The sequence below is a fragment of the Equus caballus genome, chromosome 7, assembly GCF_041296265.1.
Source record: "Equus caballus isolate H_3958 breed thoroughbred chromosome 7, TB-T2T, whole genome shotgun sequence".
Classification (NCBI taxonomy): Eukaryota; Metazoa; Chordata; class Mammalia; order Perissodactyla; family Equidae; genus Equus; species Equus caballus.
In genome coordinates, this window is record NC_091690.1 from 100,459,258 (window position 1) to 100,602,833 (window position 143,576).

The window sequence follows — 143,576 nt, forward strand, 5'->3', positions numbered from 1 at the left end:
TGGACAGTTCCACAGTCAGCATCCAGATTCCACATGCAAGGTAACCCCAAAGTGTTTTGCTTAATGAGATTGTTTCCTCGGAGGATAACAGCTCCCTTAATTCTGAAACTTTGAGGATTTTTTATATGTAAGTATAGAAATGGTAAGAGAGCTGAACAAAAAGACTAATATTTTTGTGTTAAAATATCTGTACATATTTGGTATTTTAAGTATAATGTTAAGAGAATTTGGTTGAGTTGAGTTGACAGGTCAGTTTTGCAATTCTGTTTTAAAATGCAATGAGTGGTTGATGTATATGTGTAATATTTAAATTGAACTTTGATTAAACTTACACCCAAGCTTGAAGAGGGCTTGAGAATCACCATACTTATGAGTTTAATTTATTGGATTTGAGAGAGTTACTAGGTTCGCAGGAAGGTTTTGTTTGTCAGATCAGATAAGTAGGGTATTGAAATTAAAGCCCAATATGTAAAATGTAAAATTTAAATGTAAAAATGCACTTCAAAATCGAGTTTTCAAATAGCATCAAACATTAATCAAATCTTGCTAGTTTTGTAAATAAAATAGTAAAAGTTGTAAACAGGACTCAGAAGCTCATGAAAGAACTAAGGCATTAATTTTGTAACTTTAACAAATCAAATAAAAATTTTTAAAAACAAAATTAAACTTTGGGGAAATAGTTTTGCACCAGAGTGCCCTGGAGGATATAAAACAATAATACACTCACATTTCAGTGCGGACGGACGTATTGCTGCATCACCACGAGCACTGTTAGCCTTTCTCTCCTAATGTCTCTTGTCTCTTCATCTCCTTGGCTAGTTCCTGCCAGCGTTTCTAGCCCCTTACGCAGCAGTGGCAGCATGAGACACCCTGGCTGCTTCCATTTTGAAGGAGAATTGCTTTGATTCTTCTTCATCACGGATATTATTGGCTTTTGCATTTAATTTTTAAAAACTTTTTTTTTAAGTTTCATTGATAATTTTTTCTTTTTTTTGCAGGGAAAGATTCACTGGGAGCTAACATCTGTTGCCAATCTTCCCCCCTTTTTTTTCCTCCCCAAATCCCAGTACGTAGTCGTATATTCTAGTTTAGGTCCTTCTAGTTCTATGTGAGCCACCACCACAGCATGGCTACCAAGAGGTGGGTGGTGTGGTTCCACGACCAGAACTGAACCCAGGCCTTAGACATGGCGAGCACCGAACTTGACCACTAGGCCAGCAGGGCTGGCTCTTAAAAACTTTTTATGATGGAAATTTCCAACATGCACAAAGCCCAAGGGAAAGTACGCTGAACCACATGCTCAACACACAGCCTCAACAGCTTCCTAACATTTCTCCACTCTTGTATTATCTCCTGACTCTACTCCATTCTTTCTTCTTCCTACCCTCCAGTTTTTGGCTTGGGGTGGTGACAATGAGGCACACTGGACTATTTTCTTAACTGAAGTACAATCAATGAAATGTATAGATTTAAGTGTACAATTTCATGACTTGTGATAAATGCATACACCAAGCAATCAACACCCCAATCAAGAGATGGAACACTTCCATCACCCTAGACAATTCCCTGTGCCCTCTTTCTGTCAATCCCACTCTCTACCGGCAACCAGTGCTCTGATTTCTATCACCACAGAGTTATTTTGCCTTTTCTTTTTTGTGTGTAAGGAAGATTGGTCCTGAGCTGACATCTGCTGCCAATCTTCCTCTTTTTTTTCCTCTCCAAAGTCCCAGCACATAGTTGTATATCCTAGTTACCAAGTCATTCTAGCTCTTCCATGTGGGATGTGGCCACAGCATGGCTTGATGACTGGTGCCTAGGTCTGTGAATAGGATCTGAACCAGCAAACACTGGGCTGCTGAAGTGGAATGCACGAACTTAACCACTCCGCCACAGAGTGGGCCCCTATTTTGCCTTTCTTGAACTTCATGTAAAAGGAATCATATGCTATGTTCTCTTTTGTGTCTGGCTTCTCTCATTCAAACTGTTTTTGAGATTCATCCATGTTGTTGCATCAATAAGTCACTCATTCTTCCTTGAGGTTGAACAGTATTCTGTTGTATGAATAAGACTGCATTTATTTATTATTCATTCTCCTGCCAATGGACATTTAAATTGTTTCCTATTTTTAGTTACTGTGAATATAGATGACATAAACATTCTTATGCAATTCTTACTGTGGATGTACATTTTCATTTCTTTTAAATAGATACTAAGGATTGGATAGGTGTGTATTTATAAGGAACTGCCAAAAAGTTTTCTGGAATTACTTTACTGTTTTACACTCTCATCAGGAATATATGAGAATTCCAGGTATTCCACATTTTCACCAATATTTGATGGCGTCAGTCTTTTTCATTGTAGCCACTAGAGCAAATGTGAAATGGTATCTCACTGTTGTTTTAATTTGCAAGTGTAAGTGTGTGTGTGTGTGTATGTGTGAAGAAATTCTTCCTATAAAAATTGTAAGGGTTTGATCAAGGAAAATGACATATTTTTGGTTAAGGAGCTTATATTTATTAAGATAATTTTTTCCTGTCAAGAAGGAAACCATTAATAGTTTCTACAAATTATATCTTTCATTCCCAGAATAAAGCTTATGTTACCACAGTGGACAATTCTTTTAATATGTGTTATTTTATTCTAACGGATACAATTTGACATACAGTGTTTGCATCTTTTCCCACATAAAATTAGCGTGAATCATTTGGTGGTGAGGGGAACAGGGTAAAGGTGGTGCTATGTCCTTGTCAGGTTTAGGATCAAAAACAAATTCAAGGGGCTGGCCTGGTGGTGCAGCGGTTAAGTGTGCATGTTCCACTTTGGCAGCCTGGGGTTCGCCGGTTCGGATCCCGGGTGCGGACACGGCACCACTTGGAAAGCCATGCTGTGGTAGGCGTCCCACATATAAAGTGGAGGAAGGTGGGCATGGATGTTAGCTCAGGGCTAACCTTCCTCAAAAAAAAAAAAAAACAAATTCAATTTGAACCAGCCCCGATGGCCTAGTGGTTAAAGTTCAGTGTGTTCTGCTTCAGTGGCCTGGGTTTGCTTCCCTATCGTGGAACCACACCACCTGCCTGTCAGTAGCCATGCTGTGGCAGCAGCTCACACAGAAGGACTAGAACAACTTACAACTAGGATATGCAGCCACGCACTGGGGCTTTGAGCAGGAAAAAGAAAAAGGGCGGGGAAGATTGGCATCAGATGTTAGCTCAGGGCAAATCTTTCCCTGCAAAAAACAACCAAATTCAATTCATATAATAACCTCAGTTAACAGATCATTCCCCCACCCCGATATTTTGGAAGAATTTTTATAATAAAGGATTCTTTTCAGTGCAGTGGAGAGAGCATTTACTGAGTTGGGAGAAAAATAGAACTGCTCCAAATATCAGGCAGCACTCACCAGCCCTAGGACCTGGTGGGTTACTCCATCTGTCTGAGCTCCAGCAGCTCCCACAGCACAGAGTAAATGGACAGACAGATGATGGAGGCCTGGCCTAGTGAATCCCAACAGCAAGACTTGGTGATTTGAGATAAAATTTTCCTTGAAACATGACAAGCAACCATGGGTATCCATTAAGCACAATGCCTCCTAGCACATCGAATCTTTAGACATTCATCTTTGCACACGGTATTAATGCTCCCGCAATTAGGTGTCTTAAAACAACAGATTTACTCTCTTACAGTTCTGGAGGCCAGAAATCTGAAGTAAAGGGGTGGATAGGACTGGGTCCTTCTTGGGGGCTCAGAGGGAGAGTCTGCCCATCCAGATCTCTCCTAGCTTCTGGCAGCTCCAGCAGTCCTTGCCATGCCTTGGCTTGTGATCACTCCAGCCTCTGCCTCCGTCCCCACAGGGCCTTCTCTCCTAGGCCTCTTCTCTTCTTCTTGTAAGGACACCAGTCATTCTGGATTAAGGACCCACACTACTTCAGTATAACCTCATCTTAACTAATTACATCTGCAATGACCCTATTCCCAAATAAAGTCATATTCTGAGATTCTGGGAGGGACATAATTTTGGGGGAGACTACCTACATTCGCTCATCCATGGAAACTCAATTTCAGGCTATAAAACATTCGCCTCATTTATCGCATGCTCTTTGCAGACAGGATGTATTCAGAAGATCTGGACTCCAGTCACTGTTCTGCACTGAGCTGGCCAACCCTGGGAAATCTACTTCCCTTGTCTGGGCATCGTCTGAAAAACGAAGTCGGGACAGGCGGCCTCTAAGGTCTGTTTCAATGTAGCTATTCACAAGGTTTTGGGACCCAGGGAAGCCCCCTTCATGCAGGGAAATGTGGGAATGAACCATCAGGAAACAATGTCCAAGCCTAGGGAGAGGGTGTAAGCCAACACAAATAAGAGGTCACTGTTGGGGGCCCTGTAAACCTTGGTGGGGGCAGGTCATTACAATCCTATTCCAAGCAGTCCAGGCTGCAGCTACCCAGAGATGATCCCTAAAGGGGTCTCTTGCTAATTATCACCACTCAGAGACTCTGGCCTGTGGGGCTGTTTTCCTCTGTGGCCTTTACAGGATATTCACGCTATTCTTCTGAGCCAGTTTCTCACTAAACAGTAGAGTTATTACCACATAAAGTAAAGACCTGAGTACACGTTTTGGAAAATGTCCATTGATATCCCCTAGCAGGAACCAAGAGAACAGATTCCATTCACTGAAAGTTGGCAGGCTTTGTGCCACGGACCCTACGTGGCTTCTTCCATTTAACCCTCAAACAACTCTTGGAAGTCAAGAGCTGGTTAATGACTTCCTGCCTCTCAGCTCCAGATTCACCCTTCAGTACCTGCTCCATGGTGACAGCCTGGGCTCCACATCTCTCCTTGGCACTGTGAGCACCGTGTCAGGCTTTGTCACCAGAGGGTGATGGAGACGCACCACAGGGGGAGACACTCCTCCTCTGGGCTCTGCGGGTCCACTCTGCTGCTCCTGCTGCTCCAGGCATCTGCCAGCCAGTGGAGGCATTCCAGTAGGGTTCCACCCCACCCAGGGCCCAGTGACCACCTCACTGCGGCCTCCCCTTCAGGCTCCCTAAGTGCCCTGCACACCGCCTGCGCACCAAGGCTTATCTGCACCCTGGACGACGGTTTCCGGGGCCCTCCCAAAGTCAACACCACAGCCCCAGGCCACGTGCCACCCAGTCAGAAAGCACACTCCCAGCACCCAGCCCCTTGGCCCAGCCACCCGGCTCACCTGCTCAGGGTTGCTCACCAGCTGGGGTCAAAGGACCCTCCCAGCGGTACAGCCACGCCTTCTCCAGCTTGGGGAGGCCCCACCCCAGCTGTCTCCCCTGGGCACTTTCCTTCGGCCTGGGGTACCCTGCAGGGCTCTCCTCACGTCTTTGTAGTGAATAGCTGACCTACCACGGTTTAATATTTCTTTAGATTAAATCACCCTGTTCAAACCATGGCATGGTTTCTGTCTCCTGACTCGCCCAGACTGGTCCCAGCAAGCACCATTAGTATTTCTTTTCTGGAGATGAGGGAATGAGACTTAGAGAGGCTGAATGGTTTATCAGGATTACATGGGGAGTGTGGTAGAGCTGGACACAAAGCCAGACCATCAGCTCTAAAGCTGGTTTCACCACTCTGCCGCGCTAACCAGGAGTCAGAGGAAAGACAAGGGAAGAGGCCAAATACGAGAGTGATAGGCTCGCCTCCTCCTCCTCATGTGTATGTGTCCTGGGTGTTTCAGATTAAAACAAGGGCCAAAAATGCAGAAACGAGGCCAGTTCCTAGAGGGAGATTTTCAACAGTCAAGAATGTCAATAGTCATCTCAAGCTAATTGCCAAAATAAACACGCAGGAAAAGAAAAAGGAAAAAAATCTACTTAAAAATCATTTACATGCTTCACATATGGTCGATACTCTGCTCCAAATACATTTATTTTTGAGGCTATTTGATTTTTGCCAATTTCCTAAGCTTTGTCTTATCTGCTAAAACGCCTCATTCTGCTAAACAAAGAGCTGAAATCCCAGTTTGGGGTCTCGCCTGTATTTGTATTTGGCTTAAAGCAGCCGGATCTCTGGATGATGTATGTCCATCAGCTCTCAGGGACTCCGGTCCCCACTGGGGCTGTGCTCAGAGGCCACACGTAACAGCTTCCATATTCCTGGAAACAAGGCCCCGGGCCCTCTCAGTTTATCCCTCGGGGAACATGGCAATGAGAGTCCTAATTAGCCCCAAATAACAAACCCCAATATTAACGATCTTCCTTGAGGGCTGTTCTGGCATTCCAGATTCGGTAGGAAAAAGAAGTCCAAGTGCCAGGATGAGCTATTTCCTGCTGACTCGATGTGGTGGCCTCTGGACGGGAGTCAGAACACCTGGAGTTGAGCCCTGGCCTCACACTGCTTTGTGTGGCCCTTGTCTCTGCAAACAAGAGGACTGGATTCCAGTCTCCCTCTAGTTCTATAGTCTGTTGACTCTCAGAATCCTTTCCATCTGTTTAGTCACAACAGGTTACATCATGGCATCTCCTCTCCCAAGCACTCAGTGAGCCAGGCAAACTCCTCAAGACCCCAAATGCATTCTCTCTCTGGATTCTCACGACACCTAGGAGGTGAGCACTGTTGTTGCCCACATCATCCAGCTTCTGAGAGATCAGAGCATGGTGGTCCACAGCCGCGAGTCCTCTCCCCGCTCCGACTCTTCCCCCAACCTGACGAAGATGCACCAGGTGGGGTCCAGCAGAAGAAACGGAGACGGATCCATCACTGATTTTTTTCAAACAGTCAGGGTCAGCCTCCCTCCACTGACTGATGGAGGAGAAGGCAGGGGGTGGTGAGAGCCCACGGGGAGGGGAGAAGACAGCAAGTAGCAAAGCCAGCACGGCACACAGTCTTGTGTGAGCCTCACGGCAACCCTGTGAGGGGAGCTTGTTGTTCCCATTGTACAGATGAAGAAGAGGTTCAGAGAGATCAAATCACCTGTCCACGCTTATCAGCACTGGCCAGCAACAAAGCCGCGATCGGAACACGTCTTGTTTGCCTCCTCCTATCACACTGCACTCGGACAATTGTTTCTGAACATCCAGACACATATTTATCAAGGCCAGGGCTGTGTTGACTGACAATGAAATAACAGGTCAATTCAGTGGGAAGGAAGAAAAAGTATTTCTTTAGAAAGTCAGTCTTCTCTTGACACTGTCTGAGCTGAGGTCTTGGGGTCTGAGGCCCAGCCCTGTCCTGAAGGAGCTCCTCTGGACAAGTCCGCCCATGAGAGGCATCCAGGGCAGGGAACTGACCGCAGTGGGGACTGGCCTGTAGTCTGGCGCGAGGAGGCTTTAGAATGGACACGTGGGAGGAGTTATACGAATATGGCCTGAGCAGGGACAAGGCCTGCACAAACCAAGCCATCTTCAAAACAGAAAGAACTGGATTTTTTTCTACTTCTCTTTTGACCCCACATTTGAAGAGCATATGTTGAAGAAGAACCACACTCCAGGTCTTCCTGGCAGATGAGAATAATCGACTCTAAGTACAAAGAGACATGTCCCCAGACTCTCCTGGGATGTAGCTGTGCCCACCGTCAGGGCTGTGCTGGTGACCCGGCTCCCTGGAAGACAGACTAACAAAAGCCAATTTCCACTGTGTAAGCACTCCCAATTCAAACTACTAATGTGTTCACAACCGGCTCATAAAATCCCTGGACATTTAACAACCAGCTCTTGCAAGCCAGTGGGACCAGCTCTACACCACTGAGCAGCCAGCGCCCAGGGGGCAGCCTTATGAGAGAGCAGGGGACATTTTGGACAATGGCCAGGGCCTCCTTCCCCACCACGGCTCCAGCCACTCCAAGATATCCTGTCCTTTTACTTCTTGCAGTTCCTTCGGCCTGGAGAGTTCATCCCGTCTTCCTCCTTCTGAGAGACTGCTCTACATCCTTCAAGACCAGGCTGAGAAATGCTCTGACCATTAAACCTTCCCTGGCCTCTTCAGGTCAGACGCACTCTTGATCTTCCGCCCAAGCCTGCATTTCTGTTGAAGTTTCTGCTTCTCCTCCTGGACTGTGAGGCCTGTGGACAGAGGGCTGGGCTCCTTTCACCTCTGAATGAGGGGCAGACAGAGGGGCTCACGACACATGCTGCTGATGGAAAGAGTTAAACACTCGGATTCCAAGGCAGGCTGTGAACGACGCCCCTCCTTAAGCTGGTCTGAGCCTCCATGTCTCCAGGGGACCCACAGGAGCAGTGCTAACCCGGGTGGCTGGGCGGCCGCTAGCCCGCATGTCCTTTCTCCAGCTGTGGGCAGGGACTGACCAGTGCAGGAGACAGAGCTCCTTCTGGCCGATCTCAGCTCTGAAGGGATGTTCCGGGAAGAGCCCGACCACCACCGTTGGCCTTAAACTTGCTAGCGATCAGACAGAGGGGGGAGGCTGGATTTTAAGACCAGACCCTGATCCTTCTCTCAAGCTCCCCAAACTGAGAGCCTTCCACAGGGACGTGCCCCAGGATGTCGCCCAGGACCCGCCACGAGAACGCGGGCATCAGAGGGAAGGGCTAGATCTTCCAACTGGCGACTCCCCCGGGCCAGAGGGCAGCGCAGGGAAGGACCGGGGCGAGGCGAGAGGATGAGCGCCGCTGAGAGCGCAGGGACGCGCCCCGGGCCCGGGCAGGAGAGGCAGACACCGAACGACGCCCCAACGACGCCCTGACAGCGGACAGCCGGCGTCGAGGCGCGCAGACGGCGGCCAGGGCTGCGGCGGTCACCGGTCACCGGCTGAGGGAAGCACGGCCCGCATCACTGTCCGCAGCGGCGGCGCCGCCCGGCCTCGTGACCAGCACAGGGCTGGCTCACCGGCAGGTCGTGCACGGTGGACCGGACGAGGAGATTTTTCGCAAAAACGAGTTATCGCTGACTGGACACGGCGGTGAAAATGCGGCCTGCGGGCAGAGCCGCCTGGGTCAGCGCGGCGCAGTGGGGCCAGCCCACGGCCGCCACCCGCCCCGCGTCGCCGCTGTCCAACGCCCCACGCCGGCCTGACGCGTCCCCTCCAGGCCCGCACGAGCCTCCGCCCGCCCCGCGTCACCGCCGTCCAACGCCCCACGCCGGCCGCCGCCTAACCCCCAGCTGCCCCAGCCGCCAGCGTGCCGTCCGCGAGCGCCGGCACAGGGAGGTAGGAAAGCGGCCCGCGTGCCCGGGCTGGGAAGTGGCAGGTGCGGGGAACACACCGAGTGTCACTGTCCACACAGCCTGTGGTCCAAAAAGGACCAGTGTGGGGGCCGGCCGTGGCCGAGCGGTTAAAGCTCCACACGCTCCGCTTCGGCAGCCCGGGTTCGCGGTTCTGATCCGGCCGCACCTACTGCGCTCACCAGCCACGCTGTGGCAGAGTCCCTCCTATGAAATCGAGGAAGACGAGCACGGATGTTAGCTCAGCGGCAATCTTCCTCACATAAAAAAAGAGGACAAGTGTGGAGGCAAGTAGGCAACGTGCAGCTAGCTCTCGGGGGTGTGGCGCAGGCGGGCACGGGCGTCAACTGTGAGCGTCTCGCGGTAGCAGCACGCGGAGATGCCCGTTCCAGGAGGGGGCCCACCGCGTGGCTTGCAGCGCTCGCTCAAGTTTGGATGTTAGCTCAGCGGCAATCTTCCTCACATAAAAAAAGATGACAAGTGTGGAGGCAAGTAGACAACGTGCAGCTAGGTCTCGGGGGTGTGGCGCAGGCGGGCACGGGCGTCAACTGTGAGCGTCTCGCGGTAGCAGCACGCGGAGATGCCCGTCCCAGGAGGGGGCCCACCGCGTGGCTTGCAGCGCTCGCTCAAGTTCCTCTCAGAACCGCAGGTTTCTAAGCTCTGCTGCTCTCCCGTCAGGAGGCGGGGTGCCGCCCAGGCCCGCCCTGAGCCCCCCGGGCCTCGGGACCCCTCCCGCCGCGTCCTGCAGGTGGAGACGCCACCCCGGCCTCAGCTGGAGGGGAGGCCGGGGGAGCGGGCGACGGGCTCAAACAGGCCGCTGCGGGAAGGCCTCCCAGGACCCCCGGCGTCTGAGGGCGGGTCCCAGCAGCCCGTCTCTGAGGCGACCGCCATGGGGAAGGGACCTCGTGTCCCCCGCGCGCCGGCCTTCGGACTCGGGCGGGTCAGACGGGGCGACGGAGACTCCCGGGCGGCGGCAGGCCCTGCGGCTGGACGGCACGAGCCGAGCCGCTCGTGGGGTGGGAGAGTGTCACAGCTCCGGGCCGCGCAGCTGCCCCCGGGCCGGGGCGTCCCCGCCTGAAAATGGCAGCCGCCTGTCCCCACATGGCCGCGTCCGCAGTCCCCCTCGAGCACGCCGTTGCCCCTCGGTGAATTCATAGGCCTCTCAGCGGGACGGCAGACGCTGGCCCGTGCAGCCCTCTCCACTCCGCCGAGAGCTCCACGAGCCGACCGGACCCCGCCGCTCCTCCCGCTGTCTGTCAGGGCTGGTAGGCGACGCCCCCACCGAGTGACAAGACCACGGACACGGGTCGCCGTATTTTTAGACCTCAGAAAAACCGGGACAGCAGACATGGGACAGCCTCCCCGGCCTCCTGCCTTTGCATGGTGAGGGCCCGGAGACATCTTAGAGAGATGGCGGCTGTCCGCTGAGACAGGGGACGGTCCTGTCCACGGGGCGCGTCCGCAGGAGTCCCCCCAGTCGCCGTCACTAGAGGCCGGCAGCTTCCTCCTCAGCCGCTCCCTCTGACGTAGGCCTCCTTGGGAAAGCAGGATGCTGCTTTTAAAAAGTGCTCATTGACCTTGAACTTTTAAATGTGTTTCTCAATTTTCCCCTTTTATCACTGTCCGGCTAACATTATGCTATGTCATTTCTTAAGTTCCGGTATTTAACATAAAATATTGAATGAAAACATATTTTACAAACAGGCTCTGCAACTGGATATGGGGGGAGGGAACACGCGGTCACGTCTGTCCTCGCTCTGGGAACCTGACAAACGTGCCCAGTATCCGAACAAGCGAGACGGCGGACGCGTTCTCTTGGCATTCCTGCTCTGGCCCACGGGCCGACGTGCCCTCCACGGGGGACAAGGACAGAAGTCGGGGTCAGGGACGCTCAGCTCTGCCACACATGAGCTGTGTGACCCTTCTGAGAGCCCCAGTTTCTTCATCTGTGAGATGGGACGTTCCAGGAAGAGAATGCCTGTAACTGGCCCTGGTCTGTACACAGATGGTGCCATCGCCACCGCGTGATCTCTATTGGGAAAGCCCTCGGTGCGTGTGCACATCACTAGTGCAGGCTCACAAGGGTCATCTGCACTCTGTTCCTCATCCGTCTCATCTCTCTTCCCAGAGTCTTCCCCCTCTTTCCACTCGCTCCTTCCTCTCTCTCCTGGAGTCCACTGCCTCCTCGTGGCCCTCAGAATCCCTTCTCACCCAGCATCACCATCGGCAATGTTCCTGGGACGCTGTGAATGGGGAAAGCAATGTGTTTCAACCAACCCACCATCCACAGCAATCTCAGCTGCATCCTCCAGACCATCCTCCAGTCCTCCCGCTCCATAAAAATACCTGTCATTCCTCAAGCTCACGTTTGCTCATGGGTTCTGCCTTAGCTGCTTGCATCTGAGGTCTCTGTGCAAGGCTTCTGCACACCGCTGGTCTCAGTCTGTGCAGAAAGGTGCTGACTGTCCAGACTTGGTCCTCAGGAGTCTGCCCTCATCCCCTCGCCAGCCTGGTCCTCAGGAGTCTGCCCTCATCCCCTCGCCAGCCTGGTCCTCAGGAGTCTGCCCTCATCCCCTCGCCAGCCTGGTCCTCAGGAGTCAGCCTCACCCCCTCACTAGCCTGAGGCCCAGCCTCCATCAGGAAGACTCGACTGTGTACCGCTGTCTGCCGGCTGGGCTGGTGGGTTTCCAGCCGTCTGAGAGACCACCCTTCCTATGCTGTCTGGCTCGCTCTTTCCTTCTCAAGGCCAGTCTGAGAACTAACAGAATCACAGTTTTGCTTGAAAAACAGAGAAAAGCCCAGACCTGCACTGAAGCAGCTGGTTTCTCTATGCAAGGACTCAGACCAGGTATGGCTGTTGTCATCATGATCATTTCAACATGTTTATTAAGTTCTGCACAGGTTTCAAACACTTGATAGGTAAAAAGGTCACAAGAAGCAAAGACCTGGATGAAAAGGGCCAAGACTTCATATTTTCTTGAGGTTTTGTTTTCCTTACTGTGGATCTTACGCATTTTACCTGTGAAAAATTCTTAGAAGCCACTCTGTCTGCTGCAAGGCTTTGAGGAAAACACCCCCGTCAAGAACCCTCGTTCCACTCACACACCCCTGACTCACCTGTCGGTCCATGATCAGAGGTGCGGGAGGGATGGGGCTCCAGGAGCCACTGTCCCCTCCCTGTGGAACCCAAGAGAGCCAAGCGAGTGGATCCTAGTGGGAGCAAGATGTGGGGAATCCTAGCTGCCAGCGAGGCTGCCTGCTTACAGGGAGTAAATCCTCTCCAAAGTGTGTGCGGGTCGGAAGGTAGAGACCTGCTCTCATGATGTGGGCTGAGTAGGGGCAAGGGCTAGTGTGCAGGTGTGACCATGCCCCACGCTTCCTGTCACCTGGGAAGGCCTCCCCCGCTGCCTGTGAAAAGTCACTGACAGGACAGGCAAACTGAAAACAAGTCTCCTCACAGATGGATTCACCTGGACTAGCGCGTGCAGCTCCTCTGACCACACGCAACACAATGTCCACAGCCCCTAGAGCAGTGCTGCGGAGCCCCGGCCACATTCACAGCCACCCTCTCTAGGCTAGAAGGTCCTTTGCAGTCCCAGGGTCAACCACAAATCTCAGCAGTCACCTCTCAGCAAGTATTTCTGAGGCCTGCCATCAGGTCCTGGCTCCGTAAAGTGAGGTGCACAGCCCAGCAGGGCAGCATCACTGGGAGCTGGTTAGAAGTGCACATCCCAGGCCCACCCCAGGCTCCTCGGGGATGCCCCTGGACAGAGGGTCGAGAAGTCCTGACATGAGAGACACGGGAAGGGTGGCCTGTCCCTCCCTCTAGATGCTCACCTGGCTGGAAGATGATAGGAAACAACAGCAAGAGTCAGGTCTCATCATCAAGCCACTTACTCTCACAGAGCCTCAGCTTCCCCATCTGTGGAGTGGGAGGTGCCTTGCAGGCTGTCCTGGGTGGGACAGCGCTGCCCCCCACGAGGTACTCCTTAACTACTCATGCTCTGAGTACTGCAATCGCCTAGAGGTGAGATGTCACGGATGGCTGGACTGCCTGGGAAAATCCAGCAAGGGGAGGGGGCAGGAGGTGGTCTTCTAAAGACATGGAACCACAAACTGGACCAGGAACTACAGTGAATCGAGATGGAGAAATGCACATTCTGACAATTGCACCTAACATGCCCAGGAGACAGAGAGCTCCAACTGACCAACCTTCACCCTGACGATGTGCTGACGTCAGCACCATGGTCTCAGAAACACACACACAACGCCCCCAGCGCCCTAGAAAAGACAGAACATGCTGTGGCCTGTGGGGAGGCTGGCAAAGGCCCTGCTATGCAAACCTGAAGTCAATTCTGGTTTGGGCATACGGAAGTGGGAGGTGGGCTGGCTTGTCATCTTTCAGAACTGACCTGTGAAGACGACTGCACAGCAGGTGAGTCCCGGGCAGTCATCTTCCCAGATGATGCTTATTAAGTCTTTGCTACATGCTAGATGCTTTTTTTCCCCATTTAATCCTCACTACAACCCTATTAGGTGGGGACTTTTTGGTCCCCATTTCAACGATGAGGAAACAGGGACCTCAGATCTGAACCCAGGTTGGTCTGCTTCCCAAAGCCCTTGACCTTAGCTGCACGCCAGCGGCTGGGGCAGTGTCAGGCTCTCTGGTCTTCCCAGTGCAGCTAAGACAATGTGGCTGCTTTTGTTGGGAAACTGGCTCGCCCACCTCGCCGCTGACGTCTGCCGTGCTGGTCCTGAGCTTCTCCAGAGAAATGCTGTCTTCTGGCAGGAAAAGATAAAAACGGCTGATACAAGTGAGTCACCACTCGCTATAATTAACGGTGATGCAAGAGCCAGATGCAAACTAAGAGGGGCCTCAGGACCTGACTTTTAGGCAGCCCAAACTTTGAGCTGCACTTCAATGCAGAACAGAGTCTCCGTGGCTGAGCTGCCATCTGTTCAAGACACATTTAAATGAAGAAATGAAACCTGGACCCTCCAAGATACAACCTTCAAGATAATGGGGCTGAGAGGGGCGGCAGCAAATTAACCTCCGTATTTACAACTGAAAAGCCATACAGCAGAACCAGAGACAGTGTTTACAGTTTATAGATAATGTAGATCTTTGCTCTCACACAGCTGCCCTGGGCAGCCTGGGCGCTTGTCAGCCAGCCAAGCTGATTTATAGCAATAAGAGTTCTAAGTTCAGTTGTACTGAGCCCTCCTCATCATAGCGTCTACCTGTGAGCTTTTCACAACAGACAAGTTGTCATCAGCATCTCCCTACTCTCTTCCGCTGGCGAGGAGTAAGAGGTGCTGCAATGACAGGCTGGGTAAAACAAACCCTGAGAACTGATTCCTGCCACGCCATCTGTGCGCCCATCCAGCCTTAACACCAGCAGTCACTTCACCATGCCAGTGAAGGCGCCGCCCGGTCCACTTCTGGGACAGTAACCGCCTCTTGAGGTTTGACCGGGAAGCAAACCGGGGTCGGGTCCTGGGCCGGCTTAACTAGTGGTCATGGAGGTCGGTGCCTTCTTACCTGTTAAAAGAGCCTCGACTGTCCTCGAGATCTGAACACAATACAGCTGACGGAATCCTGCCACTGTCCTTTTGAACAGACTTTAATTGAGAGAAGTGAAAACACAGGTTACATTTCAGTGTCACCATCAATATGTCGCAAAATCAACACGAGAACAGTGATGCAACTAACGCTTGTACATTTCCTAACTTCAGTCATCACAGAGCAAATCATTATCAGATATATTATTTACATAATAATTTCAAGCAATAGTAAATAATAACTTCCCTCCCTTAAAAAAAAACAACCCACACCCCAACCGCCTTCCTCAGTGGGCTTCCTCACAGGAGGACCCAACGCTACTTGAGAACAGTCATCAGCGCAGACTCTGGACTAGCCCCTATTTTCTTTCCAAGTCACTTTAATTTTTACAACTTGAAGCCACATAACCGGCATGATCTGCACACTCTAGGACACCCCACATGATGAAGATGAGCTCTACTCCTTTTGTGTGAGGAGATTTGTATGTTTCTGAAGATGCATAAGATTACAACTCCAAAAAGTCAAAAATAAACACAAAAACAACACCTCCGATCTTCAAGCACGGTTTGTAAGATGTGCCACATGTTGACACAGAATTAACTGATCAGTAAGATTCTTTCAGATTTCCCTGCAGAGGTACTGGTTAGTTCTGATTCTTTTTCAGCTGCTGAAATGCAGGAGTTCTGACAGTTGCTGGGAGCACTACATCTTGCCTCCCAGGTTAGCAGCCCGCCTGACCTCCAGAATGTCTACGCGACTCGCCCCAGTGCCTCGTTCTCTAATTTATTTCTAGCTATTGCTGTTAGTAAATGGAAACCATGACAAAGTTTAGATTAGCAGGCACATACACATGCCCTGGCCTATAAATATTCTATGATGAAAAATGGACAGTGACTCCATTCCCAGTGAAAATGTGCACAGGAGAAGGGAGCTATCGACAGCAGCTCTTCTTACAGTGGAAAATCCAGACCAAATGGGGTGGGCTTCTAACCGACCCAGCGGTGTCAACCACTTCTCCAGGGCCCTGAGTCAACTACAAGTCCCCAAAGCAGAGCCCGGAGCTCCTCCAGGCAAACCTGGTCGGTCCAGTGGTTCAGGCATCTTGTCCTGGAAGCTGGATGAAGAAGGTCAACTGCCATGTCCTTCTTGGAGAGGTGAGTGAGGAGGCATTCGAGCCAGAGCTGAGCGCAGCTCCCACATGGTCGGCTGGGACGGAGCTGCCCTGGGCCGCCCTCACAGCGCCAGCTGCAGCTTGCTCATGTTTCTCTGGTGCATGTTGTGGTGACGGACTAATTCATCTGACCGGGCAAACTTTTTCTGACAACTGGGCCACCGACAGCTGAAGGGCTTCTCACCTGTTGACACAATTGCCAGTTAGAAACCCTCACATGGAGAGCCGGGCCAAGTTCAACCATCCAGGCCCGAGTTCAGTCAACACAGGCCCCTCCTCCACGTTCCCTCCTGTTCTCTCCCTGAGCTGAGCAACGGCTCATTTCACAGGCAGCCTGGAAATGGCAGTACCTCTGGGGCCTTAAGGATTGAAATATTGTAAGAATTATAAAATATTATTAAGTCAGATGACTTGGGAGATGGGAGCGGAGGAATGAGTCTAATTAATGAAATATCTGGGCAATTCATATTTAGTTTAGGGGAAGAAAACATCGGCCTCAACCTCTGCTGCTGGACTGTTTTGTGAGCTGTTTGATTTCCCCCTTTGCTGTCTGAGCAGAGAATTGAGCCTAACTGGGCTTCGAGGGCCTCCAGATGCTCATCCTGGATATTGCTGACTGACTGCCATGCAGCAGGAGAGCTGCACTGTGGCTTTAATGTCTGTCTGTATATTCTGGAGAGGTGGGGTATTTTAAATAAATCACAATATCTGAGTGCCTGGTGCTCGCTTCTTTTTCCTTCAGGCGTTAGAGCACAAACCCTATTATACAGAAAATTCTAGTTGAGCATGGTTTTGAGGTTTTTAACGAACTTGCCAAAAGATGGAGGCTTCTCCATCTACGGAGCCCTTAGCGGTTCCTTCCAAGCCTCGTTCTGTACTGGGAAGATAACTGGCATTTATTAAATGCCTATTCTACGCCAAACCTTGTGCTGGACATTCTCTGTGCCCTCACATTATGTGCTCCTTACCACAGCCTTGCGAGGGAAGCTTTGCTATCCCCACTCTACGGGAGAGGCTGGCCACCTGGCGAGCGCAGACGCAGAGGACTCAAGTCCACGTCCGTCTAATTGCAAAGCCCATGTATTTTGCTATATGTGCCCCCACACCGCGCCCCCACTGTAGTCATAACGGGAGCACCCCTGTGCTTTCTCCTAAGTGAAAACGCCACAGGAGCTGATCCCTCTCACACCTGGGGGAGCTGCTCAAGTATCACTTGTCCCACTTTGCCTTCTCAGAGAACTACTTGTCCAAACCAGCACTAAGAAATGTCCTGGGTGGGGGGAGGGGCGGGCACTGTCCCAGGGTCAGAACTGGGGGCCCATCAAATCCAGCATTAAAGGGTCTGCTGGCGACACACATGCAGATGTGCATGGGGTGGGGCCGGGGGCAGGGACAATAACTCTTTCCCCTCAAATTACGGACTCAGGACTAAGGCAAAGAAGCCACAACACCAAGGGCCCCTGAGCAGGCAGAAGGAGACGCCCATCTCATCAGCTCGGGCACAGGTGCCTGGACCCTGACGGTGGGCCGAGGAGGTGGGACCACAGGGGGCTGGCGCCCTCAGGCTTCCCTCTACCCCACTCACTGCTCCTCTCCTTCTAGATCTGCCTCCCGCTCCCCCACCTCTGGCCTTGCTGTCAGAGGTCGTCCTGAGGGACGGATCCTAGCCCTTGCTCCTGTCGGTCTGCACTCTTCTCAGCTCTCAATGGTGCTCAGCTCTGCTGACTTTGGCTCTTCCTGATTCTCCTTCCTCCCTGGGCTGAGAGGTGAACCCCAAACCCCAAAGCCTTCTTTCTCCAACAAAGAAGGCAGAGGGATGTGGAGGGCTGGGGCAGATAGAACTGGGCTTGCTACTTCCTAGCGCTGGGACTTCAGACAAGTCGTTCAGTCACCGTGTGCCTCAGTCTCCTCATTTGTAAAACGGGGGTAAAACAGGCCCCTACTCGCCTGAAGAAGTTGTCGTGAAGATAAACTGAGGAAACCAAGGCACTGTCCCTCCTCCCACACAAGGAGGGGGCTCTTTTCACACAAATCACAGCAGCCTTGTGCAGAAGCAGCAGCCTGGCAGCCCGCGAGCAGACACCTGCTCCCTGCTCTCTGCCAGAACGTCCACACACTGGCCTGAGCCCAGCAGACACAGGGCCCGCTCCTGCCGCCCTCACTTGTAGCAGAGTGAGGAGCCAGGTCTCTGGAAATAGTGTCATGGAACGGGGGCTTTCAGGAGAATAAACACTTGGCTTGCTGGAATTTCTGCTGTTTTTCCATAAGGTTGATTATCAAGTCAAACTGAGTGATAAAAAGGTGATGCAACAAGCAGGGACAGAGGGAGCCGCTCACCGCTCGTCCCCTCTGGACACTCGTGACAGGAGTCTGGCAGGTCTCTCTTCTGCCCTGTACCCACAGCCCTTCCTCAGCATTGTCCTTATTTAAAGACAGTCACACACTCTCTCCCTTCTCGGCCGCCCCTAACCCTGCTAGGGGTTCACCCTGGTCCTCTCCAGTCTCTCTCATCACAAACAACTGCATCCAACAGTAGTTTAAAAAAATAATGAAAAATAAATGTGAAGAAAAGTTACGCACTTGTTTTACCTGTATGAGTCCTGGTGTGGGTCTTCAGGTGGTCAGACCGGGAGAACTTGCGCTGACAAGTTTTACACTGGAATGGTTTCACACCTAAACGGACAGAGAAGGTCTCACCGCGGCCCTAACAGCGTGGGGGTGGCTCGAGGCCCAGAAGGCCTGCCTCCCGGCGGCCACACCTGCAACGCCGGCCTCACTCTCACATCCCGACTCTCCAGGTCAGCACGAACCACCTGAGGCCGCGAGTACCCCCTGAAGACCTGCTGCTGTCTTGGGAACAACTATCCCTGAACCACAACTGTCCAGCTCGCGCGAGGTCTCAGCCATGCCCGAGACACAGCAAAGGCACCTCCTGCTGCAGGCGGCACCTGTGCTCTTTACTGATGCTCAGTGCCCATGAGCAAACTGCGGTGCAGTCTCACTGTCCTGTGGTGTGCAGGAGAAATGTGGGATGTTTCCTTTTCTTTCCTTTTTCTTATTTTTAAGAGAGGGAAAAATCTCCAGAGGTTAGAAGAGAAATTACTGGAAAAACTAAACAAATGGCTGACCCTCTCACATCCACATTCAGCACAAAGCGAATCCCCAGTCCACCGTAACCCAAAGGAATGACCTGTCAGCAGCAAGAAGCAAGCCCACAAACCTGTGTGTCTCCTCTGGTGTCTTTTGAGCTGGTCTGACCGAGAAAACCTCCGCTCACAGTCCTTGAAGTCACACTGGTACGGCTTCTCACCTTGGAGAGACACACCCATGTGAAAGGGACACTGGGAACGGGGTCTTGTTCAAGTCAGCCTGAAGGGGTCCCAGACGCCTGAGGCTCTTTGGCGGAGCCCGTCCAAAGGGTGCTGCCAACGGCAGAGTGAGGTTAAGGCCCTCGTGCACACGCACTCGTGGTCAGTGGGCCCAGAACCGGGCCGAGGTGCAGGAGATGGCCCCTCCCCCATCAGAGGTGGAGGGGAACTCAGGCTCCAAGTCTGACCCAAGGATCACACCAGCTCTGCCCCTCAAAGCCCTGGGCGAGGTGCCATTTCCTTCTCGTGAAACTGGGCCCCTAATCTGACAACCTCAACGGATCTTTGAACAGACTAAACCAGACCATCCAGGTAAAGGGCTCAGCCCAGAAAACACTGGTAGAGAGCATTCAGACAAATAACAACCACAGAGGTCTTAGCTCCCAGACTGAGTCTGAGGCAAAATTCTGAGGGCGATGGGCCTGAGAGCTGGCCCCACGATGTATTTTCACGGCCTGAAGACTTGGCGTTCTCTGCTGCTGACCTCTCGCTCCCGGCCAAACACAGGCAGCTCCGTGGCTGCAAGACTCTCAAGCTAAACCAGGAGTCACAGCATTTAGAAGGTTTTTGGTGTCCCTTATCCAAGAGAAGGCAGCAGGGTGATTACACAACCTCCTGCCAGGGGCAGAAGGGACGAGCCCCACCCCTGTCCTCCTGGAGAAAGTTCAGCCAAACCCTGGGAAGTGAGCCCCAGGCATGCACGAGAGCCAGGGCCTGCCCACCTCCTTAGGAGAATTGTGAGTCACTGTTCTGGGATGGGGAGCGAGCCTCGGCCGGGTCTTTCCCCTGCAGGGCAGTCCCGGCTACTTTCCAGCCTCCCCACCTCCTCCCGTTCCCCAATTGATCGGCATTCCCAAGCACACCATCCCCAAAGTCGGCCTTGCTCTTTGCTGACACTAATCACCCTTCACCCCCGCCCGTCACGTCCACCACCCACCCTCAAAAATGCTGCTTCCTCGGCAATGCCTTCTCGGAAACCTCGCCTTCAGATCAAGGCGTTCCTCCCCTCATTACAGAATCACCACGACACCTAACGCCGCCGGGGGCTGAGTCCAGGTCTGCCTTCTTCCAGGGCTGGAAGTCTGGAGGGCAGGGGCCTTTCCTCGGCTTTATCGTTCTACCTGGCCCAGCGCCTGAGACTTAAACGCCCCCACTCAGTCTCATTTCTCTTCCTCGCCTTTCTGCTTCTGCTCGTCCTTCCTCTACCTGAACTTACCAACCCCTGGATGGTTAGCCCAGGCCCTTCCTCCTCCAAGAAGCCCTCTGGGATGACCCTAGCTCAAGTCAATACCCTCAGCACTCCTCAGCACCCCCAGCCTCCAATTTAGCTCATTAGCACAAACCCTCCAAGTCCCTAGCTCCGAAAGAGACCAAAAACTCCTTGAGAAGGCGGCTTGTGACTCGGGGTGAAATGGCACGAGTTTGAGTCTGTTTCCACCGTATCCTACCCATCAACTGTTTGTGTGTGAGGACTAAGAGAGTCCGGCACATAGAAAGTATTTAATGTGAAAGTACTTAACGCAACAGTCTGTACTACTGGTCTATAAATAAATAAGAAAAAATGGCACGCTTCTGAGAAGGGGCCGCAGGGCTGTTAAATACCAGCCTGCTTCCTCATCTTCTTCAAGGAGCTGCCTAAGGGCCCCAGCAATCTGGGGGTCCTGCCCACGCCCTCCTTCACACACACATTGATCTGTCACTGCTTTCTAACTGCCTCTTTCCCATTAAAAGTTCCTACAACTATATTGCCTTCAATGCATTCCCCTGCATTTTTCCAGGCAGAATTTTACTTTACAATTTTCCTTGTAACCTGAACAGATACTTTTCAAATGATCCATAACATGCCACTGGTCCTCTCACCTTTAGCCTCAAGCAAGTGGTCTACTGAGTGCAAACCCTGGTTTGTGCCAGAATTGTATCCTCTAGGTGCAAGGAATTAGCAAAGCCCAATAGTCTAAAGAGATCTGAATGCAACTTGCTTTCTTCTCCAGCTTCCCAAAAGCAAAGTCAGCAGTAACAGTAAAATAATAATGGTAATCATAATGGCGAAGCTGTCCTTCAGCTGTGGAAAGAAGGCACCAGCTCCCTTCCTTCCTGTAGGAAAGAACGCTTCCCTGCAGGGGAGACCCAACCGCACTCCCCTCCAGTGCTCATGAGGCCCACAGCAAACATCTGGGAGGCGGCAGCTCACGTTCAAGGGGGCCAATAAGCAGACGAGGCTGGCTCTCTCTTTCCCAGAGGCAGGCCCCTTGACTGTGGGAAATCCAGTTTTCTTTGGTACATCTTCAAAAATCATCTTTTTTTAATTAAAATTAAAATTAAACCTACAATCCATCTCCTCATGCCTATCTGCTTAGTTATTACTGACGCAGGCAATTGTTTTCCTTTGGACCATCTCTTCCTATCTCAGATGACCTGCCTCAAGCTCTCAAAATGGTCGGATAACTGAGTTCCCCAGGCTGGCTCCTCCCTCGTCACAGACACTAACAGCATTCTAACAATAACGCTATCATTCACTCAGACTGTCGACAAAGGGTGCTCTTCTAAGTGCTTCATATCGCTAACTCCTTTCCCTCAATTTGATTCTAAAAGCTGATCTAGTCTTAACAGCCATACAAGGCAGGCATTCTCATCTCCATTTGCCACATGAGCGAATGAAGTTCACAGAGAGATAGGTGACTTGCTCAAGGTCTCATCACTTGCAGTGAAGCCAGAATTCAAGCAAGAGTCTTTCATTCTGGGGACTTCGTTCCCACTCTTGCTCTGCTCCTTAACAAAGGAGGGGCAGTCAGGACACAGATGGCCCGAGCTTCTCCCATCGCCGAGGCCAGACCCTCCAAAGCAGAGCTATGTCCCACCCTAGAAGCCACCCGTGTCCCGGGCATGTGAGCTCCGGCAGCGGGAGCTCTGAGCACCCTGTGCAAGGCCACTGGGACTGGCTGGCCGGTACACACACTCACCGGTGTGCTTCCGGCTGTGCATCTGCAGGTGGGACAGCTTAAAATATCTCTTATTGCAGCCGGGGTACGCACACATGAAGGGGCGTTTCTCACTGGTCTCTGACGCTGACCGGACAAGCGTCGGGGCGACTCCAGGCACGCGGCGCACGTCCTGCAAGCAGAGTGGGAGAAACAGAGGCTTCAGCCACACGGGGCTGTCCGAGCTCGCCCTAAGGGAGAGGGTGCTGGGACCCGCCGAGAGAAGGGGCGGAAGCTACGCAGCCTGGACACTCCTCCACCCCACAGGCCCTAGCAGATGCCGTCAAGAGAGGCAGATGGAGACATCCTGCAGCGCAGCCCGACGCCATCCCCACCGATCAACCAGAACCCGTACTTGAAACGAAGTCTGTTTGGGGTCATGACCCCGAGCATTTGGAAAGAAACATTCGTGCCAGAAGAGCCCCTACTCCACCCCCACCCCTCTGCATCTCCACGTGGGGCAGCGAGGCCTGGAGCCGACAGTTCCACCTTCTGCTCTGTTCCCTCCCCATCGGAGACAGGGACATACGACATCAGGCCCAACCTGCAACAGGTAAGGAGTCCTTACAAGAGGGAACTGCGGGCACTGAATGGGCCCCAAACTGACCAGGCCCTCCACGTGTGAGTGTGTGGCAAGGGACAAGGACAGAGGAGCCCCAGCAGGTGGGGGTTCTGTGTGTGAAGGCGGCTGAGGCCCATTGTGTAGCTGGAGGAGCCCTCTCACAGTGATCCCAGGAAACATGTGTGCCTCCCATGCACTTTCCATGCCCCTCACAGGGCCTCCTGTTGATCCCTTCGTCTCGTGAGAATGAGTGTGTGTATGGTCAACCCTCCCTGAAAAGGAGCCAGAGGAGGATGGTGAGGCAAACCTCTTCCCATTCTCAGCATTGGTGGGTGAGCCACAGATGGGAGCACCGGAAGGGCCCAAGGGGCCAAACCCTCCTCAGTCTCTTAGAGATGAGCCGGTCAAGGCCGAAGAGCACGTGCATGTTATGTGTGAGGACTGGAGCCACTTCTGAGCTTAACCCACCCCTGCCTGTGCATTTATCATGCCACCCCCATGCTTGTGGTCTGGTTCCTATTTCACACTGCCTTGCACTGCAAGATCATCTTTTTTGAAGAAAAGGTACTGTACTGACATACAGCTTTGCTGTTGATAGGCCACACTGTCTTAAGGCAAAGGGTGGCATAAATGTAAATGGTGAGCCAGTGGTGTTGGGTCATGAGAAGGTAGTGAAACTACACCTGTGTGGTCTGAAGTCTAATCATAGGCCACGACAGTGAGTCTGACCAGAAGGGCTGGGTTGAAAGAAGGAGTTTTTCCCATCTCCTTTAATTCATCCTAGATGCAGCACATACAGCAATGGGCTATAAAACATCAGTCTGGGTCCTGGTGGAGGATTCTCGTGGAATTTGTTAGAGGAGAGATTGGCTGACTCTTTCTGTCCTTACACTAGATTTCCCTATTTCTGTAACCTCTCCCTTTTTTTCTCTCCATTGGAAGGTTTAGGATGAAGGACACGCTGTTCTATCACCATGACGCCTCTGGAAACATCCCTCAGAACATCTCAGAGCTCCTCGCCCCAGATGTTATGTGGGGACCCAGTGCCCCCAGGACTTATTTCTAGGGTGCTGACGACTCTGGAGAAAGTGCTGTCACTGACGATGCAGCCACCAAGTCACACGCAAAGTCACAAGCAAGAACCCCTGGTAAGTGTGTGGTCTGGCTACCCAGAGAGGCTCCGTGGGGGCCTCCCAGGAGTTTCCTGAATTCTCTGAAACATTCACCTTTTTGCTTGACTTTCTTTACTCTCCTTGGAGACTCACCCTTCCCCAAGCTGATCACATGGCCATTAAACACGGGGTCTGGAGCCGGACAGGACTTGTGTTATAAGTCTCCGCTCCACCTCTTCAAAGCTACGTGACTTTGGATAAGTCACTTGTTTTCTCTGGACTTCAGCTGCCTCATCCATAAAACAGAGATGCTAACAGTACCCACCCTCATAAAGGTGTGCTGAGGATTAAATGAAGAAAAGGAAGTCCATGCACAGACACAGAAGAACCTTAAACGCATGTTACTAAGTGAAAGAAGGCAGTCTGGAAAGGCTACATGCTGTGTGATTCCAACTACATGACATTCCGGACCAGGCACAACTATGGAGACAGGGAGAAGGTGAGTGGTTGCAGGGGTGCAGTGAGCAGGGGTATCTTTAGGTCATGGCTCTCTTCCGTATGATACTGTAATGTAGATACACGTATTACACATTTAACAAAACACACAAATCTGACAACACAAGTGCAGCGTAATGTAACCCACAGACTTGAGTACAACAATGTGTGCGTACCGGCTCCTCATTCATAACAGATGTACCTGCTAATGCAGGCTGCTAAAAGCAGAGGACTCTGTGGGGAGCACGGGGAAGGGGGAGGACATTCGGGCTCTTTACTTTCTGTAAAGCTAAAACTACCCTAAAAATTAAGGCTATTAAAAAAGAGTCCATTTATAAAACTTAGCACAATGCCTGGCATCTAGCAGGTGTCCAGCCACAGGTGGTGCTGCTATTGTTGCTGTTGTTGTTGTTACTATTATTATCAGCAAGACAGAGACTACTTTTGGGCACTTTACAATGCAGACCAAATCTTACAAGTCATGGGTCCAGGTCATTAATTCAGGCCCAATTAGCCCAAACAGAAGAGATGTGCCCCCACCTGGGAGAAGGCTAATTAGGTGGTGAGGGAGGAAAGGGTTCTGCAGGAAGCACCTGGGTCTGAATCCCGGAGGTGGCACGTTCACACTGGCCTGTGGAGATGGGCAGGCTGCCCTACCTGCGCCAGGGGAAGAAAAGGGGTCCCTGCTGCCACAGGAGCCTATAATTAGGAACAGATTTTCCAGGACCAAATGGCCATCAGCAAGGAAGGGAGGGCTGCCGAGAGGGGAAGGAGGCACGTCCTCACCTGAATGCCCCTGAAGACGCCATGGGTGTGTATCCGGTACTGGGCACCACAGAGGATGGGCGTGGTGTGGCTGTCGCTCTCGTACCCTGCGCCATGGCTGCAAACACAAGGAAGAGAACACCGGGCTCACGTCGGTTCACAGGCACCATCTGGAAATGCCCACCTGCGGTGGAAGCAACGTTCCCTAAAAGCCCACAGGACAGGGGGTGGTTTTTGCCTCCCTCCACGGGGCACTGTGGAAGCAGGGCTGTGAAGGGTGGGCTGCTCCATCCTCTGCCACCACCACGCAGCGCCCCGCCACGATCAGATTCTCACAGGCGCACCACACCTTCCGGGTCAATGCCTCTCAGATGAGCCGGGAAAAGTCCCAGTGGCAGGACTTCATCCCCAGCAAGTTGTCTACCATCTAGACGGCAGGCTGACAGCTGCGAATATCTCAGGAATGAGCAGATGCCTCAAATTTCACATTAAGTGCCCTGGATTTTTGTCAGCACCTCATGACTCAGTTCTGATCAGATTGCACCAGGAAAATGATGACACTTACAAGAAGAGATGTCACATCCTCATAAGTGGGGATTACACATCTGTGGCCCCACTCTGCTTAACCTACAGATCAGTTTTCCAGATCAGCTTAATTCCTTGAAGCCAAGCTGTGCCCTAGGTGGACACTAGACCGACCAGTCTCCTAGCAGGTGCTCAGGCTAACCTTGGACTGGGAGAGCTGAGGGATGTGGATGTTGAAGAGAACAAATTGGGGGGAGGGCATGCTCTGCTCTAAAAGTAGTCCCTCCTTCAGTGAGAATGCTGATGTCTGTTCTGTAGTTATTTTACTTCCAAACGAGGCAGAGTGAGGATTCTCGTCCACACTGCAGCACACAGAATCACACCTAGAATCGCCACGGGAGCTTCTATGAAATTCCTCTGTAAAATGGTGCAGCTACTTTGGAAAACGTCTGGCAGTTTCTCAAAAGGTTACACATAAAGTTACCATATGACCCTGAAATTCCACTTCTAGGTATATTCCCAGGAGAGAAGAAAACGTATGTCCACACAAACACGTGTACACATTGCTCATTAGCAGTGTTATTCATAATGGCCAAACGGTGGCATCAACCCAAATGTGCACGAGCTGATGACTGGATAAACAAAACATAGTATATTCATACACTGGAATACTATTTGGTGATAAAAAGGAATGAAGTACTGATACATGACACTGTGGACAAACCTTGAAAACATCACACTGAGTGAAAGCAGCCAGTCACAAAGGACCACCTATTATGTAACTCCATTTATAAGAAATCTGCAGAATAGGCAGATTTATAGAGACAGAAAGTAGACTGCTGGTTGGTTGCCTCGGCTGGGAAGTTGGTGGGAAATGGAGAGTGACAGCCAATAATGTCCTCAGATTGTGGTAATGGTCGTACAACTCTGTGATTGTACTAAAAACCAGTGAACTGTACACCCCTGAGGGGTGAACTGTACAGCATGTGAAATATATAAAGCTGCTTTGAAGAATGACCGCTGGGGAACAGGGCCCAGGCACCAGCACTTCTTAAGGCCTCCACGTACAATTTCCAGGTGCAAGGGCTGAGAACGTCCATCCTCTGCTATTACTCTAGAGATTCCAGGGGCCCTGGTGTGGGAGGCGGGCAGTGTGGCCAATCGGCCCCCTCCTGTGAAGGTGTGGGGAAGCCTGGGCTGGCTCAACTCTCGTTCACCCAGAGCAGAGAATTCCCAGAAGGGCAGAGTGTCTGCCAGGATGACTGAAACATCCACACACCCTGCAGCCACACCAGCTGTGGGGTTTCACGTTTAGTTCTGGCTCCAAGCTTTTTAGAACGAGCTGCCTGTCTCCTTTGCATAGAGCAGTGACAGCAAGTCTGGGGAGATGGGTGGCAGTTCCATCCCCATGACCTACTACAATTTGTCTCTACATTCTTCAGGTGGTTTGTGACATATCTGGGGGAAAATGTTCCAGAGAGCAAAACCAGGGTCAAACATGCAAAAACTGAGAAGAAATGCCAAATTCAGATAGCATCTGCCTTTCTGAACCTTAGAGTGTGTTTGCCAAGAGAAAGAAGCCATGTGTGCCTTCCTCACAATTAAGTCGTGTAGACACTGGGGATGTGAGAGTTGATGACAACGGCGATGTGGGAGCAGGAAGAGGACAGGACAAGAATGCGCTACCAGAACATCTTCCCCCAAGGGCGTGAAGAGATGCTGCCTTTGCTTGGTTTAGCCTTCCACGTGGAGCCAAGATGTGGCTTACATGTTTTCCAGGGCTCAGGGACTCTAGGGACACAATAGAAACCTGAATTATTTTAAAGTTCTGCCATCAAAGGGGAAGAATTTGGACTCTCTTGTCTGGGCAGCTAATTTCTGGATTCTATCTGGGTTCCTGGAGGGTGGGGGGCATGGGAAACACACTTTCCTCAGGCTGCTTGTCCCAGGAAATGAGGAGCTGCACCACTCAGAGGCTATCATGATCCTCCCAGCAGATGCAAGCCAACCAACAAGAGATGCCACCAGCAACAAGCCTGTACCTGCCTAATACGCCACCAGCATCTTCCACCAAGCCTGGGAACAAGGAAAACAGCCGGGCCCTGCACTGGCTCTGTGCTTCCAAAAGACACACACACTCTGGAAACCCTGCAACCCAGCGCTCACCCAGGGTGGTCTGCCTAGAACACCACTCACAACCCACGGGCATATAATATGGTGATGACTCTCTAGATCAGTGAAGGAGAGCAAGTCATGGTCTTGGAACCAGAGATTACCAGAGGCAGACATGTCGCCCACCAAGACCCCACGCACAGTGGCTCCACCTCCTCCCCATCAGTGGGACAGCATGGCTCATGACAAGTTTCCCGGGTAGCCATCCCATCTGGGGAGAGCTTTAACTGCTAGGAAAGGCCATTCTAAACCCAGCGGAAACCGGCCTCCTCATTTTCGTCTTCTGGAGAACACGGAGTGCATATTGCTATTTCACACCATCTCTGTGTATCTCCTCTGCTCTCTGGTACACGGCCTTGAGGACAGAGACTGACTCGCTCCTCTCAGCCTCCTCTAACTTAGTGACTGAATAAGGCTCACAGTCCATCACCTTCCCTGGGATGGAATGAACCTAACCCTCCCCACAGGATAGCCGCTCAGTGTCCCAACAGCTCTCTGGGACGCAGTTCTCTCATCTATTACAGTGTGAGCTGGTGTCTAATTGCTTTCCTCTCCAGAACATCTTTATCCCCTTCATTTTGTTAAGTCCCTCTCAAAGTGTGGGCCCAGGATGGATTCCAGTGCCCCAGAAAAGCATGGCCATAAGGGAGTGTGGAGGGAGGAACATCCGCAAACACTCATCAGGCCACACACAAACACCAGAGAATCAGAAGTAACATAAATGCCTGAGCCTGGAGAGTATATGCCTCACCCAAAGGGAATCCAGATTTTTCAAAGTCAACATGCTAGTCAAACACAATACAGTGCGTCAGGCCCACAGGCTGCCAGGGCTGAATCCCTGGACAGAGGGCTTGGGGCTTCCCCTTCCCTCTGGACAAAGTCCTACTAGTAACATACTGAAGAGCTCATCGCTTCTTAGCACTCAGGCTGCCATGGTCTTCAGCCAGACAGAATCTCCACTCCCACCCCAGCATGAACTGCAGTTAAGGTAGCTATGGCCAATCTCAAGCTTGAAGACACAGTTTTTTAAACTATGGGTCAGGACAATGCATTTATATTTCAAATTCCATCCTATTTCTTTTAGCAAGTCATCCTCAACTCTTGAAATCTTTTTGACTCTTGATTTGGCTTCCAAAACATTTGCTTCCTATTCAATTTCATGTCATCTCTACATTCGAGAAGCACCTTTTCTGTGTTTTCATAAGAGCTGCCATTGTTGGGAACGATTATATTTACAATACATGTAATTGTTCTCTGATATTCAGGAAGTGATGGGATTCTAGAAGGTCTCTCTGGAGCAACCTGGGGGAAGCCGTCACAGAGAATCTAGTCATTTGGGCAGGGTCCAGCCCAATAGGGCACATGTTATCAGCAGGAATTAACCTGAGAGGGAAAGGCCCAGGATGATGGTGGCTACCATTGCGACAACAGCCATGGTTAAGACCTAGCTGCTAGCTTAGACAGTCAAGCGAAGCCAAGCTTCACCCCAAGATAGACCAGCCTTAAACAGTTACAGCAACTGTACTGTGCATGAACCAAAAAGGATGAGATGTCCGGAGCCATAAAGCCTTCCAAGAAGGGCAAGAACTACCAGCATCATGAAGAGATTTCTAGGGCCAAAGATGCACCTTCCACATATAGGAATCACAGAGCCCTGGAGAGTTGTGGGGTAAAAATTCATCGTGGCCCAGAGACGAGGGTGTTATCCTTCATGGAGCTGATACCAGAAAGCAGGTTCTAGAGCAGACTGTGCCTCCCACCAGACCAAGCAATTGAGAAACCCATATCTCCCAGAGGGTAGAAATGCACGCAGTGGCTGCACCCACTTTCCAACCCAGGTAGTGAGAAGGAAAGCGAAGGAACCCTGGCCCTACAGCAGCAAGACATGTGGGCCATGCCTGGGTAAGGCTGGACTTTCTCAGGATGAAAAGTGGTGATTTATAAAATGTTTTCAAGTTTTGTTGCCTCATAAACTTGTCTCTGATAGATAAGATACTGGACTCAGCTGAACTACAGGGAAAAGGGATTTGATGACTCCCTGGCCAAGATAACCAGGGAGGTCACCGTGAGGTGTAAGGAGGGCGGCTATGGTCTTTCAGGTGGGGAGCGGAGCTGGCGGGTCTGGTGCAGGCAGGGGAAGACGTGGCAAAGGAGGCTCACAGCAAGGTGACTGCTGCTCCGTTCCTGCCACCAGAGCACGGCACTGCAAACCTGGCCAGACTGACGGAGACACCAGACAGCTCGGTTCCTGCCACCAGAGCATGGCACTGCAAACCTGGCCAGACTGACGGAGACACAAGACAGCTCCGTTCCTGCCACCAGAGCACGGCACTGCAAACCTGGCCAGACTGACGGAGACACAAGACAGCTCCTTTGGTTTTGTTGTTCAACTAGACACAAAGCATTCCTTTAAGTATTTAGCCCATAATTCCCATAAGGACATCAAAGATAACTATGAAATGTCTTTTCAAAATAAAGATCCACTAATTAGTGACCTTCTACTATGAGACTAGTAATTCTACCTGAGCAAAGAACAGACCTGAGCACCGCCATGTGTATAGTTAACACACCCAGCTTCCTAACGATCTCCATTCTTCCCCACGTGCTCCTGAACATCCAGCTTAACAGCTTCCCGAGAACTCATGCTAATCCCACTGCTCTGTGGCTTCTAGGATCCACTGGTTTTTTCCTAGTTGAAAACTAAGACATTTACCTCAACCAAGACAACAGTCTCAATCTTCTGTCACCTCCCTTATTCTCCACGAATTTCCAGATTATTGGCCAACGGGCAATTATTTTATGTGTTTGCTAAACTGGTCAGAATATGGATTTGGTTCTTTTTTCTTTAAAGCAGAGTCACAAACTCAGATATGACTACAGGGGCCAAGAAAGTGGGGAAAATAAATGAAGGCCCTGCAGAGCAAGATAGCCACCAGGGCCACCCCACCCCCTGCCCAAAGGAGGCAGCCAGGACTCTGCCGTACCAGCCGAGCACTGGCAGTAACAGGAACCCAGTGCTGTCAGATCTTTCCACTCTCCAGAGAAGCTGGAAATCAGCATTTCTATGTGAGATTGCCTGGGTTTTAATTCTGGCAAATAATTGAAATTAATAGAATCACCATCAGGTTGGAAACTTCCATCTTGATTCTGTTGTCTCCACCCACATGGCAACAAAGTAGAGGTGGGGATGTGCCTGAATCTTTGAAAATCGAATATTAGAATCTTCCAGACTCTTCAAAGCTTGCAAGGATGCTATACCTGTACAGCGGGAATGGCCAATGCTGCTAGAGAAAAATCCAGAAGATGTCATCATCCACAGGTGTCAGCTGTTTACCTCCAATTCCACTGGCCCACTTAAAAGTCGGTGTAAGCACTGGAGTTATACTCAGAAAACCATATTTTCTGCCCAGTAAATTCAAGTGTATCTGTTTCCTACAGCTGCGGTAACAAATCACTACAAATTTGATGCTTAAAACAACACGGATTTATTCTCTTACAATTCTGGAGATCAGAAGTCTAAAATCAGCCTCACTGTGCTCAAGCCAAGGTGCTGGCAGGGCTGTTTTCTTCTGGAGGCTGAGGGGGGCCTCTCCCTGCCTTTTTCTGTCCTAGGACTCGTGTGCGTCTCTTGGTCTGTTCTTAACATCACTCCGACTTCGTGCTTCCTTCATCTCATCTTCTATTCTTCTGTGTCAAATCTCCCTCTCCTTCCTCTTATACAAACACTTATTACATTTAGGGCCCACACAGATAATTCAGAATAATCTCCCATCTCAAGATCCTTAACTTGATCACCTCTGCCAACTCCCTTTTCCACATAAGGCGACATTCACAGGTCCTGGGATCAGGACTTGGACAATGCTGGGGTCAGTACTCAGCCCACCAAACCAAGGGAACTGGATATTTGGTTTCTTACAGATAGTTGTGAAAGAGCTAAATTAATCTGGATCCTTATCTCCAGATTAATCTGAAAGACTCGTCAGAAAGAACACGGCTTCCGCGTCTGAGAGCTTGTGCTCCAGGCCTACTTCTGTCATTTCTGTGTTCTGTGGTTGGGTGAGTCATCTAAACCTCTCTGTGACTGAGGTTCATCATCTGTAAGACGAACCCAATCACCTCTTTCACAGATTTGTTTGCAAATCAAAGAGGTAAATTACATGGAGAATACAAGTTAAGCATCACTCTGGCCCTATCCCAACAAACGTTCAGGTCCATGAGTGCAGGCAGCAGATGACCAGCAAGCAGAGAAACTGTCTCCTCTCTGCTTCCCACAAGCCTGGTGGTTGAGAGCTATAAAATTCCTATTTTATATCCTTAGCACAACCTAGGAGACATTAAGCATAGCACCTTAGGCAAATGACTCAACCTCCCTGGACTCAGCATCACATAAAAGAGAAAAGAGCGCCTCCCTCCCCCACCGGACTGTCACAGGATCAGAGGAGACTAAGCAAAGCACAATGCTGGGTACCTATTACTCAACAGCCTTATCCCCATTTTACAGCAAAGGATCCTGAGGTTTAAGGAGAGACGGAGTTATCAGCACAAAGTCAGACAGATGGCAAGTGGCAGGGAGGGGGTTTGAGTCCAGGTCAGCTCCCGTCTTCTTCAAGACCAGGAGATATTCTGGTGGTGGAACCCCATCCTGGGTTCATTCTGTCATCATGACACTTGCATGATCCCCAGCTCTCTTCTCCAGGAGTATGATGGTTGAAGGTTTAAAAAACGTGCTGGGAGCGGGAAGGATGAGAGACTGAGGCAGCGAGGAGGAGCCACTTCAAAATGTTCCCTCTTCAGCAACTGAGCTTCCATGCTGAGGTGCCGCATGTGCTTCAGTATAAAGGAAGCCCAAGGCTGACTGATGGAAGCAGCCTGCTTCTGCGCAAGAGCAGCTGAAACTGAGCAACCTTTTTACAAAAAAGCTATTTCTACCTAACTGGGAAAATAAACCAAGCAGAGCCCACACTGTGTGACTTCATTTCTGGCAGTGGTATAGACTGTACATTTTCCCAAACAGCTTTAAAATGCATAAAAATGTATCCTGAGAAATTTTGCTTTTCCTAGACAGCTTTAAAATACATAAACGCATGTCCTTAGAAAGTTTGCAAAAAGAGAAAAATGTCCCTCATATAACACAAATTATGAACCCTCTTCATGCTAAAAACTTGTACATTGAGGTTTGGCCCAGAAATTAATGTTTGAGTAGCTTCTTGAGAAATGATTAATTTTGATATTCCACAGGCACGAGAAGATTAATAAAAAGGAATCGAGGTTTTACAGATGAGGAAAACCAGAGCCGCCCTGAAATCCCTTATCAACAGAAGAAAAAAAGAGGAAAAAGAAGAACCTTGAAAGAGATTAGCATTTGATATGAATATTCAGAAAGGGGCAACCTTGGCCTGTGAATTCTCTCGGCCACCTCCAGTCCCTGCCCAGGGGCGTCCCCCACCCTCACCTGTCTTCTGATCTCTGCAAAGCTGATGAGATTGAGGGGAAGCACTGGGAAAACATCAACTATCCAGAAAAGGGAATTTACCCATCAGCCACTCTTCTCTCTCCATCCTTGACACTCAGGCTCACATGCGAGAAACTTAAGTGCCTGGTTCATTCTGGTGTTGAAAATACACTTTGCTGCTCACCTCTGTCTAGTGTGCCACTTTTGAGGGCAAAGAGCAAGAAAACCATGTTCAGAAAGTATGCTTCCTTCAAAACACACCACCACCACTCGGTTATTCTAATCAAGCCTCCAGATCTATTGAACTACCTCTTTATAGGAAATACAGGGTATGGGGCCCAAAGCCATAAGATCAGAGGAAGCAATCTGCCAAATTCAGATTGTGAGAAACTGGACCAGCCACCTGACCTGCTCTCTCCAACAAACCAGCAGCTCGAGACCCAGAGAGGGGTGGGGAAGGCAAGGGCACTTACAGGATAAAAGAGACAAGAGGACACCAACAAAATAAAACAAAACCCACAGGACAACAAGCCTCTGCACAAATGCCCACGATGCATGAGGACGAGCGAGAGTCAGACTTGAACTAATCAGTCCTAGAGGATTTAGGACCAAAAGAACCAGGAACTTCTCCTAGGAAGCCCCAGTGGTCACAGCAGAATGCTCAGGTTCAAAGATTTACTGAATGAAAAGCGAATTTCTCTCTAACCAATTTCAAAACTCACTCTCACATCCACTTACAGCATCTGACCTGGGGACATGAATGGATGCTAGATGAGCTTTTTGCACATGTTCAGAGCTGGTGGCAGCCTAGCACAGCCACCTCTAGCTCAGCGTGAACACTGCTCCATTCTTGGCCAGCATGTGTGAGCTAAGGACAATACTCAAAATTCTACATGAACAGTATCAGCAATGCCACCTAGCCATTCTCTTTGCTTTGTGCAATTTCATCTTTTCTAGTAGGAATATAATAGGTCAGTGGATATATTAAAAACCAAAGGATTATTCTGCTCCTGAGAATATAAAGAGAAAGAGTGGACGATGCAATTTCTTTTACTAATCCAGCACAGAAAGCAGAACCTAAAAGTAAAACAACCAAGTTAAATTCGATTGAGTTTTAAAAAAACAGAAGTCACTCCTGTCATCTGACAATTCATAGGTATAAAATTTCCTCAGAAGTAGTCTACGGAAAAGAATCACTTATTTTTTTACATGAAAAATTTACCTTCTTCCTACCTTCAGGTGTTTCATTTCAGTTCAGACCTCAAGAGAAAAATGCATTTTGACTTTTAACAGAAACACAATATATTTTGTGTCACTTTTAACTAAAAATTGCATTATGGTAGGGATCCTAGCTATTGTACTTTCTAATGAACACTTTTCCCACAAGCATCAGAAAGCAGGCTTCCCCCTACTGCAGCCTGCGATCATTTTCATCCAGGTCCGTCCAGCTCCACCTCACATCTGGGGGGAGAGGGCTCACCCTACTGCACGGACTCAGTGTGCTAAACTTTCTGTTGAGCGTCTCTTGCTCTGCCCCTCTAATCCCACCGTTGGGCTCCTGGGGTGAGTGTGTGAGCAACGCCCGGCCAGCCAGACCACTGCATTCTCTACCACGTGACCCCATCCAGGCCCATCCACGCCTTCTCGGGGTCTTTCGCTCAAGAACCAACAGAGAGGGATTCTCCTTGTGGGCTTAGGTGCCAAAAACTGGAGCTATTTTTGCCACAATGGAGAGAGCCTGCCTGAGAAGGCGGCCAGCCCAGGGAGCAGAGACAAGAGACAGGGCAGGAGAGTTCTAATGACACTGAGTTCCTGAATCCAAATACGGAGTTTCAAATGCAACACAACAAGCTGCCAGTTACAACTGGGGTTCTGCCACCTGCTATAGAAAAGGTCCCAATTAATACATAATCTGACAGTTATTTAAAGTTAATTGGGCTTATTTTTCAGCAAATATATCTAAACGAGATACCTGTAAATGAACACTGGTCCATTCAAAGTTCTGCCTTTTGGAAGATGCCCACTTGTTCCAACCATGCTATTATTAATAAAACCTTGTTTGTATTCCTATTTTTAAGTTTCTTTACAGTCACAGCTCATGTGTCTTCACTTCCCATGCAGCCTAGCCGTTGGCCACTCTTTAATAGGGACACAGGCTGAGAGGTTAACAGCCTGCCAGCAACACTTGTATAAATCAGCCCTGATGAACCACCAAGCTTTCCTCACCACCTGAAATGGTACACAACCTCTCCAACTGACCTTTTTCCTTTTATTTCACACTCCGAGCAGAGCTAAGAGATATTTCACATCCAGTTTCCCACAACAGTCTGGGGAGAACATGGTTCAAAAAACCACAGTGTTTACTGGCCCCTACTCCTCAGAAGAACGTTTTTAGGCAGGACTTTCCTTCCTACTTCAACACATACAGACACAGGAATTCACATCTCACAGACCATCTCATCAGATCACAAGAAATATCTGGCTCTCCCCTTACATGAGTCCAGTATTGAGGCGCCAGTTCATCGGAACCCCAATTTCATCTCAACTCATTGGGCTCTATGTGCTCAACGCTTTGGCTCTATGGCCAGAGACTGCTGCTGGCTCCACTCCAAGAATGGGTATCCTAAATCCACGTGTTAGACAAACCCTGCATTTCATACAGGAAAGATAGAACAGGATCTTTTCAGCCTGTATTCCCAAAGGCTCCCACCCAGCTTGCTCACACACCAGTGAATCTGAAAAAGTTTACTCAATTACATGAACAAGTCATTACATAAAATTACAGAAAAAAAAATGTCCTCCCTAAAACCCCAGGATCAAGTACAGAGCTCTTAAGACTAAGATTTCTCCTGCTTCTCCAGTTGAAATGGAGGCTTGAAGGTATGAGGGATGTGTGTGTAATCATCTCTTCCATGGACCCCACCCTCCAAACTGACGTGAGTAACACAACAAAGTAATTCAAGGTGAAGAAATAGAGGAAAACCTTGCCACGCATCCACAGGAATCACACTCACTGTAAAGAGGTTTTGAGGCCAGAGGCATCACTGTTAAAAATCTGGAAAAGGAGGAAATTCTAAATAGGAACATCTGACATAGAACAAAACTTGAAACAGTCTGAGAAATGCCATGTTCTTAAAGAAAGGATTAAAATTTTTTCAAAAGTCAATCTTCCTCCAAATCAATTTTTAAACATGATATAATCCATTCAAACTCCCAATTAACACTTTTAAAAAGTAAACTTGTTATTTTAGAATGTTTTTAGATTTACAGAAAAATTTCCAAGATAATACACAGTTCTCATACACCCCACACCCAGTCTCCCCTATTACTAACACCTCACATTAGTGTCGTGCATTTGTCACAACTAAAGAACCAACATTGACAAAGACTTTCTTTGAAATTAACAAAAGGAATTTAAAGTTCATCTTGAAGAATAAACAAGAGATAACAGGCAGAAATAGTTTGAAAAAGAAGTCCAATGTGAGGGATCTTTCCTTTCAGATATTTAAACAGACTACAAAATTATAGCAAAGAAAACAGTCTGATACTTGGCAGAAAGAGTCAGACTGATCAAAAGAAGAGAATCAAGAGTCTAGAAATGGATCCAAGAAATCTGATAGGATCCAAGGATTGATGAAGGTAGTATCTGAAATTAATGAGGAAAGGGTGGATTATTCAAAATGGTTCGGGAATACTGGCTGGTCATCTAGAAACAAATCAAGGTGGAATCCAACTGCCAAATAAATTCAGGATGAATTAAATGTTTAAATGTAAAAAGCAAATTTAAAAATGTACCAATAAATAAGTAAATTTTTAAAAATGTTGGGATGTGAAAAATCATTTTAGGCATGATACAAAAGCCAAAAACTTTAAACTATAAAACAAAATCTGATCATTTTTACTATAAAAATAAAAATCTCTGAGAGAAAAAAAACCACCAGTAACAGAGCTGAAATACAAACCAGAGAAAATATTTGCAGAGCATTGGACAAGCAAAGGGTTAACACCATTACAAACCAAGCACTCTGTAAATCAGCGCTGCTACTAGACGAACTGCCCCAGCTCCCAGCTAACCAGCCCGCTTGCACAGGGAGCCTCTGCTCTCAAGGACATCGTTCCAACAATTCTTTGTCCTCCCGTCATCAACAGTTTTCCTCTTCTTGATCATTCTCATCAGCAAACAAACACGCAGGTACTTCTATCTAAAAATAAATAAATAAAGGAAAGCAAAGCAATAAAAACACCACCTTCTCACCCTCTATCCCTACTGAACCAGAATCCCGTTTCTTTGCTCTTTCGCAGGAAAGTTCCATGAAGTGCTGTCTTCACACGAGGTCTCCAGGCTCTCTGCTCCCCTGATTCTTAAACGCGGCTCTATGGGACTTTTGCCTTTCCTTCCAATCTTTCCAGAGGCAACTACAGCTAACAGTTCAATAAGTGTTTCCAAAATTTTTTCTCTGCAGATACAAATACACTGGAATATGTTTAAAAAATAGTTATCTCTGGGCGAGGAGATAACAGATGACTTTTTTCCTCCTCTCTAATGTTTTGGTACTGTCTGCATTTTTTTTTAATAATAAGCCTGTGCTACTTTTATAATCAAGGGGGAAAAAAGTTGTTTTCATTTTTTATAAAGTCCCCATCTTAGCCTTAGGAACACTACATCTGTGGCTTTGCTTTTAAAGTGGAGAGTCAGAAATAAAGCTAGAATAAATGAACTTGTTTACTTTTAGTAGGAAAAAAGCCTACTAAAATATGCAGGAGCCCTCATTTCAGAGACACATTTATTAGGATGACCTTTTACTAGTGTAGCTTCAATATCAATGTTTTCCTAGCTAGAGGTTGTGATTTTCTCTTGGGTAGATGACAGGGAGAAAGATAATTGATAAGTAGGGGTCTCAGAAGGGCCCAAGATGGGAGCATAGACATGAGAGGTCCAAAATATTCCCTTAGGTCATGAAAGACATCCTCCACTCCTCTGCTATGCCCTTTCCCCTCAAGATGCAGGCATGCACGTGCACACACCCCTTCATCAACAGACTGGAGCCCCCCGCCCCACTTCACCCCCATGCTCATTTTCAGCTTGGCCCCTTCACCACCATCTTCCCTCCACTATCCTTCCTGCTTGGCTTCTTTCTTCTCCTGATCTAAACAAACCTGTCTTCTCCTCACCTTTGTGCAATGAAGACCATTCCTTGCTTTAAAATAAAATAGTTAGAAACATAGTGTGGAAATGATATGCCTGACATATTTTTTAAGTGAAGATTTTTTAAGATGTTGAGAATATTTTCCAAAAGTCAAGGCTCTCATAAAGGTCAAAACACAGACCTTTGCTACAGCTACAGATATGTATTTGCTGACATAGATCTACGTGGAAACCGATGGTTTGTCATAAGGCAGAAAGTGACACAAATGTGCATGGACACAGAGAAAGGTCTGGAAGTGTGCGCACTGTTCAGGGCTCTGAGGGTGTTAATTTCCTTCCTGACACAGTCATATTTTCTAAGTGCTCCATAATTCATACACATTCCTGACATAATAAAAAAATCACATACATTAACTGAATACGTGCTCAGAGAGAAAGGGTGGGAAATGTGGACGGGTCGGGCAGGAGGGAAGGAGCAGCCCCAACTCATCCACTCTTGGAGGCACAGGCAACACAGCCCAGGAGTCCCATGCTTTGTTGTGCAGCAAGGCCACCAGACCCTCGTGGAGTCGGGTGCAAGACAAAGGGGCTCCCAAGGCATCAAGGTCACCATTTGAAAGGAGAAATTAACAACTTTTTGCAGGGTGTGGAGAAGGAGTCACTCAGGAAAGCTGATGTTCCAGGAGCTGCTTCCCCACCTTTGCTTCAGCATCTCAAGCTCCAGGAGCCACTTACAAGCAAGCTATCTATTTTCAAGAAGTAAATCTCTTGGACAAGGACCTTATGCTCACGAGCTGGAGAGGGAAGGTGCCGGGCTGTGTGTTGGATCTTCCGGCCAGAGAGGACCGCTATCTCTCTTGGCACAGGCTCTCAGGGATGAGACCATGTCTAGTGGGAATTTTCTCCAGATTCGACAGCCTTGGCCCTACCAAAACTCGCAGCTTTGTTTTCACTATACATCACTCATCATGAGTCTTTCGTTTTTCCTTTCAAGCATCCACAGGTCAAACACTGTGTGTTCCCAACAGTCTGTAGACTTCTTGGACCAGCAAAGGGACATTCATTTTGCTGAGCACTCCTTTGCATTTCTATTGTGTTCCATTTCCCACTCCCCTGCCCGAGTCTCCAGAGAATAGCTTCTTCCTTGTTTTAGTAACTTGGACCACAGTCAAGGTTGATGTGTTTCTCCATTTTGCAGGATATTTTCTTCAGAAGAGACAAAACAGAGGCTAACAGAGTCGCCAAGGTTTGTGAGCAGCCTTAGAAAATCAGCAGCCATTAAGAATGCAGAGAAAACGTTTTTAAAGAAATAAAAAACAGACAACGCAAGGCACCGTTAACAGAATTATACATAAAGGTGGACTAATGCTTACAAAGAGTTCTGGCAATCTTTTTTTCCTGTGACCCACTTAAAAAAATCTAATTTCATTTGTGTGTGGGTGAGGAAAAAAGTCAGAGTTAAGAAAGTGGTTCCATAAAGTACCTTCTTTCTGACTTAAATCGAAATAGGATATTCTCCCGTTTGAGGTCATGAAAGTAGTTCTGATCCCAATGGGCACACAGAGATGAGAAAATGAGTGGAGGTGGAAGGAGACAAGAGAAATCAGAGTGCCCCTCCTCCTCATTGTGTCATCTTCTCATCTCATCTGGTCCACGTTCTCCCCAGAACCCCGTCCCCACCCACTGCTGCTCCCTCACGTCCAGTGAGAGATGTTTCGGTGGACCTGCTTAGGACCCAAGGAAACATGCCTATTCTTTTTGTAAAAGAAACACTTTCAAGGAAAGAAGACATGAACAAATATTTAGTGGGGGTTATTCCAAGGTATATGATCTTTTCATAAAAAATTGATAATGCCTCAGTTTTAGGTGTGGCATGGGAACTATATCTTTTTTCCTCCAAAACATGAGTCAAACCTCAGTTTTCCTGTTATAGATCTACTCTGTCGCCATGATTGTTCTTACCACTGATTTCAAATAATGTCAACACACTAGTTGTGGATTAAAGCAAAAGATGGCTATTTCTCTTCATCTTTCTTCATCAAATATCTTTTCTCAAATGTATTGTCCATATTAACAGTGTTTTTATAACATGGCAAAAGAAAGTAAACTCAGTATAATAGAGAATAATGATTATTTTCCCCAGATTATGTCCCCCTGGGGAAAAGGCAAACTTTCTACTGGAATATCAGATCCGACTGAACCCAACTCGAGGCTGTTCACGGCCTTGGAGGAGGATCTAAGGAGTCGCTATTCTTAAGAGCTGAAAGAGAGGCGAACCTTGGGTCATGACACATCAGTGGGCTGTAAAATCAATCTACATATAAACAACCAGCACTTTAAAAATTATGGAATAAAACAGAAAGCATGAACATGCACAGCACGTAGTAAGGGTAAGTACTGTTTGTGAAAATTTGTGGGGTGTGCCTGTGCATGCATGTGTGTATATTGGATCTCAGTGTCAAAGGTATTTCTAATTATGGTCACAGTCTAAAAAGTTTAAGAACCTCTAATCTGGAGCCCAGATCCTGGAGTCAGACAGAAGTGGGTTCCAGCATGGCCCTGCCACTTAATCGCTGTATGAACTTCGTTAGTGGTGTGAGCTCTCTGGCCTCCTCACCTGGACGACAAAGGTGACCACAGTATCCCAGGACTATTGTGAAATCAAGAGGAAGCGTATATAAAGCCCCCAACACAGGGCCCAGTAATGCTAACCTCCACCCTCAGACGAACGTTCAATTCACAAATGGAAGCAGACATTAGCTGACTCACAACGCCTGCCAGAAGAAAAACTCCACAACGTGAGGGGAGATGTCAGCAAGTTACACAAGAGGAAGTTTTTACTCTCCAAAGAGCTGCTCCTCTGTAAGACTACCTGTTGGGGCCATTTGATCCTTTTTATACAGCTCTCTGAATAAAGTATTGAAGAAATACATTTGACTTCAGGAATTCTTTTCCAAAATGAAAGCACCAGACCAGTAAAAACTCTTCTAGTTTTTTTCTTATACAGGATTGAAAAAAACAAATGATTCACACTTTGTGCTTCATCCTTACAATACAGCTTCTGATTCCCCAGCAAGTGACTAATCCCACATGTTTAAAGACCTTAAAAGGTATCAAACTTATCTCAACTATGGAAAGACCCAGATTCAAACATGTGCCAAGACTGCTTATCTATAATTTCTGTAAGTAAGCAAACAAGCCAACGCTGTATTCCAGCATGAAGAAACTGTAAAAGTGAAGCTTGCGGCTTAGTTCACAATCAAGTTCTGTCCATTCTTGGCATTTGGTTTGGGGAGAGCTACTGAATTCTGAGTACAGGAGACAGGAGAGAAGGAGGAGAGACAGAGAGATAGGGTGGGACCCAGAAGCCAAGAAACAGAAGACAAGTGGAGGTGGGCAGAAGACAACACTGAAATGGTCACAGCCCCTTGGATGGAAGAGGGGAGAGAAAAAATTCAAATCAACAGGAGGCCTTTTACTTCCAGGTCTAGAGAGAAGAGGTGGGGATGCGGATACAGTAGCAGAGAAGTTGGGGGGTGGGGGGGAGAGGGGGCTCTGATGGTGACTCTACTGATCACTGAAGGATGATCACCCAGAAGCCAGGACTGACCGACGACAGACAGAGGGTGAGAGAGGGAGGCTGGAGTTTACACCCCGAGTGCAGACTCCGGGCTGGAGGCACAGAAGTTTGGGAATGAAAACAAGTCTGGCCCTGGACTTGGGCTAAGAATTAAGTTCTCCCTGAGAGATTTAAAGGTAAATAGAGAAAAAGCAAGTTAAGTATGTCCAAAATATCTGACTGATCTAAAAGGATTACGTGTAAAACCACAAATCTGCTATGTGAAACATCTACTCCGTGAAACATCTGAGAGGGTTCCTACTGCATCCTTTTCAAAACCGTCTCCCAGGTGTATGCTGACGAGAAACGTCCCCACCTCCTCTCTGCCCACAGGGCATCTGGGACAAATGAGAGGCAAAGAGAAAGGGACTGACTCGCTCCTCCCGCCCCTTCGCCAGCTGCGACCCTGATTACCACTGTCAGTTCTAACTCCCGCACCACCCAGGCGCCCGTCCAAAGGCCTACGTCATTTGCTTTGCCATCATCGCACTGTCCACTCACTTGCTCTGCCCTTCTGTCCATTTCACTGAGCTGGAGCTCCCAGCAGCAACTCTAGAAGAGAAGGAGAGGTGGGGAATGGGGAGTGGAGCATGCATGGCGCTAGCAAGCCCCCTGATCCCAGAATCCAGTGAGAGGCCACTAAGTACACAGAGACATGAAACCAGCTGTCTAGCCAAGAGTGCTGAACTAAGTCCCTGACCCCATGGGGCTAATAGCGGGGGAGGCACCACAGGGAGGCTGGAAAGAGCTTGTGCTTTGGAACCAGATCTAGGCTTGGAATCCCAGCTCCACCACTTAATACGATGTGAACTGGAGAAGTTACTTAACTCTCTGAGGTTGACAGAACAGGGCAACAATACCAGGCCTCATAATGCCTTTAGGAAGATTCGATGAGATGGCCTAGAAGAGCACCTGACACAGCACAGGGACTTTCTGAGTGTCAGATCCTACTGCCCTCCACTCATACTTACTGGAAAACTGAAAGTGAGCTTTTGTTCTGTTGAAAGCAAGTCCCACCTGCTTTCCTTTACTCACTTTCAGGTGCAAGGAGCTGCCCCTGCCTATGCTGCATGCTCCCAACTGTGGCCATCCATCAGGGGCAAAGAAAACCCATGGGGTACCCAGGTGTGAGCACATGCGACTGCACTGTCCAAACCACTACTGTTCATTACGAACTTGGATGCTGGACGTTGTAAACTGAAAGCACTTCTTGATAAGACGGTGTAATGGGTCACGTCTGTGATACCACTAGCAAAACAAGCACTGAGGTGGTTGAATGGACACAACTGTGAAGAGCCCTCCAGCAGTCCTTGTTCCAGACCAAACATCTCGATTTATATTCCTGGAAATTTAACACTGAACACAACCCACCAGCTGGGGAGGGAAGAAAGTGTGTTAATTCTACAGAGAGCCATGCCCAGTCTTCTAAAACTGCACTCTCTTCCTAAGTTACAAGCACCTAGAAAGCAGTTCAGACAGGTGTACATTACTGTTTACGGGCGATGGAATAGAGAAGACCTTACCCCTTCAATGTGGCTCCCAAGTTCATCTGATTCCAGGTCATGCACTCGAGCTGGGAGGTCATTTGGTATAAATTGTCACTGTTAGAAAAACATCCAGAGTTAGAAACACACAACTACAAAAAAATATGCAATTGTTTCTTCAAAGAGCAATGGAGTTTTAACCTCTCCTTACAACAGTGGCCTCCAAGTTTCCAGAATGACGGAACGCCCAGGTCTGAGGTGATTTTCATTTTATCCCACTGATCCCAGCACAGTTACTCACTTCACACACAGCGGGAAGGATTGAGAGGAACTCAGAAGCCTTTAAAAACCCTCAGTGTGGCAAACCCTGCAGTTTCTAAAGGAGAACTAAACCTCTGAGGGGAGAGGCTGAAGGGAGTAGCCTCCGCCAGGCCAGTCACTTGACAGGAAAGTTAAAGGCGTGGAGCTGGAGGTAAAAGACAGCAGGTTAATTATTCCTGAAAAGACCATTAAGTTGTTTTAACCAAAAGCAGAAGTATCACATGGATTATGAGGGCCTGAAAAGTCAGAGTGATGGGGCAATGGAGCCCAATCCTCAAGGCGTGACAAGCAGCAGGAAGAGGACGGGAGACTGAGCAACTGGAGGAATGCTCTCTCCGCAGTCTGTCCTCCTGGCACAAGTCAAACACAATTTTTAAAAAGCCCCAATCTCAGTTCCATAAAGTTCTGTGGGGGAAAATCCTGGCTGGTCACCTCCATTCACACCCCAAAGGAGAAAATACACCACGAGGTACACCAACCACACTGCTCTTCTTGCCCCTTTATTTCTCCCTCATTCCTGGAAAACTAGCACATAATCAATAGCCAGAAGTGTCCTGAATTACCAAGCTCTCCTAGGAATAAATTTATTCCTGAACTGAAAGGATTCATTATGAAATCTGAGACCCAAGAATGGATGGTTTGTCTGGGAACCCTTGGTCTGAACACATCACAGAAGATAACTTGCACTCCACTGTCCTGGCAGGCAGGAGTGGAAGTAAGACGCTTCCGATAGCTGATTCTCGACATCAGATCAAAAACCCTGGACAACCTCTGTCTTGCCACGGCATTCCTTTGGGTTGCTTCATCCGGCAGAGGCAACGCCAAATTTTAATTAAGAGAAGGTATGTCAGGTCAACCAAACTGGGAACTTGTGGCGGGTGAGGAAAACGACAGCAACTTGGAATAAATGAATGCTGGTTCTCTCGGCACACTTGTTAAGTTGTGGCGGAGTCCATCTGCCTCTCGCATCATCACTCTGAAAGTTATGTGGAATTCCTCAGCCGTGGGTGCCTGGGATAAGGGGAAATCAGATTCCAGGAGGGATTTCTACATGTGAAATGTGAAGTGACTTCAAACTCCAAGTATGTGCAGCTTCATTAGTCAGTGTACGTCTGGACCCCATCATTCACCCCGCGTCTGCCTGGCTACAATGCGACTACAATATCCTGCATATCAATGAAAAAAATGATGAGTTTCCCCTGCAGCTTCCCCGCTTGCAGCAGCGGCCGTGCTGGTCTGTGCCACCACGTTTCGCAATTCCACAGATTCCTGCTGTAAGACTGGTGTAATTAATTCCTGAAGGACCCCGATTTTTATTAGAAGTGCCAGCCTGCTGCATTTAGCACAAGAGAGCTTCTTGAACTTTCTTTGGGCTGACAGTTCATTAATAAGCGGCCTCCTCCACAATCTCCACTGGTTTTTGTTCTCTCCTGCCTTTTCATCAAGCAGTCCATTTATTAATCTTGCCATTAATCTCAGCCAATGGGTATTGTATTCCCCAGACAGCTCTGTATTTCTGTCACTAATTTTTAAAAACTTGTTCACCAACTAAGATCACTCAGTCCCAGCTGACAGTTTTCCTCGGCCCCATCGGGATGTGGGATCTTTCTGGAATTATTTCACTCCTGCGTAAGAGTGCACAAACCATGATTTTGAAGAGGGCCGCAGGCTTACACGCACCTCGCTTTACGACACAGGCATTTCTCACAAAGAGCAGCCTGCAGACTCCTAAGGGTCTCCATGAGGAAGCACCCAAAGAGAAGGTATTTCTAAGGGCATTTCTCAGCCCCTAGAAAACGAGCTCTCTCCCACACAGCGTCTGTGTCCTGCTGCTCATCCTCCGAGGGAGGGCTCAGTCAGCACCCCGTACTGTACCGCCCTGCATGGCGGCCACCAGTCAGATGCGCAGTACTGAGCTCAAAGGACGGCTGGTACCACATGTTGGAATAAGATTTTGGCCATATTGCGTTAAATAGCATATTTTAGAAATTAATTTTCACGGTTTCTTTTTTTAATGTGGCTACTAGCGAACTTCAAACCACAGACACAGCATGTGCTGCATGTCCACTGGACAGCACTCTGTGAGCCTCAGACCTGAGCAGATCGGGCCAGTCTCTGCACCTTGGTTCCCTCACCTGCCAGATGGAGCTATCAATCTCAGTCGTCTAGCTTTCCAGGGATGTCAAGCTCCAATATAGGCTCTTTGAGGATCACACGCATCCTGTATTTTAACTTTTTCTAATCGATCAAATTCTGCACAGTACTTTCACACATCCCCACTACTCACACCTGGTGAGGCAGGTGTAATTATGATGCCCACTCATCAGAGAAGACGGGGCTCAGGGGGGTGCCTGGTGCTGGCTTGTCTGATGCCCCCTCCTATCCCACCCCACCCTAAGGGACACCCTGGCTGACTAGGCCTCTGAGCCTTATCCTCTCACTGCCATTATCTAAATGTGACAGTAATAATAATATAATAAGGGACCAGCCCAGTGGTGCAGCAGTTAAGTTTACACCTTCCGTTTCAGTGGCCCAGGGTTTCAGTGGCCCAGGGTTCACCAGTTCTGATCCCGGGTGCAGACCTACACAGTGCCTGTCAAGCCATGCTGTGGCAGGTGTCCCACATATAAAGTAGAGGAAGATGGATACAGATGTTAGTCTTTCTCAGCAAAAACAGGAAGATTGGCAGCAGATGTTAGCTCAGGGCTAACCTTCCTCAAAAAGAAAAAATAATAATAATAATAAATACAATAACAGTACAGACAAGTCTTGGGGTGAAAGAGAACACGCTCAAGGGAGCACTGTGACCTCTCTGTTTTCATAAAGTTACCAGATGTGAGACGCTCAACACACCCTCTTCAGCTGACTAAGAATGGGGTACTAAGACCCCCAAGGAGCCCCACTTCTTGATGTTAGTGTCCTGGTAGCTCAACTTGAGAATCCTCAGAAAGGGAGAGAAGGTGGGATGGGCCACCAGGGAGAAGGACTTTTAGAAAGTCCCCAGGCTCCTAACAGGTTTCCTGAGTCCAGTGATAGGGTCAGAGCACAGTTTTGAACACATCCTGCCTTCTGCTGTCTGGAGCTCCTCGGTGGCTCCGAGAGTCGGCTTGGCTGGCACAACCATTCAACTGGAAGTCAATGACAGCAATGACGATAACTCCTGCTGAGGAGGGGACAAAATGTGAGCATGAGCTAAAAATACTGGGCCCCAGCATGCTCAGGATCTGATCTCTTTGGGCAATCGGTCAACACTCAGCTCTCATCATGAAACCCACGGAAAGAGGCAGCACTGGTCAAAGGATATACGGCCTCTGACAAACAAAGCATGTAGTTATCAAACAAGCGCTGTAGGTGTCGATCACCTCATTCCCAGGGGAGATCAGATAAGCAGGTGGCTTGGCTCAGAGTGACCACAGCCGTCACGTAGGCAGTTCAGCTCCCATCTAACTCTGTCTGCTCGGAAGTGAACTCTGAAATCGCAGGCTGTCAAAATACTTTCCAAAACTCATGGTGTCCTTTATATTTTTCTAAGTAAATCTTTAAAAAAGAAGTCACTTGTTTCCTATGTAAGAAATGTTTGAAGTGGAGGCAAGGGAGAAAGGAAAGAAACTTCTTTAACCGGGATTAATGCAAGTTGGAGTAAAATAAAAGGAAGTCAGTCCTTGCAAAAAGGGGAACTTTAAAGGAAACCAGTAGTAGATCATATAGAGTTTGTTTTGGCCAGGACTGCAGTATTACCGAGTTCCCGACCTCCACACAAAAAGAAAGGAAGAAAAAGCCTCGGCTATTATCTGGACTAGAACTCCTCCACTCTCAAATGCATCTGTAGTTCAAGTACGTTTCATCTTTAAGTCCGTTTACTGTATTCAGCAGAACAAGGTAGAGAAGTTCATGTCACCAGCAGAATGGAACCCTCAAACCTGGTCGAGCCTGGAGTTCCCTCTGCCAGATGGTGCCAGCCGGCAAAGGAGCATCTTGGTGGAAGAAAAGAATTGCCCCACGGGATAAAAAAACAGCCAAACAAGAAAAAGGCGAGACAATGCATCCACGATCAGAACCCAAGCTGCTTCCAGCTTTTGCTGCAGTAGCCCTGCCCACACCGACAGGGAGGCCTCTGTGGGTTTACCTCCACCTGATAACCGAGGCTCCTGCACAGAGGCTGCAGCCAGACTCCACAGCCCTCTTCCTGCCTTCTTCCCTCTGAGGCGCCGAGGAGGCTGCCTGTTGAGAAATCTCTGCCCAGCAGGCCACGGTGAATAATTATTTTACAGTCAATCTCTTGGTATTGTAATTTCTCTCAAGCTCACCAAAGAAAAACCCACTGGGGATTCAACTTCTATTAATAAACACTTGGTCAGCAAAAAGTTGCAGGAATATTTGAAACCAGATTTTCCCCCTTCCCTGGAGACAAGTCCAATTCAGGCCGTTGGCTTTGATAACAGTGCCCACACCCTGGAAACCATTTCAGACTTTTTGTCTTCATGCCTACGACGCGGGAAACAACTACCAGTGTCGTCTTAAGTGACACTCTTATGCAGTGTAAAGTGTACATGGACACACAAGCGAAAAAGGCACTACGAATTATGACTGTATTTCCCCGGGCACAAGCTGTCTCTGGAGAAGTCCAGCTGTAATGTTGGACTGAGGACTTCCCACTGACCCAGATTCCCAGAAGCTCTACGGCTGCTCAGGAGCTTCTCTCACAATCTCCTGTAACAGGCTCCACTGTCAACTTCACCATCTGTGAGTCATCAACACTCAATTTAAAATATCCAAATGACTAATTACTGCTTCCCACAGTGGAGCAGTTCTACCTGCCGAGGGGCAGAAGGAGTTACCCTCATTTAAATCGGTAGCACAGTTGCTCAAGGGGGATCTGCAAACCTAACAAACGAGCGAAAACAAAGAAAAGACTAGAATGCCTAAAAGAACAGCGTGCACGGGAATATTTTCCAAACAGTGCACGGAACTCCTTTTCAAAGTGGGGGCTCCAAGGAGGTCAGCAGCAGAGGAGGCAGAGGGGCCTGTGGAGGGAGGAGAATTCAGGAAAAGAGAGCAGGGGAGGCCCTGCGAGCTTCCCGTTCTGGGGAGAGATCAGGGGAAAACCAAGGTCTCCGAGGGTGCCCTTCGCCACTCCCACCCCCCAAGAGAGCTCGGGGTCCAGCCCTCCCTGGGCCTGGCCTCTGAGCCAGCACAAACCAGCGTGGTTGCAAGCCCCTGGGTCTGGAAGCACAGGGAGGAGGTCTCTGTGCTGGGTTTCCTCGGGGGCCTGGACTGAGCGTCACCCGGCGTGTCCCGCCCAGCAGCTGGAGGGGTCTGAGACAGACACTGCTCTGTGCCTCAGGACCTTGGGAGAGAGCTCCAGGTGGTGCCACAATGTCCACCAGGGAAAATACCACCCCTGTCCACTAAGTGCTCTCTATTGAAAGAGTGGTTAAGCTAACAAACAGCAGGGTTTCTCTCACAGCTGTGAGGAATAAACACCTTCCTCTAGTGAGACCCAGGACAGATGCCACCTTTAGAAAGAAAACACGTGTCCTTAGGGGGAGCAGCGAGCTGGTAGGAGGAGGGCTCAGAGCCGTACCTCCTGGATTTGAGCACCAGCTCCGCCCAGTCCCGAGTCACCCTGGGCTAACTCACCTCCCAGGGCCTTACTTTCCTCCTGTGTGAGATGGAGGTGATAACCTACTGCCTACCCCAAAGAGTCACGGATTAAACAACTTAACACTCTGTAAAGCGCTGAGAACGGTGCCTGGACGCAGTAGGTCTACACAAGCATCTGCTCTTATTCGTCAGCAACAGCGCCAGCCCAGACTGTCTACGGAGAATATTCCAGGCACAGGACGCAGAGTGGCCTGGAATCCCTCAGTGATTCAGAACACAGGCAGGCTTTGACGTCAGAGATTGAGAATCAAACCTTGGTCCTGATTCTCACTCGCTGTGTGACCTTGGACAAGTTACTTTGAGTCTCTAGGCCTATTTCTTCTTCAGGAAAGTGGCGATGGGAGCACCTACTGCACAGAGTAGTCAGAAGGATTAATGAGGGACCTGAGTGGAGCACGCAGCACAGTGCCCAGCAGCACACGGTCAGCATGCAACAAATACCAGTTAGGATGTTACAGGGTCTCATGCTTTTATCCTGCTGTGGTCACTGGGTTCCCTAAGGGCTGACATCAGGTTTCAGAAGCCTTGGTGACAGACAAACCTCTTTCGTACGTGGGGGCAGGGGGAAGGGGGAACCCATCTCCAGTTACTTCCTTAAGCTGCATGGGGGCAGCGTCCATTGGCTACCGCCTGTGTCTGCACACAGGTACATGCACCTCCTCAGCCCTGCCGCCTGCGGGAGAGGGAGGATGGCTGTGCGGCTCTCTCCCAACGAGGAGCGAGTTCTGAGAACTTCCTCAAAGCAAAGTCATGCTGTGCGTGCCTATTTAATGTCGGCCCAGGAATGCCACCTTAATTTCACGCTGGGAAGGGAGGGGCTCTGAGGTCGGAGAGAGAGAGCTTCGGGAGGGAGGGCATCGGGAAAAGCAAAGACGAGGGAGCAGGCTGCCCGGGGGTCAAATGCAACCAGGCACACAGAACGCAAGCCAGCCTTTTCCAGGAGGTCCCAATGTCGGACGGAAAGGGATGGAGCCAGGGACAGTGGAAGCACCACTAAACGTTGAGTCGTTAAGCAATGGAAGTTTAGTCCTATTCCTTATGACTTTTCAAACACTGCATTTACAAAGGCATTTCAACATCCTTTCAAAGCTTTTTAGGAGCAAGGAAGAAAGAACCAACATAACTCCAGGCATGCTGATGCACAGACCCCATAGCAAAACACCCCTCACCTGTCCATTCATGTTACCTCAGGGGAAGAGTCTGACCTGATCTCAGAAAAGCGACTGGAAACGTTGTGAATTCAGGGTGGACAGAGCATCAAAGTCTCAGACAGTACAGACTTAAGAGAGCAAACTCTTCCTATCAGGGTCACAAATTCTTTTTTAGGAGAAGTTGTTGCTTAGGAAATTTTCTGTAACAGGAGAAAATGGTATTTTTATGACATTCACATAAAAACAAGAACCAAAAAAGTTCCAATTACGTACAAAGAAGAAAGGGATAAGGAATTATTTCCCAAAGATGAACCTGACAAAGCTGCTTTACACCACGGCCAATGAGAAGCTGTATCATGAAATGTGAAAAACGTATGTATAAAACGCAATCCAGTTACTTCCCCTGCTTTCACAGCAATCACAAATTCAGCCCTGAGTCAAACCTACCACAGGGACTCCATGAGGTGGTGTCATCACTGTACCCTCCCTGCCCTCACTCCTTTTCCTTCTAGGCTGCTCAGTCCCTCTGATGGGTCCCTTCCTAGTGACCCAAAAGCTGGGTCTACACTTGTGAGAAAGGAAAGTGTGTGTAGCTGCATGTCACCACCCAACCAGACTCCAATGCCTCCTGGGCCCCAACCCCAAGGGGGTATCCCAGCTCATCTAAACAGCACCCACTCCCGGCATCAGGTCCTCCTCGCCCCCTGGGTGAGGCACCAGGAGCCAAGGAAGGAGGAGTGGGCCAAGGTCACCCTATGGGGAACCCTTCCAACTCTGCCCCAGTGACTCCCGGAAGGACAGCAACCCCGCTTTCGCAACGGGCAGGAGCAGCTCCTCCAGGAGGATGGCAATGACAGCTGCCGAAGTTTTTCTGGGGCGAGGCGGGGGTCACGACAGAGAATGGTGCCACTCTACACCCACTCCAGAGACTGACCCACGGAGGGAGGAGCGAAGATGGCGGACTTGGGGCAGAACCTGCAGTGCCAAAGACAGAGCTGGGTTCCAGCTAGGAGGGAGAAGAGAAGGTGCGGAGGGATGACCATTCCAGCTCCGTCTGTGCAACCGCGTGCGTTTCTCTGCCTCTCTTTCTCAGAAAGAAAGAAAGAAGAAAGGAAGGAAGAGAGCGAGAGTGATCTCGAACCCAAGACCCGATTCGATGTATGGGATTTTCCCATCAAAAGGGAAGGTCTCAAAACTCGCGCGCTCGGGTGCGCGACCGTGTCCCTCCACGGAAGGAGAGGCGACCTGGAGACCAGCCCAGCCGCAGGCTCAGCGTCCAGAGCACGCCGGGTGGTGGGACGCGCCCGTGGGCTCGGAAGGAAGAGTCGGTCCCCTCCTCCCGCTGTGGACAGGAGGCCCAGGGCGCCGGCCCCCACCCAGTCTCCGGGGGCAGGCCCTTTTCCTTCCTTCATGACCTCACTACCTCCTTCCGTGACATCAGCCCCGCGTCCCGAGCCGAGGAGGATGGAGGTGAGTCTGGGGGCAGGCGGTATCAAACCCCCGCAGCCCGGGGTCGGTGGGGGGCGATGAGGTCATGCGCGCCCAATCCGGGCGCTGCGCGCCGCCTCCCTCCGCCGCGCGTTACCAGGCAACCCTATCGCGGACGCGGACGCCAGCCAAGTTCACCCGAAGGTGAAGAGTAAATTTGGGGAGAGAAGGCACGAGGCGCAGGAAGAAGCCGGTCTTCCGCCTCCGGGAGCGGGAAGAGGGGCCGGCGCGGGCTGAGCAGTCCCCGCAGGCAGCGCCTCGGCTGCACGGCCCGGTCCGGCCCAGCGGTGGCAGCCGCGGAGCACGACGCCCCCGAGCGCCGCCGCTCCCGGGACTCCGCAGGGCGGGGGCAGGGGTGGGGGCTGTGCGCGCCCTCGAATAATTCAAGTCCCCAAGAAATTCGGCCCCTGTGCCAGTGGCGCGGGGTTTGAGGAGCGAGAAGAGCCGAGTGGGAGTGGACCCCGTGCTTTTCTTGGGTCCCAAGGAAGCTCAAGTCCTCCCAGCAGAGCCCTTAAAAAAATACCTTCCCAAAGCGCCGTTCTTCTTCAGCTCCAAACAGTAATCGCCCTCTTTTATATGCAAAATAAGAACCCCAAGAAATGAACAAACGCCCTTCTTTCAAGTCAGAGCCAGAAGATCTGCTTTAATTTGCTTTAAGTACCGAGTGGGCTAAGGCGTCCTTCGCCTCCAGGACCCTGCGCCCCCCGGTCCGGGCTGCCGGCGCCCGCCACTCGCGCTCCCCCTCCGTGTCCCGGGGACCCATTCACGGTGGTGCCAACTGCCTTCCTACCTGCTGTAGGGCGTCCTCAGCAGCAGGGCCTGGCTGCCTGTGCAGCTGTCGGTGGGGGTGTGGCAGCCGTAGACCGGGGGTGGCACGGAGTACTGCTGCTCGCCTGCAGAGAGCCGGGAACAGTCGAGTGAGCGCCCCCAGGCCTCGGGGGCACCAGGCCGCGGGCAGGGCAGGGAGAGCATGCGGAGCCGGTCTCCGAGGCCAAGCTGGGGGCGATGGGGCCTGGACGCTGGGCGGTGCGGAGAAAGGGCGACCTGATCGGGACACTTTACATTCCTTTAGTCGCCACTGCGTAGTAGTACCCCGAAAAGACGTTCGAAGGTGTGACTGAGTGGAGCTGTCCCAACGCATTTGGGGTGGAGAAACTCAACTTTTTAAGTCGAGTGAGGTAGACCTACTTATTCCTAAAACCTCTTTAGATGTACTCTCCTTTCCCGGATCTGCTATGGGTTTGAAACTCCGGGGAGGGGCAGCATGTAAGGGGGGGTGGACCCCGACCTTCCCGCGCGGGCTTACCCAGAGAGCCCTGCTGGCCCATGGGGTCCTCGTGCTTGAAGGAGTGGTTGGGGAACTGCGCCGCGTGGTGCGAGGGCGCGTGGCCGTAGCTGGGCGTTCCATCGAAGGTGACCGTGCTGTATCCTGCGGGCGCGGTGGAGAGAAGCACAGCGTCAGCGGGGAGACGGGGCCGATGGGTCTGAACCAGAACCGGCGTAGGGGCCCCCGCCCCGCAATGGGACGCCGGCGGAGGGCTGTGCGCCCCGCCAGCCTCCCGGGCTTTGGGCGGGAAGCCAGGCCCCAGCCTCGACGTGTGACCCCGTACGTGGTCCCCGCCCTGCCTTCCACGGTGTGTGCCACTTCTGCACCGAACCTCCAGCAAGTTGGGTACGAAAACCGCTGGGCGGAGAAAGTTGTTCTCCCCCAAAACCAAAACCCGGGGCTCTCGCGCAGCGGCAGCGCCGGCGAGCGAAATGAAGCTGCTCGGCTGACCCCGCGCTGACTCGGAGCCGTAAATCAGCGGCCCGCGCACCCACTTTCATTAATTACTCCGAGCCAGTTAAACGGCAGGGACTTCAAATGGGGAGAGTAATTACCGACTAATCTGCCCGAGGCTGTGCGCCCCGACACCCAGGCCCTCGGAAAGCTGGGGGGAAGGGAGAGAAGGGGCCTCTCCAGTTGGGTCCGCCGGCCTAGACACTGCGCCTCCTTCTCCGCTCTGGACCCACCGTGCACCCAGTGGTCCGAACCACTACTGCGGGGGCCACCTCCCCGTGCCCAGGCCGAGAAGCCAGCTTCTTTCGGTGTGTGCCTGACGCTGCATCTCCCTTTCCCTCCATGGCAGTGCACCGTCCTCTGCCTCAGTTTCCCTGCGAAGAAACCGAGGGCAATACGGTGCGTGTCCTGGTGTCTCCGTTGATGAACAAGTCTCCTAGGATTATTGTTACTAAATTGCTTTAAACATAGACCCTATCAGCTTCTGGAAAACTGCTGCTGCCTGTGGGGAATAAACACCTTCCCGCTAAAATAAGGATCAGTCCTGGGGCCCTGAGACCAAAGGTGGGGTCCCCTCCTACGGGCAGGCTTCGGGTCTCTGGCCTGAGGCCCTGGCCTAATGGGAAATGAGGCTGGCCCAGACGCTCACGTCGGCCCTGCAGAGCCACCGGGTCAGTCCCAGTCCCCCCACCTCCAGCCACTGCGCTGGGTCTCCAAACTCTGCTCAGTTCTGGGGAGCCAGATGCCTCCCACGAATCCCATTCCCATGACAAGGGCTCTGGAGCAGGTGTCCGCGCCGACTTAGGTTGCACAGAGAAAGGAGGCTGTTTCCAACGTCTTGGAAACACACACCCCTAAAACAGAAACAAAATCCGAACTTCTACCGTCCACCCCGGGGGATGTGGTGTCAGAGCGGGAGGGAGCGTCTCTTAATCACTGGGTTTTGTGTAGGGCAGGCCAAGTCTCATGCACCGATTGGCGCCACAGGTTAACTCAAAAAGCCACCGGCTTTTATAATTTACGTAACCCCGGAGGCCTCGTTTCTCGCCTGCTAGGTGGGCAGAGATAACCCACCGGTTAGGTGTCAGACGGGTGAGCTTGCCTGGGCTTCCAGGCGCTTCCTTTTGGGAGCGGAGGTCAGGCCCCGTTTGAGGCTTACCAATCAGCACACAAACGAAATTTGGCTCTCAGTGCCCCATTTTGCAGAGGAAAGACCGAATTCTGAAAGGACATTTTTTAAGTAAAGAAAAGGAGAAAGAGAAGCGACAGAAATCGTCTCCGGACGAACCCTGCTCCATTGCTGGGCCGGCACCGTGCTGTCCTCGGAGGCGGGCTCCGCAGCCGCCGTGCGGCGAGGGCCACGGGGTGCGGGCCGCAGCTCCCGTGCCGGCGAGCCCCCCACGTCCCCTCCCAGACAGGACGCGCAGACCCCGGGGGGCAGGGCCGCCTCCAACCCCTCCCTCAGGTCCTCCCAGGGGCAGCGGCGAAAGCGCCGAGAGAGGGAGGGCTCTTTTAGTTAGAAGCTTATCTGACCGCGGGGCTGATTAGGGCGCTTGGTCGGGGCCTCGCGCTGGTCCGGGCGCAGGGGGTGCAGGGGGCTCGGGGGCGGGGGCGCTGCGGGCGGAAAGGACAGCGCGTTCGAAGGCTCCTGGTCCAGGCCTTAGAGGGACGCGCTCTAGCCGTTCCCACGGTTAGTCCCGGCCGGGAAGGGAGCGCAACCTTGACGCGCGGGGAGGGGAGACTCGCTCTGTGCCCTGCGCCCCGTTCCCGCCGTGGGGGGGTGGGGGGGGGGGAAGCTGGGAAGCATGGGCCTGGGCCGGGGAGCTGAGAGGTGGAGCGGACAGCAGGCCCAGGCGGGAAGGCGAGAAGGCGGGAGAGGCTGAAAATGATGACTTCGCATTGCAGCAGCACACGGGGAATCTGTCCCGCCACGAGATACCCTCTCCCGTGCGACCGGAGGAGGCACCCCGGGCCTTAGGCCGAGCTGGTCCCCCACGTGGCCCTGGGATGGCCTGGCGATGCCGAGGCCTCCTCCTGTGCCAGCGGGGCTGGCGAATCGGGCTGACTGACAAGCGATCTTCTCTTTCCCTCCTTAAATCCCTCGCTTACTCTGGGGTTACTGAAGTTCTCACCCTTCTGCGCTGACAACCCCCCCCCCCAACCCTCACACCTGGACTGCAGAGGGTTCACTGCCCATCTAACCCGGCAGAGGGAATCATCTCAACAGTGGGGCCAAGATCCCTGGAAAAGGAGGTAGAAATAGCTTAGAATGGTCTGAGTTGGAGTTCCAGCTCTGCCACAAACTGAGAGGTCTCTTGCACATCATCTCCTAGAGCCAGGCCTCCTCATCCAAACATAAGGGACTCCTCCAATTCCAGGCTGGGAGCTTCTTGCAAAGGTTGAGGCACATTAATGGTCTTAACCAATGTTCAACCCCCAGCCTGGCACAGAGGAGATGCTCAATAAATCCTTGCTGAATTAATGTTTAGAAGTAAGGTTAGGGCATCAGCTATAACATTTAAAAAATAGGGGGGAAAGGGGGCTGGCCCCGTGGCCGAGTGGTTAAGTTCGCGCGCTGCGCTGCAGGCAGCCCAGTGTTTCGTTGGTTCGAATCCTGGGCGTGGACACGGCACTGCTCATCAGACCACGCTGAGGCAGCATCCCACATGCCACAACTAGAAGAACCCACAACGAAAAATATACAACTATGTACCAGGGAGCTTTGGGGAGAAAAAGGAAATAATAAAATCTTTAAAAAAAAAAAATAGGGGGGAAAGTAAATGAGATAAGATGTCTGGTGGGGGGAGGAGTGGGTACCAGCAATTGTCCTCTCCCGTGGGCGGTGGCATGGCTGCCCTGCCTGCAGACAGGGATCCAGAGTCTGGGCTCCTCTCTGCTTGAGTGTGGCCTCACCCTGCTGATGGCCATTCCCACACTCTGGGGAAGGAGCCGAAGCCCCGGCTTCCCCCAGCCCAGGCCTCCCACAAGGAGGGGGGGAACACAGGAACCCAGGAATCAAGAGAATAAACCCAGAATCTTGAGGCCAGAGCAGCTTCTGACATCCCACTCCAGCTCCCAGCTCCCTCATGGGTCCAAGGTCCAGGTCAGGGGGGCCCATTTATGTCTTCAATGCAGGAGAAAACCTGAGCCCACAGACAGGAACCAGCCTACAGTCTGTGGCCTGAGTCTGGGGCCAGCTCTCCACTAGGCTTTCCCCCGGGGTAGGGAGAGCGGACTCCTTCACCTGCAAGTCCTGGTCCCTGGCTCCCAAGCCCTTTGTCTTTTTGGCAGCCACTCTATCTGCTAGAGAGGAATTCTGATTTTCCCCTTACATGTAGTGCCCACCAGCTAAGAAGCCCATAGTCTTGCCCCCCCCATGCTAGGTTGATGGGGTTCCAGGCACCAGACCAGCCCTGTAAAAGGCTGGACACAGGGGCCCAAAGCAACAGAGCCCAGGTTCCAAAAATCCCAAGGAACGGAGAAGGACAGGAGTAAATGATAATGACCCAGGAGTATTCTGTACCCTGGGGACTTAGATCAAACGCTTCTCAGGCTCCTCCAAACAGCACAGTCCCCAGAAACTCACTCGCCTCACACACCTGCCGCCCAGCCCTGCGTTTCTGGCCCAGTCAAGTTTAGGTGGGCTGCTGCCTTTTGTTTAAACCCCAAAGCCGTGAAAAGTTGGCTTCTGCTTCTGCGGCCTAGAACTTCAGGCCGGACTGACCTCCAGGTTGCCCAGCTCAGCTCTCCTCTCACAGATGGGGAAACTGAGACCTGGAGATTTGCCAAATATAACACCAACCTGCTAATTAAAGGTGGCACATCAGACAACCTAAGCTTCTGCGTTCTACTTGAGCTGTTCCCATATCCCCTGAGTCTGAAATACTAATTTCATTTAGAAAAGACCTAGAGAGGAGGAACCCCGTGGGTCAGCTTGAGGTTCCTCTACGGGACCAGATCCCAGATTCCCCGGACGCAGTGAGGAGAGAGACTGCGGTTTCGCTGGGCTTCTAGTGGGCCAGGTGCTCCGGGCTGAGCTGCGGTAGAGACGGCCTGCAGATGCGCGTTTAGCAGGTGCGCGCGACGGCGGGAAGAAGAGAGCCCTTTTCGCGCGCCTCCCGAGCCCCGGCACGTCCTGCAAACGGTACGCTCTGCTCCTCCCATCTCTCACGCTCCAGAGACATCCCAGTCCCTAGGCCCGCGCGAATTTTTCCTCCAGGAAAAACATCCGTCATTGCGTTTGTAAAGCATTTCCTAAAATATCGAGTCACCCCGAAGTAGTTTAGGTTCTCAACAGTGGAGTCCAATTAGAACAAATTTATAAACCCAACTACAAGGACTCCGCAGGACTGGTCCCGCGCGGGTCCCTGAGGGAGGTGTGCGGGCGCCAGCGCAGGATGGGAAAACCACCAGCCAGATCCCTCGACGGACGACTGAAGACGGCAAGTAAGCCCGTCCTTGCTCTCACGCACACGTCCTGCAAAAACCTTTCACCAGCTGAGCCCCAAGTTCCACGAGGAGCAGGCGCCCGAGGCAAGCTGGAAGGCAGGCCACGCTCGGGGCTCATTCCACTTCCTGCGGTAGGGCCCCGGCCCGCAGACTAGGAATCGCATAAACCGGGTTCCCTCCCAGCGCCGGAGCCCGCGTGGCCGCCCCGTGAGCTGGAACCCAGGAGAGATCGGCCTCTATATCAAAGACGCGGGAGCCGTACGCTGACAGCGTTCCAGGAAAGCCTCTACCCACGGCTGGCCCGCTCCTTTGCGCGTTCTGAGCTCGGGGGTACTCACTGCGCGTCTAGTTTGTGCCACTACGTATTAGGGACGAGAGCGGCTCCTGGACGTTTTGGCGGCAGAGGCAGCATGCGCTGCTCACCCTGCGCTGGTCTCACTCCGAATCCAAAATTTAAATGTCTTAAAAGTCCAATGCCTGGTGACACTTTGGTGGTGCCCTGAGGGACAAAACCTCTTTCCGAGGCAGAGTCAGACACTGCATCGGTTCCCCCTGCCCACTCCCACTGGGACTCGCAGTCCAGGAGCCTCCCGGGTCCGAGGTGCCCCAGGGGGCCTCCCGGCTCCTACGAACAGTCCGGTTCCGGAGAATGTCAGGAGCCCGGGCCGGCGTGCGCTCCCTCTCCTGGGCCTCCTCGCCCCCAGCGGAAGCGGCTACACTCGCAGTCCGGGGAGGCACCCGGGCTGGAGCGGGGATCAGGGAAGGGGTAGGGCGAGGAAGGCCCGCGCTCGGCCACGGCCAGGTCGCCACCGCCCCGTGTGCAGGGGGCGCTCCCTGGCCTGCTTACCCTGGTTGCGAATAGTGGGCTGGCTCTCGAGGCAGCTGGGCAGGTAGGGCGCGTTGGGGAACATCCTGGCCTGGCCGGAGGACGCCTGGCTGGGCGGAGGAGGACCGAAGGGTCCGTAGCGACAGGCTCCGGCCGTGCCGGTGAACTGGCCCGAGAAGTGGACGGTGAAGGCGCTCAGACACTGCTCCTCGTGCGGCTCCGCGCCGCCCCAGCTCGGCTCCTGCTTGATGAAGGAGTGCGGCGGCGGCGGCGGCGGCGGCGGGGCGGGCGGCGGCGCGGGGCCGCCCAGCGAGCCGTAGGCCGAGGCGCCGGGGGGCGCGAAGTCCAGCACCGGCGCCCACTGCGCGGCGCCGCTCACCGGCAGGGCGCAGCCGCCGCCGCCGCCCAGCGAGGGCACAGCTGGCAGCAGCGCGTTCAGGTCCCGCACGTCGGAGCCCATCTGCTGCGGCCCGACCCCGGCCGCCCCGCGGCTCCTCCGGCCCGGCAGGCACTCGGCGCTCGGCTCGGCCGCGCCTAGCTTGGCCCAGGTGCCGCCCGGGCCCCGGACCCCCGGCGGCTCGGACTGCGGAGGGCACCCAGGCGCCGAGCGGAGCGCGTGCGGAGACGCCGGCTCTGGGGCACACGTGGAGGCCGGCTCCTGCAGCAGGAGGAAGTCCAGGGTCGCGGCGAGGAGGCGGCGGGCCCGGCTCTGGGTGGGTGGGAGAATGAGTGGGAGGGAGGGCGGGAAGGGGGAGCCGGCAGGCGCTCGGGTTGCGGAGAGCCCCCAGTTGTGGGCGCTGCCTTGAACTCCTTACCCCAGCTGCCGGGCTGCCCCCGGCTTCCCAAAGCTCAAATAAGAGGGGCTGGCGGCGGGGGAGGAGGAGGAGCCAGGAGCCTCGTCTGCTCCATTCACACCACAGCCCTGGCCGGTCCAGGCGGCGCGCGCGGTTCCTTGGGGGCGCCCTGGCAGCGGGGGTGGGGGGCGGGCCTGAAGGAGCGTTCCTCTCGCAGACTCCCTCCTCTCCTACCCGCCGCGCGCTCTCCGCTGGCCTGTGGGCCACAGCCCTCCTCCTCCTCCCCTTCGCCTTCGCGGGTGTGGGCGCCTCGAGGCACTGGCGAGCCTCTCCAGGTGAGCGGTGAATGTGTCCTCCGCGAACGTGGGTGATGGGGGCAGGGATGGGGTTGTCAATCTGAGAGGGCGGATCAGGGGGAGGGACGGGTGCGGGGGGGGGGGGCGGGGGGTCGCCCGCCGAGGGCGGGATCTTGAGGCGAGCGCAGCGAACTTTCCCGGATTCCCTCGCTCGGCGCCCGCGAGTCTGTCGGGCTGGAGTGGTAGCCATAATCCCGGGGTCACTGGGGAGGGGGTGACCCCTTTTGGGTTCCGGAGGTCAGACTCCAGGCCATCGTGGGTCACCTGGAGGGGCTGCATTCAGTTGTGATAACCAGGGCGTATTCGGCCGTCTGGTAGTTGGTCACTTGGTAGGTCTGCGCCCAGAGGAGGGCGGTGGCCCCGTACTAAAATCGATGTCAGCGGCACCATCGCCCCTTCTAGTGAGTACCTGACCTTCTGCGGTGAAGCTGGGAAAACAGCAGCTGGTTTGGGAGGGCATTAAACCCTTAGGGAACGCTCAGCGTCTGCACACATCCCGGCCAGAGAACCCGGTGCCCACTGTGGGGGTGGGACGTGGGGAGGGTTTGAATAGGAAGCCCGCGGGGAGACGTCGGCTCTTGGAGCCGCTCCCGCCGAGCTCTGCCTCTGTTCGCGGTCGGGAGTCCCACTCGGGATGCAGACTGCTCAAGAGGCCGAGCCAGTTAGGCTGACCGAGGAGGAGAGCCTCCAGCGGCCCACGGTCCAAGGCAGTGTTCGCACCTTGGGCGCTCCGGGCGCCTGGCATCACCAAAGCCGACTCCTCCTCCACCTACTCACTCTGCGAGCCCCGCGCCCCAGAGCAGGTGTTTGAGGTCTGGTTTTGTTTTTTGGTTCTTCCAAAGTAGTCGGCATCTATGGAGGAGACCCCAGGCAAGGAGAAACGCCGAGAACCGGATTGGAGTGCGTTTCAGGGGCGCGCGGAAACGCCCCGGGGAGAGCCGGGAGGCAGCGGCGACGGCGCAGCCTGGGACGGCCAGGAGCGCGGGGCGGGGAGCGGCCGGTGGCCGTGGGCGTCTCACCAAAGCGGCCCTGGAGGGGCCCCCGGCTCCCAGCCAAGCCCACGTGAAGCAGCATCAGGGCAGTTGCAGCTGTAGAGGAACCGCGCGTCGTGAAAGCCTTGACTTACTCTCCATTTCTGACGTTTTGGTTTTAATTTGCACGGAGTAAACGAAGTAGCCGTCGGTTCCGGCCGCGGACCCGAAGCGCGCGCAGGCTCGGGACCCGCACTCGGGACTCCTGGCGGCACGGGTCCTGGAGGCACGAGAGACCGTAAGGGCAAAGGTCGGGAACGTGTGCTCCCCGCGTGTCCCCAGGCTACCTTCGCAGGTGTGGACATCTCTCTGCGCTACTTTGGTGCCTTAACTCTGCTTGGTCTCCACTCGGAAGCTTTTTATTTTTGTTTTAGAAACGAAAAGACTTTAGAGGCCAGCGCCCGTCCTCTCCCGTAGGCCGCATCTCCAGCCCCCGCGCCCCAGGGTTGCACGGGGGGCTTGCGCGGTGGGTCTTTTTGGCGGAGAACCGCCCCGCGAGGCTCAGCTTCTCCTGCCGAGTCGCCCCTGGAACGCCCAGACCCGTGTCCGGCCCCCGATTTTATTTCTACTTCGGAGTCGTTTTCTTACCCAGGACTCACTCAAGAGCCCGCGCGGGAAGGACCGCCCTTTATGAAAAGCCAGGGACTTCCATTTCCAAACGAAAGGTGGAGATTGTTTCTCTTTTATCCTCCTTGGCAAGCTTTTGGGCTGGTATTTGGAGGAGGTGACTTGAATGGGAGCTTTTGTGTTTTTGAATCCCAGATAGGGCAAAGGCGCCTAACTCTCGGTCTTTACGTTAAAAAGAATTTTTGCCCGGGGGTTGGGGGGGAGGAGCTGAGTAGGGTGAGGGGAAGGGGAGCCGAGTAAATTTAGGACTCGTCTCCCCTCCGCCACGTGTTGCCTGACAATACTCGAGGAAGGGAAGAGCCGCGGTGCGACCTCGTTTTGGCCCCGGCACCCCCTCTCCCGCCCGGACTCGCAGTCAGTCCGCTGCGGTGGGGGGAGCTCCCTGCCGCCGGCGGACCGCGCAGTGAACGCGGCGCCCCGAGCCGCCCGCAGCCGCAGCCGGAGGCCTCACGCCCACCCATCCCTTGCCAGGGGTCCAGGCGGACCTGGGCCAGCGCGGGGGGGGCGCAGACTCCTGCGGTTGCAGGGCCCCCCCGCTCCCGCCTCTCCTCCCCCGAGTAACCCGCTCGCTCTTCGGTGACCCAGGCAGGTACCCCTGCCAAACCGGCCTCGGTGCCCGAGCTGGGCACGGGCTGCACCCTCCTCCCGCCCCCGCAGGTCGGCGCTCTCCTGCACCCGCTGTGGTCGAGGCCCACCCGGGGTCCCGGGAACGAAGGCTGCGGAGACCCGGCCGGCCCCTTCTTTCACCCACTTTACCACCCCATCAGCCCTGAGACGTGCGGCGCAGAGGGTCGGTCTGCATCACTGATTGGCAGAGCTGGACTTTCAACTCCTCATTCTACAGAGACGGAAACTGAGGCACAGACGGGAGAAAAAGTAGCTGTGGAGCGCAGGGGTTAAGAGCAAGGACTGGTGGCCAGAGAATGGAATCCGTTCCACCGGGTGACCAGCAGCTGTGTGACCCTAGACGAGTTCCGTAGCCTCTCCAAACCTGTTTCCCTTTTGGTCAAACGGAATAATGGGAAATGAGCTCATGAGGTCTCGGGGATTGGGCAGGAGGCTAGTGTTGGCCTATGCGCTCAACAGACGTTACCACTTTTGTTTCTATTGTTGTTCAAACACAGGTAGCAAGTTAGTGGCAAAGCCGAGCCGAAACCCAGGTCCCTCGACATCCAGCTCGGGCTTTACCACCATCCCAAGGCCCTAAAGGCTAAAGGAATGAGGGGGAAAGGAAGAAGGAGGGCGAGCGGGACTCTGGGAGCCCGGGTGGCTTTGGAACGTCGGTAAAGCTCATCCTGGCCTAACGGTGCTTAATTATTACAGGATCAAAATATCGCGCCTGAGTGGGAGCGGGCAGTGGGGACCTCTGAACCCCCGCTTGACCCCGGCGCTGTCAACTGCCCCTGCCCGAGCGCGGCGCGGGCGCTGCAGCCGTGGCCCCAGGGCCCAGCGCGCTCAGGCTGCGCTCCGGGCGTCGCCCCGCGGCCGCCCCAACTGAGTGAAGCGCGGAGCAGTCAGGGCCGGGGCCGGGGCCGCGGACGGCCGGAGGACGGCCAGAGGGGGGCTCGGCGGCGCAGACCGGCAGCAGGCCCAGCGCCGGAGTCTGCCCGCCCTGGTCGCGGGGCAGGCGCTTGGGCACGGGAGATCGCAGCTTCATTTCTTTAAACTGAAAAAAAGGAAGGGAGGAACTTTTGTTATAGTCCACCCTCCACCCCGGCCCCCTCTGTTCATTTGAAAATTAGGTCGATGTTTTGACCAATCCCCCATCTCCAGTTCAAACCCAATTCTCCGAGCCGCTTTGGGGGCGCAGGGGGCGCGCACACTGCCGGGTGCGCCGTGAAAATTCTTCGGTTCCCCGCTCGGTGCCTCGAACCGCCGGGGCCACCGTCTGTCCTGACGCCCCGCGAGATGGTCCCCGAGCTCCCACAGAGTCCCCGGTGAAAGGACGCTGCAGCGCCGCCTCTATTACGATACCGTAAATCTTTTTAAATTCTGGAACTAATTATATAGAGGATATGTCTCAATTTGTTCTGCATTAATGCCACAGTGGGGATGGAGGCCGGGCCGTGGCCGGAGCAGATACTCGGCCCATGAAATTGATGAACTGAGAGCTGCTTCCAGTCCCGGGCGCACCATCTGGAATTCCAGTCTGAGGTTACAATTAGAACTCCTGACCCCAGATTCAACTCTGCAGACAACAGGGGAAAAAGGAGAAAAGCAGAAAAGCAAGAGAAAGAACACTCAACTTATTCTGCACCTGTAAAAAAAAATCCCCACACAATCTTAAAATCTATCTTAGAGAATTCTTTCCAAGTATTTCTTCTGTGTTTTTTTAACCTGTAAAAGATAATGGAATATATTTTATAGACTGGATCTTATCTTATCTCTTTTTCCTCTCCTGACTGCACTCAGTTTAATAGTTGTCAGTTTTTCCTCAGTGTTGGATTTAATTATGTAGGACCAAAAGATTCCTCAGTAAATTAGATTGCTGAATATTCTGTTGTTTGTGTGATTTCGCCTTTGAGAAACAGCTTAATTACAGAAATTTATCTGGATCTAGGAACTTTTCTTCTTTTGACTGTTTCTCCAGCTTAACTGTAATCAGAGATTTTATTTGTGTTGTAACTTTATTTGTGTTCTAAATCGGTTGGACCAATTTCTTCCTTCTTTCTTTAGTAACACGCTGCTTTATTTTCCTCTCACTTTGACCCCTGAAGAAAGTGAAGGACCAGGCAGTGCTGGGGAATCTGTTAAATTTATTAGCATAAATGCTTAGACAAAACGAGGTATAAATCATTCAGATGTATTAAGCCATAAAATATCCCAATGAAGTCAGTCCCTTGCCAGGGTCCTGGTGTATAAATGTTCGTATAAAACAAGGTATCAGTATTATCTTTCAAACTGGATATATGTTGTAAAAATAGCCAAACATTGAGAGGAACATGGGGCGGTGGCAGGATGGCGGTGTTCTTTAGAGCAGCCTGTTGGCGTTGTGGTGGCTCAAAAAGTGACAAACAAAAAATCTCAACAGTTTGCATTTGAAATACTCAGTAGACAGATTTTTAAAGGGAGATTTGCAGGATATACTTGATGGGAAGCAAAGAAATAAGGAAGAGATGAACAGAGAGCAAAAGGCAGTGCTTTTTCTGTAGAATGCATTTTTTTTTTAAATCAATTTAGCTGCAAAAAAATCTGCTCAGAAAAGGCACTGGCTCAGCATACAGATAACGAATGAGCCATCAGTGAAGAGCCACCTGGGCCTTGGTTTACAAGCCCGGATGTGCAGCTGGTCGACGGAGAAGGCTGTGTATTCACTGGAGGTGGACGGGAGAAGAGAGTGGGGAGTGAGGCAGGGGAGTTGTCAGGCTCCCTAGCAGGGTTACCGAGACAAAAATCAGAGACAAGTCTAAGGAGCAATGGCTGGCACAGCTCATAACCACGGCTCTCCGAAAATCTTGGCAAATCAGGGCATTCTTTGCCTTTTAGAAATGGTGATTCTGAAGCTTTTTTTAAAATTAAGGCATCTACCAGATAAAGGGAGTAGTCCCCCTTTGTTTTCAGCAGGGGCATCCTCATCCTTTTGGTGCCACCTGAGTGCCAGGCATCGTGCAGGGACTGAGGATGCTGCCGGCCAGGCTCCCCCTGCTCCCGCGCAGCTTATGTTCTAGGAGGAACAACAGACAAATTATGAGCGAACAAGCGAGATGCTTTCAGACAGTGGCAGCCGCCGTAAAGGAGCAAGGATGTCTGTTAGCCGAGAGATCACTAGAGGGAGAGGGGAGTAGGAACGACCAGCCCTCGCTCCTTTGCTGCTTTCTGTCTTCCACCACATGCCACGTTTTCACGTGTCTGCTGAGTATCCCACCCGACTGCCGACGCAGGAGGGGCCTGAAGGGTTTAGGACGCTCGGTCTGGGTCCATCTCTGCCTGCAAGGTGCTGGACTTCAGGGACTCCACGGAGCAGCTGTTGAGACAGAGCTGGGTTTAAATCGCCACCACCAGCTGAGCGACTATGAAAGATACTTAACCTCTGGGAAACTCGATTTTCTCCTTCAAGATAAAAAAAAAACTACAGTGCCTCTTCGCGTTGTAAGAACTGGCTGAGGGAAGTCGTGGGATTTCGTAGCTGGTAGGAAGTGCTCAGGGAATGGTGGCTGTTATCTGTATTGACATAGATTCTGTTTTCCTTTACTTCTGATAATGTGTAAGTTCTAGACTTAGTACTGATACGGGTGTGAGTTTAGAAAAGTAGCAGTCTTCGTTCTCGTTGGGTCAGGGAGGGGCCAGGAAGGCAAGCCCTTTGCCACCGAGTCTGACTTTAAGGAAGGTTGCTGCCACCTTGAAGAAAACTGAAACCATTTTGTCCTACACCTGGGCCCTGAAATAGGAAATATGTGGATTTTGCTTCAAAATCAAGCTTCCATTCTTTCCTTCAGTACAGAAGGGTATAGGTTAACATCAGCTGGAAAAGCTGAGGATCGCATTGTTCCTTACAGCTGCGTTTCAGGGGCGCAGGCTGGTCCGGAATAAGGAATCCTGGGCTAGGTATAAAAACACCTGGGCTCAAATCCTGTGTCTGCCAAGGACCGTGGCTTTGGGGAAACAGCTTAAGTTCTCAATTTCTCAGTACCTGAAACAAGGATGATAATAAAAATGAAATAAAGCATACAGAGTGATTTGAAAACTGTAAAGTGCTAGGCGGGACAGAGAACCATCCGGATGCTCTGTCATGTGGGAACGCACCGCAGAAAGTGCTGTTGGGGCTTTGAGGGTACATGGCTTGTTCCCAGGTTTCTCCGTTTGTGAAGTGGGCACCGTACCTTCCCCAGAGGGCTGCGGTGAGACCTGGACGAGCCTGGTGAACTTTGCAAACAACCTTTGGCAGAGTGTGCGCCGTGGGCGTTGCTGTTACTGTTACTCTCACCTTCTCTGGCCTCCTCCTGGGCCCAGAGCTGAGCCTGTGTCTACACACTGATAGTTTCTTACTCTGGAAGTTCAGAACAGTAGGAAGACCAAGGCTTAGGGGTCAGATGCTGGGGTTTAAATCCTCCTCTGCTCCTTTTTTTCTGTGTGGCTTTGGGTGACTTCCTTATTCTCTCTGAGCAGGAATTTTCATAACTGTAACATGGGGCTAACGATGCCTTCACCTCACAGAGTTGTTTTGAGAACAAATCAACACACACGTGTAAAGTCCCTACGTGGTGCCTGGCATGTAGTCACAAAAAAATAAATGGTCATTATTAAATTTTCAACTTGTCTAATCAGAGAATATTAACCGACTTCGAAAAACAGATCAGCCATCAAGAAGGTGGTTTACAGCGTGACTGAGCATGCGCAGAAACAGATTCCCATCTTCTTTTAAATTCTAAACCTGTACCAGGTTGAAACCTCACTCTTCCCTGTATGAAAGATGCTGCAGTCGAGGCATTGACAATGTTTCCTTTGACTACAAGCTCTGTAGGTTAAAAGACATTATCCCATTTATTTTCACTGGGTTTCTTTGCAGAATATCCAGCATACATCAAGGACTTTGGTAACCCCATGTTTTGCAAAATAAGCAGGAAGCTGTTTCAGCCAATGGAGGTAAAAAGCAGTTTGACTCTTCCCGAGTTGCCACATCGCGTTATTAATAGCTCCGTAAACAGGCTTGAACATAGTATCAGCTGGCTGCTCAAGAGATTACAAAAGTTTATGAGAAGTTGCTTAGGAAAAACAAGATAGAGTCATTAGAAATCTGATACTGGTCAATAGTGCGTTTATTCCAAGTCTCCATAAATCACAAACAAATGAAACCTCTATTGTGATCACTGTTCCAGATCTAAAGGGTTCCCCTCTCCCCTTTGGTAGAAATTAAAGACATTTAAGAAAGCCTAGGATTTTTTTCTCTACCAATACAGAGGCTAATTACAAAATTTCCCAGGAGATAATAAATAAACTAAGCAGCAGATGTGACCACAATAAATGAGAAGGACATAACTTAACTTGGATTCTCTATTACAGCACATGTTTATCTTTAATTATCCCCAACCTGGGAATGGAGTAACTGTTGTTATCTGCTATATTTATTATTTATTTCTAGAGTGACTCCACATTTTTATTTTGCCCAGGACAGTCTCAGTTTAAGCTCTTGTCCTGACTTAATTATTAATTGCTCTCCTTTTATTCCCAGAAGTGTCCTGGTTTTGATTCTAAATGATAAGGACTCCACTTGCTTAAAATTTTATTTTATAAAAAAGATTTAAGAAAGCCATTAGAACAAAGATGAAAGACCAAGAGTTAAGTGTGTCTAGGGAGAAGAAGAAAAGATTGGATTAATATTAGAAATCAAAGGATGAGGATAGTTACTGTAGTTGAAAATAAATTTAGTTCTGAGTTTCCTGACAGCTTAGTCAAAAAGGGAAAATAAAACTAGTTACTTATCTCTCAATATGCAATAAAGGAAGAAACCCAATTTTTCAGAAGAGACAAACTTTTCTAAACTCTAAGAGGATCTTATCTCACTGGCCTTTCTATAAGGGTCATCAGACGATGGTTAGTGACTTCCACAATAATGTTTCAAAAACTGCGGACACATTCTCTGATTGGTGGTTTCCCATTTCAACCAAATGATGTAGTCTTTAATTTATAGTTTTGTGTGCTTTTTCTAAGAGGAGAGAGGCAATAACATAGTCCCTTTTTATAGTTTTGTGGGGGTCTGACCTGATTTAAATTAACCTAATGTGTTAATTTTCAGAAACTCCCAACTGATAATTTTTACAAACATCTTTTATTCATTAATCATCGAATAACTTTGAACATGAACCAAAACACTGCTAAGGACCTAACCCTGTTCTCCAGAATCTGTGATCTGATGTGGGGAGAGCCCAAGGGCAGTGGTTCTAAACTGAGGTGATTTGCACACAGCCCCCACCCTCACCCCCTGGACATCTGGCACCGTCTGGAGACTGTTGTGATTGCCACAGCTCAGTGGGGTAGGAAGGCGGACGCCACTGGCATCTAGTGGGACACTGCTAACATTCTTCAATGCACAGTAGAGTCCCCCACTAAAAAGAGTTATCCAGCCCAAAATGTCAGTCGTGCTGAGGTTGAAAGACCCTGCCCTAGGTACTGTCAGCAGGAGAGATCATCATTTCTAGCTGGAGTACAAAGGAAAAAGGTTCGTGGCGGAGGGAGCCTTGAGCTCACTTCCCCCACCCCACCCCAGGGCGGGTGGAGACTCCACTCCCCAGGCTCGAGAAATGGTGGTGAGGAAACAGCAGGTGAGGAGAGGCCAGGCATGGTGCAGGGCTGCCGTCCACGCAGGAGCTGTGGGTTAACTGGTTTGGCCAGAAAAGAGGGGGAATCCGTGTGGAGCAGTAAGAGAAAGGCAGAGTGTACACACACACTCAGAGCAAAGGGTTCTGTTCTGACGCTATGCTCCAAGATCCCTCAATATTGCTAGCATTTTTTGAAAAGCACACAAATCAAAGACAGCATAAATGTTGTCTATGTTCCCCAAGACCGTTTCGTGAACACCGCTTGTGGTGTGTACAGGGAGAGACACATCATTTTTCACCACTTACATATTAGAGATTCCTTGGAACTCAGTTTTATATCGCATCAAATTTAAAAAATGGGTGCCTACTTAAAAATACAACCTATCCAGGCACAGAAAATTCTGAACCAATGCTGTAATTAATAAAACACTGCAGGAATCGCCACTAAGAAATATTATTCTGACCCAGTTCGCGGTGTCATGCTGCAGATTGTCCTCCTCTGGAATCATGGAACGCTTTGTGAGAAAGGACTACAAAGCAGGTCCCTCGGTCTCAGCCATCTCACCCTCAGAGTTCAGCCAGGAGTAGGACAAAGCCCTTCTCCCCACGTCGACGTGTTTACTTTTGGCGAAGGAAAATACCGCTGTTGCCCAATTTGGTTTTCCAGTCCATTCACTCGCCTGGAGACACATATTTTATTCTTCCCTTTGATGATTTACAAATAAATTAGCACGATCCGCTAAGGTCTGCCAACATATACGCATTACTGGAGAAATCCGAGATGCTGAAAAATGGTCGTAATTTATTTATCCCAAAACTTTCTTCTTAAGGACCAAATAAACAGCATCAGCGAGTTTATATACCTGACATATTTATTGCAGTATTCCCGCTGAGCACTTCCCATTGTCATGTGTTCCCACACAGTGTTTTCACAAATCGTGTTTTGAAAGAAGTGAAGGGAAATTCAGGCCAGAGAAACAAGATGTTATCTTTTGGAAAGGATGAGCCCGCTCTAATGGAAGTGGATAATCCACTCAGAGGGCTGGAAAGCCAGCATCCTCCAGTGGGTGTGATAAATCCACAGGATCTGAATCCAGGGTTTGCACTGGGACTTTCAAGTCAGCAGGAACAATTTAGTCTGTTCCAAATAAACACAGTGTATCATTATTATTGTTGGTCAAGCCGAACATCTGCTGGGCCAGTTTTGCCCTGTTTCCTTGAGGCAACTGGCTTCATTGAGCACAGTTCTAATTACATCTATTGCAGGTGGGTCTCAGATGGGTGTATAATGACAGAGCTGTTCCTTGATCCTCTCTGTGTTTGAAAACCAGATTTAAAAAAGGAAAACATTCACTTGCTCATCTCGGATGGGTCACGTGCGTGGAGAGCCCCATGGAGACCGCAGTTTCCTTCTGAATTCCATCAACTGAACCACTTTCAAAAAATGTGGATATTTGAGGCAGAGGATATTGACAAGCTGGCCTTCTTCATTTTAAAAGAAATACTGTGTGTGCTTTAAGTAATTATTTGGGGCAGGAGGAATCTAAATATCACGAAGTCATCCTTAGTCATCTCCTTTTCCTGACTCAGTAAGGTGCCTTCCCAGAGGCAGTTCAGTTCACGCAGGACCCATGAGACACTTTCTCTCCAGGTCGAATCAGCGGTTTGCAGCAGGTTACAGCTGCAAGGGGCTTTGAGGCTTTGAGGAGGACCCAGTCCTGCCCCTCGTTTGCAGATGAAACGTTATATGACTTGCCCAAGATGACACAGCTAGTTGGTAGCAGAGCTTTCCCTAAGGTCAGGCCCGTGAGAGGGCGAGCCACCTTTCTGCAAGAGCATGGAGTTGCGCACGCTTCCTGAATGCCTGTAACGGACCCCGGGGCCAAAGTGGAGCCAGGCAGCCCTTGCTTTCAGCTTGCTCAGCCTGGCTGTGCCAGGACTTGGTCATACAGAAGCAGGGTCTGGAAAGTCTGCCCTGAGAAGGATCCTGGCAGCAGCCCTCCCTCACACCAGGCCCAAGAGTTCCCTTCAGTCCCTCCCTCTGGTGATCGGGGAGCCTAAGGGCCACTCCGTTAAGCTCCACAGAGAGGGCTCTGGTGAGTCTGTAAGTAATTGGCTAATCACCATGTTGCTGAAATGAGCCATGCGTTGTTGTGCTGGACGGAGGAGGACTCGACAGGAGAGCTGACAGGCTGATGTCTGTTTGCTGGAACCGGTCAATGGTGCCTCCCCGAGGTTTAGCGACAAGGGTGCCCCAAGGGGGAGCTCTTCTGGTTTGGAACTGAATGGAAGCGACTGGCTGATAAACCCAAAGCTCAGCCTTTCGGAGCCGCAGTTAGTGGCACAGTCAGAGGAGGAGGACCTGAGAGACACAAGGAAATCAGGAATCCTCTCCAGCCTGTGTTTTTGTTGCCCATTTCAAGCTGATGACATCTTGACAGCATTTGGGATGGGGGGCGGGGGGGCGAGGGTTCTAGTGACACATGTGCAGACATCACAGACATTTACCAAAGTCAAGTTCCAAGAGATAAACAAAATAAAAGAGATTTTCTCCTAATTTGACTCCCAAAGGACCTGAAAAGCATTTCAAATGTGTCCAGTATGGCATTGAAAAAATTATCCCAGAAAGTAATTGCTCCCTTGGTTGTTTTATGTTTTTTTGTCCACAAACAAGAGAAGTTTTCTGAACTGCCCTGTCGGCTTACTCTCCAGAACACGAGGACTTGCGTGGCCCCAGGACACGTGGCAGCAGCAACCAGGACAGGACGAGGCTGAGAAGGACAGAAACAGATGACGCTCTTTGTGACATCAGACCTAAAATTCTCTGTAATTAAAACAGAATAAAATACTGAGGCTTAGAAACAAAGAAAGCATCCCATCAGGAACATTAGCAAGCTTCTTTAAGAGAATGTGAAATAAGATTTCTTAAAGCTGCTGTAAAATCTCTCTCATGCTCCCTGATGGCCCTGCGGGTGACTTCCCTGTGATTAGAATTAGCTTTCCTCCTCTTCTTTTCATGATAACAGTTATTATTATTATTATTAGCCATCATTTTTTGAGAGCCGAGCCCTCTCATACGTTCTCTCTACTTCTCATAACAACTATTCTACTTAGAGGTTATTTCCACTATTTCTGAGATGAGGAAGCAGATGCTGGCAGGTCGGGTTGCCCACTGTTGGCATCCAGAATGTGGTGTGACCAGACAGAGCAGCCGTCATGGTTTTGTGTGTATAGCATCCCAATTCTGGAAGGAAGTGAAGTGGTTAGACGGTGGGGATCCAGAGCCAGACCTCGGCATAGCTCGTCCTCAGCAGCAGAATTACTGTCCGGCCCCATCAGGACAAGATCCACAGACCAAAGCAGAATTAAACTGCTTTTGCCACAGAATCTGTTTCCACCACACAGTGTCAAATAAAGTCTGACCTACCCACTTCCTGTTTGTATCAAATTCTGGCATAACCTACTTCCCACAATGGCTGTGTCCCTGAAATTAATTTTTTTGTTAAATACAGTGAATAATAGTATCATTGCACTGTGGGGGAGTTACAAAAAAAAGTTGCTATTTCAAGGAATCTCAAGGTGACTTTTTTCCCTCCTGAGTCATTCCTCTCTCTCCAAACTTGAATTTTCGTCTGCCAGGATTGACTGGAGAGCAGAGACGCACAGGCACCCCAGCATTGTGTCTACAAGAAGCCAGAGGCAGCTCCGCCGAAGGCTCTGCTCAGGTGTTTAAAAGGTAGCTCCCAAAGATCTCAGAGACAGGCCATTCCTGGCGGTCACAGGAAGAAAACGCACCTTTATAAACCCAGAAGCTCCTGTGTGTGTGCAGATGGTCACGTGCCCACACACGTTTCTGATGCTCACTGAGCTGCACCGTCTCACTTTTACCCCGTCTGTAAAAGGGACGTCCTCTCCCTTCCACACGCCCCATCACAAACAATCCTGAAGTCTTGAACTAAAAGGATATTGCAAATTTAAAAAGGAAGATGGCTTCATGGGGGCAAGTTGGCGCCTTCCACGGACACTGACACACGGAGCTCCATCGAGGTGACTTCCTGGAGCTTCTGCACGTTGGTAGGAGAGAGTCCGGGACCCCCGCGGGGAGTCCTGTGCTCCGAGGCCAAGACGGCTCTGCCTGGCTGAGAAGGAGGGTGTCTTAGGAAGATGACGAGCCCTGGGCCAGTATTTGAGATCGCAGCTCTTCCCAGAAACGCGTCTTGGTTCCAGTTTCCCCTTTATCTCTGGCGAAGGGCACTGTGATCATGGACTGAGGACTTTGGGTGGCCCCCTGCCTGCCGGGGTCCAACGTCAAGAGCGGGAGCAGCCCTTTCCACCCAAGCCGCACTCAGGGGCTGTGCTCCACCTTCCTCCCCCAGCTCGGGTTTCTTTGGCATCCCTTCCAGATTCACAGGAGGCTCTGAGGCATCCCCGCCACGTGGGTCCTTTGGCCCCTGTGCAGAGTGGGCAGCTTTCACAGGCCAGCAATGGCACAAGGACAATAATAATGATAATAACCACCTGTTATCCTGGGCCTGTTAGATGACTGGCATATTTTCTTCAATTATTTCATTTGATCTTCACAGACATTCTGGGAGAAAAATCATAAGAACATTCTCTATTTTATTTATTTTATTTTTTAAGATTGGCACCTGCACTAATGTTTGTTGCCAATCTTGTTTTTTTTCTTCTTCACCCCAAAGCCCCCCTGTACATAGTTATATATTCTAGTCGTGAGTGCCTCTGGTTGTGCTATGTGGGACGCTGCCTCAGCATGGCCTGACGAGCGGCGCCACGTCCGCCCCAGGATCCAAACCGGGGAAACCCTGGGCCACCGAAGCAGAGCATGCGAACTTAACCTCTCTGCCACGGGGCCAGCCCCAGAACATCCCCATTTTATAGATGAGGCACAGAGAGCTTCTCATGTGTCCAGAATCCCATGGGTGGGAGATGGCAGAAAGGTGAGTGGGTGAGACCATCTGCTGGTCACCCGGCCTCTGTGTTGGTCAGGGTCCTGCAGGCAACCGATGACACAGTCGGGTGGGCTGATTGAGGAACGTTTAATGAATGTCTGTCTAGAAAGCTGTGGGCAGGGTCGAGGGTGAAGCCCCCTGACCCTGGCCGCCCAGGGAGCCTGTTGCCATCCTGGGGCTGAGAGTGGGTAAAGGGAGGGAGTGGGTCCTGGAGCCCAGATAGAGGAACTGACTGACAGTGTCGGGAGGTGGAGAGGCCCACCTCAGCTAACCTTCTGTGGGGAAGTCGGCCTGAGCTGATTTGTCAGGGAGGGGCAGGGAACAAATAGCCTGACCTCATTCTTCTTTCTCCCGCCAAGCTCTGCCACGATTTCCCAGTGGCCACATCCTACCAGAAGTGGGAGGCAAGGGAGCCCCCTGAGGCTGCAAGAGGCAATGGTCAGCCTCCTGAGGCCCAGAGTCGGGGGAATAAAGGTAGAGATGAATTTGGAGGGGGATTGTATGTCTGACAATGACTTTAGCCTTCTCTTGACTGATATTTAGCTGGCTGTTTAATTCCAGATTGGAAATCATTTTCCCTTGGCATGTTGAAGACATTGCTCTTTGCCTTTTAGCTTCCAGCATTGCTTTTGAGAAATCCAAAGCTGTTGTGAAGAAATTAGCTTTTTCTCTCTGGAATTTGACAGGATCTTCTCTTCAGGAGTCCTCTGAACTGCCGAATTCCGTTCCCAATAATCCCTGTTAAAAAGATCAATCTATAAATAAATTGTCCCAACAACTATTTTAGAATGACAGTTTATAGATGCAGAAAAAGGAATTACTAATCCATTTTTGGAGAAATCACTTTTTCCATAAGTGGCATTTAGAGCTCAATCTAATATAAGTATTGAATTTTAAATTCTGTTTTAAAATACGTTCTCTTGGTAAATCACGTTAGATATGGGGAGAAAAAAATTCATGACAGTAGGAGTGTCCAAGATTATAGTATTTCTGCTCAGCATCTAAAAATGTCTGTTATTGTCCTCACGTGAAAACTGCTTTCTTTGAACAAGAAAGGCCTAGGTTGGCACTAAACAGTCCTTTTAATAATAACTAGGGGAACAGACTCTTCAAAAAGTAGACTTACCAGACATTTCTCTTAGAAAAATGATGTTTTATTTCTAATGAGCTTGTTATTTCACCTGAAGATAAGGTAGCTGGGAGGAGAGAGCACCCTGTTGTAGAAACCACTACCCAGTAAGTTTGGCCCCAGCACAGAACAATTGGTGACAGAAATTCTTTTGTGGGTTGTAGACTCCTGGAGGAGCCAGAGTTGGTTGGCATGAGATGATTTCCATGGTCTGTTGAACACCAAAGACGAGGCTGGCTCCTGGCCACAAACTAGCTGCGCAGTCAATAAGACCTGCTGCCGTCAACCCAAGGCTGCTCTGACTTCTGATTTTTTTAACAATGAAACGAAACTGCCACAGGGAGGAGAGAGAACAATGGTGTTTTCACAAATGGAACACAGATACAGCTTGACTGACAATTCAAGTCAGAGAGAAAATGAAGCCCAGGAAGACGGAGGTTGATCTGTCTCCTTGCCAAGAGCAAACGCTTGAGGGAGGGCTCCACCCACATGGCAAACTGGCTCAACGGTGGACATTTGGAGTCAGCAATTTTGTTGGATATTTTCTGGCAAAAGAGCACTTTTTCTAGGACTTCAAACATAATAAGAGTAAAAATACACGATCAACACACACAGCATAGCCTCCTTGAGACCTGAGGAAGGAAGAACGGAGGTCTATTGCGACGCGCTGGAGCTGTTGTCATCCTGGTTCCTGGAGATCCGCCAGGCCGGCTCAGATGCAGCTCTGGCCTGTGGAAGGGGCCAGGCTCAGAAACCTCCGGTTGGCCTTTCTAGACTCGTAATCCTCTAAAAATGGAAATGAGGAAGTGTTCATTCATGACCTTGAAAAATTGTTTATAAAAGTATATTATAATGTATCAGTGAAACGGGCTGGGAAGAGGGTTTATGTGGAAGTTCACGTGAGAAACGCAGCTATTAGCAGGCATGCCATTCCCCACCTTGACCCCGGCAGGAATGTGTAAATTGTAACATATGGAATGTAAGCGTCTGTTGAAATGTTTCATAAATCTGCCTGGCAATGAGCATCGCAAGGCCCTGCGTGAGAACAGGCCCCAGAAACGGAGAGACAGTGAATGTGCGTCTCACTTGAGGCTATTAATCAACCCAGAATCTGACAATCTAGAATTTCCAGATAATGTTCTTTAATCACATTGATTACTTTCTGACAAGGTGACGCTTTTTCATGGCACCCAGCCCAGGAATAGGTGATGTTCATCCGTCCATCCGTCCATTCAGAAAACACGTACTGAGGGCCCACCGCCTGGAAGGCCGTGTGCTGGGCGTTGCGGGTGCCATGAGAACGAGAGGCACCGCCTTGCTGCTGCAGAGCCTGCTACAAGTAGAAAAGCAGATATTGGACAAATAACAAGAATAATTTCATAATTACAATTTGGATAGATGCTATGAAGGAAGATAGCAGCCTACACTAAAGGCACCACACTCTTCAGACTTTCCGCGAGGATGTCCATTTAGTTCTCATAACCTGCTCTGCAGGAGGTGCTGTCAGCCCCGCTCTGGAGATGGAGAAATAGAGGCACGGTGGCCTCCGTGTCCTGCCCAAGTTCACACAGCCACGGTGGTGGCTTAGGATGCAGTCCAGCAGTGGAGTGCAGGCCCCGTTCCTTACACGACGCCACTTGTTATGACCCGAGTCAGGAGCCGGTGCTGACTTAGATCTGCAGGTTAAAGAAAATTTCCTTCAGGATATGATTTTAGGCCAAGCCCAAGGAGAAGTGGGAATTAATTTAGCCAAAGAAGGTAACAGGAGTATTCCAGAATCAGGGAATAGCATATCAAAGGCCCTGCAGCAGAAGCAGTTGGCCCTGGAGGCTGGTGTGACTGCAGTGTGGGGATGAGAGGCAAGGCTGGAGAGGCAGGCAAGGGGCAGAGCAGGTGGGACCTTGTAAATCCTGCTAGGAATCTCGAGCTCTGTCCTGGGCAGTGTGGGAGCTCCCAGAGGACCTGACGGACGTGGGAGTCAGGGTGGTACTGCCACAGCTGGGAGAGGAGAGGTGTCCCCATGGAAGACGGAAGCTGCTGCTGGGCAGGCATCTCACCCCTCCTTCCCTCCGTCATCTGCAGGAGAAGTGGGCTCTGCATCCTTCCGTCCTTATCAGACCTCTGTCCTCTGCTGCCATGAAAAGATGGTGATGGAAGAAAAGACTGGTGCTGTGGACTGAATGTTTGCGTCTCCCCCCAAATTCATATGTTGAAATCCCAAGGTCATGGTTTTAGGAGGTGGGGCCTTTGGGAGCTGATCAGGCCACAACGGCAGAGTTCTCACAGATGTCATCAGGGAGCTAGCTCACTGTCTTTCCTCTACGTGAGGACACAGTGAGAAGTCGGCCGTCTGTGTCCTGGAAGCAAGCTCTCAGCAGAAACCAGTCCGTGCCTGTACCTGCCTGCGGGCTTCCACCCTCCAGATGGGAGAAATACGTTTCTGTGGTTTATGAGCCACCCAGTCTGTGGCAATTTGTTACAGCACTGCAAACTGATCAAGACAACTAGCAAATCCAAAAATTCGTGCAGCACTGAGATCTTAGTATTAACCTCAGTTTCCACCATTCATTTTGGCGTTGCCCAAACTGTGGGACCCCACTATGTTTAAAAATGGTTCCCCCCAAATTTCTGTGTTAAAATAGCAGCATTTCCTTACACTCCCAAGTATATATATATAGAGAGAGATCTCAATAGATATTCTATAATTCTGTGTATTTTCATCCGTTCTTTCATCTCTTCATTTATCAAAGATTTGCACACCTCTTGTGTGACAGACATGAAAGATAGAGAAGCAGGTCAGACTGACTGTGCTCACAGGGGGCACTCACGCCGCATGATACTACCGTTCCCCATGGAGGCAAAATAGCGGCCTCAGAGTGCCCGCAGCCAAATCCTAGAACCTGTGAATGTTACCTTACAGGCAAAAGAGACTTTGCAGACGTGATGAACTTAAGGATTTTGAGATGAGGAGATTGTTCTGGATTATCTGGGTGGGCCCAGTGTCATCACAAGAGTCCTTTTAAAAGTGAAAGAGGGAGACAGGAGGGCCAGAGTCAGAGAAAGAGAGGTGAGGACAGAAGTGGGGGGGTGGGGGGGATGCAATTCCTGGCCTGGGGCCACGAGCCGACAGCAGCCTCGACGCTGGAGAAGGCGGGCAGGTTCCCCAGAGGAGCCTCCAGGAAGCGTGCAGCCCAGCCACCACCTCGACTGCAGCCTGGGAGAAGCACTCGAGGCTTCTGGGCTCCATAACGACAAGAGGGTAAATCTGTGTTGTCTTAAGCCTCTACATTCGTGGTCATTTGTTACACCAGCAACACATCCTCTCCCACTCCAGCCAGGACCTGGCCCAGGACAGACATCTCTAACCCCTCACAGTTTCCCAGAGGGCCAGGGGTAGCCTCACCATCCTTCTCAGCCCGCAATCCAGGCCACGCCTCCCGGTCAGTCAGTGAGATGTGGGGTCTGTATGATGACTTACACCTGGCTGGGGCCCCGCCGGCATGGCCATATGTATGAATACTAATTACTCTGGTATTTCTTGATGATTCTTTTAGATTCAGTTTCCTGAACTGGAACCTGAACTCTAACTATTATCAGAGGCAATAATATCTACCTCTAGGGTTGTGAAGATTAAATGACTTAGACATTAAAGCGTTAAAAACAGTGCCTGGCACACAGGAAGTGCTCGTGAAATTTTAACAGTAGTGATGATGACTGTTATCATATTCCCTATGGGGTTTCGCAGGAGGCTTGAAAGTCCTTTTTGGTCATTATGTCTATAGTGTGGAACATACACTGTTTGGGCAAGAGTGAGTGCAAGCTGGCAGGAGCTAATCCGAGGAAGACTGAATTAGCGTGAAGACGGTGGAAACGGGAATGGGTGGGCCTGAGCGGTGGTGCCCGGTAAAGTCACCAAGGCCTGCGAGTGAGCCGCGTCCAACGGTGAGAATGTGCTGGGCGACAGTCGGCAGCCTGACAACGGTGTGCGACTACAGCATGAAATAAACCCTTAGTTGTTCTTCTGCTCTCCCACCCCCATCTTTTCCTACTGTGGTACCTTTTTCCTTTCTCCCGATAATAAAGAAACATCAGAAAAATTAAAACCAGGACCAAAGGGAGGCACCAGGTTTAGAAACTGAGCTATTTGGCAGCATGCAACAAAAACAGGAGACGACTTTTACCTGAATTTTGGGTTTTCGGTGCTGGTATGTGAACAAGGCATTATAAGTGAGCAGAAAGAGGTGATGTCAGACAAGAGGGGAAGAAAAATTAAATAGAATTAAAATGCATGAATTAATTTTTTAAAAATAAATAAATGAGTTGCATAAGCAAATGGGTTTCCATTTCTAATGCCTGTAATGCAGTTGGGCTGGGGGCATTTGGCCCTTGGTGGCTGTGCAGGGTGTAAGTGGGGTGGGGACTGAGTGACGGGGAGCAGGAGGCTCTCTGGAGATAGAATCAGGGGAGAGGTTCCTGGCCCCGGCTTTGCCACCAGGGAGCACGTGAGCATGGAGCCCGCCTCCTGCACAGGATTCTGAGACAGCGCTTGTGTTTCTGGGCTGTGATGTCGTAACTGGAAGGCAGGAGCGCAGGCCTTAGCAGAAGCCCATCCTGCTGGCCTGTGAGATGCCTCTGGTCTCCCGCCGGCCCCACCCGCTCCAGGGTGGCTAAAGGGAGCCACCTTCCCCCACAGGGACCTTCACGCCCTTCTGCTGCTGTCCTCCCAAAGCAACTCCTATTGAAGGCGAAAGTTTCCGAGCTGGCCAGCCAGAACTGCTGAACAGTGGAGTTGATTTCTGCATGAAACAAAACACCTATTTTTTTCCCTCTGTTGGGGCCTGTGACTTGGCTGTGCTCAGCAGAAGGGAGGCCTGAAAAGTACACTTTGAAATTGTAGCAAGCATTTGAGCAGATTGAATTCCATTTTGGATACAAATGTCAAGGAAAGGCTCCTGCTGTTCACTGAGGCACGATGCGATGCTCCATTGAAAGGCCTGCTGATCTTGCCCGCCTGCTGATCTTGCCCACCCGCTGATAATGATGCTGAGCTGGAGGAAAGATGACCTTCCCAGGGATGCCGCTGAGAGGCCCTCCAGCCTCCTGGGTGCTCGCTGGGACGGGGGCAAGAACCGAGAGCGGCTTCAGGCCTCAGACATGCCGTGCAACCCTTCCCTGAGTGGAGGCGTGACTTTCCTGGTCCATAAGATAAAGGGACTGAAGAGACGATTTCTAAGATATTTTCTTGTGGATATTTTATGATGCTGGTGTTTGGAGCATCTACAGATGCTGGAGAGGAATGTCAGCAAAGAGCGTAGGATAAAATTTGGCACAACCATTTAGGAAGATAATTGGGCATGAGCTTTCAGATTTTTAATGGGCATACCTTTGGCCCAGAAGTATCAATTCCTGGGATGGATCCTATGCAAATCCTAGCATAAGTGTGCAAACATGAATGTTTATAACGGCAAAACGTCAGAAACAGTGTGTGTCCATTAGTAGGGAAGTGGGTAACTCAGTCTGCTCCACAGCCAGATCCACATGTACTGAAAAGGAAAAATGTCCAACATACAACTTCAAGTGAAAAAAATTAGGTTGCTGAGTAAAATATGTAGCATGCTTACATGTTTTTCAGAAATGGAATCCAGATAAGTATGATGTATATTTGTTTAATTATATGTTTATATGTACGTGCAGAGAGAAAAGGCCAAGAAGATTCCAGACAAACTTACAACAGTGGCTCCCTCTCGGGCTGCACGGTCCTAGTGGAGTCAGTCCCACACGAGCCGACTGAGGACTCAGATGCGGCTGGGGCAATGAGGAACTTGGTTTCAAATCTTACTTAATTTTAAATACTTCATATTTAATTTAAACACTGGTGCTTCATTCAGTTACTGGAAAACTTTTAAGTATGTTCGCAACAACTTGGATATGTGAATCCACTTTTTAAACTGTATGTTTTCTGAAATCTAAATACAGATCAAGCCTTTTCAAGGAAAATTTAGCGTCCAAGTTGAGATGTGTTCTAAGTGCAAAAATGCACACCAGATTTAGAAGATTTTCTACAAAAAATGATGAAAAAATATCAATAATAATTTTTTATCTCATGAATAATTTGATAATGTTGATTACATGTTGAAGTAATAATATTTTGGGTGCATTAGGTTAAATAAAATGAATAGTTAAACTTAACTTCACCAGTTCCTTTTTCCTTCTTTTATTGCGGCTCCTGGAAAGTTTTAAATTGCACGCGTGGCTCGCGGTCTCTCCCTGGCAGAGCTGCCTCGGGCATGGGCGGGGGGACTGGACTCGCTGGTCACTTTCTACACTGTGTAGTGTTTGACCTGTCAGTGAGCCTGCGCTGCTTTCACAGTTCACAAAGAACAATAAAGAGTTTTAAAATATTAGAATAAGAAGTGAATTTGCAGGATGTATTTTGACATATAAAGAAAGCTACTGGGAAACACTCCCTCTAGCCTGCGTCTTTGGGGTGGTGGATCAGGGCCTGAAGCAGACGTTTTGCTGTCAGGTCACCGAGCTCTCACCGTGGTGTCTCCGTGATTTACCAGCATCTCCTAATTGCCTGGACCTTTCTAGGATGACTGCTATCCTCGGCGAGGATGCCTCTGCCTGACGACCATCCCAGCTGTGTTGGAAGAGGACTGTTTCTCAAAGAGTAGGAGTTAAGCCCAGGAGACTTAGAAAGAAAGACCTAACCGTAAAGAAATCTCCCTCTTCTCTCCAGCTCCCTCCTTCTCTCAGCCGAGACTCCCCAGAGCTTTCGGGATCCACAGTTGTAGGTGAACTTCCTACCTCGTTAAACGACAAGGCCGGGATGCTAATGTCCCCACAGACACGCCTGCATTACACATACAGATGCCTGTGTTACACGGAGCACGTTATGCCTGTAACTATATCACTTTCAAAGGAGCGCTAGTCCGCTGAAGTCATCGAGTCAGAAAACATTTGCTTCTCCATGTCTTGTGTCTGAGCTGTGTGACAGAGAACGGAGGGAGGAGGGTGGGGAGAGGAATGAAGGAAAGGAGGGAGAGCACGCACTTTATAAAACCCTCCTCTGCAGGGAGAGTTTTTAAGACTCTCCCTCCGGCTTCTTGTTTGTTAGTGTCACTCTCTTATGCTGTTTATTCTGTTTAAGAAGTTGATTATAATCGTTTCTGTACAGACTTATACATACACAGATAGGCCAGATCAGCACCCTGGGAATGAAGTTGCTGGGCTCGAATGGACATCACAGGGTGACTTGGGTGGAGACGACGTCAGCTGTGGTTCTTGTGGAGCTCAGGACACAGGTGACTCGATGCTCCCCTCAGCCCCGTGTAACTGCATCACAGCTCGTGGGTCGCATCTGCTCATTTCCATTTGTCTTCCCTGCTGACACATCTGTCCCCAGCATCTAGCACAGGACCTGGCAAATAGGTCTACTGTTTGTAAGTGCCTACTTAATAGGGTTTGTTGATTGACTGAATGAAAGAATGAATGAAGAAAGAAACGGACCTGGCATTCAAGAGTCAGCCATTATCTAAAACATTCATAAAATTAGTTTCGTCTCAAAAATGGACTTGTGAAGTTTTCCATCTTATTAACACTATATTTATTAAATGCCTGTCATGGGCTAAGAGCTGGCTAAACAAAGCCGGCTTTCTCACACACGGTCCCTGCCCCTGTGGCGATTACCACCTGGGACAAGGGGGAGGCAGGGGTCTGGCACCAATACATAAAGGATGTGATCAGGTGGTAAGAATGGAGGAAGGACTCTGCCCTCTCGCCAGGCCCATTGTCTCCCTGAGGAAGCGACGTTTACGCTCCAGCCTGGGGATGAGCAGGAGTCAGCTACTAAACTCCTAAATTAGCCCATCTGGGGAGCCCGCTGCCCCTGGGACTCACTGCCCCAGTGCGCTGTGCGAGTCCCCCTGACCAGGCGCCAGGGTTTGGAGCCCGGCTGATTCTCAAGCCTTGCTGGGCCCCGCGTCCTATGGCGCCACGCGCTCCAGTGTGAGAGGGCAGCTCCCTACGTGAAGGGCGCTGTGATCACGAAGGGCGTCCTGAGAGGGCTGGGGTGCAGCAGGCTGCGAACTGCCCCGCTCCGCTCCAGGTGGCCTCTGCCTCTTTGTCAGTGTCTGCACCTCAGAGCGGCTCTCACTACTCAGTTGCTGCTCTAAAGGTGTGTTTTGTTGACAGCAGTTACATGTGGCAGGGAGGGTTCTGGGGACTCATAAGGGAGAGGATGCTTACTTTTCTCCTCATATTCCGAGTCCCTTTTAAATATTTTTAACTATGAGCCTTTTTTCTTTTTTTTGCTTGAGGAAGATTAGGCCTGAGCTAACATCCGTGCCAGTCTTCCTTTACTTAGTATGTGGGACGCGGCCATGCATGGCAGACAAGTGGAGCACGTCCATGCCCAGGATCTGAACCCAAGAGAACCTGGGCCGCTGAAGCAGAGCACACGAAACTTTAACCACTTGGCCATGGGACCAGCCCCACCTGTGATCTTTTTATATTATAAAACTAGTTAATAAAATTGTAACAGTTCTGTTTAACATGCCATCCTATGAACATTTCTGGGAATTCATTTTCATTTTTTTTCTGATTATTAATGCAATATAAACTCAATGCAATTGATTTGGAAAACTCAGGAAAAAATAAAATAAAAAGTTTCATAACTTTATCACCCAGAGATTACTACTGAAAATCTCTTGGTATATTTCTTTCCAAATGCTTTTTTAAGAATAGGATCAAATTCTACTTGTTAATGTATAACTGGCTTTTTATACCTGACACATAAGGGTACCTTTCTACAGCAACAACTGTTGAGCTTTTGTATGGATCTATCATAATTTAACCAAATCTCTTTTGATGGACATTTAGATTGCAGTTTTCACCACATAATTAGCTTTTAATCTAAATTTTTATGAAATTTTTGTGCATCACCATTCAGGGGTTTTACCTGACTCCTCGGTATTCAGCAAACTACAGTAATATTTGATAAACAAAAAATAAGATCTTCTTGGCAAGTATATAGTCAGGTACTTCAAGCAGTGCTCCACTGAGCACGAACTTGATACGTGAAATTCTAGACTGACCAAATCAAATGCAGGATTGTTTCCTAACTTCACTAAATAATTTAAATAGCAAGTTTCACCTTTTTCTCTCAAACAGCCTTTCAAGTTTCATGCAAAATGCCCTTTCAAAAGTATCAGCTTCTCAGAAGTTTGGGGGGGAGCCTCTGAAACAGCTAGCGCTGTCTTTTAAGACCATTTCACGTCTTCTGTGTAGAGTGGGCGGGTGGCAGAGTCCTGCTGGAGTCCCCTGCTCCAATCCCAGCTGTTACCATGTGGCCAACAAGTCAGGCCGCGGAGGGGCTGGGACAGGAGGCAGGGGCCCAGGGTCCAGGGGTCAGAAGTGGGTTCTAGCCATCAGAAGCCCCACATGCCGGACTTGCAAAGGGAGCCTCGATGGACGGATTGTGCTCTACAGCAGCAGAGCAACAGGGCTGGGCCATCTTCACGCCAGATCGGCCCGCCTGTCTCGAGGCCAGCAAGGACGCGGGGACCCACTGCACCCTCACACCTGACAGTCCCCTTAGTTACAACCCTGTGACCTCCAGAAAGGTCATCTTCTGTTTCTTTCCAGCTGCAGCAACCTGCTCTCTTAAACAACATCTTTATCAAAATTAAAAGCTTTTCTTCTGTCTAAGACCACGTTAAGAGGATGAAAAGACGAGCTCCAGACTGGGAGAAAGTATGGTTTGCGGTGACTGCACACAGGCGTCTCGGGGGACAGGAAGCCCACTGACAGCCCTTGGGATGTGTCAGGCCCTGGCCTGAGCCCCTTGTTTTTATTGTTCCACTTCAATCTTGCAGCATTTCTATCAGCAGGAGCCATTATTACTCCCGTGTTCAGAGTCAGAGGGAGAGGCCCAGAGAGTTTTAGGGCCCCGTCCAAGACCATATCACCACTGAGCGGCAGGGCCAGGATTCAGCACAGACATGTTCATCACCCACGTGCACCAAGAGCGTCCACTCTGGAATCAGACTTCCTGGGATCAAATCCTTGCTTCTCCCCTGTTAGCTATGTGACTTTGCATCCTTTTCCCATCTCTAAAATGGGATTAATAATAATATCGCCTCATCGAGTTGTTGTCAGAATTACATGCATGGACCTCTCTACAGCCTGAGATCTGTGTGCTGGCACGTGGTGAGGGCCGTGTGAGTGGCCACTATTGTTGTTTTAGTGACTCTTAAAAACGGGATGGGGAGGCAGGGAAAAGCAAATGGCCTGAAGAGACACCACTTCAGGTTGTTCAGGTTGTCCTGGCAGCTTCACACGGGGCCTGCTGCCTCCAGGCCTCTGCTCCCGGCCGGCCCGCGGCTCCCCCCCTCCCCCCTCCCCCCCACCCCCTCACCCCCCACCCCCGTGGCTTTCAGCAAGAGCAGTGTGAAGCCAGCCTTTCCACAGCCAGATTCTTCAGGTCTGCGTTGTCTCCATATTAACAGGAAGGGGGAGTGCAATCTTTCCTGGAAGAGCCACCACTGAATTTCCTTTGCAGAAGCATGACGTGGTCACCCAGATCCTCGTCCTCTGTGCTTGTTGAGGAGTATCCAGCGGTCTCATTTTTCGTATCTCTATTGCCACAACACGCGTGAACTGGCGGTCAGTGCCCTCTTCACCACAGCACGTGCAGTCATTGGGCCTTTACCTCTAATCAGACCAGAGAACCAATTCAGAAAGCTCGTCTTTCAGATTCCCTTCTTCTAGAAGAACTCTGAGGACATAAGGTGCCCAGAGGTAACATGAGGCTCTACCCACCAGACAGCGACTGGCAGCAAATGTTCAGAGCTCTGGGGTTGAGGCTTTCTTAACTCCTTGAAATTGTTCGTGATTATCAGCGAATGATGGCACCAGTCAGGGCTGCAGAGTTCAATCTGCCACCCAATCAACAGCCCTGGGGAGGCCTTCCCTTTGGGGGCCTGAAGGTCCCTTTCGAGGTGGGAGCTGAGGGAAGCTGGGCCAGCGTGGCTGCTCTGGGTGGCCTCACAGAGCTCAGGGGGCTACAAAGAGAGGACTTCCTGCTGGCACAGGACCACCTGCCAGGTTTACAGCTCGGAGTCCCGAGCAAACCCCAGGTTCTCCTGCCTCCAGGAAGGGTGGGGCTAACAGCTGATCTGGTTTAGGAAGGACAGCTCTTAACAGAATCCCTGAGCACAAGGAACATCTGATTTGGGGACAGTCCACACCTAGGACTGGGGCCCCAGAGTAGCCCCCTTAGGATCCCCAGGATCTTTTTTCCTCTCTGAAGAATCGTAAGTCTTCAGGACTATGGAGACTCATCTTAACATGGTGTGATCAGCATCCTTTATCCTGTACACTGGTAGAAAGGCCACCTAGTTGAGCTCTTTATTTTATGGTGAAGAAACTGAAGCCCAGAGTCACAGTGGGATAGCAATAAAGGCCTGGAACCCAAGACTGCCGACATCAGTCCCATTCTCCATCCTCTGAGCCACAGGGCCAAAAGGATGATTTAAAAAGTTCCTCCCAAACAGATGGTCCTCCTCTTGTTGACAAAGCCGAGGGTCACCTCCCTGCAGGCAGTTCTGTCCACAAGCTAATTCACAGCCCTCTGAAGCGTCTCATCGTGGACTGGAGCTCTGCAGCAGGGAGGCGGGGGGTTCGGCATCGGTTTGGGTACTGAACTGATTAAGAGGCCCAACAGAGGGGCTGGCCCCGTGGCCAAGTGGTTAAGTTCACGCGCTCCGCTGCAGGCGGCCCAGTGTTTTGTTGGTTCACATCCTGGGCGCAGACATGGCACTGCTCATCAAACCACGCTGAGGCAGCGTCCCACATGCCACAACTAGAAGAACCCACAACAAAGAATATACAACTATATACCGGGGCGCTTTGGGGAGAAAAAGGAAAAAATTTTAAAAATCTTAAAAAAAAAAAAAAAAAAGAGGCTCAACAGAACAGTCCTGCTGATTCAGAGTGGCTGGAGAGTCGTCTTTCTGATTCTACTGACTCTGCTAATATTTGTTGAATGATGAATAATATATGGAGCATTGAAATACCAGCAACTCTACTGGATTTAATTCGACCTTTCTTCCCCTGTGCATCGAGGCCGTCCTCATGAGTATGGATCACTGCTCCCGAGGATTCGGCTGCTGGAGAACAGGGGGCCAGTCTTCCTTTGGGCATATTCTTGGTAGTTTGCAGCCCTGATGCAGGTGGAGGAGAGGAGCTGCTCTTCTCTCTTCTTAACAATAAACCCTTCACATCCACCTGCTTGCCTTGCACGTATCCGTTTCTCATGACTGCATCTTTGAGGGAAGTGCACACACATCCAGTTGTCTGATCTCCTGTTGGCTGGAACGTAGTCACGCAGTCAACAGGACCGTCACACAGGAGAGCGTCTTCACCTTCCCTTGAATTCTCTGTTAACAAGGCCAAAGTCGTGCCCCAGCCACTGATTCTTTTTACTTCATTTAGGGACATGAATGCTGAGGCCAGGAGCAGAAACCCACCAACTGACACAACTAGACACAGAACAACTTTGTGATGGGTTCAAGAAAAATGAGGTCAACTTAAAAAGTTTTTTAATTCAATGTCCAGTGACAGTTTAATTACTACACTTTTTAAGCAGGCAACAAATTAAAACACAACACTAAGCAGGGAAACACGCTCCATAAATAGGGGGCTTTCAGTAAAACCATTTTCGAACTTACTGCTTTCCAACTTAAGCTAAATGTTTCAAAATTTTTACGTTATTTTTAAAGTCACAAATCAAGATTCTCTGCACTTGGGTGGGGTCTGCTGGCCACATCCAGAGGCGTGGTCCCCTTGAGAGCAGCACTCCTTGCCCGTTCTTTAAGAACTTATTGACGTGCTTACCTGTCAGGCATCGTGCAGGTGTCAAGGCCACAAAGGGATAAGACAAGAGGACAGGACAGTCCTGCAGGCCTGGCGTGGAGCCTGAAGCTCAGACACCCTGAGCCTCACAGCCTGCTCCTCCTCATGCTGCGGCCAGCCTGAGCTCTCCAGGTGACCTTCCTTACCCAGCCTGTTGTTTCTCTGTAGGATTTCTGTCTACATACCCAATGCTTACTTCAATTTACCCACACTCTCAAAAGTCCTGCTGTGCTTTTCTCTTTCTTTAACTGGTTTTTTCTTGGGTTCTATTGGTGCTGGGGGTCCCTCAGATCCGACACAGCGAGGGGCTAAGCTGGGAGGGTCCCCTCTCTCTGATGCCCATGCTGGGCTCACTCGTAGGGTTTTGTTTTGCACCAAATTTCCCAAATTTGCTCTGGCCCATTTATCCCTAGATTGTTTTCTTTCATATTGGTAAACCATCCTTATTATCCACTGAAGCATTATTTGTAAAAAAGAGGGAAAAAACAACAGAAGTAACCTATATCTGCATAGGGAGTGGTTGAAGAAACTACGGTATATCCATACAATGGAATCCTCTCCGGTATATCCATACAATGGAATCCTCTCCGTGCTTTAAAAGAAGGCGAGGTCTCTGAAAGAGCTGAACTCATAAAAGCAGAGATTAGAATGGTGGCTATCAGAGGTTGGGGCTTGGAGGAAATGGGGAGGTATTGGTCAAGGGGTACAAAGTTGCGGTTATGGAGGATGAACAGGTTCTGGGGGTCCAATGTGAGGTGTGGGGATTCTGGTTAATAACACTGTCTTGTAGTCTTGAAATTTGCTAAGAGAGTAGATCTGGCCACAGCTGAAGAAGGGAGCTCTGTGAGGTAATGGATATATTAATTAGCTTGGTCCTGGTAATCATTTCACCATGTATTCATATATGAAATCATCACGTTGAGCACCTCAGATACACAACTCTTACCTGTCAAGTATATCTCAATAAAGCTGGGGGGAAATCCGAGGGCTGTGTGCGCAGGTATCGCTGATACATTGTAAAGCTGGAAAAAGACAAGTTACAGAACTGGATGTGTCGTGAGTCCCCATTTAAAAGTACATACGAATCCGTATAATGTGTGTCTGAACACACACACACGGCATCCGCAGGGCACACGGAGCGGGGAGAGTCAGTGAGGGAGGGAGGAGCAGATGAAGGAGAGATGTACCTTCTAATTCTGCACTTCTCTATCCGTTATTTTGACAATAGATATGCTTCTGTAATAAATAAATAAAAAGGAGAAATGGTATTTTCCTAGACATTTCAAAACTGTACATTCTTCTAGAATTGCACAGCTGTTGAGTTTCATCCACTTCGACGACACAACTTAGCTCCTCATTTAAAGCTTCAGGGAATTCAGGCCCTGACGGCAAGTGTGTGTCCTTCCTTGCCTCCCTGCCGCTTCTCCAGGTCCCCCAGCCCTGGAACAACGAGCTGTTCGCAGTTACTCCCAGCTTCCAGGCCATCTGCCAGCGGCGTAGCCTTTCTGTGCTGGCCTCTGGCAACCTGTGTCATGTGGAAGCTTCGCGGGGGTCTCCGCAGAGCTGGGGCAGCCTGCGCAGACAGGGCGCCACGGTATTTCACTGCAGAGTGTTTCATTTGGGCTCATGACACCCGGTTCCTGGAAATCTTGGTCACGTGATAGACAGACTTGGGCCTGGAAGGCCTGTCCCCGCATCCCTGAAAGGAGGCCGGGGAGGTTCTCATCTCACAGACCGGGAAACCGAGGCACAGAAAGCTGACCGGTGGCCTAGGCCCCACGGCGGGTTAAAGGTGACCCAGTGTTGTGGGAAGGGTATTGGGACCAAAGCCCCAAGTCCCAAGTTCAAGTTCTTGCCATTTTACATTTTCTTTAAGCAAAATTTGACTCCCTGAGCCCCAGCTTCCTTGTTGGTAAAATAAGGATTATAACACCTGCTCCCCGCCTAGCGCTGCTGTGAGAGTGTGTGACATTTTTTGTATACTGTAGAGCACCGTATACATGAACATGCGTGATAGGAGCAATGACTGGGAAGTTCCACATGAATGCTCATGTCGCTTTGGTTGCATAAACAGCCAGGTTTTTGTTTAATTTTCTTAGGTGCCAAACGCAAATTTAAAACTTTCTTTCAAGCATCTTAGAAGCCAACCCTTTACCTCGAATAGTCTTGTTCCTTAAATTGACGCTTTATTTTTTCCTGTACCCTAAATATTTCTCCAAATACATTTTAAAAGAGGCACAGAAGTATCAGTTGCGCAAGAAGGCACAAGATGCCGCCAGGATGCCGGGTCGGGGGACACGCTGCCCCAGGGGCAGATGAAGGCGCTTCAGAGCTTCCCGGAGGCGAACGACCCGACCCCCCAAGGCTTCCTTTAAATCCTTACTCCTCAATTTCAGATTTCCCAAGTCCTTTAAAAGGCCCAAATATCAGTTTACGGTTTGGACGTAATAAGGGAGAGCAGTTCCCAATTTTCAGAACGTTCTTCCTTCCTTAGGGGGGCTCGGTGGGGCTGGGCCTCCCTCTGGGGGAACTGGCACCAGCGGACGCCGACCCCGTGCCCCGGACCACCTGGAGAACCCCCTGAAGGGTGGGGTCAGGCACCCCGTCTTTCCCGGGCGAGTCCCCGCTGCGAGCCCCGCAGGAAAGGAGTTTCCCGCGGAGGAAGGCAGGCGGGCGGGGAGGCGCGGGAGCTGCGCGGGGAGGCCGCCTTCCTGCGACGCTTCCCTCCAGGCTTCCCTCGCGAGGGGCGAAGCGGGTGGGGAGCCGCAGTTGCAACAGAGACCGTGCACGGAGACGGCCCAGGCGCCGGGCGGCCCGCGCAGCCCCGCAGGATGCTGCCGCCTAGAATTCCTGCGCAGCCTGGAGGCGCCTCCTACTGTTGGCCCGTTTTCCAGAGGAGAAAGTTGAGGCCTCGCGGCCACTTAGGCCGCCGCGTGACACACGGCTGCCTCGTGGCGGGGCAGGTGCCGAGCCCGGATCTTTCTGGCGCTGCAGTCGGGTCTGACCAGAGCGCCGCACAGCTGGGGTCCCGGGGCGCCCACCTCGAAGCCCCGTCCCCCCTCTCCGGACGCCACCCTCACCCTCAGCAGCTGCCTGTCCCGCTGAGGGGACCGCGCGTCTCACCAGACGCTTCCCAGCAGGTCTGCACGGAGTGAACCCCGGACCCGGGGGACTCTCTGCGGGTTCTCCCACCCCCTTCCCGCCCTCACCAGCTCTGAGGGTGGGTGAGCGCTGCTTGCAGCTTTACGTTGCTTTCGGCCCAAAATGCAAACTGTGTGGTGCAGGGAGATAGCTGTTTCCTTTCAGGTGTCCCTCTCTGCCCTCGGTCCTCAGGACACCTCCCCCGCGGGGACGGGGCGGGCCGGCGACCTCAGACCAGAGCCCGACGCAGATTACCGTAATCCGGCTCCAGAGGTGACGGAGTGTCCTTTCTTTAAAAAGGAGATAAAAATAGCCAAGAAACAACACTTTCCTTAGTTCTCTGAAAGGCTGGCACCCTTCCAGGATAGACATGTACTTTTTGTACTTGGAGGAAAAAAAGAGATGGGATTCTATCCAAGAATGGTCCTACAAACGAGAGAAATATGGAGCAGCGGCTGGAGCAGAGCGGCCAAGTGGTACCACCAGCTGCAGGCCCATTAATTAGTGCTCGCTGGTATGCAGCCGCGGCAGTGACCTTGATTCTTGTTGAATTCACAGAGATAACTTTCACAGAGCCTCTACTTTTCTCACTGCGGTGTATTTATCCAAGGAGTACCTTGCATATTTCCCCCATCTCTGCGAGCAGTAAATTTATTCTAATTGCAAAGAGATATAGTAAAAGCCTGATTGAACACTTGGCAGTTTATAGAGATTTATTTCTGGAGCTTAAGGGGGTTTTTAGCGTGTGTGACTGGAGCGGGGTTGAGGGGAACTGAGGAAAGGAGCCCAAGAGAAATGTAATTTAATGGATCTATAAAATGACCCACTGTGGATGAAGGCGTGAGCCAGAGAAGCCCAAGCAGCCTGACCCGCCCCAGGTCTGTGCCGGCCAGGCCGACAGGAGGTGTCTGAAGCATTCCATATTTCTCTCTGGGTTTTCAGGTTTCCATATGAAATTTGTTATTCCCCAGGCGGAGTTGGGGGGGGGGGGGAAATCCTTTTTCCAGAGGGAATAAAGCATATTTATCTACAAATTTCTAAGTACTAAAAGCTGTGAAAAGAGGCAAAGTCAACCTCGCACCTGCCCTTAAGTTCAGCTGCCTTTTCTCTGACTCTTGGAGCTGAATTCTGAGTTTAAGCCCAGGACACTGGAGGGCGGATGGTGAACGCCTGCCCCGTGTCCCAGGGTTGCTGCCTGAGAACAGCCAGCCTTCCGAAGCGCAGATGTCCCAGGACCTCGTGCTGACGATGGGACAGACGACAGCCTGTCCTCTGACGGGGCTTCTGCTCAGAACAGGCCTTGCGTGCACACCCTGAACTTTTCCACAGAATCCTTCTGGGCCTCTCATCCCACCAGTGACATTCATCTTTTTTGCAGCTGTTTTGCAAGTTTTGCTGAGGACGAAGTTTAGACTTTCAACTGTTACATTTGTTATATTGTAAATCTAATCACTGTACTAAAATGGAGACCTTTGTTGTGGAGGAAGAGGCAGAACAGAAAGGGTCCACAGCAGATCTCGTGGGGAAAAAGGCTGGGAGCGAAGTGCTGGCCTCTTTGCCCAGGGCATCGCATCAGCCGTCTGTGGGGTCCCCTTCGTGTCTGCTTTTTCAGGGACTAGCATAAGGAGACCTTAGGAAAATCTTGAGTCTTTTTGATTGCGACGTTTAACACTCATACAGAAAAAAGCAGTTTAACAAGTTGTTTTAAAGTTGACACCCAGGTCAACAAGGATGATGTTGCCAACTCCCCCCACGGCCTCTCTCACGCTCCTAAGATGATCGCTGTCATGGCTTTTTGAGAATCACTTCTTTGCTTTTTTAAACAATTAGGAACACCTAAGTTTGCATCTACTTAGAATATAGTTTAATTTTATGTGTTTGACAATATAAATGGAATTAATGCCTTGTTCTGTGTCTGGCTTCTTTCACTCCATCTTAGGTTTGTGAGATATGTCCGTGTTGTAGGTAGCTGTAGTTCATCGTTGTTGTGGCACAATATTTTTTATTTACCGAACTGTTACACATACTGTTGATGGACATTTGGGTTATTTCTGGTTCACGTATGTTGCTAATGAAGCTGCGGGAGCATTCCTGCGCACGTGTGCAGGGGCACATGAGAATTTGCTCTGCCTGCCTGGGTGATATCAGACAGTTTAGTTTGAACACCACTTGAATCAAGGCTAGTCCTAGGTTTAATGGCAAAATGGGCAAAATTTGTCACTTCTTCACTCATTTAATAAACACTAAACTAGACTTCTATTGTAGGAATAGCAAATACATGACACAGGCTGCTCTCCTCCCTTCTGTGCTCAGAACAGACATTACTAGTCTATGAAGCTGTTCTTTCCTGCAGACCCTGCTAGTTCACGAGGCTGTTCTTTCCTGCAGATGCTGCTAGTCCACGAGGCTGTTCTTTCCTGCAGACATTACTCATTCATGAGGCTGTTCTTTCCTGCAGACCCTGCTAGTTCATGAGGCTGTTCTTTCCTGTTGAGTCTGGATTTGGCTTCAGAGTCATTTGCAACACAGTCCTTAAGGCAGCCACCGCTAAGAATCAGAGATAAGGGCTGTGATGGTTAATTTTCTGTCAACGTGGCTGGGCCACAGGCCCCAGACATTGGCCGACATTATTCCAGATGTTTCTGTGAAGACGTTTTTTAGTTGAGACTGACACAAATAAGTAAAGCAGATTACCCTTCATAGTGTGGGTGGGCCTCAGCCAATCAGTTGAAGGCCATAATGAGAAAAAGACTGAGCTCCCCTGAGGAAGAGGAGACTGCCTTGGACTCAAACTGCACCTCTTCCCTGTGTCTCCAGCCTGTGCCACCCCTGCAGATTTTGGGTTTGCCAGCCTCCACAATCGTGTGAGCCAATTCCTTAAAAATCTCTTTTTCCACGTGTATACATACACACATCCTCTTGGTTCTGCTTCTCTGGAGAACCCTGACTGATAAGGATTGTCGGTGGCAAAGGAACAGAGTCTCTCAAGCTAATTTATGTAAAGGGCGTTTATTGTTGATAGGGTGGAACCCCTTAGAATCACTATCAGGAAACACTTTCAACATTCGGTGTCACCCTCCTCAACCTCACGTCCTTATAACCTCATTTGCATCTGAGACACTTTCCAAAAGAGAACTGCAGTGGCTGGATGTTTCCAGGTGGAGGAAGAGGGTGGAGGGATGGGAGAACACAACCACCCTTGCCCGCCTGGCTGTGTCTCAGCGCAGCGCCTTCTCTCTGGGTCACGTTCACCAAGGACAACAGTGGGCACTGGAGAGGATGTTGGTGCCCTCGTCCAAGCCTCTTCTTATTTTCCACATCGAGGGGGAAGGTGTCCGCATATTTTGAAGCCAGAGAAAACATTACTTTGCAGTAAGTGGAGAAAAGACTTAGAGGAGGTTAAAAAAGGAAGCTTGCAGCACAGAGCCAGGGATAAGAAGTCAGCTTTATATGGCACAGAGCAGTGCTCCTGGAGTCCTCAGGACTAATTCTTATAATCAGGGTAAGTTGTGCTTTGGATGAGTTCCTGTGACTCTTCTGTTTCTGGAAAGCCAAATTACCTCTGTCTCTGCAGACCTGCAGGAGACTTGTGCTCACCTGGAAGGGACCTGAGAGTAGTAATAGTAAATAATAGTAAAAAATAGTAAATAGTAGATAATAGTAAAAAATCGAACCATCGTATAGTAGATACCTGACCAGTCAGAGATGACGCAGTCTGCAGACACTGAGGACAGCCAGACCCCCTGTGTACAGGCTAAGCCCCAGCCCTATCCTAGGGACCATCAGACCCAAGCCCTTGTTTTGCAAAACAGGCTGAAGCACTTGCCTGAGACCAGGTGGTGGCAAAGCTCAGATTGGAGCCCAGGCCCCCGCACCCGCCCTCCAGCCCTCTCTGCTGCAGCCAGAGGCCTCAGAGCCCAGGTAAGGTGAGTAGGGTGGGGTTGCTCTACCCCAGACCCAGCTCACACTCAAGGCTTCCCTGGGGAGAGTGTCTAATTCTTTAGGGATCTCAAGGAGGAAAGTGCCTCTACTCTGAGAACCACAGCTCTTACCCTGCTCTTTATCCTGGTAAATAAGTATCTACCCCTTATTTGCAAACATAATATGTTACGTAACATTTTATAAATAACGCAAGGAAATGGTCAGTTAAAAAAAGCTGTCTATCAGCTGTGCAAGATGTTGCTATTATTTTCCTGGAGTCAATCTAATTCTGACTCCCAGTCCCCGTGCTGCCAGGCTCGTGAGAAGGGTCACCATCCCCCGGCCTCTGTCCCACTCGTGGCATGTGCAGAAGTCAGAGGTCTGATGCAACGCCAAGGCCCCGCCTCATCGTGATCATTCATTTATTTAACAAACATTTGTTGGACTCCTGCCGCGTGCCAGCTCTGCTCCAGGAGCTGGTAGGTAGGTGGACAGAGAGGCCAAATCCCTGTGTCCGCTGCAGGCTGAGCCGGCGCCTCTGCTCCTCGCCTGGTCAGAGGGACCCCTCGGGAGGCTGGGCTCGCGCTCCTGGGAGCACATGCAGCCCCCCCCACCGCTGCTGCCACCCAGGCACTGCCGAGACTCGGGGCAGAGCCCTGTCGGATGATTCGACACTCTTTCCTGAGGGGAATCTCCCTCCTAGACGCCTCGCTGCTCAAAGGCGTCCCCCAGGCTGTTCCTCTCCCAACACCCTTCAAGGTCCCTCAAGGTGCAAAGCTTCTCTTTAAGACAATAAGTACTATGATTATTTCTTGTTATAACACACATATATTAGAATACTCAGAACAAAATTATTTTGTATTTAATTCAATCCAGTTTTAAAAAATTGTGGCAAAATACACATAACGCACAATTTACTGTTTTAACCATTTTTCAGTGTTCAGTGGTATTGAGTACCAAGGTGCAAAACTTTTACCAGGAGAGGCTGCACCCGATTTTCTGCCCTGCCCGCATTTTCCGGGCAAAGCGTTACAAAGCCTGGAAGCCTGTGTGAAATTCAGGGCGAGAACCAATTTAGTATTTCAGTCAACCGGCCTGCCGTGTGAGCATCGTAATGGTCAGACCAGGTGACAGTGCTGACTCGTCCGTGCTCAACTTTGATACCATGTTCCCACTCTGTACCTTTGGTAAACACGTGTGTAAACGTGTGCATGTGTGAGCCTGTGTCCCACAGCCCAGCCTCAGGACACCCTTCAGGCCTCAGTGGTTCTGTCTCTTACCACCTCACCTGGATTCTGCGTCCTGCTGGCTCTTCCTCTTCTCCTGAGTGGTCCTCACCCCTGCATTGTCCACCCTGATGCCCTCTCGGTCCCCCTCTGTCAGCTGGCAGGAAAGTCCTAACAAGCCCATGCTAGGGAAGGTATTTTCTGATCAAGCCCTAAGGATTGTTTGGGGGCATCTGATTGTAACTGAGGACACTGGAGACTAAAAGCCTCTGAGACACAAAGGAATGGGCCTGTGAGGATGGACCTGCATCCACATGACGGGACAGGACCTGGAGTGGGGGATCCTCTTGTGCTTCACTCTCTTTTAGGGACAATCCTGTGATTTCCACATGTTCATCCAGAAATTTTTAAAAGAGGATTTTGCAGCCTCCTTTCCTTCAGCAATCTGTCTTCTGCAAAGGATATAAACCATTACTGCTGTGCCAAAAGCTGATTTCTGACTTTTCCCTCGAGTTCTGTTTTTCATACATCCGGTTTCCTGCTGGATACTTCCACCAGGATGTACTCATGGAATCTCAAATTCAATGTGTATACAACCAAAGTTATCATCTTTTCCCCAAACCAAGCCTCTTCCTGGTGTTTCTATTTCTATCGATGCTATTATTCTCCCTGTCCTTCATGATATGATCTTCAGTATCTTGGGTCTTTCCTTTCCTTTGCTCCCCATATCTGAGTAATTAAAACATTCTACAAACCCAAGCTCCATGAGACCTCTCAGTCCACTCCTTCCTTTCTAGCCCCCTGCTAGTCCTCTGTTCTGGCCCTCCTGAGCTCTTGCCTGGACTGTTGCAGTAGCCTCTAAGTTGGTTTCTCTGCATTGCTGTCTGGTCTTTCCTACTATGGTCTAGATCAGTGTTCCCAGGTACATTTTCAATCATGCTACTAGGTGATGAGGACTACATTTTGTCCATTTCTGTATCTCAGTGTCTAACACTGTATCTGGTACTCAATAAAGGCTAGATTAAATTTATGTTATTTTTCTACTGAAAAATTTCCAATGGTTTTCCATTCCCTCCTGAATGAAGTTCCAGCCTGGCATTCAGAGCGCTCCATGACAAGTTTTCCATTTAACTTTCTGTTCCCAGTTCCCATTAGGACCCTATGTCCCAGCAAAGCAGAGCTACCTGCTTTTCTACAAACATTCCCTGTACTTTCAGACCTCATTTTTTTTTTTTTAAAGATTGGTACCTGAGCTAACAACTGTTGCCAATCTTCTTTTTCTTTTTTTTTTCTACTTTTTCTCCCCAAATACCCCTGGTGCATAGTTGCACATTTTAGTTGTGGGTCCTTCTAGTTGTGGCATGTGGGATGCTGCCTCAGCATGGCCTGATGAGTGGTGCCATGTCCGTGCCCAGGATCTGAACTGGTGAAACCCTGGGCCACCAAAGCGGAACATGCAAACTTAACCACTTGGCCACGGGGTTGGCCCCTACCTCACTATTTTTGCTGTTACTTTCTCTTCCATTTGGATTGCACATCTATTAAAATTCTAGTCATTCTTTATTTTTTCTGTATTTAAAAATTTTTAATGAAATATATTACTATGATTTTTAAATGAAATTCTAATATTTAAATATAAATATGTTACCTTTACAACAAAAAGCTTTCATAATTTCAAATTTAGTATGTTTGAAATATTTCATGATAAAATTTGTTTGAACATCCCCCATCTGGACTATTATGCAGACATTTAAAATTATATTTATAGGTCTTGATTATATTATTATACCATTCTCTTTACATTTTTTATGTTTGAGATTTTCACAATAAATTTTTAAAAAATATGTGGTTACCAAATCTATATAAGAACATAAAGAAGTTTATAATGTTAGGTGAAAAAGCGTGTAGTAATTGTGAGTAATGCTCACTTATGTTTCCAGTCCTTCCTAAGCACTTCCTTAGAGTTAGGCATGGCCCTATGACTTGCTTTGCTCAATTAAAAGTGAGTGGAAATGATGTATGTTGCTTCCAGATGGAAGTCTTTAACAGCCATAGTATTATTCACCGTTTTTTCTCTCCCCTTTTACAGGACTGATGATGTTCAGATGGTCAACACTCCATCAGCCTGAGTCCCAGAGTCAGTACCAGATGGTGCAGAGGCCCTAATGACCTGAGATGGGCATGTAACACAAGTGGGAAATCAACCTTTACTCTTCTAAGCCACTGAGGTTTGTGGGTTGTTTGTTGCTGCAGCATAAAATAACCCATTCTGACTGATACAAAGCAGGAGGGAGCTCCTGGCAGTATAGATAACTAGATACTTTGAAGGCCTTCCAACTACAGAAGAACTGGATCACTTTGTAAATGCACGACTTGGCTTGTAAGTTGAAGGAAATTGTCTAGGGATAGCCCTTCTCCCAAAAAGTGAACTAAAACCACAACTTGGAGCCAAGAGTACTAAGAAGATAAGAAAATTGGGTTGTCCTAAGGGCCAGTGCCTTATTAGCCCTGTGTGAAGCTCCATCGCATCAGAAGGTGGGGACACCAAGGTTCTGAGACTTCTGCATTAGGCCAGGACACTCCGAGAGGGAAAAGCCTCTCAGGTGGGTTTCCCTCTGCCTCCTAACAGAAGCGGATACAAAATCTCACAGTAGGGTGGCCACTAATCCAAGACCACGGAGCACAGAAGGGGGCAAGACACTGAGAGAGTCAGTGGAAAAACAAACATCCAGTTTAGACCTCAAGACCTTAGGATATGGGAATTCTCAGATACACAATGTTTTTATTTACAAAAGTGCATAGAGCAATTATTAAGTGCTAGGTAGTGTAAAGATTTATTTCAAACTTTAACTTATTTAATCCTTATAGCAACTCTTTGAAGGAAGTACTATTAGTATTCCCATTTTATAAATGAAAAAGCTGAGCCACTGAGAGGTTAATTTGTCCCAGGTCTACACTTCTTACGTGGTGGAGCTGCAACTTTGACTCTAGAGTCTGTGCTCTTCACCACCACATTTTGGGGCCTTTCTAACGTAGAATGGCTGCATATGACCCATTTAAAGAAATCAGGATCAGTATATCAAAGGACCCTCAGGAATAACCAGGTAAATTTGAAAAAGAATTTAGAAAGAACTCCTAAAATGAAAGTAAAATGGTTGGAAGTGGACATTTAATGAACATATTAAATATCTGAAAGTGAATTGAAGAAATATCTGAAAAAAATGTTCAGAATGTATCACAGGAAAAAGGGAAATGGAAAATATGAAAGAGAAGGTTAAAGATGTGGAAGCTAGAGCGAGGAATTCTGATGCCCATTTAACTGGAGTTTTGGAAGGAGAGGATTGAGAGAGAGGAAGAGACATAATATTTGAAGCAATAGTAGCTGAGAATTTTTCAGAGCTGGTGAAAAGACCTAAGTCCACAGATTTGGGAAATACAGCATAGCCCAGCAGGATGAATTAAAAGGCAGTTTATCCCTTAGACATGTTATAGGAAAACTAGAAAACACCAAAGACAATGGGAAAATTTTAAAAGCAGGCTGAGAGAGAAGAAAGCTAACCTACAAAGGACTGACAATTAGACTGTCGGCAGACTTACCAAGGGCAACAGTGGCTGTAAGGAGACAGTGGAATAATTATTCAAAGTGTTGGCGGGAAATAACTGTCCATTGCATATCCAAAAAAGCTGTATTTCATGAATGATAGTAAAATAAAGATATTTTCAGATAATCAAACCCTAGCAGACCTTTCCTAGAGGAAGTCACATCCATCCTTCAAGAGTCATCTCAAATGCTATTTCTTCAATGGGACTCTAACCTTTGAATCTTGGTTGCATGTCATCTAAGCCTTTCTCATGACACTTCTCAAATTTAGACGTAGACTGAAGTTACATGTGCTTTTTCCTAATGCCCTCCCACCCCCACCACTGTTCTTACCCTCTCTCATGAAGGGCCCCAGGAGCACTGTGGGGTCTAACTCACCTTAACTTTTTGTATGGTTCTTATCATGATAAGTGCATGTAGTAGGTGCTTAATAAGTATTTGTTGAAGCCTACTGGTCAGTCTTCTCCCATGCATTTCATAGACCATCAGTTCCAAAAGATGCTCCCTTCAAAAGGAGTTTTATGGTCAAACCTGCTTCAGAAATACTGCAAATGGTACTATTTTCTCCCTCTTGGAGACCCACAGTTTAATTTGTTTAACTCAGCATTTCCCAAAATTCGTTGACCGGAGAACAACTCCTTCCATCCTTTACTCCATGTGTATCCCAAGAGAATGGTGTTTCTAAGACATCATTTTAGAAAAATACTACTGAAGGCATGACTTATTTGAGTGTCCAAGCCCTGGAGTCAACATCTTGGATCTTGATTCTATTAACAGCTAATCACATAATTAGTTTTAAGTTGTTTATCCTCAGGTTCCTTGTTTATGACGTCATGAGCAGGCAACCCATTCTAACTCTAAAGTTCTGTGAGTTAAAGAGCATTGCCTCTTGTAGTCAATCAGTCAGTCATTCCACATGTATGAAATTCCTACCACGTGGCAGTGTGCACAATGCTGGGCATATCATGATGAGCAAGGCACTGTCACCGCCTTCATGGAGCTGCTAGCTGAGAACGACTTTCTAGAGCTCACGAGTGGAACACTGTTCTTGGCTTTCTGGAATCAAATTTCTTCTATTTAAAAACTGGGAATTTACAGTCTCATTTATTACGTGTATCAGGTTGTGGAATAAACTTTTAGAATCTAAGCTTTTAGTCTATATAGGTTTATGATTCTATTTCACATAAGAGTTCTATTGTCAGAATTCAAATTTAACATGATCACTTATGTGTATCTAGTTTTTAAATTTTCATCTTTAACTTTCTTTGTAAAGGTTCAGTCCTCTGCAGTTTAAAAAGTGGATTCTAATGATGGAGCATCGGCTGGGCACTCCTGTATGTAGATGCTGTTCTAAGCACTTTACACATGTTGTCTCATTTAATCCTTACAACAACTATACGAGCCAAGTACTAATACTATTCCCATTTTTTTTTTTTTTTTGAGGAAGATCAGCCCTGAGCTAATATCTGCTGCCAATCCTCCTCTTTTTTTTTTTTTTTTAAAGATTTTATTTTTTCCCCTTTTTCTCCCCAAAGCCCCCCGGTACATAGTTGTATATTCTTTGTTGTGGCATGTAGGACGCTGCCTCAGTGTAGTCTGATGAGCAGTGCCATGTCCGCGCCCAGGATTCGAACCAACAAAACACTGGGCCGCCTGCAGCGGAGCACGCGAACTTAACCACTCGGCCACGGGGCCAGCCCCCGTCAATCCTCCTCTTTTTGCTGGGGAAGACTGGCCCTGAGCACACATCCCTGCCCATCTTCCTCTACTTTATATGTGGGACACCTGCCATAACATGGCCTGCCAAGTGGTGCCATGTTGGCATCCAGGATTCAAACCCACAAACCCTGGACCAACGAAGCGGAACATGTGCACTTAATCACTGTGCCACCGGGCTGGCCCCTACTATTCCCATTTTATGGAGGCTCAGTAACTTTCCCGAATCACTCAGCTGTTGAAGCTGGGCTTTGAGCCCTGGCAGTGTGGATCCCAAGTCCGTGCTCTGGACTCCAATGCTACTCTTAATGGTCAAATATTGTCCGGTAGGTTTTCTGCTGGAAATTTGAGGGTTAACTTCTCTGAGGAGCTCAACAATCATATGGGATTTTTAAATGTCTAACTCCAGCCAGGTAGTACACTGAGGAGGTAATGAAAAATTAAAAGCTTTTTTTTTGGCTGAGCACTAATCTTTGTGGTTATAGATGTATCTCTGTGCCGGAGAGTACGGCACTTTAGATGGTGTTAACATAAAGTTGGGGTACTGTTTAAAGCTGACAGCTCCGTGTGTCTCATGTGTTTTCTGAAAGTAATTTTAAAGATAAGACTTTACTCTCAAATGTGAAATGGATTCTTTAAAGATTTCCAACACCATACAGTATTTATGTAATTGTATCGTTATATGGGGAAAAACTATAGTGCCAGGAGGAGAAGAGTGTCTTAATCATAAAATACTGTATTGTCAGAAACGAAACAAAATGTAAGCAAAGAAATGTGAACCACACCGTGTCAGTGAGAATTCTTGGCATTTAATTTTAGAAGCCATTTTGCATGGAAATGAATAAAGTATAAACACAGTACTTTATCTAGGATATGACAAGAAACTTCAAGATTGTAATGTGCATTAAGATAACATTCCAAACCTATCCTTTCAAGTTTTCAGCCAAGAATTTGTTTTTATAATTTCTTTGCAGTTGGCAAACAGCTAGGCTCTCCCTGAGGTATCAGTTTTCGTGCGGACGGTCCCAATCCCATTGTGTGTAACTGTTAACTTGCTGTGTGACCTTGACTGGATCACTCCCTCCACCCCAGCCCAACTGAAGGGGCCGAGTCTCTCCGGCTCTGTCTGGTTTCAAAGTCCTGTCGTTCTGGCCTCTGGATCAAGACATAAACACCACGAAAAGCACTTGCTAGAGAGACTGGATTTTTAAAACCTGGGCCACTTAAGGATGTTTAAAGGATCAGTCTAACAGCCAGCTATGAAGAGAACATAAACCGTGGCGGCCAGACCCTCCGGGGTTCACAGAAACAGTCCATGTGCTTCTGGGACTCCCTGACATGAACAGGGTCTGAGAGAGTCTGGGCAAAAGAGGCAGAGGTCACAGCCACCATGATGCACGAGACGACCTCGGACGCCCTCCGGAGCTGCAGAGAGGTGCCGACCCTGTGAGACACTGCCGGACCCTCCTCAAGGGCTTGTGCCTCGGCTGTGGGGCCTGAGGGCTGCTGATGGTTCTTCAGGGGAGACCCTCTCTGGAGAGAGCCTGTGGCTGAAGAGAGCTGCTGTGCCACCCAGGGCTGCCGATTCCATGGAAGGGTCAGCCCTGGCCCCGGGGGGGCCAACTCCAACGTGTCCTGACAGTCCAGGGCTCTGGCGGCGTCTCCCCTGATGTCCCCTGAGCACTACCCAGTAGACCTCCCGTCTCAGGGGCTGGGGGATCCAGACCTGCCCCCGAAACTTACAGACCCCGGGCTCCGCTTACTTCTAACTCTGGGTCCAGGAGTAAATTTCCTCTTCAGTAAAATGGGAATAATAACAATTATAATAATTGTTTATTGTAAGAAAATGAGGAAATGAATCCAAAATACATAGTAAATGATTCATAGCAATAATTTAACATTTATTGAGCACTTATTATGTGCCAGGTGCTATTTTTTGTACTTGTTCACACAAGAACCCTATGAGGAAGATAATATCCCTATTTTACAGATGAGAAAACTGAGGAACAGAGACATTAAATACCTTATCCAATATCACACAGCTAATGACACAGTCAAGAATTCAAACCCAGACAGCTGGATTGCAGAACCAGCATTCTTAGCTGAAACGGTGTTGCTGCCCATGGATAAAGGCAAATTTTTAAAATACTTGGAGATGATAAACAAAAGCTCAATGGTGTCACCTGATTCCAGAAGTACATTTAAAACAAGGGAATTATAAGAGAAAAATTTTACAAAGAATTTCTGTGCTTCTGTTGTTTATATTTTTGCATTGCTGTAGATGATGGTTATTTTTGCATCAGATCAACCCTTTTTCATCAAGAGAGTGAATGAGCCAGTTGGAGGGGAGGGGCTGTAGTCTGAGGTGACAGTGGCTGTTCTGTGAGATAATTTGTTTTTGTTGTTTCTATTTCAATGAAACATGTACTAAGTACAAGATCAAAGAATTTAAAAGCAGTGACATGTTCACTATTAGGTAGTAATTTTATATACTAAGGGGGTTTAGGTTATATCATATTTCCTACAATTTCAAATGTCTCCCTCTCCTGGGTGACTGGGAAGTCATCGATCATCACGGGAAGAGGGATCGAGACAAAGGCCCTGCTGGCCTCGTCCCCGGTTTGCCTAGTGCTCCGTTCAGAGGGGTTGTCTGTTACCACCAACGGGAGGCAGTAGTTCCACATTTCGCTCCCAATCTGAACGGGTATGTACCATAACTTTCATCTTGGGGTGGTGTGGTGACCCCTGTTATCCTCTAAGTTCAGGGAAGTCTCTTTTACTCTTTACAGCACAAGTCTGTTAAAGTTTTTATGATTTGCAAACAAAGCGGTTTTTCATCTTCTGCTATTTGATAACGAAGGTAAAAGAAAATTCCTTCTACACCAAATAAATTAAACTTCTCAATAATTTACAGCTCCGGGCATGTTTGCCAGACTAGCATAACTGAATAAAGTCAACAGACTAAACGTTCCCCTGGCAATCGGCGAGGGTATGAGAGACAGCACCTGGGCCGCCCCACGGGTCTCGTTATTAAATCACAGGCCAGAGCTTGGAATCCAGGGTCCCCAGGGACAGGTCGGAGCTGACTGTGGAGGACGGAGCTTCTGTCCCCCTGGTGTCATTCCTGTGAATTTAGGAAGTGGAAAACTCTCAGAACAACGGAGAGAGAAAGAGAAAGGGAGAGGAGAGGGAGGGAAGGTGGAGGGAGAGAGATGGGGGAGGGGGAGAGTCTGCACGTTTCTTAGGGGGAAGATTCTAGTTACTTATATGTCACTAAATTGGGGATTCATCAACAGAACAGTGTATATTTCCACGATCTCGGAGCAAAAGTGAAAAAGAGTTAGGGAACATTTTGCAACTGGAACCACTATTTATCACTGTCAAGATCAGAACGAGGACTAGCTAGAAAAACACCCAGTGCTTCCCTCTCGCTAATTCCTGGGTCTGACCACCACCTGCCTTTGCCCAGAGGAGGAAGGGCTGTCTGTGAGCTGACGCAACAACAGAGGAGCATCCGAGTGCAGGATCCCGAGTCACACGTGGCACCTGGTCTACTTCTCGGGAAGGTTTCACACGCTGGAAACCAGCCATCTCATCTTTAACAAGTGGAACTTATCAAAGTATGGTTTCAAATTTGCACATTTGATGATGGGAGGGCTCACATGATCAGTGGAAAGTTGGGGGGAGAAGCAAATATATGTTTAGTCAGTGGATATCCCATTGTTCGATCATATTCACTGCACCCAGGAGACAAACAGGGTCCCATTAAAAACAGTAAATACCTCTCTCTCCTCTATAAAGCTCTCGTGGGAACCTAAGTGCTGTCAGGAAATACGAGGGGCAGAACTACGCTCACACTTAACTGCCGTTGGCGCAGCTTCTCTGGAGAAGAATGGGAGGGGAGAAGAAAGGCCACTCCAGGTGTGCTGTGTACTGACACCTCCAGCAATCACGCGGCTTCTGGTCCGTGACAGTCCCTTTGGGAGAAGCCAGAACTGGAGGGAGAGAGGATTGGGGTGGTGGGGTGATAATTTAGAGGGCCTGACCGGTAAAGCCTCTGAGTTTAAGCAAAACCATTAAATTTGTTTCGTTGCTGAAGTCTCATGGGGCACACTAACCTTTCTTTTCATTCAGGAAGAAAGGGTGGAAGAGGAGCTCCCAGGCCTGGCTTATGAGTGTGGCCTTGAACACGTCCACAGACGTGTTGTTGTCCTGTTGAGTCTGCAGCCAGGAAGGCGGAACTCACTGCAGAGGGCAGGTGTGAACGTGCCACTTCAGAGCCAGTGCTCTTTGAAGACGGAAAGTCAAGGACCCCAGTCCCTTCCAGGAAACAAGGACATAATTATCACAACACCCAACTGGCCGGTGACCTTCATTCCTCAGGCCCGCCCTACTCCCTCTGCTGGCACCAGCCCAGGTCCCCACAGCCTGAGCCCTGTGTCCAGACTGCTGAGATCCAGAAGCAGCCCCCTTGCACACCCTTTGAAAGGGTTCTTAATCTCTTTCTACTACGCTGCTCTCCCAACATAAATCCGCCAGCCTAGGGGCCTCTGAACCCCCGCGAAGGGAGGCCCATCCAGGCCAGAAGTCTGAGCTGCGGAGGCGTGGAATTTATGCTTCCTCTCACCTGCGTGTCTGTCTGTGGCCCCGACTCCAGTCTGTTGTTGGAGGTTTGAACATAACCTCCCAGCTCCTTGCCAAGTCTGCCATCATCACCTCAGCCACAGAAGCTGACTCCTCAAGGCCACTGGAAGCCACTTCATTATTATGTTTGAAATGTTGAAAGCAGAAGCCTAATAAAATGAGTTCAGAAAAACAAAAAGAGCTATAAATTATCATTTGAAAGGAGTGGCTAAAGAACTCATCTACTCAAAACATCTAGGGACCATTTCTCAATTACAGCAATAATCCAGGGTTTGGTTTCCTTCCCTTCACTGTGCAAAAGCCTTGGCTGTGCTCTCTCAGCACACGTTCTCTTCTGCTTCTGAGTCAGGCGTCTGGAGTCAAGAACAGTCCCCACACTCTCCACACGCACGCACACTCCCGAGGGTCCGCTGAACTAATTAAGGCTTTTTGACCACAAGGAATTTATCCTACATTATCACCAATCAATAGTCATTGCAAATTTACATTTTATTTATTTTAGGGTAAGAGTAAAATTCTCTTTCTTTGACTTCATGAAGACTACTTGTGCTAAACTGATATACTTCATGGAAAAACACCAGCAGTGCTATTCCCTGAAAAATCCAGAGCAAACACAGGACGTCTTATCACAGCTATTATTATAGAATGTTCTGGAAGTCCTAGACTGGGGTCTCTCAGTTGGGGGTGATTTTGCCTCCCAGGGGACACTTGGCAATGTCTGGAGCCGTTTTTGGTTGTCAGAACTTTCGGGATGGGAGTGCTATTGGCATCTAGCTGCTGGGGATCCCACTAACACCCTACAATGATGGGAAAGAATTATCCAGCCCAAAATGTCAAGAGTGCTGAGGCTAAGAAACCTGTTCATGCATACAATGCAACAAAACATGAAACACAAATAGAGAAACAAAGTTTAGAACATAACTAAATTTCATCGTCATTAATTGCAATAACATGTATCACCTAAAAAACAAACAAAAAAGTCATTAAAATTCATAAAATAGTAAATAACATAGCTGGATAAAATGTTTTTAGTTATGTGAGAGACTAAGAGAACTGAGATTTTCCTATGGGTTCATTTATCCATTCTACAAGTTTTCTGAGTACAAAAAGGTCAATTTTACAAAAGAATACTTAGGGGAATAAGAAGGCTTTTGCATTTCAAAACTATGGAAACAACTAGGACGTTTTAATAACCTGGCCTGCCACACGGCAACACAAAATGTGACAGGAGACTCCAGTAGACACATCTTCAGATCATAAGTTGGACTTGAGGACTTTTTTTAAAAGATTGTTTAAAGCACCAAAAATTATTGGGGCATTAAATACACATACGCACACACATGCACACACCTGTAAACACCCCTTTAGCCAATAAAAACTTCCTCAGTGTGTTTTAATGAGGCTAGTATTCAAATGCATCGTTGGAAATCAAGATAGCCTGTAGCAGTCGATCATCATGATCCAGTAGAGCATAACGCAAGTAGACAAAGCAGACGTAAGCTTCTCGAGAGGAGAGCTCATATTGATCTTTCCATCTCCATAATTGACACATATCAGGAACCCAATAAATGTGTGTGAATTAATGAAATAAAGAAGAAGTGTAGACATTGAGAGACGACCTTTGAACTCACAGGTCGGAGTTAGCGCGCAGCTCTGGCAGCTGTGACTCAGCCTCTAGGAACCGCATCTTGAGAGGCTGAGGGAACAGCAGGGTTTCCACACAAGGCTTTGCCTCGAGCTGCGACTGCAGACTGTACAGGTCAAAACAGAGTGACAGGAATCAGCCAACCAAGCTTTGCTAAGAACAGTAAACTCAAGTTTTAAATGCTGAAGACTTGAAAGAATCTGTAAATACCCGTCTGCACGTAAACTAAGTGTATCAGTGGTTTTCTTGATCTTTCCTTCATTTTCCTGACAAGCCTCCAAAACTTGAGCGGAAGGGGAGAGGCCAGAGGGAAACCGGTAATCAGGAGATTATCAGACGTCTTCACTTTCCTCTCCATCCAGCCTCTCAGAGTCTCCCCAGAACCCTCGGTCCTGAGTGTTTAATAGCATTTATTCCACAGTTTCGAGGGGCTGAAAACCCCACAATCCAGTTTAACATAAGGTTGTGCAAAATGCTGTCCTGGGACAGGCTCACGGTCCAGGAAGTATCAGAGAAGTTCATCAGGGAACGCATTCCAGTGGTTCATTGTTCCCTTAATATAACTTTTGAAACTTAGGGACAAGAAAAAGAATAGGTACTGTTCACTGAGCACTTCTGAAGGACTTCCGTCTGTTTTCTCGGCTAACCCTCGCGACAGCCCTCAACTCCAGGTGAGGGGCCAGACGCGGTGGTGGTAACACAGGAGGCAGAGCTGGTGCACAAACTGGCAGAGCCGCGATAGGGATCCACACCTGTCAGCCTCCAAACCCAGCCTCGCAAGGACCACACTGCAGATGTCGACACAGCCTCACGGTCCTCTCACTAATCCACTCGTCACAGGTTAGTCTAGAATCTTCAAGTCAGCAAGCGTTTGTTGGGAAAATATTAGCACATGAAAGAGAAAACGAACAAAAACGGGGGACGTGAAACAGTCCTTGGTTAGAGGACATACCATTTTCTTGGAGTGATGTGGTAAGAAATAGACATCGGGGGGCCAGCCCTGTGGCTGAGTGGTTAAGTTCGCTTGCTCCACTTCGGCGGCCTGCGGTTTTGCTGGTTTGGATCCTGGGCATGGACATGGCACCGCTCATCAGTCCATGCTGAGGCGGCATCCCACATAGCACAACCAGAGGTACTCACAACTAGAATATACAACTATGTACTGGGGGGCTTTGGGGAGAAGAAGAAGAAGAAGAAGAAGAAGAAGATTGGCAACAGATGTTAGCTCAGGTGCCAATCTTTAAGAAAAAAAAAAAAGAGGAGGGTCGGCCCCATGGCCAAGTGGTTAAGTTCACGCGCTCCACTTCAGCGGCCTAGGATTTCGCTGGTTCGGATCCTGGACACGGACATGACACTGCTCATCAGGCCATGATGAGGGGGTGTCCCATGTGCCACAACTAGAAGGACCCACAACGAAAAATACACAACTATGTACTGGGGGCCTTTGGGGAGAAAAAGGAAAAACAAAATCTTAAAAAAAAGAAGAAATAGATGTCGAACAATACCAACTGTGCAGAGTGCTGAAGGGACAGTCAATCACAGGTCTAATGGATGACAAACACGGGGATGACCAAGAAGCAGAAGGATGAAACCCCGGGTGGCATCCTTGGGGAAGGTCTCATTGAAGAGCTGAGTCTTGACAGGACTCTCCCAGGATTTGGACAATAGAGGAAGAGGCAAGGTGGCTCAGGGCGGTTCCTGCCCCTGGGCTGCTAGAGCTATGGTGGGCAGGCATGGTCTGCGAGGCTGCAGGGCATGGCGCAGAGCTTGGCCAAGACAGAGCGGCCAGTGGCACCAAACCACAAGCCAGGAAGTTGTCGAGGTGGAAGCTCTGGGCCAGAGGCAGGATGCCCGAACAAGCGAGAGGCAGGAAGGAGAGAGCTCAGTCCGAAGCCCGAGAGTTCGGGAGGGAGGCGGAGGGGAAACCTGGAGCGTTTCCCAAGCCGCTTGGTGCCAAAGGCAGACACTCCCACTGGGACGTGGAGCCCCTGCTTGGAGTGGGGAGCGTGCTAAGAAGGATGTGAGGAAGGCGGCAAGGACAAATGTGTGGATAGGGTCTGGGGACAAAGGGAGAACCAGTCTAGAATGTAGGCACGTGCTGCAGAAGCAGTATCAACCGGGCAGGTAAGACGAGGCCAGCTGGGCCACCAGAGACCGTCAGCAGGAGCCAGCGTCAGGTTACACAGCAGGTCTAGAGTTTGATGAACAAGTCTACATTCACGTGATCAACACAATTGTTGGAGACTTAAGTCATATTTCTTCGTCAGTACCTGCCGAGATGTGAATCTCAGCTCTGCCACTTACCAGCTGAATGACCTTGGGAAAATTACTTAACCTCTCTGTGCCTTGGTGTCCTCATCTATAAAATGAGCATAATAGCACCTACCTTCTAGGAGAGCTATGAGGACTGAACAGGTTACTGTTCATATGCACAGCACGAGCCTGACGTGTGCAGTGTGATGTACCGGTTTGCTGTCTAACATTCCTTCTCCTCGTCACTGTTCCAGACTGAAGACACAATTTGCTGGGGTCGGTGGGAGTAGTGGGGGGCTCACAGAGACATTCTTTCTCCTAATCTTGTGAATTGCTTTAAATGCCTCTTTTGAATACTGTCCAGCTCCTGAATACGTTTCCTGTGTTCTCCAGAACGGCACCAAGAAACTCGTCAAGTCTGCGCCTTTATAAACTCTTCAGATTCCAGTATCCCCCCCGGCCTCTTCTCCCATCAGCAGCGTACGGGGCTGATGTCTAAGTGAGCAACTCCCTTTCCTGGTTCCAACAATTATAACTGCTGGCTCAGAGTCCGTCTGCCATTCTTTCCATTTATTATTTCCATGCATTATTTCAGCAACCTTAGCAAGAACAATGATGAGGACAAGGAATAAAAAGGGGATGAAAGGTGAAATAGAGAGGGAAGGAGAAGAGAAAGAATATCCTTGTACTTGGCTGTCACTTTTCTAGCATTTCAGAAAGCTTTTTGCCATTACTAGAATTGGGAGAAGGCAAAGAGAATAAATGTTTGTTGAAATCGATGGTAGGCCGAGCAGAGTCCCATGTATTCCACACACTCAGACAGGTAAGTGTCTTGCTAGTTATCACCCAGCTAACAGGTGGGAGAGCCTGGCTTTAGTTTGAGATGTGGGTTTAATTCAACTCAATAAATATTGATGGAACAACTCTATAGGCCAGTTAAAAAGGACCAAATTGGCTTGGATATATGTCGAAGTTATGGCCAATAGGATTTCCCAGAGCATTGGCTAGAGTATGAGAAAAGCAAACAAAACACAACAGGGACCCCAAGGTTTTGGTTCCCGGAGTAAGAGAACGGAGCTGTCACTAATGGAGATGGAGAGGCTCGAGACGCCCTCAACATCCAGGAGGGGTGGAGCACTCTGGGCTGCAGGTACAAATCAGTCTCAAAGCCCATGCTCGAGCTAACATCCTAAGAACCTGGAGTCTGGAGATTTGTACCTGATTCTGGGGCATGAGGAATAGCTTCACAGAAGTTACAAGAACGAAAAAACTAATTAGAAAGTCTCAAAGCCTAGTTTATTTTTTATTTTTTATTTTTTTTATTAAGATTGTGATAGATTACAACCTTGTGAGATTTCAGTTGTACATGATTGTTAGTAATGTTGTGGGTACACCACTTCACCCTTTGTGCCCTCCCCCCACCCCCCTTTTCCCTGGTAACCACCGATTGGTTCTCCATGTCTATATGTTAACTTCCACCTATAAGTGGGGTCATATAGAGTTCGTCTCAAAGCCTAGTTTTTGAGTTATGACTTTTAAACTCCCCGTCCTCCCAAACTTTCCTGATCATCTGGGCCCTTTCCTCCCGTAACTGCACCGCCCCCAACTCCAGACACAGTCTGTACCTGCTCAAGTGGGTCCTGGTGTGCTAGCCACAGGGCCATCACTCCCACTGGGAACGAACGTACCTGTCACAGTGACTGTCGGGAGACGCTTCTCTGCTTGCCGAGACTCTCCTAGGACCACCATGAACTCAGTCGCTCCTTCTACTCTTCAGTCCCTTGGGCTGCTGGCTGCCCTGGCCCTCTTGACCATTTCAGAGTTCTCTAGTTGACAAAGGAAGAAGATCGCAGGTCAGCCTAATCATTCAATAACCCTGCAACGCGTCAGGAGAGCCACTGGTGTCCGTATCACTTGTGTTTTCTTATCGTGGTTATAAGTCAGGGTCGCTGTGATTTTTCAAGGCAGCACACGAAAGAGGAGAGGCAATCGATCACTGTAGGAACAAAAGGCTGAGCTGGACCTCAGAGCAGCTGTCCCTCCTCAGGGATGTAAGAAGTTTCACGAGGTCACATCCTGACTATTTGTTGCTTAGGAGCGGCTGTGAGATTTGGATTCGACAACATTTATTGATCTCCTGCTCAGTGGAATTTAAGTGCTCTTGCTTCTGTTATCTCATCTAATTCTCCATCGACACTGAGAGGTATTACCTCACATTACAGAGTGGGGACAGGAGGCTCAGAGAACACGAGAACCTGCCCAAGCTCCCGCTCGCAGGCGGCCAGAGCCGGAGCCGGCCTCCCGCCCAGCCCTCAGGGCTCTTACTCACACACCGTGTTTCCGCTCATAATATTAGTGAATAATGAAAGACTGAGCGCAAAACAGGTAGTCTCGACGCCAGTGTGAGCTGAAGAGGACTTGTCTTCTGTTTAGAAAAGAAATACGCGTGTGGGAGAAATTTCACCTTTGAATATGGAGATCACACTCTTAGTTTCCAGGAGAAAGTGGGTAAACACTTTATTCAATGCCTAAAAGATGTGATAACGGAGACAGGAGTTTTCCTTTTTCCATTTGCTCAAGAGAGTGTCCAAATTCACACCCATAAGACACACACACAAAATGGGGGCGGGTACTAATAAATGCCTGCTCTGGGTGGGTACCGTGTTAAGTGCTTTCCATATGTGAGTTCGCAATCTCTGCATCTGTCCTGTGAGGCAGATACTCTCACCTCCTCTCTCTCAGGTTAAGGTTTGTATACTGACCTGTGGTACACAAGGCTTATGAGAGGCAGACCCAAGAGTCCAACCAAGTGGGCCCGAGTGACTCCCCATTCCTCTGCAGCCCAAGACACACCAGTTGAAAACCACACTGCCGTTGAAATGGCTGCTTTCAAACTTCACTCATGGCATGTAAATTGATAGCTTTCAGACCGAACCCTTGTTGCTTTTGATCCAATCATAAAAGTAAGCATATTCTGTTGGCTCGGCAATTTCGTTTCTAGGAGTTTTCCCTAAAGAAAGAATCAGGTATACGTGTGCAAAGATTACTGTGCAAGTAAGTTCTATGCAATGTTATTTAAGTTGCTTATCATTGTTATTAATATTGTTACTAAGTTATTAGACTCAAACATCTAATAGGAGCCAGGCTAGATGTGTTATGACACATCCATGCCGGGAATGCTATGTCATTAAAAATCATGTAGTGGATGGACCCTGAGAGAATTATGTTAAGTGAAATAAGCCAGTGAGAGAAAGATAATCTGTGTATGACTCCACTCATGTGAGGAATTTAAAACTATGGACTAAGAACAGTTTAGTGGATACCAGGGGAAAGGTGGGGTGGGGGGTGAGCACAAAGGGTGAAGTGGTACACCTACAACATGACTGACAAACATTAATGTACAATTGAAATTTCACAAGATTGTAACCTACCAATAACTCAATAAAAAAAAAATCATGTCGTAGAGGAGCACTGGATAACATGGGGACACTCCTGTGATGTGTTAAGTGAGCACAAGAGGATGCTATCCCAATGGTGTAGTGTACACACAGGGTATATAATATGCATTGAAAAAACATGAAGCAGGTACACTAAACTTTCTGAAAAGATGTAGCCTCATTGAATTTGGCTCAAGGCTGACAAGAGGCCTTTTTTAGGCAGAAGTTTGATACAGTGTCTTTGTGACACTCCATAAGGATCAGCATGTCTCTTCATTGTTCACAGAACACAGTCCAGACTTCTTAACTGAGGCTGCAAAGCCCTGAATGACTCTGGTCTTCTGGCCACCCATCTCCCTTCTCTCTGCTCGGGATGCTTCTCCCACACAGGCCCTTTTTAGCTCCTGGATTGCACCTGCTCAATCCACCCCTGTGCTGGGCCTTTGCATATGCTGTCTCTTCCTCCTGGAATGCTTTCCCCCTTCTTCTCAGGGCTGGCTCCCTTCTTCCGGTCTCAGCTTAGATGTCACCTCTTCAGGGGTAGTGTTGGCTCCCCTTTTATGGCCCCCACAGCATCTTGCTCTTCTTCCCTTTTAGCCTATATGATAAACTGTGATGACACGCTGATGTGTTTTACTTGTCCAGGGTCTGCCTTCCCGTAGAATCTGAGCCCTGTGAGGTGGGATCCACGTCTGTTTTGTTCACCACTGCACACAGGTGCCTCCTCAGAGGCTATTCATGGTAGACACTCAACAAAGACTTGGTGAGTGAATGAAGGGTAAATGGATAAAGTTCATATGAAGTTATTAGGCACTGACTCTGAACCTGGCAAAGCACCGTGGAGGTTCGGAAGCTTGTTGGAGAAAGCAGGCTGATGATCAATGTGAATCAGCACAACACACAGCCTATGAAAATTCACTCAAGGAAACACTCCACTTATTTCTAAACTGCTTTCTAAGAACGGCTCCTTGGATCTGAACTGTGCCTTATATCCTAGAAGTAATATGAACTGGAGAGAAATGTCGCGATCCACAGGTCTCTCATTTTCCAGCAATATCCAGGGCCAGGCGCAGAGGCTGCTATGAGCCGCCTGGACCACTTCGCATGGCCCCCGTTGTCCCACACTGGCTGTCCAGATCTGACTTCTTCTTTAAGCCAGGAACCGGCCGTCCTGCAGTCCAAGACTTGTCTGAAATCCCTAGGGCAGCAGTTCACAAGTAGGCGCCATCATGCCTCCTGAAGAAACACATGAAATACTAAAACGGTGGCAAAAAACAAGCAAAAAAATACTTTCGTGTTAGAAGAGAAAACTTCATGTGTAAAATCTTGTAGCAGTTTTAAGAACAATTATAGGAAAAATAAAACAGATAATTTAATATTTTTCCCTCTGCAGACGGGAAAATGCCAACCTTTATCTGACTCCAGAAACAGAACACGAGGGCCAGCGCAGGGCCCCTCACTGCTCCTGGGGAATGTTGTCTGCTGACACGAAACTGGGTGCTTGTGGTGGGGGCCGCGGAATAGCATAAATATTTCCCAAGCCCCATTCAAACAGTGACTTCTATCTGCTACCATGCTATCAATTTTTCCAACAGTTGATTGCAAATTCACCTCGTAAATCAATCTGTACAAGAGGTCAGAAGCCAAACACAGCCAATTAAAACCTCTCAGCAATAATTCATCCAAGATCTGAGTAAGGATTTTTTTTTACAAGTCCTAGGAGGCTCTTGTTTATTCTAATCAGATCAGCAGAGGAAGAACTAAATTGAGTAGAACCCGCATTTTTCTCTTATCCCAGAACACAAACTCAGATATTTTTATAAGGGAAGGAAGAGGAAAAGGAGAAAGATATGAGGAAGGAGCAGGCTGAAGAATGAGAACCTTTCTCCACACGAAGAAATGTCCCCGAGGCCGATGGCCTCTGACATGTCCTCCTGGAGGGCTTCTCGCCCGGCCTGTGTGGGGCCCGAGTCCAGTCAGCGCTGCTCCGACAATAAACACACCTCAGCCTCTCTTTAGGAGGGCCTGCGACATGCCAGGCCCTGTGGAGGACTGAAGTAAATCCTCTGCTTGCTGTTTTTTGGGAGGCTTTAGGGAAGGTTACTCAGGTGTTAGAAAGTGCTGGAAAAACTAGGAGGCCGCAGCACATCTCCTGGAAGAGTATGAATGTGCAACTATTCACACACATTAACGAACTGCAACTACATTTTCACCCAGACCTGTGACGGAAGCTGAGTGAATTGGACAAATTACGCAGCTTTATAAGCTCCTGCTTCTCGTCGTGAGATGACAGACCAGCACGGCCGGCAGGCACGCACAGATAAAGGCGGTGCCCCGCCGACTGCCCCCTGGCCCTGGAGCCCACTCGGCAGCTGCCCCTAGCCCGGTGCCGAGCTCCAGGCCCCGCTGAGGGCTCCTGGTTATCAGCTCCTTTGGTTTCCAGAGTCTCCCTCCGGCCTGGGCCTGGCAGGCACTCGACTGACCACGCCTGGGCCTGCAGTCGCGGCGACCGGAGGTCAGGGCTGAGGAAGCGCAGGCGAGCTGCCGACAGCCGGCCTCAGCCTTGGGGTGGCCAGACAGGCCCCTGGGCAGCCTCTGCTCGGTTGGTTGGTTGGTCGAGGGGCTAAGTGGGGCCCAGCACACTCCCGCCTGGCTAGCAGGGCTCTGATTTAACCCCCTCAGACAGCCTCAGGTGCACAAGCAACCTTCCAGCTACTTTTTAAAACAAAATGCTTTATTTTTTTCTAATTGTAAATGTAATTAGATACTTGCTATACAATTTGAACAGATTTGAAGTGTGTAAAGAAAACAATATTACAGTCTCCCTGTCTCCACCCTCGACTGCTCCCCACTCTCCTGCCTCCGTCCTGTGGAGCAACAGCGGCAGGGGCTCTGTGGACAGCCTCCCGTGGTGTGTGAATACTTTAAAGCGTTTATAGGAGCACGTGCAGTCATGTAGACACGTGGTGAATCTTACTCTGCAACCTGCTTTCTTTCCCCCGAGTCCAAAGCATCCTTGACATCTTTCCCAGCTATTGTTTAGAAGCTCCTGACAAAATGGTGTGGTCCTCACTCAGCTTCTGCCGGACACTCAACAAAGTAGAAACACCAGCTTTGCCTTCCTGGTGACGTTTAGATTTCATCCAAGGGGGTCTAAGGCGTTACGTTCCAAAACCTAGAGTGAGATGAGGAAGTGTGTCAAAGAACTCATAACTGTTTTATTTTTCCATGAAACCAGAGTAGCTGTGGCTATTTATATGGTCTATTTCCCTTTCCTAGGAAATTCTCTGTCTTCAGCTTTTTTCTAGATTTTGAGATACGTGCAAAGGAAAGCTGATGGCACGAGGCACTGTCCCCCTCAGAGGTCTCTCTGCGACACAACTTCGTCCCATCTGAGGATGAAGAAGCGGTGTGTGCTTGTGTGGACAAGCTTTGTCCATTCTGTGGTCACCCTGTACAGGGTCCTCAACCACACCAGCCAGGAGCACAGAGCCCTTCCGAAAACACATCACAGTAAACAGGCTACACCCAAGAGAGCAGCTGTTGGAACAGCTGACGTTTTAATGAACCTGGCTGGGGTGAGTCCAAGGGTAGAGTTAGAAGTCACTTTCTCATCAAGTCTAGGCAATTCCTGAGAGAATGAACATGAACCTGAGTCCTGTCCCACAGCCAGGACTCCAGAGTGGAGGGAGGGGGTAGTTCACAGTAGTCGTGGTCGGGCGACCAGCCTCGTCTCTTGCTCTGTGCTCACCCCAGCATCAGCCGCAGGAGAGAACCATCTAGAGAGATGGGGGTGTTGTTTGGGTGACATGCTCAGGCATCTCTCTCAACCCTGCCGGGAAGATGAGACCAACACACCCTCATGCCCACCCTCTGCTGGGACAAGAGCATAAATAAAAAGACACCCCTGAGCGAATCAAGACAAGAGCTGAGAAAAGGTCATGTACCTCGGGATAGAAAAGGGTGCTCAGACACCACACTAAGCCCCTCGCTCCCACCAGCACTGACCAGGGTGAGGAGGCTCCTTCCAGCTGGAAACAGGGCAGCCCTCGTGAGTCATTTATCACTCGCCCCCACGTGTATTATTGTCTGACAGTCAGAGAAAGTGGCTGTGTTGACGGCAGGTTAAAGGGAAACCAGAATGTCCACGTGGGACTCGAGAGCCCCCCGAGCCTGATGAATCAGAAGGCAAAGTCACATGGTGTGGAGACCCACACGGATAAACACGGATGTGCTCCCGAATCACACTCTGTGTGCGTGTTTGTCACTGGGCTGTGAGCTTCTCGAAGATGGGGTGACATTTTATTCCCTGTGCATCCTTTTCCAATCGCCTTTCACAGGAAATGAGATTTACGAAGCAGGAACTCAATAAATATTTGTGAAGTGAGGTCAGTCAGAGCAGGGAATCTGCTCTGATTGTGGGTGAAAACAACCTAAGCTTCAGCTAATGGTCCTCAGAGTCTGTAGATGAGGGACCAGACTAGCCAGGGCACGAGGGAGACGCAGGCGAAGTCAGAGAGACGCTGCTTCCAGCCAGGGGAGCAGCTCTCAGCTTTCACAAAATGGATGACTCCATCTGTTTAAATGATCTTTTTTTTTAACTTTCTCACTAAAATTCTCTTAGCATTGTGGTCAAATCCCCCCATTCCTCATCTCAGAGGTGAGGCTTATCTGTAGATCCTCAGCACAGTGCCGGGTACACGCCCCCACGCGCGGGCTCCCTTCCCCTCCCCCTGTCCTGTGGACTTGAGGTCGTGGACGCTGGAGGAGACTGAAGCAGACTTTCCTGAGAGCAGGACTTGGCAGGAGAGGGAGCATGGGCCCAAGGAGGAGTGTCAGCGAGGACTGGGGGAAAGGTGCTGTTTTGGTGAACATGATCATTTGCTGGTCAAAAAGTACACGGGGGAATATCCTCAACATCAAGGCCACCCATGCTGGAGAGCAGGCTGGACGCATTCAAGAAGAGTCCAGCTGAGGGAATCCAGGTCACACTCTCCTCAGATAACTCTTTCCACGTTATACATTGTTATTGTCATAATATATCTAGTTCCTTATCTCCCCACTTTAAAAAAGAAAACACGTTTACAGACTTTATGAAGAAGCCTATGTTTAGTTTCTTTGAAAGTGACCTAGAAAAAAACTGACAGTGGAAAGTGTCCCACAATAGCTGACAACAGAAAGAGGTGACACCTTCCTCCACCCCACCCCAACTTTGATCAATGGAATTTAAATTACTTGTGGTCTATAATGTCATTTACTTAGAGGACACATGCAGATTTATAATGTGAAATAATTAAATGTGTTCTTTTGTTTGAAAGTTCTTTAAATTCTACAATGAGACAAGAAATGAAAGATGCCTCAGATTCTATAGAAGTAAAAATATATATAAAGATAAGAAAATGGTATTACGGGTGACTCTACTTTCTGGCTAACTTCAGCTCTGACGTGTACATTACTCAGTTTTTGAGAATTCTTTGACAAATTTGACATTTTTCAAATTTGTGCAAAACTCCCTACAAGTGCTGATTGAAAAAGTATAGAATTCAGTCAAAAAAGCTAAAGTGAGAATCTGAGGCCATGTTTTCCTCTGATTTGGTTTGATCCTGTTAATATTTTTTATTCTAATATTTTTTCTTTCCCAGCCACATTTTTTCCAATGCCATCATTTTAGTTTCAAATACTATTGTAACTATGCTTTTAGAATATCAAAATTTTGCATTTACATATAAATTAGTTATTTTTCTTTTGACGAAGATTAGCCCTGAGCTAACATCTGCCACCAATCCTCCTCTTTTTGCTGAGGAAGACTGGCCCTGAGCTAACATCCGTGCCCATCTTCCTCTACTTTATACGTGGGACACCTACCACTGCATGGCTTGTCAAGCGGTGCCATGTCTGTACCCGGGCCGCCAAAGCAGGACGTGTGCACTTAACAGCTGTGCCACCAGGTCAGCCCTCAATTAATTATTTTATTCAATAAATATTGATTGAATTGCCAACATTACCAAGACCTGAATTCTAAAAGGTTAATAGCATTTTTTAGTCTACCTTTTCTTATAGCCCTGTTTATTAAAACCATAGTAATATTTTATATACCTTTCATTTTCTCCTAAAAAATAAACAAACAAAACCAACTACAGAGGGAACTTAAAGTAGATTACAAACTCTACAAATGAGGAACATAGCTATGCTAAGGCAGGGGGCTGAAAAGAGCTGACTTAAGGAGCCATGGAAACAGTATCTTGACTAGGTCTTATCACGCCAAAGACAAAAAGAACTATCCGTAAATGCTGTATTATATTTAGTAAACATGTTTCTCATTAAATGTTTACTAAAACAAATGAGTAAATATGTTATCAGTAATCGTAGCCTGCTCTCTCTCTGTACACTTACAGAAATATAGATGCAAAGTTTATACATAATTTCCCAGTTCTATCTGCCAGGAAGCAATGGTACTCGGTCTCAATGAGCACACCCAGTGCCCAGATCTTGGTTTCTAAGCACCATTCTCCAGTAAAAGGAACCAGGGCTCCTTGGGGAAGTGGCAGGGCAGGGACAGGGAAAATACAAGACGAGTCTGGAAAAATTTGTGGAGCTGGAAGGTAGGACAGTGATCAAAATAAGATGGGGGCATATCAAAAGAAAACAAAAGTCTACCTGAAAAAGCTTCTGATGGACAAATGAGAACAATTTGAGCAACAAAATAAATATTGATACTATTGGATTTTGTCCATAGAATAGAATAAATATCCATGAGTCCAGACTGGTATAAATTTATAATTGAACAAATAAATAAATGGCTAAGAAGACAGCTCTTCCTTAGAGTAGAATTCCAATGAATAAATGTAGAAAAAAAAGACGGAAGTAGAAAATCACCATTAGGCAAATATCACAGTAGTAATTGTTGCAGACAAGATCCACAGATAGTTCTAAAAAATCAGTGGGCAAGTTTGAGGATTTGCCAAGTCCCAAAATATCTCCCTCAAGATATTTATTAATTCCACAGGGAAAAATAGTAACTTTTCGGTGGGGAAACTTTTCAGACACCACCTTAACCAAAAGATCAAAGTTAAAATCACCAACAATATCATATACTCACATCACAAAGCCTTTGATTTGAGAAGGACAACATTTCATTCCCAGTGTTCCTGCAAAAACTTATAACCTCACTCCAATTGTGAGAAAACATCAGAAATCCAAGCTGAGATACATTCTATGAAATGAGTTCTCTTCAAAAGTGTCCAGGTCATGAAAGACGTGGAAGGGCTATGAACCTGTTACAGACTGAAGGAGATGAAGGAGCATGGACAACCAGATCAATGTGAGATGCTGGATAAGATCCCAGAATGGAAAAAGAACATTACTGGAAAAACTGGTGAAATTCGAATTCTATCAGTGGCAATTTCCTGGATTTGATGATTGTGCTACAGTTCAGTAGGATGTTAACATTCGAGGAAGCTGGGTGAGGGGTATCAGGAACTCTGGACTATTTTTGCAACTCTTTTTGTAAGCTTAAAATTAGATCAAAATAAAAGTTTAAAAAAAAAATTAAAACTATTTTTACCCTCAAAGAGAATTTAATGAGAAAAAATTGTGGAGAAGATTGGAGGTTCAGATACTCCACCTTCATAGCCTACTGCCACCTCTGACTGCTCCCGCCTCTGTTTACCCAGGTACTTACCACCTTCTAACTTAGGATACACTTACTCATTATGCTTAGCGTTGACCGCATGCTACCCTCCCAGAAGACAAGCTTCCTGAGGGATAGGCTTTGTCTTGTTTACTGGTTTATCTTGAGATCCCAGAACAGTATCTGGCACTATGTAAGCCATCAATATATACATGTTTCATAAATGAATGAGTAAACATTTGTAAAGCAATAGATGGGAGACAGCATAATGGATAGAAGGTTTTACGAATTCCGATGCCTTCAAGGCTTGGCTGGGTGACAAGCATGTGAAGGGGTGTCTTGTCAGTCATGAGTCTCATGTGGTCCAGGCATGCCTGGTACATAGAAAACACTCAAAATTAAAAGAATTAATATGAGTTTTTTTATTAGTTGTATGCAAATTATACATCTAAAATTTTAGTAGTGTTTTGATTGTGTAGCCATCACTATATTGACTTAAAATTAAAGGAGAATAAAACTAAATTTACTGGTCAATGTAAAGATATTCTGACTAATTCTATTTTATCTGCTCCATAGTAAAGATTTCACTTCCTCTTTGATTAAAAAAAAAAAAAGTTCACTGGAGGGAAAAGATATTTCTCAAAAATGTTGAACTTGGATGTTGTGATAGGATTATATATTGCTGGTAGCAATTTTATATATATACTTTTAGCAATTATATATATTAGCAATTACATAGATGTTATATATATAATATATATTAATTACTATAACCTTTCTGGAAAGCATTTGACACTATGTATCAGGATCCTAAAAAAAATGTGCTTAAGTTTTCACAAAGCAGTTTCTCTTCTGGAATCTATCTTCCAAATTGAACCATGTTGATATAATCACCACAGAGTTGCTTATATGAATGAAAGAGTTACCAAAAAAGTAAACCAACATTGTCAAAGTGGATAAGTACATAATAATATATCCAAACTATGGACTATTTTGCAGGCACCAAAATGCCTGTTTAATGAATAGCTTTTAGGACCATGGGAAAGTGCTTGTGTCAGAATGTTAAGTGAACAAGAGGAAGGTACAAAATTGTATAGGCAGTTTTGTCACAATAATATAACATAGAATTAAAAACATAAAAATATGCATCTCTGTAAACTCTCTGGATTGTTTCCCCTATTTCTTTATACTTTACTATTCATTTTGTCCACAATTAATTTATGCTACTTTTAAAATCAGAAAAGATGCCAATGATAAAATATAGAAATATTCAGTTGATTAATCTTAAAAATACTATGAAACAAAGAAAAAATCAACACCAAAATGAATTTTTATTACTTACAGTATTACCAGAATAAATGCTAAATGGATTCAAATCTACGTATAAAAAATAAAACAAGAGAATTAGTTAAGGAAACATAGATGAACTTATTTATAATTTGCAGTGGGAAAATTTTTAACTACGACTCAAAGACTAGAACCAATAAAAAGAAAAAATAACAATAAATTTGAATATGTTAAAAACTTTTTATGGAGGGGCTGGCCCCGTGGCCGAGCGGTTAAGTTCGCGCGCTCCACTGCAGGCGGCCCAGTGTTTCGTCAGTTCGAATCCTGGGCGCGGACATGGCACTGCTCATCAAACCACGCTGAGGCAGCGTCCCACATGCCACAACTAGATGGACCCACAACGAAGAATATGCAACTATGTACCGGGGGGCTTTGGGGAGAAAAAGGAAAAAAAATAAAATCTTAAAAAAAAAAAAAAAAAAAAAAAACTTTTTATGGAGAAACAACAAAATATCATAAGCAAACAACAGCAATAACAACAAAACACAAATGGTGGGAGCATATTTGCAACTCATTATAAAGAACTAATTTCCCCATACATAAAGAGCTCTTACAATTGAGAAGAAAAACAACAAAAACTGATAGGAAAATAGATATAAAACATGACCCTGCAGTTTATAGAAAAAGAAAGACAAGTGACTCAAATATGTGATAAGATGCTCAACTTCTTTCACAATAAGAGGCCTGTAAATGAAAACTGTGCTGAGACACCATCTCTTACTTATTAGCTGGCAGAAACCCAAAAGCTCGAGACCACTGTGAGGCTGTGGCACAGGCCTCTCATCCATTAGTAGGATGCAAAATAGTACATTCCTATGGAGGAAAATTTGGCCAGATCTGTCAAAATTACACATGCATTTACCCTTTGACCAGCAATCTTACTACCAAGTATCTGCTCTGAAGATAAGCCTCCACAATGTGAACAACACGAGCATAAACGAATGCGGCTGCTCATTGCAGCATTATTTAAGAGCAGAAGATCAGAGATGGCCCCTAGTCCATGAACAGGGGACAGGCTGGATCATCCATGGAACAGAGAACTTTGCAGCCATAAAAGAGAGTGAGGAACCGAAACAGAGAGCTCTCCAGGATTTGTGGTGAAATGGGGGGAAAAATCAAGTTGCAGAGCTGGATGTTTACTACCCTACCTTGTATGTAAGAAAGAAGGGGGAATGTGAATCCATACCCATATTTGCTTATTTTCCTGAAAAGAACTACAGGAAGGATAAATCACAACAGGAGGAAGATGTTTATTTTGCAGAAGGTGTTGGTGGTGGGGGGGACTTCTCTGAGCGCAGCTTTTCATGTCACTTTGACTTTGAACACCGTATATGTTTTATATGTTCTAAAAATAAACTTGTGTCAAATGGAAAAAACAAAGACGCTCTAAAACTGAAGCAAAACAGGAACAAATGAACCCAACTGTATATCAAATGGATGTCGCAACCAGACAGAGAAAGACTTCTTCAAGGTAACTTTTGACTACAGTGTTCCTTAGTGGGATATATTGTACATCCTTAATAGGATATATTGTAAGGACAAAAAGAGCTATAAATAAGCCTGAAGCTTTACTCAGGTTTACAGAGAGAGAGATCAAGCAAATGTGGCAAATATTAAAAATTGCTGACTATCTGTGGAGGGCGTGCTGCTCGTTATAGTACACTTTCTGCTTTTCTCTAAGTTTGAAATATTTATTCATAAGATGTTGGCAGCATTCTCAGCACTGGCATGAGTGTTTGAAGGTCTGGGTTTCTGGACTCAGTGCTATGCATTTGCTTTGTGAACTAAACGGTCATTTCTCTTCCTTTTTCAGTAAAGTGAGCTTCGGCACTCCACGCTGCCCTGGGTCCCTTTCAGCTCTGCAGATGTGACTGTGGGACCCACAAGACAGTCTCTTCCAACTCTGAAACCCCCCCCAACACCCCAACGTGGAACTCACTCCCTCAGGGGTCCCCAGACAGAGGTTAGTGGTTTCTAGGAACATTCTTTTTAATCGTTCTACCTGATCAATGAAAACATGTGCTCTGTCCTGCCAAACACTGCCAGGAGTTGAACAAATTCAGTATCGTTTTATCCCCATACTTAATCCAGGAAGAAAAACTCCAGAAACACATTCTGGGTAGGAGTTGCTCCCAAATTCTCATAAGCAAGTGAAAAACAAAACAGACCCATACCAAAGAGTTAAAAGTTATCTCATTAGAATGAAAATGTTTAGTACACAGATATTCCCTATTATTTTAGTTAACTATAATCTTTTTCATAAGTTGAACTTCTAAGTAACTCTATGGTCAGTCAGGTTATCAGCTCACACACACATGTGTATGTCTGTGTGTACATGCAGATATATATATGTATATATATACACATGTACACACACATATATATGTATATAAAATTTAACGTAGATGACTATAGACTTTTTTTTTTTTGCTTGAGGAAGATTTACCCTGAGCTAACATCTATGCTGCTGATCTTCCTCTATTTTGTATGTGGGATGCCACCACAGCATGGCCACTGACAAGTGGTGTAGGTCTGTGCCTGGGAACTGAACCTGGGCCAGTGAAGTGGAGTGTACCAAACTCAACCACTAGGCCATGGGACCGGCTCATTTAAATTTTTTAACAGAGACTGTATAAGCCCAAAAGCAATATCACATCTATGGAAATTATCTGCTTAACTCTCCTTTCATTCGGATGTGATTACATTTTATTACAATCATTCATGGGTTCAAGCTGTGTGTGTGTGTGTTCGTGCAGACAATAGGACGAATGCCCTCGTGGGTAACAGCCGTGTTATTCTCCTCGTGCTCATTCCTTCGCAACTTCGCTGGGATCACACTGACTGGGGTCCCAGTACATGCCGGGTGCTGCACCAGGTCCTGGGAAAGCAGCACAGAGCGGCACTATGTCACCTCATGGGGGAGACACTTGAGTTGAAAACTTGGAGACAGCTAGTCCAAGATGCGCTCCTGGAAAAGCTCTGCCTCCAGTGCTCCTGAGGACATCAGACACCCGGGCTGTGGACCGCGGCAGAGGCTGCAGCACTTGGGGAACACTGAGCTTCACCACAAACTCAGAGAAGAGGTGCGTCTAGGGTCTCAGAGACTGTCCTGCTGTGGCTCGTGCTTCAGGGAAGCATCGCAAAGTCCAGCTGGAGCTGGTGGCTCTTGTTCTCTGCCTTCATCATTTGGCTCACCACCTCTCCGAGACTCGTTTCCTGTTTAGCAAAATGGAGTGAGGATTTAATAAAAAGATCATGAGAGTAAAGTGCCTGCTTTCCTGGTGTGTCGCTTGTGCCGAAGTGAGGGAGGGAATCAGCACTCAGCTCCGAAAATGTTCAGGCCGACTGCACCTGTGGCCTTCACTTCACTTATCCTTTACTACTAGTTGTTAGTAATATTATGCCCATTTTACAAATAACAAATCCAAGATTCGGAAAGTTGGGAAGCTGTCCAGAGCCACACAGATAGCTGGTGGGTGTGGATCACAAATTCAAACGCAAGACTGTGCCCAAATTTTATGTTCTTGGTTTTTATTCCATGATGCCTGTGGGAAGAGGAAAATCTGAAAAAGGCTGTTCGTTCCCTGACCCAACGGAGTGAGTTGACCAACAAAGCCTTTTCTTCTGCTGGTTTTGGTCCATTACCATTTCATACTTCCTCACATTATTCCTGTAAACCAGGAGCTGAAAGCTATTCCTGCATACAGCTCCCACCACTCCATTTTGTCGCGTGCCTACCTGCTGCCCTCATTTACATTACCTACCTCTTCCCTGTGACAACTGAGCTTATGGAGTTTGCCTCAACCTTTTATAGTTCTCAGACTTATTCTTGCAAAAAAGACTTGCTGTGTCCGCACAAAGGCTTCCACACGAATGTTCACAGCAGCTTTATTAAAATAGTAAAAAAACAAAAACAAAAACCTGGAAGCAACCCAAATGATCATCAACGGGTGAACGGATAAACAAATTTTGTTACATCCGTACAATGCAATACTGCTTAGCAATCAGAAAGAACTACTGATACACACAGCAACATGGATGAATTTTTTAAAATGTTTTGCTGAACTAAAGAAGCCAGACACAAAAGAGTACGTACTCTGAGATTCCATTTACATGAAATTCTAATCTGTAGAGACAGAAAACAGACCAGTGGTTGGAAAGTGGGATGGACTGTGGGGATCGACCCCGAGGGAGACAGGGAAGTTTTTAGGGTGATGAAAATGTGCTCTACGTTGATGGTACTGGTCGTCACACAACTGGGTGCATTTGTCAAAACTCTTTAAACTACACACTTAAAACAGATGCATTTAATTATACGTAAGTTACCCATCAGTAAAGCAGAGTCTTTTAAAGCACCTTTGTGTTTCCCTTTTTCTTCTCCTTGCTCCATGGCCAGCTCTGCAGTCTGCGGCTGTGCTGTGCAGGTGTTCTAAGGAGATGGCGTCTCAGACCTGCCACTTCCTGAAACAGATCCTTCTGGGCCGGATCTGACGGGTCTGTTTGGAAACCAGCGCTGTTTTCCATCACCAGTGGGGCTGCTGTGGAACGCTGTGCTCAAAGTTCATTATCTCAGCATTTAACCTTTTGTTTTTGTTTTTTCAAAATACAGAAAAGCAATTAGAAGACATGATGGGCAATGACCTCTCTGCCAAATTACCTTGTTTTAATTTGATGACACTTTTGAATTGTTCAAGCTCAAATAATTAATTTAAAAACTGCCAGTCTCTTGACATGATTTTTTTTTTTTTTTTTTGAATGTGCATGCCAAGTATTACAAGGAATGCTTTTCAGGGTAAAATCTTAAACCCTAAGACCCACAATGACCACTGATCTGCTTCAAATATTTGAAAGATAATGAGCCACAAGTCCGCAGGAGGAAGCGATGGCCTGGCCGGCCTCTAGCAGCCCAGCTTCAACAATTTCTCTAGTGACATTTATAAAACTCCGCTGCTTTCATCAGATCATGCGAAGACTGAGTCGGGTTTCAGATTCACTCGGGGTTGATAATTGAGCTCATTCCTGGAGGGCCTGAGGAGCACTAAAGCACTGGAGTGAAGCCGTGGAAATTAGTGGTTTGAACATAGAGCCGTGAACTTTGGTAAAGAAAACATGCCCATTGGGCACTCACGGAACAAGCTTTGCAGAAACTTAATAAGATTAATGAAGGCAAAATCAAGGTAAACACCGCGAACGTTGTTTTCTAGGGGAGGAAAGAAGAGAACGGGGGAGAAAAAAGATCAGGCTCCTCCCACCCCTGACCGGGTGCCCCGGGCGCCCCGGGCGCCCCGCACCCCGCGCTCCGCCGGAGGGCTTGCCTGGGCGCAGGGGCCTCCTCTGCAAGCGCGGGGTGCGCGGCCGGGTCGCAGCGGGCGCTCCGTGGCGTCGTGGCAGCCAGGCCAGGCCCGTCTGCTTCCGAGGGGCCGGCCGGGGAGGGCGAGTCGGGGCGAGCCCTGCAAAACCCGGTCTTCGCTGATTCGGCCTTGGAGGCCGGCCTCACCCCTGCTAGCACCGTCCCCTGAAAGAGGCGCCCGATCTGACTGTGCGATGGTCGGTGACCTCCGGGTGTTTCGGGAAAGGCACCTGTGAGCCACACGGACCCTGTTAATTTATTTTTACACCCAGCACGTGCCCGGCTGTGGAGTCGGCGCTCAGGAAGAGACCGCTGAATCTGCGGGTTTGGCTTCGAGCTTCGCGGCCCGCGGTCCAGCCCACCCAGAGTCGCCTCCGCGTCTTCCCTCGACGCCCTCTTCCTCCAGGAAGCGCCCCAGGCCGCAGGGCGAGAAGCCCGGTCCGGGATGACTCTCCGCAGCGGCCCCTCACTCCCTCACCGGCCTCGGGGTCCGTGAGCCCACCGGGCAGACACCCGCCTGAGACGCCCCCCCGCCCGATGTCCGCGTGGGGCCCCCTCCTGCAGGTCCCGCTCGACCGCCCCTTCGCAGCGGCTCCCTCACGACCTCCGCGGTCCCGGCCCCGTCCCCAGCTCCATCTTCCCTTTTCCCCACCGTTCCTGCCTCCTAATGCCCTGCCGATCATTCACTTATTTGCGATGCTTGTTGCCTGGCGCCCGTGCAGCAGCGTGAGCCCCGGGGCGCAGGCTTTGTCTGTTTTCTACTGTGATGTCAGGACACGTGGACAGTGCCTGGCGCACAGTAAGCACTTAATAATTTTTTGATGAAGATATGAATGAATTATCCTGCACTTGCCTTATCATCACACTGTCCCTCTTCATTGCAGTTGTTTATTTAATAATCTGTTTTCCTTAACGGATTCTAAGCTCTGTGCAGGCAGGGGTGGTGTCTGCCTCACTCAGTAAACACCCCCAGCGCCGGTCGTAATGCCAGACACACAAATAGGCCTTTGATAACCACTTATTGAGTGAGCGAATTCAACCATCTTAACTGTCTTTCTGAGCATACTGAAATGGGAATAGGAGCCCCAGATTCTAAGGGACTTTGGAAAAACCTCTTGACTCAGCGTAGTGGACTCAGCGTCTCCATATAAGCAGTGATGGGGTTGGGCCAGAGCAACGGAAGGTCCTGTCTAGCCTTTGGATTCCAGGGACCTGTGCCTTCATGCTTGTCTTCCTCTCTTCTTACCCACTTTTAAAAGCCCAGACAAAGTGCAGGTACTAAGATGTGTGCTTTTGGAAACTGTGTGCTGTGATAGTTGGGGTTCCCGACAGGTGTGTCAGCCCCAGAGCTTTGAGACAACATGCGGATGGAATAGAAGAGACTGGCTCATCTTCTGACACTGGTGCCGTGGCCCAAAGTTGGAGTCTTTCTAAGCATGGGTCAGTTGATGTCAGATAAGGAAATCATAAGGATTTTTAAAAACAGTCCTACTTATAATAGTCTATCCTGCTGTTAGATCATTTTTCCTTTAGTTTGTTTCAGAAATCTTAGACACATTACTTCAGAAAATCATAAGATCCGCAGAAATTATAAAAATCACAGGGTTGAATTCTTTCGTGGAGTTGATGGGAGTTGACTGGGGTCTCTGATCGTCTCTGTTCTCAGCTCTGATCACCCTCCTGGTTCCCGGGGCTGGGTGCTCATGTGATCTACCAACACCGCTGAAATCATGAAGGGAATTTCTGTTGGTTTTTGTGGTGGGTGTAAGAATGGCTTAATTAATAAAGCATCTAGCACGATGCCTTAATATTCCCGTCCTTTATTTCTGTTCTTAATGTTCTCAGTGCTAATATTTGGCTTTGATTACTTTGCTCTTCCAAACCTGCCAGTTTGGTGTGCTAAAAAAGCCCAAACTTTATGATTCTACATTCTCCATAGATAAAGAAGCATTAAAATATTCTGAAGCTGACCACATTCTGTTTTCTTTTTTTGTTGTTGTTGAGGAAGATTTTGCTTTTGTTGAGCTAACATCTGTGCCAGTCTTCCTCTATTTTGTATGTGGGTCACCACCAAAGCGTGGCCGGTGAGTCGTGCAGGTCCACAGCTGGGATCCGAACCTGTGAACGTGGGCCACCAAACTCAACCACTAGGCCACGGGGCCAGCCCCTTCTCTTTCTTTAATTTATTCTAAGTAGTTCAGGAAAAGGTAAGTTTGGATGATCCTTGCTTGATGGCCACCAGTTTTCCCGAGCTCCTCCAGATCAAGGCTGTCCGTGAGATGTCACCAACACCATTGAGCAGCTTCCTCAGGGTGTGGACAAGTCTCCTCTAAGATGGTGGCGATCACAGGTTGAATCCACCCAGTGAGGTCTTCAGTTGAGGCTCAGCCAGGCTAGAGGTGGAGGGGAAGCAATGTTAGAAGGTATGGTTAAGGACGTGACCTTTGAAGATTCAAGGCAAAGGAATTCTCTGGAGAGCAAACAGCATGTGCAAAGGTCCTGAGGTGTGAATGTGCTTTACATGTATAAGAAATAGAAAAATACCAGTGAGACTGGTGTATGGTGAGTGAGAAGTCACATGGAACAAACCAATCTAAATAAGTTTTATTCTTAATACCCAAGTCTCTCCTTCACAGTTTGTTGTAAATGACGTCCCTGGCAATGGTAGGATTGAAAGTTTTGTACTCAGATTGGAGTTCCCCAAGATAGATATTGGATCAAAAGCTTATTTCTGGACTTCTTGGACAGGTTAATCTTCAACTAGTGGTTGTTTAGATAGTTTCTCTACCTCCGATCTAACTTCTCTGAAGCCCCTTGGCGTTCCAACCCCTGCCTTCCTTTTCCACCCATGACCACTCCTGGCCTCCAGTACCCTATGGAGTTGACAGACCGGCACAACTCGGGCCAGTATACGCCTCTCTTCCTGACCTGTCAGAGCTTCTTGCTTCATGATCTAGCGGGTCAGCCTCCTGGCTGTTGCCTCCCTCACCGCTGGGATCTGTTAGCTTCTACCCTGTGCCCGGCATCCCCTTCTGCCTCCTTTCTCTCTGGGTGCCTGTCTCCCGCGGCTCTACAGAAATGCTCTGCCTGGTCCAGCCTGCTTCTAGGCTCTCTGCACTTGGATGGAGGTGTCGTGCCTGGAGCTCACTTCCCTCCCTTAGGACCAGCCAGAGAGCGGGACGTTTAGAGAGCCAGTGTTGCCTTGTGGGTGCCGGGATCAGATAAGGCGTTTGGGCCACAGGGTCTGAACATGCTTTCAGATACGAGCTGCACGGCATCTGCTGACAGCCGCTGACCACGCGACGGCAGAGGTCTCCTCAGCCCAATCTGTTCTCTGAACTCAGCACTGCCTTATTTTCTCAACTATGTGATCTGATGTTGTGCTACTTATAGTTGTGCATTGTTTTTTGTTTTGTGAATATTTTAATATTGCATCCCAACAAAATTTAAAGTTCTTGAAAAGCGAGAATAGTGCCTTGTGTTTCCTTTGTGAACTTGTGAGCCTATGAGAGTGCTTGTGCATACGTGCAGTTAGTGCCACAAGCACGGGCTGGCTGGCGTCTCCTTGCTCTCATTCAGCTGTGAGCTTTTGGCACTCGAGCAGAGTTTGTGGAAAGTGTCCTCCTTCTCGGTAGACTTGTGTCATTGGAGCTAAATGCTACCTCCACAGTGGTGGCTAAAGTCAGACAGCTGGGAAGCTAAGCAGGACGGCCCCCCACGTCCCGGGACAGCCAGCAGTTTCACAGTTCCGGACAAAGGGCAGCCCTTCCTGCTTTACGTGCTGATTAGATTGCTCACTCATTTGTCGATATGCAGTGAACATTACAATGATTTTGTTCGAGTCATGAGCACATACTGTCTGTGCTCAGCATTATGGAGGACACACAGAAAAGTTCTGAACTGTGATGTCTGGGTTGTCCTAGCTCAGCCTGAATTATGATCAGGGAAAATCTTGGCACTTCCTCATGGAAGAATCTTGGGGCAGAGTCTGCAGACAATGGGCATCACACGTCAGAATCTGGGCTGCTGGCTGGACTCCTGTCTCCGGAGACAGAAGAAACATGTTTAACTACTCCATGTGCACAAACCTTGTCCTAAAATGGACTTGTAAGTTTTACCAATGATCACCAATGCAGTGAAAAAAGGACTTAAAAATCTGTTTCTCTACACCATGGGTGCTGACACTATGCTCAGCACCTGTGCTAACAGAGGTTTCATTCGTTCATTCATGCCTCCATCCGTTGGTTTGTTCTTTCTTTCACGTATTTGTTTATTTAACAGACATTTACTGAGTGCGTACTATGTGCCAGGCACTGTTCTAGCAACTATGGTGATATAAAGAGGAATGAATCCCACCTCTGGGCTTAGAGCAGCTGGAAATAAGAGGAGATGAAACATGTACTTAAAGAACTATAGACAAAAAAATGTGATGTCATCCAAGAGAATCAAAGCGCTAGAGGCCAAATCTGTCCAGAGAAGGGCTTTCTAGAGAAGGCCACTGAGGCCTTGGAGAAAGGCGAGGCGACGCATGAGGAACGGAAACGGGGTTGAGGATTGGGAACTAACAGAGATCAAGGCAAAGAGGCAGAAAATGCAAGACGTGGATGTGCACGAGTGGAGAGCTCCATTTGACGGGAGCAGAATGAACACACAGCCAGGGAAATTCGGGCCACATTTACAGGTGAGGTGACCATATAGTTTATCATCCAGATCAGGACCCATTTTTTCTCAAGAAGCCATTATTTTTAAATTTTTCATAAAATTATCTGCTCTTTAAAGTGTATTTTAAAGTGAGTGTGAAACTATTGATACTTTTAATTAATTATTTTTTGTAGACTATAATTTTTTAAAAAACATACTCCACAGATCCTGAGGTGCCTGTTAAGCTCAGAGAAAATTATACTAAACAGAAGACATTACTAATTCTATTTTTATTTATTTTATTTTTATATTTTTTTAAAAGATTGGCACCTGAGCTAACAACTATTGCCAATCTTCTTTTTTATTTTTCTGTCCCCAAATAGGCCCAGCACATAGTTGCATATTTTTAGTTGTGGGTCCTCCTAGTTGTGGAATGTGGGATACTGCCTCAATGTGGCCTGGCGAGAGGTGCCATGTCCGCGCCCAGGATCAAAACCAGTGAAACCCTGGGCCGTCGAAGTGAAGCGCGCAAACTTAACCACTCGGCCACGGACCAGCCCCCCCTAATTCTATTTTTTTTTTATTTATTTTTTTATTAATGTTATGATAGATTACAAGCTTGTGAGATTTCAGTTGTACATTTTTGTTAGACATGTTGTGGGTACACCACTTCCCCCTCCGTACCCTCCCCCCACCCCCCCTTTTCCCTGGTAACCACCGATCAGATCTCCTTCTCAATATACTAATTTCCACCTATGAGTGGAGTCATATAGAGATCGTCTTTCTCTGACTGACTTATTTCGCTTAACATAATACCCTCGAGGTCCATCCACGTTGTTGTGAATGGGCCAATTTCGTCTTTTTTTATGGCTGAGTAGTATTCCATTGTGTATATATACCACATCTTCTTTATCCAATCATCAGTTTCTGGGCATGTAGGCTGGTTCCACGTCTTGGCTATTGTAAATAATGCTGCGATGAACATAGGGGTGCAACGGACTCTTGAGATATCTGTTATCAGGTTCTTAGGATAGATACCCAGTAATGGGATGGCTGGGTCATAGGGTATTTCTATTTTTAACTTTTTGAGAAATCTCCATACTGTTTTCCATAGTGGCTGTACCAGTTTGCATTCCCACCAACAGTGTATGAGGGTTCCTCTTTCTCCACAACCTCTCCAACATTTGTCGTTCTTGGTTTTGGATGTTTTTGCCAATCTAACGGGGGTAAGGTGATATCTTAGTGTAGTTTTGATTTGCATTTCCCTGATGATTAGCGATGATGAACATCTTTTCATGTGTCTATTGGCCATATTCATATCTTCTTTTGAGAAATGTCTGTTCATGTCCTCTGCCCATTTTTTGATCGGGTTGTTTGTTTTTTTGTTGTTAAGCAGTGTGAGTTCTTTGTATATTATGGAGATTAACCCTTTGTCGGATAAGTGGCTTGTAAATATTTTTTCCCAATTAGTGAGCTGTTTTTTTGTTTCAATTCTGTTTTCCCTTGCCTTGAAGAAGCTCTTTAGTCTGATGAAGTCCCATTTGTTTATTCTTTCTATTGTTTCCCTCAACTGAGGAGTTACAGTGCCCGAAAAGATTCTTTTGAAACTGATGTCAAAGAGTGTACTGCCTATATTCTCTTCCAAAAGACTTATTGTCTCAGGCCTAATCTTTAGGTCTTTGATCCATTTTGAGTTTATTTTGGTGTGTGGTGAAAAAGAATGGTCAATTTTCAATCTTTTGCATGTGGCTGTCCAGTTTTCCCAGCACCATTTGTTGAAGAGACTTTCTTTTCTCCATTGTAGGCCCTCTGCTCCTTTGTCGAAGATTAGCTGTCCATAGATGTGTCCCCCTAATTCTATTTTTAAAAATAAAACTTGTTGGGGCCAGCCTGGTCACATAATGGTTGGGCTTGCGCATTCCACCTCAGCAGCCCAGGATTTGCAGGTTCAGATCCTGGTTGTGGACCTGCGCAGCACTCATCAAGCCATGCTGTGGCAGCGAGCCACAGACAGTAGAGAAAGATGGGCACGATGTTAGCTCAGGGCCTGTCTTCCTCACAAAAACAAAAACAAAAACAAAAAACTTGTAAATATTTTAGTCTAAATACTTTATAATCAGCTTGATTGAAGTATGATTTACCTATAACAAGAGCGCCATTTTAAGAACACGATTTGATGTATTTGGACACACGCACATCCCTGTCACCATCAACACAGTTAAGCTACAGAATATTTGTGTCACACGAAGACGTCCCTTTGCACTCCCTGTGGTTGGTCTCACTGTCCCGGGCTCCTGGCCCACGGAGCCAGAGACTGGCTTTCTCTTACTGTAGACATGTTCTGTCAGTTCTAGAGCTTCTTTAAATGGAATCATACGGTCAATAGTCTTCTAAATCTGGCTGCTTTCACCCAATGTGATGTGTTGAGATTCTTTCATGTGGATGTTCATTTCAGTAGTTTGTCCTTTTTTATTGCTGAGTTGTGTTTCGTTGCATGGATATACCACAGTTTATTTATCCATTACTTGTTTTTCACTGTGAAGTGACAGTGAATAAAGCTGCTGTGAATATTCATGTGCATGTCTTTGTGTGGACAGATACCTTCATTTCTCTTGGATAATGTCTGAGGGTGGAATGGCTAGGCCATATGGAAAATGAATGCTCAACTGTATGGGAAATTGTCAAACTGTCTTCCAAACCAGCTGTGCTATCTTACACCCCCACCAACAGCGTCTGGGTGTTCCAGCTGCTCCACGCTCACTCACACTTGGCGTTGTGAGTCTTTCTAGTTTTAACCATTTTAGTAGGTATGAAGGCTGTCGCGCTGTGTTTCTAATTTGCTTTTACCTGAAATGATTACTAAAGATGTTGAGTATTTTTTCATATCATTGTTGGCCATTCACATGTCTTCTTCAGTGAAGTTTCTGCTCAAATCTTTTGCCCATTTTTAATTGGGTTTTTGTCTAATTATTGGGTTGTAAGCACTCATTCTATTTTGTAGACACAAGTCCCTTGTCGGGTGTTACATGTATTGTGCATGTTGCCGCCCCATCAGTGGTTTACCTTTTTGTTACTTTAGTGATTACTTTTGAAGAGCAGAAGTTAAAATTTTTTTTTTTTTGGTGAGGAAGACTGGCCCTGAGGCAACATCTGTTGCCTCTCTTCCCCTTTTTGTTTGAGGAACATTGGCCCTGAGCTAACATCCGTATCCATCTTTCTCTATTTTGTATGTGGGATGTGGCGACAGCATGGCTTGATGAGTGATATGTAGGTCTGCACCCAGGATCCAAACCCGTGAGCCCTGGGCCACTGAAGTGGAGCACGAGAAAATAGCTACTACATCACTGGGCTGGCTCCAGAAGTTTTAAATTTTAATGAAATCCAATTTATCCATTTTTTTCATTTATGGGTTGTATTTTTTGTGTCCTAAGGACTGTCTTGAGATGTGCTTGGTGTGGCTCTTGAGGCAGCCCCATGGGTCAACAGTAAGTCACATGCAGTAGTGGCCAACTTTGTAACACTTTATGTTGACCAGCCCCCTCCTTTCTTGCTTTGTTCTTCCTGTCCCTCATTCCTGCTGCCCAAATCATGTTCACCAACTGAACGTTTGAATGGGAAGATTTATCTTAGGTGCTACTTTCTGGGGAAACCAGGCTAAGATAACTCAAACCAAAATGAGCAAAATTAATTTATAAAAGTGAAAAGTCATGCTTTAAAGAGTGACACACGAGTACAACTTCTGAAGCTGCCTGTGTTGTCTTCTTCAAGTAACTTCTAACTTAATACTTCTTCAAAATATTTGTGTTTCTTGGTTTCCATTAGTCAACAATACCGCTATGGACCCCATCGGAAGTGGTAAATGCACACAGATATTATGTGCAAGTTATAAGTTCATTAACTTTCCTGAAATGTGGAAGCTCAGTATTTGGTTTTTATGAAGCCTTCCTTCCCTCCCCCTTTCTCTCTCTGTGGCTGTAGTGGACACTGTGGTGCGCTGCCCACATTCGCCCTGCAGGACGGCAGCAGGCTCCCCTACTGCTGGGAGGGCTGGCTGTTCACACCTCGCAGCTGACTCCATCTCCAGGAATTGCCCTGGGCTGAAGCCCGCTGCTTTATCCAAAGTCTCACCCAGGCGCAGCTTCCGTCTGTAATTGGTCAGTGGCAGGGGGGCGGGCGGTGTTGGTGAAGTATAAAGACCTGGCCCACTTGCCTCATTTCAGGGCAACCTTGACAGACCATCCCAGCCCCAGAACCCGCTGGGATCAGCTGAGGCCTCTGCCGCCCCTGCACCACAGTTCAATTCTCCTTCTGCCCTGTCCTGCTTCCCTCCCTCCCTCACATGTTGTTCCCAAGAGCATTCCGGAATAAACCTACTGGAGGCAAGTCTGTTTTCAGAGTCTATTTCTCAGAAACCCAATGTAAGACAGCTGCTGAAAGAATTTGTTGCTACATTTGAAAAAGCCTTACCAAACAGTGAAATAAATGCTGCTTTCATCACGCAGCAGATGATGAAACTCTAAGACCACTCTAGGTACTTTTTGGGAGGACTGCTTGGCCTGTACTTCCTGCCCCTCTTTCATGTACAGCCGACTGTAACCTCTCCTTCTCTCTGACCCGGCCCACTGATGGTCTGGCAGCTGGACCAAGAGGCCAGCAGGAGCAGCATCGTTGACCCTCTCTCCTCCACCGCTGGACATGGGAGGAATCAGCTGTCACTACTGCTCCTGTCTGAGGGCACCTCGATTTTTATCAGCAAGCACTCCGCACGCACACTGTCCTTGAAAGGAAGCTGTTAATTGCTTTGCGCCTTGAAAAGTTCCAGCAGAGAGAGGAGGGTCAGTCTCCAGCTTGAACATGTGCTAAAGTGAGAATTCCATTCATTGCACAAACATCTCACATACATAGAGATCATAACAGAAGCTGGATGTTCAAAGTGGAGGTCTGTAAGACCATCCCAGCTTTTCACTACACTATTAACAAAAATATGCCATTAAAAAATGAAATACTGAGAGGCTGGCCCTGTGGCCAAGTGGTTAAGTTTGCGCGCTCCGCTGCAGGCGGCCCAGTGTTTCGTTGGTTCGAATCCTGGGCACGGACATGGCACTGCTCATCAAACCACTCTGAGGCAGCGTCCCACATGCCACAACTAGAAGGACCCACAACGAAGAATATACAACTATGTACCGGGGGGCTTTGGGGAGAAAAAGGAAAAAATAAAATCTTTAAACAAAAAAAATGAAATACTGAGTACAAATGCTAGATGGGAGGATGGGAAAACAGTCATAAACTCAGAGTGTCCAGGGCAAACCAACACACATGGTCACCCTAAGTTATAGGTAACGGAGTGCCACTGAAGCTGTGCTCTACAGAATATTATTTCATATCCTGTAACTTGAATGGATGCAGGACTGCCCTTTGGAGATATCAGTAAAACCAAAAACCTCAGAAGAGAAACTCAAATCCCCTACTCTGTAAAATGCCCTGGGGAGACGTCGCAGATGTCAGCGATGGCCCAGTAGCATGGTCTTGATAAATGTCTGTGGGTAGAGACCCTATCGATACAATATGTAGGATGACCCAGGTCTTAATGGCGAACATCAAAAATGCAAACTGCCGAGAGTCCACAGCCAGTTTGCAGAGTTTCCACCATTTGCACTTGTGAACATTTCCTCCACACAGGTCAAGGGGGGCAGCATCCATGGCCTTGTGAGCAGTCATGGAGGGTTAGAGGTATAAAACAACAATTTTGGACAAGGTAGATTTAATTGGGCAGTTTAAATGTGCCTGGTTGCATCCTATTTATCTTAGGAAAAAAGCAAATACTTTAAAGTGCCAAAAAATCAAGCAGAGTTTGGTTTATCCACACAGGTTCTGGATTTGAATTGGTTGTTTAAAATCAGAAGCCTCTGTACCAACTGTAGGAATATCTAAGTTGTACTTTTGGAGGACTGGGGAATAATGTCATTTCCCAGTTAAACTGAATTTAGAAAGATGTCAACTAAGTCTTTTAACTTAATATTAGATATTGTTTTCTATGTTTGTGTAAGAACTTTATACACTTTTAATCTTTATAGCATCCTCATAATGTGATAATCGATTAATTAATACATGCAAAACGCTTAGAACAGTGCCTGACACCTGGAAAGACTTAACAAATGTAAGTTGCTGATACTAATTTTCTTTTTGAGAGAATTAGAAAGAGTTAGGAGAAATTCCAGAAGTAGACAGAGTTTACTGGAAAATTCTCAAGCAACTATTTAGACATCTGTTGGATTTTCCCATTCATTATTCCTTTACTCAGCAAGTACTTGTTCAGTGCCTAGTCATTGTGACTATTCTGATTATTTGAGACGGTTGTCATGTAATCAATATAATTTAATCACATCAACATATGATCAATACAATCCTATTGTAGCATCTAATTCTTTAACCAGTTTAACAAAATCAGATAAACCACAATAACATTTACAAAGAAAATAGTTTTAAAAATAGTTTGTAGATTAAGTGAATTCAGTCTGATATTCAATTTTCCAGACAATAATTGCCCTTCAGAAATGCCAGCAGGATACAAGACGCTGTAAAGTCAGAGAAATGTGAACATAAACTGAACAGCCGGGTCAGTTATGATGTCATTAAATGAAACACACATCACATAACCAGAAGCCAAATAGACCATAAAACAGTTGATTTCTTTCCACACAGAAAGACCAAATGCATTCACCTCAAGAGTGAGGGCTGTTCATGCCAATTAGGTTGTATGTTAGATTTTCCATAAATTGCATGTGTATAATCAGAAGCTCCAAGGATTCGATAAAAATATGTTTAAAGCATGTGGCAGTAGAAAACAGCTTTAGCAAAAAAAGGAGCATCAACAAAGGAGTACTGAAAATTTTGATATTCCCAAATCTTTCTGAATATAATGGTTAAATAAGATACATATACATGAAAAGTAACAGATATTATTAATAGTCATTTGATAAGTTTTGGTAGAAACTTTTTGGGTTTTTGTCCCAGCAACTGAAAAAGCAAATTATTCTAATAGCCGAAGTGCAAATCCTCTTACAAAATTAAAGGAGAATGTAATCTAGTTGTCCGCCACTAGAAAACTTAAATAAGTTTTTATGCTAGATAATTACGTTATTTGAAATATACATTTTGGAAGGAGTTCAAACAACCTAATGACATTGTCCTAATAAAACTTCTATTTGTGAGTGAAGTTTCTCAATGCTTACATATAAAAGAAAAATTGGAATAGAATTGATGCAGAAACACTATTACATTCTAGTAATAAGTAATATACATCCATGGATATATAAATCAATTTTTAAAAGGCCCATCTGTCTCATTAATCATTTGCTTTTTGTGGTTAATAATTATTTATCAAAATTTGTAATATATTTTACAATTTTATGCTTAATGGTGTATTGCCATGTACAGTGTAATTGTAAGGAAAATTCAATTGAGAAGATAAAATTTAACTCTTAGAGATTTATAATCATAAGAATTTTTTAATTTCAATTAATTTACATATTTCTGTGGCAGAGAAACACCGGAGAGTGATCAATAAAAGACTTGCAAGATTAAAATATTTTATATGAGGATCAACTTTTATGCGGGAAGTAAAGTAAAAATACAAATTTGAGGGGAAAGAGAAATAATGTAAATTTTCTGTTAAAAAGAGTGAGTTTAGGGGCCAGCCTGGTGGTGTAGTGGTTAAGTTCGCGTGCTCTGCTTCAGCAACACCCGGGTTCCCTAGTTTGGATCCTGGGCATGGACTTAGCACCACTCGTCAGGCCACACTGTGGCGGCATCCCACATAAAATAGAGGAAGATGGGCACAGATGTTAGCTCAGGGCCAATCTTCCTCATAAAACCATAAAAGAAAAAAAAGAGAGTGAGTTTATATATTCTTTATAAGGGTGATGGAGGGCACCAAATCATTGAAGTATTTAAAGTATTTCAAGTCCAGTTTTAGTCTAAAATGTCAATGTTTACAATAAACCAGAAATTACTTCATTTGCAACTTTCTATACTTACGAGAATACTTTTTGATGGTCAACATAAATTGTGCAAGGGGGTGTATAGTTTCTCAAAATGAATTTGGCACGTCTGAAAGCAAATTGGGAGATCCCTGCTGTGGAACATGACATCCACACTGAATCCAAAAACACAAAGAAGAGCTGTTCAAGAGAAGTGGACTGGGGCCGGGTGGGTCCCCTGTGGGGCCTGAGCGAAGGCTGGGAGGCTGGAGAGAGAGGATGACATATGCACCGTGCAGCTGGACCGTGCCGGTGGCGTGAGGCCCAGGCAGGTGCTGAAGCCATGAGAGTAGACACGTCATCCAGGTGGAAAGTCAGCCCGAGCTGAGAGTGTGGTCTAAGGACAGCACCTAGGGGACAGGGAAGGTGGAGCAGGACCTCCAAGGACACTCAGGAAGTGAGTCCAAGAAGTGGGAAGAGCGTGGAGAGGGAGTATCATGAGAGCCAACAGGGGAAAGAGCTTCAAGAAAGGGAATCCACATCAGTGTCCATTGTATTTAAAGGGAAAAAGGCTGCTGGTGAATGTGTCAGCTAAGAGTGTCTGGGTAGCAAGTCTCAGAAAGTGGTTTAAGCAAGAAAGGTGGCCGTGTAAAAAGTCGGAAGAAGAGTTGAACACGGAGCAGGAGCAAGGCAGTGGCAGGAACCTGGGCTGTCACACTGGGTGAAGCCGCTCACAGCAAGCTGCCATTCGCCAGCTCAGCTCTACTCACTCCAGCCTCTGGATTTCTATTCAAGTTTCAAACTTCGGGGAGATTGGCCCAGCTCAGGTCAGCCATCTACTCTCAAACAATCAGCCATTGCCATGGGGTATGATAACAGAGGGCGGAAAGGTTAGGTGTGGGCCTAGGCCCATGAGTTGGGCTGAATAGAGAAGGGGGCCACACTGTGAGCAGGGAGCCACCCCATTTGGGGTCCACCACAGATGGCCATAGCCAGAGAAGTGCTGGGAGCAGAAGTCAGACTGCGGTGCTCAAGGAGTGCATGGGAAGTGAGGAAGTGGCTTTTAAGAACTCAGCCACGATGGGACAGAGGGAGAGAAGGTGGTGACCAGATGGAGTGACTGGACTAAGACAGCGTATCAGCTTTGCCCACAATGGAACATCCAGTGTTCCCTTCTCCTCGTGCACATAAGAATCTTGTCTTAAAATTCACCTATAATGGTTCCTCGGTGTGTCTGAACCATGAAATAGCTGATGTGGGGAAGAAGCACGGACTGTAGATACAGAAGACGTGGGTTTGAGCCCTGGGCTCTGCCCCTGAATAGATGTGTGACTTTGGGCAAGTCGCTTAGTTTCTCCAACCCTCAAATGAGGATAGGTGAAATGAGGGAATAAGAGGTAAAATGAGGTATATAAATAGGTAAAATGAGGATAGTAAGAATTATAGAATGATCAAATCAGGAAATGCATGTAAATATTTCATCAAACATAAATAGTATTATATAACATCCACAGTAAACATGCAAATTGGAATCTGCTCACGTGCACCAACAGCAGCATCAGTCACACTCCAGAAAGTTCTATGCACTTGTTAGTTTAACAATATTTTTGTTTTGTAGAACATAGAACTTTGGATCTGGAAAGGTCTATAGTGCTCATCTAATCAAACTCTCTGATTTTGTTAAAGAGAAGCTGATGCTCAGAGAAATTTAGTGACCTATCCTAGGTCACACAGCTAGTAAGAGACAGGATGAGGACTTGACTCGAGTTTCTTTAGTATGCTGCCTCTTGTATTTGATTTATATGTTGAAATGTAACGTGCTATTTCTGCTATATCTTATGGGATTTTTAAAAAAAGTCTCTCCACCATAGTGAAATCTGCTTCTTTGGAAGTAAGAGAAAGATCTATTCTGCATAGTCTCAAGTGGGAAGAGAAATTTCTGTTATCACAGAGTCCTTGCCTTCCAATTGTGGGGATAAAGAAACAACACTGGCATAGCTGAAGGGAACGGCTCCTCAAGGCCACAGCAGCCTTAAAATATGTAGCCTTCCTGGGAGCACAGGTCTGAACCTTGGCAGGGTCAACATGAGAGCTTAACCTTTTAAGACAGATAAATTGAGTTCTTGGAATGCCCTGTTTAGTGGGCTCCTAGGGGTCTCTCGGATGAGCCCCTTGCTAAGTGAAGCCCCGTCTGCTTTGCATCAACTTTACACAATCTCGAGATAATCTCAGACTGGATCTCCATGAAGCCAAAGCTAGCAAGAGGAAATCCAGTCTATCAACTCTTTATTTGGCACGGGAGAAATTGCTATATTGTCCACTGCAGCATTATTTATCATAGTGAAGTTTGGAAACTGCCTTCACGTCCAAAAGTTAGGAAACGTTTAAGTGAATTGTGATCCATTTGTACGAAAGAATATTGTGCAGCCAATGAAAATCATGCTTTCCTACAATCTAAGCATCAAATACAGCTAATTTTAAAAATGATTTAACTTGTATTTTTGACAAACATTGACTCAGCCTGCTGCGATCTTGTGTGAGCTCCTTTCCGATGTTCCATTTACCAGTCATCATACCATCTGGCTCATCCTGCAGCCTCTTAACTATGACTACTACAGAAGACTGCTGGGTTCCAACGAGACTCATGAGGATGTGGGGTACAGTTACGTAATTCTAAAGAGGGGTTTTAATCCTTTATGCTATGCTGAAAGATGAGACGACTCTTGAA

At 48.4% G+C, this 143,576-nt stretch overlaps 1 protein-coding gene, 1 long non-coding RNA gene and 1 other non-coding gene across 10 annotated transcripts; 1 reads left to right on the top strand and 2 right to left on the bottom strand.

The window, feature by feature from the left end:
* Positions 1 to 5,062: 5,062 nt before the first annotated feature.
* On the bottom strand, positions 5,063 to 5,207 carry MIR8990 (microRNA mir-8990). Its single transcript, NR_127996.1, has one exon. It is a non-coding gene; the product is annotated as a microRNA mir-8990 (primary transcript).
* Positions 5,208 to 14,753: 9,546 nt separating this feature from the next.
* WT1 (WT1 transcription factor) lies at positions 14,754 to 60,196 on the bottom strand. 8 transcript variants are annotated; one of them, XM_070273503.1, is made up of 10 exons: positions 59,258 to 60,038; positions 53,488 to 53,610; positions 52,972 to 53,074; positions 43,597 to 43,674; positions 42,575 to 42,625; positions 25,181 to 25,277; positions 22,208 to 22,358; positions 19,100 to 19,189; positions 18,469 to 18,552; positions 14,754 to 16,063 (listed from the first exon to the last, which is right to left on the bottom strand). In XM_070273503.1, the coding sequence occupies exons 1-10, from the start codon at positions 59,694 to 59,696 to the stop codon at positions 15,942 to 15,944; spliced, it is 1,338 nt and encodes a 445-aa protein (XP_070129604.1). In that variant the 5' UTR covers positions 59,697 to 60,038; the 3' UTR covers positions 14,754 to 15,941. The 8 variants fall into 8 exon arrangements, with proteins under 8 accessions (XP_070129604.1, XP_023501982.2, XP_070129610.1 ...); XM_023646214.2 differs by having other exon boundaries at positions 18,460 to 18,552; positions 59,258 to 59,944; XM_070273509.1 differs by lacking the exon at positions 59,258 to 60,038 and adding an exon at positions 55,250 to 55,441 and having other exon boundaries at positions 18,460 to 18,552.
* On the top strand, positions 60,117 to 100,338 carry LOC138925069 (uncharacterized). Its single transcript, XR_011440762.1, has 2 exons — positions 60,117 to 60,365; positions 98,695 to 100,338. It is a non-coding gene; the product is annotated as an uncharacterized lncRNA (long non-coding RNA).
* Positions 100,339 to 143,576: the final 43,238 nt, after the last annotated feature.

Coding starts and splice junctions, on each gene's coding strand:
- WT1 (XM_023646214.2), bottom strand. CDS start 59,696: ATGGGCTCCGACGTGCGGGACCTGAACGCGCTGCTGCCAGCTGTGCCC. Junction 19,190..22,207: donor GCACAGCCGGAAGCACACCG/GTGAGTGTGTGT, acceptor TGTCTCTCCAAG/GTGAGAAGCCGTACCAGTGT. Junction 18,553..19,099: donor ACACCAGAGGAGACACACAG/GTTTGTGGGCTT, acceptor CTGTCCGTTTAG/GTGTGAAACCATTCCAGTGT.